The sequence below is a fragment of the Acomys minous genome (genome assembly GCF_964271855.1).
Source record: "Acomys minous genome assembly, chromosome: 4".
NCBI classification, from domain to species: domain Eukaryota; kingdom Metazoa; phylum Chordata; class Mammalia; order Rodentia; family Muridae; genus Acomys; species Acomys minous.
In genome coordinates, this window is record NC_140486.1 from 42,316,074 (window position 1) to 42,437,969 (window position 121,896).

At 40.2% G+C, this 121,896-nt stretch overlaps 2 protein-coding genes across 3 annotated transcripts; both read left to right on the top strand.

The window, feature by feature from the left end:
- The first annotated feature begins 24,946 nt into the window (after window positions 1–24,946).
- LOC311596140 (serine protease inhibitor Kazal-type 1-like) lies at window positions 24,947–32,171 on the top strand. Its single transcript, XM_084779353.1, has 4 exons — window positions 24,947–25,030; window positions 27,048–27,079; window positions 28,915–29,021; window positions 32,050–32,171. Exons 1-4 carry the CDS (start codon window positions 24,976–24,978, stop codon window positions 32,093–32,095), a joined length of 240 nt encoding a protein of 79 aa, XP_084635479.1. The 5' UTR covers window positions 24,947–24,975; the 3' UTR covers window positions 32,096–32,171.
- A 31,929-nt stretch (window positions 32,172–64,100) lies between these two features.
- On the top strand, window positions 64,101–115,152 carry LOC311595847 (serine protease inhibitor Kazal-type 1-like). 2 transcript variants are annotated; one of them, XM_084778813.1, is made up of 4 exons: window positions 64,101–64,211; window positions 66,065–66,096; window positions 67,714–67,820; window positions 73,289–73,412. In XM_084778813.1, exons 1-4 carry the CDS (start codon window positions 64,157–64,159, stop codon window positions 73,332–73,334), a joined length of 240 nt encoding a protein of 79 aa, XP_084634939.1. In that variant the 5' UTR covers window positions 64,101–64,156; the 3' UTR covers window positions 73,335–73,412. The 2 variants fall into 2 exon arrangements, with proteins under 2 accessions (XP_084634939.1, XP_084634938.1); XM_084778812.1 differs by lacking the exons at window positions 64,101–64,211; window positions 66,065–66,096; window positions 67,714–67,820; window positions 73,289–73,412 and adding exons at window positions 107,383–107,495; window positions 110,013–110,044; window positions 111,748–111,857; window positions 115,031–115,152.
- Window positions 115,153–121,896: the final 6,744 nt, after the last annotated feature.

Genomic DNA, 121,896 nt, shown 5'->3' on the forward strand with positions numbered 1-121,896 from the left:
CACTGGCCTTTAAATAGGCCAGTTGATCAATGGACTCTAACTCAAGACCCAGAAACCAATTCACATACCTATGGACAATTGATTTTTGACAAAGAAGCCAATGCCATTCAACAGAAAAAGACATCATCTTCAACAAATGGTGCTGGTCTAACTTGATGTCTACAGGCAGAAAATATCAATAGATCCATATTTATCACAGTGTGCAAAACTAAAGTCCAAATGGATTAAAGACCTCACCATAAAACCAAACACACTAAATCTGTTAGAAGTAAAAGTGGGAAAGATCCTAGAACTCACTGGTGCAGGAGACAACTTTCTGAACAGAATACCAATAGCCCAGGCTTTAAAATCAATGATTAATAAATGGGAACTCATGAAACAGAAAACTTTTATAAGGCAAAGGACACTGTCAACAGATCTTCACCAACCCTACATCGGACAAAGGGCTAATATCTAAAATATATAAAGAACTCAAGAAATTAAACAACACAAAAACAAATAATCCAATTTTTAAAATGGGGTACTGAGCTAAACAAAAAATCCTCAACAGAGAAATATTGAATGGCTGAGAAACACTTAAAGAAATGCTCAATATCCCTAGTAATGCAAGAAATGCAAATCAAAACAACTCTGAGATTCCATCTTATACATATCAGAATGGCTAAGATGAAAAACTCAAGTGAGAGTTCCAAGATGGCAGTGCCTAGCATGCACTGTATCTGACCTACTGCATGGAGACCAGGGACTTGACTGGAATCCACAGATTGCTGGAACTATAAAACACTAGGTGAGTGGGGTCCCACACAGTGCAGACCACAGGCAGGCCTAGCCCCATGTCAAGCAAAAGCCCATGGAGGTCCTGAGCCCACTCTCCAGACACTGGAATGGAATACACCTGCAGACTGCAGCCAGCTTATAAAGCCTGAACTCAGTGTGCGGGATGGTGGAATACCGGATCTCCTGGCCTGGAGAAGTCTCAGGCAAATGGGTAAATATATCTTTGTAACCCCCCACCCATACCACGTCAGTCTGCTGAGGGACCTGGGACCGTGTGGAACCTCAGGCGGCTGAGACCACATAGTCCAGTCAGAGCATGTGCAGCCCGCGGAACAAGTCCAGATTAGACCCCGATGCAACAGACTGAACCTGTAGACTAAGGCAGACAGAACCCAGCTTGGACAGTTCCCCTGGCCCAGCAGAATCTCCCAAACTCTCATGAAAGGTGGACAGCCTTGGAGGTGTCTATACTCTGGTCTGAAAGGCAGTCACAATGCAGTGGTCTGACATGGGCAGGAACTTCACTGCATAGCTTCAGGGAAGCACAGGCAGCTGGGAGCAACTTGCCCAGCCACAGCATGCTCTGCCAGCAGTCTGGGACCCTATACAGCTGGTCTGAATCACAACAGTAGCATGAAAGGCACCAGGCAGAAGCCTACCTTTGCTGACACAGTCTGACACCTAAGGTGTAGAGCAAAGTCCCCAGGAGCAGAAACCAGGTCACCTGACTGTTCCAGGGAAGAACTCTCTGATACCCACAGGCAAAGCTATGTGACCTATAAATCACTCACCAACTATCCACACTCAATGACCAGTAAAGGACACCAGAAGCTACCTCCCAACATCAGAGAAAGCAAAATGACTAAAGAACAGAGTAAAAATGCAAACAATAAAACCCAAAACAATTCAGCATCTCCAGATTCCAGATCTCAAAGAAAGCAGCCCTGAGAACCCAAACACAATAGAAATACAAGAAAACGATCTCAAATTCTTAGAAATGAGGATGATAATGGAAGAAATGAATAAAATCTGTAAACAAATGCAGGAAGATGAACCCAAATAGGTTGAAGATGTAAAAGACACCTATAGAGAGGCACTGGAAGAATTTCAAAAAAACACAAACAGATGAAGGAAATCAATAAAACAGTTCAAGATCTGAAGATGAAGATGGAAACAATGATAAAGGCACAGACAGAAGAAAACCAGGATCAAGAGGCCTTAGAGAAGAAAGCAAGCAACACAAAGGTGACCTTCTCTAACAGAATCCAAGAAATAGAGGAACAAATCTTGGAACTTGAGGATACAATCATAGAACTCAAAACAACCATCAAAGAAAATGCTAAATCTGAAAATTCCAGACATAAAAAATCCAAGAAATCAAGGACACCATGAAAAGACAAAACCTGAGAATAATAGGCATTAAGGAAAAAGAAGACCCCTAAATCCAGGGCCCAGAAAATATCTTCAACAAAATCATAGAAGAAAATTTCCCCAATTTGAAGAAGGAGACACATACAAACATACAAGAGGCCTACAGAACACCATAAAATAGACCAGAAAAGAAAATCTTCCTGCCACATACTAATAAAAACACAAAATATACAGAACAAAGAAAAATATTAAAAGTGACAAGAGAAAAAGGCAAAGTAACATACAATGGCAAACCTATCAGAATTATACCCAAATCATCAGCAGAGACCAAAAAAGCCAGAAGGACCTGGACAGAGGTCCTGCAAACCCTAGCAGACCACAGATTCCAGGCCAAACTACAATACCCAACAAAACTATCAATAAGTATTGATGGAGAAACCAAAATACTCCATGACAAAAACAAATTCAAACAGCACCTATCAACAAATCTGGCTCTATAGAAGTTACTAGAAGGAAAACTCCACCCCAAAGGGACAAGTTACAACCAAAATTACACTGGAAATAGAAAACTACACCATCGCAAAAACATAACCACACAAACTCTCTACTGGAACCACCATCAAAAATTAAGGGACTTAGCAGCCACTGGTCATTAATATCTCTCAACATCAATGGTCTCAATTCTTCAATAAAAAGACACAGACTAACTGAATGTATACACAAACAAGAGCCAACATTCTTCTGCATTCAAGAAACACATGTCACCCACAAGGAAAGACATTAGCTTAAAGTAAAAGGCTGGAAAAAATATTCCAAGCAAACAGGCACAAGAAGCAAACTGATGTAGCCATTTTAATATCTAACAAAATAGACTTTCAGACAAAATTGATCAAAAGCGGTGAAGAAGGACACTTCATACTCATCAAAGGTAAAATCAACCAAGAATACATCACAATTCTGAACATCTATGCTCCAAATACAAGGGCACCTATATTTGTAAAAGAGCTATTAATAGAGCTTAAAGCACACATTGATAACCACACATTAATAGTGGGAGACTTCAACACCCCACTTTCACTGAAGGATAGGTCATTGAAACAGAAACTAAGCTGAGAAATAACATCATTAACAACTGTTATGAATCAAATGGATCTAACAGATATTTACAGACCTTTTCATCCAAACACAAAGGATTATTCCTTCTTCTCAGTACCCCATGGAACCTTCTCCAAAATTGATCACATAGTATGTCACAATGTAAGCCTCAACAGATACAAGGAAAAAAAAGAAATAATATCTTGTATCCTATCACATACCATGGTCTAAGGCTGGACTTCAACAACAACAGAAATAACAAAAAGCCTACAGATACATAGAAACTAAACAACTCTCTACTTAATGATACCTGGGTCAGGGAAGAAATAAATAAAGAAATTAAAGACTTCCTGATATTCAATGAAAATGAAAAAACAACATACCCAAATTTGTAGGACACATTGAAAGTGGTGCTAAGAGGAAAATTCATAGCACTAAGTGCCTTTAAAATGAAATAACTTGCCACATAACCAAATTAATGACACATCTGGAAACCCTAGAAAAAAAGAAGCAGAAACACCCAAGAGGAGTAGGTGGTTGGAAATAATCAAACTCAGGGTAAAAAAAAAATCAATAAATTAGAAACTGACCACAATTCAAAGAATCAACAAAACCAGGAGCTGGTTCTTTGAAAAATCAACAAGATAGACAAACCATTAGCCAAACTAACTAAAAGGCAGACAGACACTATCCAAATCAACAAAATCAGAAATGAAAAGGGAGACATAACAACAGACAACAAAGAAATACAAAGAATCATAAGATCCTTTTCAAAGGCATATATGCCACAAAATTTGAAAATTTAAGGGAAATGGACAATTTTCTTGATCAATTCCACTTGCCAAAATTGAGTCAAGATCAGATAAACAAATTAAATAGTCCTATTTCTCCTATAGAAATAGAAGCAATCATTGATAGACTCCCAACCAAAAAAAAGCCTAGGGCCAGATGATTTCAGCACAGAATTCCACCAGACCTTCAAAGAAGAGCTAATACCAATACTCTTCAAGCTGCTCCAAAACATAGAAATGGACAGCACATTACCAAATTCATCCTATGAGGTCACAGTTATGTTGATACATAAACCCCACAAAGAGCCAACCAAAAAAAAGAGAAATTCAGCTCAACTTCTCTTATGAACATTGATGCAAAAATACTCAATAAAATGTTTGCAAAATGAATACAAGAACATATCAAAGATATCATTCACCATGACCAGGTAGGTTTCATTCCAGGCATGCAGGGATTTTTTAATATTTAGCAATTCACTTATGTAATCCACCATATAAACAAAATGAAAGTAAAAAAACTACATAATCATCTCTTATATGCAGAAAAGCATTTGACAAAATCCAAAACCCATTCATGTTTAAAGTTTTGGAGAGATCAGGGATACAAGGTGCATACCTAAACATAATAAAGGCTATATACAGCAAGTCAATAGCCAACATCAAATTAAATGGAGAAATATTCATGGAAATTCCTCTACAATTGGGGACCAGACAAGGCTAATCATTTTCTCCATATCTCTTCAATATAGTTCTTGAAGTTCTACCCATAGCAATAAGACAACAAAAGGAGATCAACGGGATCCAAATTGGAAAGAAGGAAGTCAAATTATCCCTATTGGCAGATGATGTGATAGTGTACATAAGTGACCCCCAAAATTCCACCAGAAAACTCCTAAACACATTCAGTACAAAATTAACTAAAAATATCAGTAGCCTTCCTATATACAAATGGCAATCATGCAAAGGAAGAAATTAGGAAAACTACACCCTTCACAAGCAATATAACATATGTAGGAGTAACTCTAACCAAGCAAGTGAATCACTTGTTTGAAGAAAACCTTCAAATCTCTGAAGAAAGAGATTGAAGATGACATCAGAGGACGGAAAGATCTCTCTTGTTCATGGATCAGATTAACATAGTGAAAATTGCCATCTTACCAAAAGAAATTTACAGATTTAATGCAATACCTATCAAAATACCCACACAATTTTTGAAGACATTTAAAGATCAATTTCTCAACTTCATATGGAAAAACAAAAAACCCAGAATAGTGAAAACAATCCTATACAATAAAAAATCCTCTGGAGGAATCGCCATACCCGATCTCAAGCTCTACTATAGAGCAACAGTAGCTAAAACTGCATAGTACTGGCACAGCAATAGGCTGGTGGATCAATGGAATCAAATCAAAGACCCAGAAATGAATCCACACACATATGGTCACTTAATTTTTGACAAAGAAGCCAAATCTATTCAATGGAAAAAGCATAGCATCTTCAATAAATGGTGCTTGTCTAAATGGATGTCTACATATACAAAAATACAATTAGACCCATATTTGTCACTATGCACGAAACTCAAGTCCAAGTGGATTAAATACCTCAACATAAAATCAGAGACACTAAATCTGTTAGAAGAAAAAGTGGGGAAGGGCCTGGAACACATTCGCATAGAAACCAACTTCCTGAACAGAACACCAACAGCTGAAGCCTTAAGGTCAACAATTAATAAATGGGACCTCATGAGGCTGAGAAGCTTCTGTAAGGCAGGAGACACTGTCGAGAGAACAAAGCAACAGCCTACAGACTGAGAAAAGATCTTCACCAACCCTACATAAGACAAAGGTCTAATATCCAAAATATATAAAGAATTCAAGAAATTAAATGCCACCAAACCAAATAACCCAATGGAGAAATGGGGCTTGGAACTACACAAAAAATTCTCAACAGAGGAATATCAAATGGCCGAGAAACACTTAAAGAAAAGATCAATGTATTTAATCATCAGAGAAATGGAAATCAAAACCACTCTGAGATTCCACCTTACACCCACCAGAATGGGTAAGATCAAATTTTCAAGTGACACCACATGCTGGTGAGGGTGTCGAGAAAGAGGAATACTCCTTTATTGCTGGTGGGAATGCAAACTTGTACAACCACTTTGGAAATCTATCTGGCAATTTCTCAGAAAACTAGGAATAGGGCTTCCTCAAGACCCAGATATTCCACCTTTGGAATATACCCAGAAGATGCTTCACCATACAACAAGGACATATGCTCAACCATGTTCATAGCAGCCGTATTCATAATAGCAGAACCTGGAAACAGCCTAAATGTCCCTCAGTTGAAGAACAGTTAAAGAAACTGTAGTCCATTTACACTATGGAATACTACTCAGCTATAAACATCAAGGAAATCCCAAAATTTGTGGACAAATGGATGGAACTAGAAATGATTACATTGAGTTAACACAGAAACAGAAAGACTCACATGGTATATACTCACTTATAATTGGGCCCTAGCCCAAAAGGCATGACCCCTGAAAGTCTCCACTTACCAGGAGATTGGGATAGATGTGAGGACATCCTACTGGGACTCTAGGTAAGAGAAATATAGGAGATGGGGAAATAGAAGGATCCAGAGGGTCTTAGAAACGTCCAAGAGGAACATCGCATTGGATAGATCACTGCCCAGGGGGCTCTGCTCAAACTATTGCACTAACCAAGGACAATACAAGTAGATCAGCCCTACTCTGATCTAGCCAATGGACAGGACATTCTCCACAGTTATATGGAGAGCAGGGATTAATTCTGGCATGAACTCTGGTGCCCCATATTTGATGATCTCCCTTTGGTGGGGAGACTTGATGGCACTGAAACAAAGAAAGAACAAGCAGGATACCAAGATGAGACTTGATAGCCTATGACCATAAAGTGGGGGAGGAGGTCCCCCTTGGTCATAGACCTAGGGGAGGGGAATAGGGTGAAAGCAGGAGGGAGGGAGGGAGGGAGGGAGAAATGGGAGGATACAAGTGATAGGATAACAAGTGAGTTGTTATCTGAATAAATTAATTAAATAATTTTAAAAAAACTCAAGTGACAGCACTTGCTGATAAGGACATAGAGAAAGAAGAACACTCCTACATTGCTGGTCGGAGTGCGAACTTGTACAACCACTTTGGAAATCAATCTTGTGCTTTCTTATAAAATAAGGAAATACAGCTACCTCAAGACCCAGCTATACCACTCTTAGGCATGCACCCAAAGGATGTTCCACCATATAAAAAGGACATTTGCTCAACTATGTTCATAGCAGCTTTATTTATAATAGCCAAAATCTGGAAACAACCTAGATGTCCCTCAACCAAAGAACTGATAAAGAAAACATGGTACTTTTACAAAATGGACTACTACTCAGCTACTAACAACAAGGAAATCTTGAAATTTGAAGGCAAATAGATGGAACTAGAAACAATCATCCTAACCCAGACCCAGGAAGACACACATAGTATGTACTCACTTACAAGTGGATATTACCCCAACATAGATCACCTGGAACTGGAGTTACAGACAGTTGTAAGCTGCTATGCAGGTGCTGGTAATTGAACTCGGGATCCTGGGAAGAGAACACAGTGCTTTTAAGCACCGAGGCAACTTCCAGTCCCTTGTTTTTGTTTTTCAAGACAGGGTTTCTCTATGTAGCCTTGTCACTCCTGGACTCTGTGTAGACCAGACTAGCCTTGAACTCACATAGCTCTGCCTGCCTCTGCCTCCCTGAGTGCTGAGATTAAAGGTATGCACTACCATGCCTGACTTCATTGCATTTTTAAACAAATAATGTGAAACTTGGAGTACTGAGCTAATTGTTAAGATCACTTAGTCAAAGACAGAATTCAGATAATTATCTCAATATATATAGACAAGCTTTTGACAAATTCCAGCAGTCGTTCTCAGAAAAAGCCCTGAAGAAAATAGGAATAGAAGAAAACTGTCCCAGCATAGTAAAAAGCTACAACCTATAAATCTACAGGCCACATTACACTGAGGGGGAGAACTCTTTGCATTCCCATTACAATCAAGAAGTAATTGCTCTACTCTTATTCAACATGGTCTTAGAAGTCTCAGAGATATAACACAAGATAACTAGAAGCTATAAAAAGGAGAAAGGAAGAAGGCTAGCTACCCTTATTTGCAAATGATGTAATCCTGTACCTATGAGACCTGTCAAAAGTCTACCAGAATGTTCTACTAATAAACAATTTCAGTGAAATAATAGAATATAAATTCAACATAGAAAAATCAGGAGCTTTTCTATGCACCAATAACAAACATGTCAGTAAAGATCACAAAATCAATTACAATCATAATGGTTCCAAACAATCTTAACTACCTAAGTAAGAATAAGGGTAAAGAAGGAAGTAATGACTTCTCCAATGAAAATGATATAATGAAGACAATGAAGACAAATGGAAGACACAAAAATATGGTTTCTTAGGCCTTCCAACATGGAATAGAGACCAGTGTCTCTTCAGGAACCCTCCAGGCCTTCAGCACCAGATTCCAGTATGGAAGCACCACCCATATGGTCTCCTATAGGTGCTCAGCATCACCAGCATGAAGACAGCCATGTTGCTTTAGTCTTATTTTGGAGAATAACGCCATGCTACCACAGGCTTACAGTCAGTGCTTTCCATGCTGATCTCCTTAGAATGTGGGCCTGGAAGGCAAAAGCAGAGGGAATAACATGAATGGAGAGACAGTCAAAGCAAAACTGAGGGAAGAGAAGACAGTGAAGTAACACGTGTCACACTTGACAGGATGTTTTCAGTCAAGGCTTCTTACTTTCAAGGGGTTCTTGAGTCTAAGGATTTGCATTTGAAGACAGAAGAGAAAACCAAGTTTTTGCAAGGGATCATTTTAGAAAGCAAATTGAAGTAATTCAGTAGACTGGGAACAAATATGATTGGATAGCATATCTTTTAGTTGTAGATTCTTCGTACTTTTTTCTCTCTTACAGCATGTGCCCATCTAAGAAACTGAACACATACTCACTTTAAATCAAACAAGCACTAAGTGTGTCATATATTCACTGGGAAGTGTAACACTAATATTCTAAACTATAACTCACTGAATGGGATTGACATTTGTTATGGAAAGACTTGGCCTGAGGTTTTGTGTGGGGAAAAAACACATTCAGAAACAAAAAGGCAGTTAGACCTGTTTGTGTCCATAAAGACTTCATGTACATGCATTGCCTGTCACAAAGCTGTAACCATTAGGCCACAGTTGGCTCCCAGAAAAGGAGCACTCCCAAATGTAGTCATCAACTTCTTTTGCAAGTCCTTTCTAGTGTACAGTATATTGTCATATTGTCATACACCTGAGGTGGTACCTTTGGCTTTTTTGTTTTGTTTTGTGTTTTGTGTTGTTGTTGTTGTTATTTTGGTTTTTTGCATTCTATTTCTTTCTTTCTTTCTTTCTTTTTAATACCCCTGACTGTAATGGAAGTCTCTTTGTAGGCCAGGTATATTCTAAATCATAATCTGGCAAAAGCTAACAGTGATTCCTTCTCCCTCGGCTCTATCTGGTACTATGCATGGGAACTGCATTCCCTACCAATAGGTGTCAAATTGAATGTGACCATACCCATTGACCTTTAGGAGTTCAGACTGCAGATTGCCAAAGCACAGGGCATGGAACAGTGTTTTTGGCTAGAAATCATTTCCTTCTTTGTAAATGTTTACACTCAGTGTGGTTTTGATGACCAAGACACTTGCTGGACAATTGCAGTAGCTCCTGGCAACCATGGTGTTCACATAATACTTGATGTTCTTAAAGCCTCTCAAATGTTGAGGGAGATCTTTTATTCCTTATACTCCCTGTTCTTTATTCTTGTTTATTAAGAACAGAAGTATCCAGTCCACAAAAAAAGAGTTTGTAGTATGTATTTGTACTCTTAGCATCCAGGAGACAGAGGCAAGAAGATCAAGGGTTTAAGATCATCTACAGCTACAGATTGAATTTTAGCTAGCCTGGCCTACATGAGACCTTATCTTTACTGTTTGGTTTTGTTTTAGAGCAGAAACAGAGGAAGAAGTAGAAATCCAAATCAAGAAAATTCATGAGGATTTGTAAAATGTGATATTAAATAAGAACCACTTTCAAATTGGTGATACACTTACGCTCTCTTGTGGCCAAGTTAGACACCACATTTTGTCTGTAAAGCAAAGCATATTAAGAAGTACTCCTGTTGTAGTTAATGAAAATAACTGGTTATAAAGTTTAAAACCAAAAAGGAACAGTTCTAGATGGAAGATGGTTGTGTTATTTGTGCTGTGCTTGTTTTGGGTTTTTAGCTTTGGTTCTTTTCTGAGATGGGGTCCCACACAAAGAGACCCTATCTGACATAAACTAGAAAGCTTAAATGCTTTCTTACTGAATTTAATGATATGTGGCAGTGAGGGATGTGGGTGCAATCGGCTGTTGTACCTGGAAAGCTAGATGTGTCTAGTCCTTGTGATTTTTACAACGTCAAGACTGTGAAGCAAAAATTACTAAGATTTCCATAGAAACAGAGAAAGCAATAATAAGATGGTTTAACTCTTACTCCCAGAACCTAAATGCAGCAAATATGACCATCTTTCCCTCAGAGCACTTGGACTGTCATCTGGAAAAGACTAGCCCTTTTAGAATATAGGGTTCAGGATGCCTTTCCCCACAACAGGAAAATGTGATAGTGATGTGCAGATAAGTCAGGGTTTGTCCTGGAAGGTGGTGGTTCAAGGCACAGATGTGCAGGCTCTTAGTGCAGTGAGCTATGAAAACAATCTCTTTGAGCAGAGGATATCAACAGTGACATGAGCTCTTGAAAAATGTTAGTGTGAGGCAGGCAAAGCTCTTTTAAAACTAAATTGAGAATATAAACATGAATTTCTGTCATGACATTCAAAGACAGATATGCAGAGGAAACCAGATAGAAATCACAAAAGTGAGTTTTAACTGGCCAGAAATAAACTCAAAATCCATTTCTATCTGACATTCTGTAACTTATTGACCTCTCTGAACAGTAGTTTTAACTTCTGTAATTAATTCTACTTTACTGACTTACTGACAAAAGTAAGTTAAATTGGATACAGGCACAAGGTGGTAGACATTCAGTGTTTGCTTCATTTATGACATACAATGTGCAGAAAGTGATACTGTAGCTGGAACAGAATAAAAGTGCAGCTGAGAAGATGGGTATAAACAAATGGGCAAAAGAGGAGGGAGATAGAAATAGTAGTAGGTTGGGGAAGAAAGTCACTTCATCAATGAGGACACATCCTAAGGTAGGCAAGCCATCTTTAAATTTCATAAGAACATATGAGGTGAGAATTTAAACAATACATAGAGTTAGAGAAGTTTGAGCCTAGTAAAGCCTTCACCTTATTTATGGCTTCATAGAAAATATGTGTTGGTAGGTATCCTAGTTTCATTTCTATTGCTGTGATAAAATATACTAACAATAAGAAACTTAAGAAGGAAAGGATTTTTTCAGCTTCACCATCAATTCCTCTCAAGTATGAATTTTTTGTTTTTCTGCAAACTTAAAGCTATTCTGAAGCAAAACATCAACTTTTAATGGGAAAACATAGGCCGATTGGTAGTGGCCTGAACTAGGGAATCGCCAGGAAGAACATAACTGGTCAAAATTTGGGAAATTGGCTCATTCTGGGTTGGTAACTTGGTCATTGCACAAAGGAGAGCTTGGAGAGAAAGAGATGGGACAATGATTAGCAGGAGCAGGACATACACTAAGGTCCTCCATCTCCCTGGGCCATTAGAACCACAGCTGTCACATACCACATACCCTAACTGCCTTGCAGGGATCATCGTGGAGTAGGGCAGAGAGATAGAAAGTGGAGAGGTAGGGTGTAGACAAAATATACATTTGGAAAGCAATGGCTGGGTGATAACATCCTTGCAAGGCTTGGGGAGCAAAGGTGTCACCAGCAGATAAGGATGATGCTTTCAAGAAAATAGTGAACCTTCAGGAAAAGGACAATTGACAATGAGACTAAAGAGATTAACTTTATATAGTACAGGTGAAGTGATTTCAGGACCTCCATTGCAAATGCTCATAGTAGAGCAAAGCCAGGAAGAGCCTGGAAACACACATTGTGCACTAAGGATGTGAGAAAGACCTGGGTGTGGAAAGGGCAGTGGGCTGTCGGTACAAGAATTCAGAATTGACAGGACCACAGGGGTCCCACAACTGTTTACAGTTACTTCTATTTACCTAGCAAGCTGTACTTGCTTACTGCCCCTCTCATGTTTCCTTACTTAAAATGTAGCAACTGAGTAGCTGATCTTTGCCCCTAGTTATACATTGTGATCTTTAGCTATGGAATTCTTTGGTGCCTAGATGCTTTTAAACTTCTTACTTTCCAATAGCATTGATATTTCACAATTCGTATGCTTTCCTCTTTAACCCTTGTTGCTTGGTCCCAGGATTTTTGTGGGAAGTCTGTAGCTAGTCTTTGATACTTTGTGGCTTCTTCTTTTTCCCACCTTTTACTCCCTGCACCCCCAGTTTTACCGATAACACTAGATAGGAAAGAAAAGAACAATAGAGGGGAGAGAGGAACTAGTAAGAATTCCCAAGTCTAATTTCTTTCCTTTGGTTTCTTATTTGACCCATTGCTACTAGCAAACCAAACAAACCTCCCTAAGGACTAACAATTCCCCCCAATGCCTCAATGAGGGCTGGAGCTCAGCATTTATGTACCCTCTGAAAAGTTCCCAGAATTCCAAACATCACACAATTGCAGAAACAATCTGCAGCTGGCAAAACCACCCTTCTGCTAGAGCACAAGGCAAATAATAACCAGCTGCTGCAGACAGTCTGAAGCAGCCCCACAGCCCTATACCTGGGATTAAAAAGAAAGAGCATTCTTAAAGTATTTCCATGTTTCTTAAAGAAACCAAAATTCCAGGACTCTCAGAAATGTTGCTATGAAAGTCTGTGAAAACTGAGCTCTAAATGTGAAGCTTAGCTCAGTCACACAGGGAACTTTGAGCTGTGGGATGTCCTCCCCCCAGATCTGGACTTGCAGTCGTTTTGTAATGTACTGGGAGTTCTAAGTCTCAACAGCTGGTTCCACAATTAATATAGGGGAACAAACAAAAGAATGCTCCTTATAAGATGATAGCCTGCAAAGCACCTGTTGGCCATTACATCATCAGGGTTGAGACACTGCAGGGTTCTTCTCTACACAACAAACAACTGGCTGTGTGGTTTCTGGGCAGAGTAGTCAAAAGCATGTGCTTGACTACTGTGGTGTGAACATGACCAATGAACATTTCTAGGTAGGAGCACATCAAAAAAAAACCTCTGGGTATTTTCTGGAATATTGTTGTCCAGAGTGTGATATTGTCCTCTTGATTATACCACAGCAATTGTGTAAATATTCTGTGCCAAGAAGTGAATAGATGTGAGATCCAAGATGGCGGCAGGTAGCACGCACCATGTTTACAAGCTCCAGTAAATTATCCAGGGAATTACATGGAATTCTGAAACAGGAACACCAAGATCCCTACCCCACTACTGCGGGAGTACATCACAGTTTGAAAGGACCAAAATACAAAAAACCTGCATACCACTACACACAGGAGGAGCACAGATGTTCTCAGAACAGAGTGGAAGCAGCTCAGCTGAGGATTGAAGCTGGGAACCCTCCAGCAAAGGCGATTGGCATGGTGACCGGTGGGAATTGCTGCAGGAGAGGAGACTGTGCAAGATTTGGGCCCTGTGACCCTAGCTGTATTCGGTGTGTGGTTCTGTCACTGAGACTCTAGCAGAGCTCAGTGCACAGTTCAGCTCCTGAGACTCTAGCTGAGCTCAGCACACGGTTTGAGCCCTGAGTCCCTAGCTGGACTAGGCAGGCAGTTTGGGCCCCAAGTCCCTGGCTGAATTTGGTGCTCTGTTTGGGCCCAGAGTCCCTGGTTAAGCTTGGCATGCAGTTCGGCCCCTGAGATTCTAGCTGAGCTTGGTGCGTGGTTTGGGCTAGAGTCCCTGGCTGAAGTTGGTGGGCAGTTTGGGCCCAGAGTCCCTAGCTGAGACTCTGGCTGAACTTAGCGTACGGTCTGGGCTCTGAAACACTAGCTGAACTCAGCAAACTCAGTGTGCGGTTTGGGCCTGAGACCCTGGTTGAACTCAGCACTAACTGCACTAAGTGCATGGATTAGGTCCTGAGACCCATTTGGTTACAGAGACGTGAGTGAACTGGACTCAGTGTGTGTGCAGTTTGGGCCCTGTGACACTAACCTGGACTCTGCAAGCAATCTGGGTCCCAAAACACTACCGGGAACCACAGACCAGCCGAGCATCAAAGCTCTGAGACTAATGAAATCTCAGGGAGACAAGGAGTAGAGTGTCCATCAGACCCCATTCACCCAACCTGCTTTAGTCCTGAGAGAGCTCTGGTGCTACAAGGAACCAGAAGGCCTGACCCAAAGCACATTCAGAGACGCAAAACAACTACAGGACCCACAGTATAGGGGAGCTGGAGATCACTGTCTGTGAGAGACCAAAACTGCAGGGCTAGCCTCCTGCCATCCAGACCAGTGAAGCATCAGAGCTTCTGGCCTAGGGAAACCATGAGAAAATAGGTGAATCTATCCTCAGACTCCCTCCACCCAACTCCAGAAGCTATCTGCCGAAAACAGTGATGGCAAGATGACTAAAGGATAGCATAAAATCACACGTAAAAAGACCCAAAACAATATGGCTTCTCCAGACCCCAGCTATCCCAAAGAAAACAACCCAAAGAACTCAAAAACAATGGAAATACAAGAAAATGACCTCAAATCCTTAGTAATGAGGATGGTAATGGAGGAAACAAATAAAATTCATGATCAAATGCAGGAAGATGCAGCCAAACAGGTAGAAGACATAAAAGAGGCTCTGGAAATTTTTCAGGAAAATACAAATAACTAGATGAAGGAAATCAATAAAACTGTTCAAGCTCTGAAGGCTTATAAAGAGACAATGGAAGAAACTCAGGAATATACAAACAATCAGATGAAAGAAATAAGTAAATCAGTTCAAGATCTGAAGATGAAAATGGATTCAATGATAAACACACAGACAGAAGAAAAAAGGGAACATGAGAGCTCAGAGAGGAAGATGAGCAACACAGAGGTGCGCCTGTCTAACAAAATCCAAGAGATTGAGGAATGAATCTCAGGTCTAGAAGACACCATCATAGATATTAAAGCAACTATTAAATAAAATGCTAAATCTGGAAAAATCTTGGCACAAAACATCCAAGAAATCAAAGATACCATAAAAAAAAATCTGAGGATAATAGGCATGGAAGAAAGAGAAGATGCCAGATTCCAAGGCCCAGAAAATATTCTCAACAAAATTATAGAAGAAAACTTCCCCAATCTAAAGAAAGAGATGCCTATAAACATATAAGAGGTCCACAGAACACCAAATAGAATAGACGAGGAAAAAAAAACCTCCCATCACATAATAATCAAAACACAAAATATACAAAACAAAGAAAAATATTAAAAGCTGCAAGGGAAGAGGGCCAAATAACATTTAATGGCAAACCTATCAGAATTACCCTCGACTTCTCAGCAGAAACCATAAAAGCCAGAAGGGCCTGGACAGAGATTCTGCAAACCCTACAAGACCATATATGCCAGGCCAGACTACTTTACCCAGCAAAACTATCAATAACCATTGACAGAGAAAACAAAATATTCCATGGCAAAAACAAATTTAAGTAGTACCTATTCACAAACCCAGCTTTACAGAAGGTACAAGAAGGAAAACTCCACCCCAAAGGGACAAGCTACAACCAAAACTACACAGGAAATAGATAACTATACCACCACAAAAACACAACCACACAAACACTCTACTGGAACCAGCATCAAAAATTAAGGGACTCACCAGTCATTATCCCACAGCATCAATGGTCTCAATTCTCCAATAAAAAGACACAGACTAACTGAATGGATACATAAACAAGATCCAACATTCTTCTTCATACAAGAAACACATCTCACCCATAAAAATAGACATTACCTCAGGGTAAAAGGCTGGAAAAAATATTCCAAGCAAATGGACACAAGAAGCAAGCAGGCGTAGCCATTTTAATATTGAACAAAATAGACTTTCAACCAAAATTAAACAAAAGGGATGCGGAAGGACACTTCATACTCATCAAAGGTAAAGTCAACCAAGATGACATCACAATTCTGAACATCTATGCTCCCAATACAAGGGCACCCACATTTGTGAAATATCTATTAATGAAGCCTAAACCACACATCAATCCCCACACGATAATAGTGGGGGACTTCAGCACCCCACTCTCATTGAAGGATAGTTCATTGAAACAGAAGCTAAGCTGAGAAACAACATCATTAACCAATGCCATGAATCGAATGGATCTAACAGTTATCTACAGAACCTTTCACCCCAACAAAAAGGAATATACCTTCTTCTCTGCACCCCATGGAACCTTCTCCAAAATTGATCATATAGTAGGTCACAAAGCAAGCCTGAACACATACAAGAGGATTGAAATAATACCTTGTACGCTATCAGATCACCATGGTCTTAGGCTGCAATTCAACAACAACAGAAATAACAAAAAGCCTACAAATACATGGAAACTAAACAACTCTCTACTTAATGACACTTGAGTCAGGGAAGCAAGAAAGAAAGAAAGAAAGAAAGAAAGAAAGAAAGAAAGAAAGAAAGAAAGAAGAAAGAAAGAGAAGACTTCCTGAAATTCAATGAAAATGAAGTACAACATACCCAAATTTGTGGGAAACATTGAAAGCAGTGCTAAGAGGAAAATTCATATCACTAGTGCCTTTGAAAAGAAATTGGGAACATTCCACATAAACAACTTAAAGACACAGCTGGAAGCCCTAGAAAAAAAAGAAGCAGAATCACTAAAGAGGAGTAGACATCTGGAAATAATCAAACTCAGGACTGAAATTAATAAATTAGGAACAGAGAAAAATAGTCAAAAGAATCAACAAAACCAGGATCTGGTTCTTTGAGAAAATCAGCAAGATAGACAAACCATTATCCAAACTAACTAAAAGGCAGAGAGACAGTATCCAAATCAACAAAATAGGAAATGAAATGGGAGACATAACAACAGACACCAAAGAAATACAAAGACACATCATAAGATCCTACTTCAAAGGTCTATATGCCAGAAAATTTGAAAATGTAAGGGAAATGGACGATTTTCTTGATCAATTTCACTTGCAAAAATTGAGGGAAGATCAGATAAACAAGCTAAATAGTCCCATTTCCCCTATAGAAATAGAAGCAACCATTGATAGTCTCCCAACCAAAAATTCAGTTTAGGAAAGCTGGGTGCAATGGCACAGGCCTGTAACCTCAGCACTTGGGAGAGAGAGGCAGGATGATCACTGTGAGTTCCAGGCCAGCCTGGTCTACAAAGTGAGTCCAAGACAGCCACAGCTACACGGAGAGAAACCGTGTCTCTATAAAAAAAACAAAAAACAAAAAACAAAAACAAACAAAAAAAATCAAAATTCACTATAGGTTACTGTCTCCACATGGTAAGGAAGTAGTGAGATGGATGTGCTTCCTTTATGTGGGGCATCAGCAAAAAAAAAAAAAAAACAAAAAAAACAAAAAAAAAAAAACAGAACTAAGAGCTAAGTGATCAGCCACTCATAAACAACATGAGAATAAAAAGACACATAGACACTGTCTGTGCATAAGGTAAGTAAAAAGATCAAGTTTCAGGAAAGTATTAATGCACTTAAGACCCCATCAGTCATCATGGTAACTGGGGTGATGTGTGAACACTGCATGCTCTGGAGAAGCGTTCCTCTTCAGAATCACAAAAGTAGTTGAAAAGCTTAAGACAGTGTCAGATGAGGAGTGCTGGCTAGACTAGGTCTTCTCGAGGATGGGAGAAGTCAGGGTGGGCTGTGGCATTATTAACAAATATATGAAGGGGTATCAAGGAGGCAAGCAGAATTCTTCTGAGGTCAGAGATTAGATAAATGGCAGTTTCAAAAGGACAAAGAGGAAGTGAAAAGACTACATCCCTAAGTAGAATGTAAATAAACAGACACTTTCAAGGATAAAGAACTCTTGTTCCTCCTACATCTTATTGAAGAGAAGAAAAATTGTCTTGTTCTCAGCGTGACATTTGGTGTGGAAACAGAGCTCGCCCTTTCAGGCCAACCAATACACACGTATTTAGCCTTAATACTATTTGTTTTAACATAAAGGTCACTAAGAATCCATGAGCAGCCTCCAACTCAGGACATGGCCAAGATGGAATAATAACTAACTACATTTACTATGTTCAGTTTGCAGTTTTGTTTGTTAAGTTGGTGTCAGGAAAAAATGAACAACAGCATCCATGCTGTCAGCCTGCAAGAGCCAGTCACTGTCTCATCTAACTTTGCAGTTAGTTACAGAGTTAGTGAACTGTGTCACTCATGGAGGTGTCAGCTCTGAGTTGCGATGCACTGTTACTCATCACCTGAAGAATTACATATTAGGTTGATGACCGTAGTAAAGCCACGATACTTAAACCTCAGTCTGAGAGTCAGAAATATGACTACTAACCTGTTTGATGCCATTGGAGGAACATATGCTAGAGACAGCTGCAGATACTCAAACACCATATTGAATTGGCCAGCTAACACATGTTTAATCTTAAAATAATGTGTCTGCATCCCCTCAATGTTGTAGTAATTTTTTATCACAGTGTGTTCTGAAGACGAAAGTTTACCAGCTCTTGTAATCAAGCTAACAAATGTTCTGAAATCATTTAAAACTATGTAACTCAATCCCCTCCCACTGTGTACTCAGCCTGTTTTAGTTTAACTTGCCTTTAAGAAAACAATGAGAGCAACCTGACTTTGGCATGCGTATCTGAGGTAACCAGCTTTACAACCCAAAAGCTAAATGCAGAGCGTTCATTTTTAACAGCATACTCTTCCATTCCTCTGGGCCAACACAATTTGTGTTTGTGTGTTTTGCAGTAATCATTTAATGAAATAAAGCAACAGGTTCAAAACATCCATAAAACAAATGTCTGATAAGCATCTGAAGCAATCTGTGCATATATCTCAGTACACTACCCCCTCCTTGATGCCTGTCCATGTTATGCTCATCTCACTGTTATCCACACTATCTTTAAGAAGTAAGCCCAAGGAAGACAATAAAAACTATTCTGACTGCAGTTAGATGCTTAGATAAGTTCACATTATCTAAGGGATAGGTTGGGGTATACTTCCCTTACCCTTTAGCAAACTTCACGGTGTCAAAAACTTCTGGCAATAGCAAAGAAATATATAGTAGGAGGATCACTGCCACCTGATGTGCACAATATTGACAAAGGTGAGGCAATTGTGAAGGACAACACAAGCACAGAAGGGCCAGCAGGTATTATATGAAAAGAGTGTCCTGGAAGCCTAAGGCCTCAGGTGGTAGTGTCACCAGGGCACATGGAATCCATTAGAAGATGCTTAGATTTATGGACTAAGAAAATTTAAAACAGCCTCGAAAGAAAACAAAATGAGAATTTTATTGAAAACTCAGTAAACTATAGTTCTTGGCAGCCAACAGAAGGAGAGGGAATGGTAAAAGGAGAGGTGTGGGTCTAGAAATCAGACTAAGTAATAGAAATCGTCAAGCACCTGTGGGGTCAAGATATCAGAGAGACAGAGAATACCTGGAGGGCAAGCTGACTTAGATTTTTTAGCAGTATTTGGAGGAAAGGAGGTAAAAGAAGAGAAAGAAAAAAAAGTTACAGCTTTACTAGGATATAAGTGAAAAGCCATTTGCCTGGACAATGTGGGAAGAAGAGAGACCTGTGTATTCAAAGTTCTTTTTGCTATTGTTTTGTTTTCATTCTTTCTTTGTTTTTTTTTAAATGGTGAAAAATTGCATTTCTTCCTAAATGATGTGGATCTTAGGTATAAAAATAGTATCCCATTTTTATGCACTTACCAAGGAGGATATATTAAGCATTTCTCCCTTCACCTCCTATAAGTCTGGATGAATAACTAACACCATTTTTTCATGTTAAGGTTCCATTTTGCTTTTTTAACGTTGTTCCAGTTTAAAGCCACTATCACTGCCTCACCTCTAACCTTACAATTTGTTACAGGGGCTCCTGGCTCCTTTTCACTTCCTAAAAGGCTGATGTTGATTTATTTCCCATCAAGCCACTCAAAACTGCTTTTTGACAAAAAACAAATGTGGACATTGGTAAGATGAACACAGCAGTGGACAGGCATCAAGGAGGGGCTGGTCTACTGCAGCATAGCCAGCAACCACCAGCTTAGAGAATTTTCCCTTTGAAAATATGTCTACCTTGCAAAACCTTTCACTCCCTGTGTAACAGGATGTTACTGATCATGACATTTGAGTCAGAGGAAGCTGGCACAGTGACAGCCATATTGTGCTAAGGATGCTCCAGAAGTAGACGTCAGCAGTGGCCATTAGTTTCCTTCCATCCTGGCTAACATCCCCTTCCAGTATCTCAGCAAAGGTAGAGAATGTTCACCCACACATGTATGGCCAAATGCCTTGCACCAAAGGTAACACTGTATTGCATTCAGAGAAAAGTTGTAGTTTTGAGCATTGAAAATGATCCCCATATCTGTGTTTTATAAAGCTCAATTGCAACTTCTACTGACATCATCCACCATAATCAATTGATTCCCTTCATGATGGGTAAATGGTTTAACAAAGAGAAATGAAAATACTGCTAAATGTGACTCTACATGGAAAACCATTTTCTTAATCCCAGCGCTGGAGAAGCAGAGGCAGGCAGATGACTGTGAGTTCCAGGACAGCCTGGTCTGCAAAGCAATTCCAGGACAGCCAAGGCTACACAGAGAAACCCTGTCTTGGAAAAAAAAAACTTTAAAAACAAAAATAAAAAGCAACAAAAAAGGAACAAACAAAAAACCCACCCATTTTCTTCAGAGAGCGTCATGGAGCCTGTGAAAGGAATGCATGTCTATAGAAGGTCCTAATAACACATGTATGTGGGAAACTCAAGCTGGCAGAATAATGTGAACCTTTGAAACCTTGAACAAGTTGTGGCTGGAGAGCTGCCTTGGTGAGGAAGAACACTTACTGCTCTTGCAGAGGACCCAGTTCAATTTCTAGCACCCCCATATGTCATCTCAGAATTGCCTGTAACTCCAGTCCCAGGAGATCTGACTCCCTCTTTTGTCCTTTAGGCAAATACATACACAGATGCAGTCAAAGCAGTCACGCATGTAAAAGTACAAACAAATATATAGTTTTTAAATCTGGCAGGTTGTCAGTGACGAGTCAAGATCAGGAAACTTGCTTCTTGATACCTAAACCAGTGTTTTGATCGTGTCATTAAGCTCAATTTTGTATAAGCTCTGTTTGATTTCTGCAGCCAGAAAGGAGAGAATTGAAATTCTTTTGCCACTATTCCCTTCAACCTAACCTGGGAATAAATGTGCCACAGGCATTAAGATATGGAAATGAAGTACCACAGGATTGTTGTTTCACCAGTAGTTGTTACATTTGTAAAGATGATGAGAATAATGTGGTCAACATGAACACTACAAAGCAATAACTACAAACTGCCAGGACAGACCAGAAAATGACAAAACCATTACTGATTCAATCAAGTACCACAGATATCTTTCCACACTTTGAAACACAGGTCTAAGAAAAAAATTGGGGGCTACTTCCACAGGAAGCAGCGCAACAAAACAGAGTGCCATTTAAGTAAACGGATGGGACCTGGGATATTGTCCAAAAAGCAAGAGAGCGCACCTCGCAAATATGAGACCTTAGGTCAGATCCTCACTCCCATATAGAAGAGGGATGTGTTTATACAGGCTTTTCAGTCCCAGCACAGGTATGGAGGCAGATACATGACAATTGTTGGAATTTAAGGCCAGTCAGCCTAGATGTAAAGGGCACCCGAGGTTGTCCTCTGACCTCTGCATGGGATGCATGGGCATTCATACATATACATATGAATATATATATATGAGAGAGAGAGAGAACAGTTATAAAGTTACTTGAATAATAACTAATAATGATGTTAAGGTACATCTGAGTTAATCAGGGCATGAAGTCATATATTGATAAGCTCTGAAATCAAGATGTGGAGGCAGGAGGATAAGTAGTTTGAGACCAGCCTTAGCTATATAATGTGGGGGCAAGTTTTATTACAGGAGACCCTGTCTTAACAAACATGCATCAGAAAGACTCAGCTGTGTCAAAGCTTCATCAAATACATTAGGATTCCTTTATCCTTACAAGGCTAACCTTAGTTCAGGATGGGAAATCAACAAGTGCCTTCCCAACATCCTAATTTCAGAACGTTTTACCAACATGCATTAAAACAGTTCTCCTAAGGGTTGTCATCCTTCTTTGTTTGTGTACATATTGGTTCTTGCATCAGTGGGGAGTAGCTCATATGTTTGGTTGAGTTACCAATGTATACAGAGAGGTAAAAAAAAGGGGGGAGGGGAAGAGGTTTCCTCGAGGCTAAGCAAGGCAAACATTCTAAACATGATCAAGCACTGGGCAGAGGAATATCAGGGTTGCTCCAGTCAAAGCGTGTTCCGTCATCCAAGGGATAATAAACAGTTACTCTGTCTAAGCCCTGAGCATATGAAGCTTCCCTTATAGAATAATGAGTACATTATACATAGCTCTAACCCATGGAAGGAAAATATTATTACCAGTCAGAAATTGTAATTTAAAAAATCTTAATGCAATATTTATGCACAAATTATAAGAATTTTCTTCTAGCAAACAATACATACTGGCATGTACTTTTGTCTCTGAGTAAATAGTGTCACCTTATAGATAAAATGGTAGATTTAGTCTTGAAGCCAGGCCTGTCTTCTGCACAGGTTTTCTTCACTGTCTCCCACATAGTGCACTAAAAGGCCATTGTCATCCAAATGCCACGGCCAATTTTTAACCAGAACTACGTCCCACATTGTATGATTCAGAGTCACAAGATTACTTGGAAATCACACTGCAGTGAGATGTTTCCCAAGTCACAGGTGAGGACTGCTGAAGTACGAGTCACAAGAGAAGCATAAGTGCAAAGTCATCACCACCATGAAATAGATTATTCTTTCTTCATAGTTTTCTTTATCTACTCATTATAATGTCATTTCCCCTCAGATTCAGAGCCAAAGGATGTGAAAATCACCACCCAGACTCTAGAATCAGCAAGCCTAAGTCAGATGCTGTTACCTGCTGTTAGTAGTATTTAAAGAATTCCTAGGACAACATCCCAGACAATTCCCTCTCCCACACTGCAAGATATCCTCTTACTTTATTTGAACAAAAGAAATAACTGTCTCAAGTAAGGATTCTACTTAACAGTTGCTGTTGAAATTTTCTTGCCAGAAATATGGCCACTACACAGCTGATGACATTAGAGAAAAAGAAAGAACTTTACTGCTTCAACCAACACTTCATGGTGGCAAGAAACATATCTGTATTCCAAACATGCAAAACATGTTTGCGGACAGTAGAAGCAATGATTCCTTTCTATTATATCAAAACTTGAATGAACAAGGATTGAATACCATATGAAAAAGACTAAAAAAGCATGAATGAACAGGACATAAGCATTTGTACTTGGGAAAAATTAGAATATTTAGATGTTACTGAATGTGTATTTTGAGCAAATATTTGTTATATATCCAATATTTTCAGGTACTTTGCTAGATGAAAAATAAAATGAAACAACCACCATATTTGGTCCATAAAAGTAAAAAATGGGCTGAAGACATGGCTCAGTGTTTAAGAGTACTGGATGTTCTTCTAAAGGTCCTGATGTTGACAGAAGCCAGGCCCCAAGGTCAAGCAGTGATTTAATTACTCTGTAACAATAGCTAAAATGTCAATATTTGTATCAAATTCCAGTTTCACAATGATGCTATAAAGGGGAACCATATGACTTCAACACAGAAAGTACTGTGTTCTGGTACAAAGGCTCTTCAAACTTTTTTTAAGTCCTACGTTGCTTTAAGAGGACAGTAGCCCTTCCTGAGTGTTGCTCCAAAATATGTTGTCTTTATTGTTCTAAACAGAAACCCAAAACCCCAAACAAACAAAAACAACTTACCCTATGTGAAAAAGTCAAGACTGAAACAAAGTGATGAATAGCTCTACTCAAAGACAGAAACATGAGAGAAAACAGACAATTGCCACCAGGGGTGGTAGACACTCGCTCGGTACATATGGGCTAGAGAAGGGTCCAGCCATTGACTTAGTTACTGCCATTATTTTAATGCTCAAATGTATCAGTTCAGGCAATAGGAAAGTGAACCCATATTCTAGAGGCATGCAGCTGCGCTGAAGGACACACAGCCCCAGGACATAGCACACAGGGAACTGACTCCTCCTTCTCTTGTACCCCAGCCTGCCACCAGCCTATCAGGGCTTGATGAATGCACAGCACATAAGGAGAGAGATGCAGAAAAACAAAAGTCAGAAAGGGAAGAATGGAGAGAAAGGAAATAGTGGAAAACGGGTTGGAGGTCTGCACATTTGTTCATCCATTCACAACTACAGAGGAGGCAAGACCTTTCATCTCACCTACAGATAAGAAAAGCAGGCTCAGGAAGGGAGGAGACTTTCCCAAACCTGGGAGGATGTCAGGGATCAAGATAACTAGCTTTTCCTGGCAGTATTTGGGTCTAACCTTTCCAGAGCCCTGTTTTCTACTCAGGTATCATTTTCTCAGCCTGGAGGCCACACAGGGTCAATCAATAACCAAAGACACCTATTATCCAGCACAGTGGGTGGAGCCTGTACTGCCATCTGCCTATATAACCACTCCTCGTGTCTGAAGAGAAGCACCTGCAGAGTCCTCCTGACCTTTGCACCCAGATCTTCAACCATGAAGGTGGCAGCTGTCTTTCTTCTCGCTGCCTTGGCGCTGCTCACTTTCCCAGGTAGGAGTGTTTGCATGTTCTTCAAAAATTACTAAAAGAATTTTGACCTGTCACTTTATACCTCCTGGAAACTTAGATAGTCTAGCTAGCTGCTGCCACAGAGTTGAAATGAAGTCCATGGGGGCGAAAAGCAAAAGTGTTTCTAGTGAAAATTACAGAAAGAAGTTACTTCTAACATCATGAAGCTCTGGTAAGACATGCCCTGTCTAAAGGTAAGGCTGCAACTACACTGATATGGTAGAGAAGAAATGGTTTCACTGCAAATACCCTTCTAAATCCTGAAATTGCTACTATACTCAGTAAATCCAAGGCTAGCTTACCAAATTTCAATGCTTGCAAATTACATAAAATAAATAACAATGATCATCATTTAGTTTTACAGAATGAGTGGTATTTTGAGTGATTAAAAACTTTACCTTTGGTGCTGGAGGGATGGATTGGAGGTTAAGAGCACTAACTGCTCTTCCAGATGTCCTGAGCTCAATTCCCATTGACCCCATTGTGGCTTACAATCATCTTTTTTTCTCTCTCCTTTATTAATTTATTCTTGTTACATCTCAATGGTTATCCCATCCCTTGTATCCTCCCATTCTTCCCTCCCTCCCATTTTCCCCTTATTCCCCTTCCCTATGACTGTTCCTGAGGGGGATTACCTCCGTGATTTGACGCTCTCTTGTGGACTGCAGGTGTACATGCAGGCAGATAACTAAATCTTTTTTTAAAAAGAAAAGTTTTATGTTTAATCTGTAGAACGAGTACAGAGAACACATCATGTTTGAGTAGATAGAAGAATTTCCAAAGTTACTGAGGGCATGTTAGGAGATAATTCTGCTCATGACTGAAATCGGCTTCGTTTTCTAACTGATTCAGACAAGATTTTGATGACAGCCAAATGTGTGCTTTACTGAGATTGGAAGAGCACTGTTTACTGTTTTAGATAAATATTTATGGAAGCAAAAGGGCCTTTGTCCCACCTCACACCTAGTAATAATTACAACTACAAACCTGTAATGAGCCCTGCTCTTCAACTGTCATACTCATTTGCATTCTGGACCCACAGGGGCCCCAGCAGCTGCATTTCCTCTGATGAGTCCCAGAGATTTGTCTCATTGCCTCAGAGCTCACTGACTGAAAATTCAGTTTGAAACATTTCCCTGTGGGGGCGATCAGATTAGGCTCCTTTTCCTGGTAAAGGTAGCCACATTCACACTTACCACCTGCCTTTTTAAAAGTAATTTTTTGACATTATAATATATTTACATCATCCCCTTTTTCTTATCTTACTTCCAAAACCTTCCATGTACCTCTTTGCTCTCTTTCAAATTCAATTTTATTTCATTGTTGTTATATCTTTAAGTGTTGTACATGTATCATATGCTTTCTGATACATATACATAGACTTGTTTTCTGAAGTAGGAAGGGGTCTTTGCAGAACTGTGTAAATACACAAAAGACAAGTTGGCCCTGTGGCCAGCCAGTATAATGCACTTGTGGGAAAAAGCTCTGTGAGAACTGGTAGTGAGTTGGCAGAAAAGCCCCAGTTTTGACATTATTTACAAAAGAAACTTAATTACATGAGAAGACTCGATGGCTATTTCCCATATTGCTATCCATACCTTGATATACTGATATTTATAATTCACTGACTGAAATGAAAATTCTACCAAGTGCAGAGACAACATTGAGGGTCATTACAAGGGTATCTGAATAGTTAGTGCCTAAACCTTTCAAACTTTGAGTACGTAATTTCCATTCTCAAGGATGTAAGCCAAATTTCCAAAAATATCAAATTGATGTACTCAGTAACAATCAAAGTTTTCCTTGATTCAATTCAAGATCTCAGCAGACAGAGAGTAAAAAACACCCCAATGGTGTCATTGGAAGTCATGAAAATTAGAGCAATGGGATGTACATGATGGAGCAGAGGGGTCATATGACACTGTATTCTTTGGTAACTGAGGATAGGTCTGGCTTCTTTATTTGGGATCCAGGTTGACATCTGATTTATGTTTTCTAGGTAGCACTACAGCTGACACAACGCAGCAAAAGGTAAAGAGAATTTGATAATTTCATATATATATACATACATATATATGTACATATATACATATATATACATACATACATTTTTTTGTTTTTTGTTAATTTGGTTATTTGTGGCAGGTTTTCTCTGTGTCCTCTGGTTGTCCTTCAACTCACTCTGTACACCTGGATAGACTCAAACTTACAAAGATCACCCTACCTCTGCTTCCTCATTGCTGGGATTAAAGGTGTGCATGACCACTGCCTGCCTTATTTTATAATTTTTAATTCTCCAATTACACATATATGCTGAAATTGTTCAATTCAGTAAAAGTACATCCAAGTTATGAACATGCATGGTGGTGTATATTTATAATCCAAAGCACTCAGAAGCCTGCGTTACCAGGCTTGAGGTCAGCTTGGTCTACCCAGTGAGACCTTGACAGAAAAAGAAAATAAAGAAGTACACTCTAGCAAGTTACCTTCTTACTTTAGTCTTAAGTCTGGATTAGGGGCTCAAATGGTAAGGAATCTCAATTGCTGAAGGCAGGATGCAAGAGCACCTCCCCATCCTGCATGGTGCTGTGTTCAAAGACAAGCCCACTAATCACCCATCATCTGTCTACTGCATGCTGTGAAGGACATTTTTATACATATGCTAGGGCTGACTGTGGGTCGAGTAGTTCGAGTGAAGCTCTTATGTTGATTCCAAGTAGCCCTTGCTCCTGACTTGACCATGTTGGCTTTCATTGCTTCTAATTCCTAAGTAGACTAGAGGAGGAAGTGCCCTTCATCTCATTACATGTAACCCAGGAAGAAACTGTTGGTGAATCTGAAGTTATAGGGAATAAATCATTGCATCATTGATAAGTATTATGGAAAAAAATCTAGCACCATTAGAAGCAAACCTAGTTAGAGGAATGAAAAAAAGTTTTCCGGCATATTGGTCCATGAAGAGTAAATAAATGTTAGCAAAACAGAGAAGGTGGGATGATGTCCTGTAATGAAGAGCTGATGAGGAACTTGAATTCAGGGACCAAGAATCACTAGATATGTGACTTTGACTGAATTCATCACTTTCTGGCTCTTCCCTTAAGGAAGCGTGTAAATGACAACTTTACAAGGTATTTATAGTAAAGAGCAATGAATGGATAACTGACAGTTTTGATTAAGCAGTGAGAGTTTTCCAGTGCAATTATGAATAAAAAATAGGACAGAGAGGCTGGAGAGATGGCTCAGTGGTTAAAAGCACTCACTGTTCTTCCAGAAGTCCTCAGTTCCATTCCCAGCATGCACATGGTGGCTCACAACCATTTATAATGTGATCTGATGCCCTCTTCTGGCAGAGCATTGTGTACATAATAATAGAATCTTAAAAAAAAAAAGGACAGAGATCTATAAGAGGGATTTAACAATAGTCAGCTTTTCCTAAAAACACAGTTCAAGAATCCAAGCTCTGGCAACATCTCGAGCCCATGTACAAGAAAACAAGTGCCCATGAGCAAGGAAGACTATACTGTTAGCCACTGGTGTTATCTTCCTATTTTCATCAAACTTCACCAGAACATCATGACATAAGTGGAGAAACAATTATTTTCCCATTTTTTTGATGAAATGACTGAGATCAAAGGAGAAACTAGTAGACACATGATGTCATATAACTAGGTAAGGATATAACTTGACTTTAACTCAGATTTTCTGATGTCAGGGTAGATTTCTTTCCTTCTTTCTGTTATTGTTTTCTTATACAATACCCAGTGTCATTATCCAAACTGAGAGAAAATCTTAAACAACACTAGTATTTTATTAAAAACCAAAACAATTAGAACTGGTATGAAATGACTATTTAATTCTGTGTTTAGACTAATTATAAGGATGCACCTGTAGCCTGTCCCATGATATATAACCCTGTATGTGGAACTGATGGAAAAAAGTACTCCAATGAATGCTTGCTGCGCAGTCAAAACAAGTAAGATGATGTTCTTTTTTAAATACTTAAGTTACTTATCATTAGAATTTCGTATATGTTATCCTGTTAAAGCCTAGCTCAATAAATAAATCTTTTGTTTTCATAAATTTGGTATAATTAAAATTGCTTGGATAATAAATACTCCATTTTTCATTTCTTTCTCTTTTTTCTTTTCTTTTTCTCTTTTGGTTTCTGAGACAGAGTTTTTCTTTGTAGCCCTCGTTGTCCTGGAACTTACTCTGTAGATTAGGCTGTCTTCAAACTCAGAGGTTCACCTGTCTCTGCCTCCTGAGTGATGGGATTAAAAGCCTGTGCCAATGGTAGCAAGATAACATCAGTTTTCTTAGCTATACAATTGATTGTCTAGATTTTCAAAAAGCCTATATGTACAAAATAGCTTTCATCTAAAAAATTAATTATTTACAATAGCAGATATTGCATTTTCTAGTGCTCCCCCAAATTAGCAAATGTGAATTACATAGTTTTAATTGAACCGAAATACATTTTGTAGCATTTGTATTCATGGGTATGAGAGCCAACCTCAGCAAAGTTTAATATTCTGAAGAATTTGATGTTGGGGAACAGGAATCAGGCTGAGGACACTGAGACAAACTGATGTCATGATTTTTCTCTCACACTATGACCAAGCAGATGTGCAGGTCATTATGCTAGGCCCTCCATGTTTTTCCATATGTTTGTGACAAAAAACCAAAAAGCTAAATGAAAGCAAGCAAACAAATGCTCATGAGTGCATACAAGTGCTTCTTATAAGTTGTGGCAATCGCCAGAAACAAGAATGTAAAATGTTACATGACCAAAGCAAAAATGCTGATATCCTCTAACTGGGAGGTCAAAGAAAGGATTAACAGAAAGAATGCATTTAAAGAGGCTCTGAACTTCAACCGAACCACAGAGATCCCACAGGTGACAGAAAACCCTTAGATTTTCTAGAATAGACTCGATATTAAAGACTTTGGCTCAGGTTCAAGTGACTATAAATTGTCATTATTCATCTGCATGAATCTCTTCTCTATGATGAAAACTCTCCTCAGGGATGGCTCCAAATGAGTTCGGAAAAGTCTCATCGTTTATTCAGGATTGTAGACATTTTAGACCCCAAAGACTAGGCATTTAGCTTAATGGTAAGTGTACACCCAGTGTGTAAATGGTGTCATGCCTGATAGTGCATGCCTGCTACTCCCACACAGCAGACTTAGGCATAACAGACCTTAGTTTCAAGTCAGTCTGTTTTCACCTGTCCACCTGAGCTACAGATTGAGGCCCATGCTCAGGAGGTCCAAAGAAACAAGTGAACCTTGTGGAAAGAATAGATGTGAAACCACTTGCTATTTTTCTCATGACCTATGTTACTGACATTGAGGTCAGGTACTAGTATTTCCTTCCATGGGGAGGAGCAGAGTCCACCAGACCCCAAGGATTTTGAACTCTCCAAGCATAAGGCCTAAAGTTCAAAGGCCTCTGTTTAGAGTGAAGCATTAAAAAAATATGTGAAAATGCAGAACTTCCACTCCTTTGACCTTTAAACATACTGGTTGCAATTTGGCCATTGAATTCTGTCTAATGCATGTAAATGTAAGTGGCACATTCAGCTGTCTGAACATGCAGCATTTCACCCTGTGTTCTGAAATAACACTTATTGTCTAGGGATAAACTTGGCTTTCTCAAAGGTAATGGATGTTCTAAGGTTTATATAGTGCATTTGTTTCTACTGAAATTAAATGTCCTACAGGGAACCTACCCCTGACACTGCCTGGAGGGCAGGACCCAGAGCTACATAGCCCAGAGACCTAGGACAGAACCAAACACAGCTGGAAAAAACACCCAATAAGATGATTCTTAATGATATTCTGCTACACTCATAGATTGGTGCCTAGTTCAGTTATCATCAGGAGGCTTCATCCAGCAACTGATGGAAACAGATGCAGAGACCCACAGTCGAACATTAGGTGGAGCTCAGGGAATCCTGAAAAGAAGGAGGGATTGTAGGAGCCACAGAGGTCAAGGACACCACAAGAAAAGACATAGAATCAACTCACCTAGATTCATAGGGGCTCACAGAGACTGAACAACTATCCAGGGAACCTGGCAGAATCTCCGATGCCAGAATGCTTTCTGACCCTATGTCATTGCTTCTCAAACACAGATAGTACAGCAATAAACTAAAATTTTAATGTTGTTAAATTCTTATGTTTAAATAAGCAAATGCGGTTAATGAGCAGAGTGAACCAAAGTGAACAGCACAGCTGTGGGTAATGGGCTCATGTGCGTGACTTTGAAACTATCATAAGTTAATGTTAAAATAAAGAAAAATGTCAAAAAATGCGCATGTGAAAATAGAGGTATCATATCTTTTCCAACAATAGAAAAAATAGAAAATTTGTTGCATGCCACTATGGTTAGGGAAACAATTACTAAAGAGAGAACTATAGAAACAGTCTTGTAACTAAGGAACAATTCCAGAATTGAAGGACATTTTACTTTTGTGGAAGAAACTGGCTTGGTCAAGGAAACATAGGAAGGGCAGAGAAAATTTTACTTAAAGAAGACCTTAATATTTGTTACTGTCATGGGAATCTGACGGCCTGACACATTCAAGCCCCCATCTTCTGAGATGAAATGGTAAAGAAATAGGAAGCCCTGCCATAGCCCACCAACAGCTCAGATGGCCACCTGGTCAGTGAGTTCACAGCATCAGTAGTAAAAGGAGCAGTGGTGGATCTGAGATTCATTTCAAGGGTTCCCCAATAGGTCTGTGAACGGTACTGAGAGGCACTTTTCTACTCTGTTGCAGCCCTTCTGAATATAATAGAAAGTAACAAGTATTCAATGAATATAAGAATCAATAAATGAGTTCTGGAAAGAGAAAACTGAGAATAAATTATCGGCTTGTCTTTTAAAGAAAAGTAGAATTATTTCTAAATTTCATTGCCATTCTCCCATAGTCACTTACTTGTACCAATAAACTTCAAGCTGACCATTATTTATTTTTCTTACATCTCTTTTACAGGGATCGCAAGGTTCCTGTCCAAGTTAAACATTATGGGCCTTGCTGAAAGTCAAGACTTTGAACTCTGTTAAGACTGCCATGATGTGTGGCTAACCTGTTTGTTGAATAAATGCATCTGAAAATACGTTGTTCTTCTCTAAGCTTTCTGCTCAGAAGCGTGGATGAATATATCAAGGACAGGGAACTTGGGCAAGACCCAGATTAGACAAGTTATGAATGCAAGATGGCTTTATCATCTTATCTGGGATATAGAGGACATTTGAAGGCCACCAATCTCTAAGGAAGTCTGAGGGTAATATTAATTTAATCACTGAATGTTGAAAGTTGCCCAGTCTAATTGGACCCATCTGAAATTTGGCACTACACACACACACACACACACACACACACACACACACACACACACACACACAAACGTTTTCTTTGTTTGTATAATTATAAGCAGATATAAGACATAATTTTAAATATATCCTTCGTGGTTCATCTCCCTGAGCCCATCAGAAGGCAGGCATGTATATTCTGTCTCTATGTGTGGTACTTATATTTCAAAGGAATGAGTAATAAATGAGAACATGTTTAAAAGAGAGACTAGCAACACTGATGAGAGTAGAAAACTTAAACCTATGAAGTGTGACTCAAAGAAGGAAAATTAGTGGAAAGTAAAAACCCTCATAATGGGGTGGGGGGGATCTTTTCAGTAAATTAAAGGACTAATGTTATCGCTCATCACTGACAGACAACCCCCAGGTCAGAAGTCAGAAACGTCGAGCACCCTATGCTCCTCCAAATACTGTCTAGGAATTAGTAAAGACATAAATTAGAAACAAAAATATTTTGCATCAGGGTAAAAACACACCCAATAAGCAATCTTACTTTTTTTTTAGCAGAAATTTTTATTTGAACATAATTTTATTTGGAAGCCAGGCTTTTTAGCTGAGAGCCAGGTGTATTTGATTCTTTCAGCCCACAATGAACCAAGCTAGCACAGCTGAGAGTCCACAGTCAGAGGCCTGGAGCCAGTCACTGTGTGGAGGAAGTTGACTTCACCCCTGGCCTTCCGTGGTGGGACCTAGACACTGTGCATGCACATCTCTAGTGAATAGCTGGCAAACCTGCAGTGGGAAAGGGGGAGGGGTCAGGGTAGCAATAGAAGCAGGCAGCAGTCATGTGGTTACCCTTACAGATGACAGCTAGCCATGTGGCTGCCCCTAAGAAAGATTGTGGGTAGTCACCCAGTTGTCTGAAAGAGGGATACTAGCCATGTGGTTGCCCCTCACAACGATGGCAGCCAAACATGTGGTTGCCCTCAAAATGGCACGGAAGGAAAATGTTCCACTTCCTCCATTCTGAACCAACATGGCAACTGCTACTTGTTCTGAGGAACCAGTGGCAGGTTGATTTAAAACCCTATAAGGCTGTAGTGACTCACGCTGTGCAGTGCAGCCAGAGAAGTGTGACAACTGTGGTAGTCTACTTGTTTGTTTGTTTGTTTGTTTGTCTTTCTGACACTCTCCTTTAAGGCTTTGTGTAGCCAACACAGCACTAATAACACAGAGATGCACCCAGTTGGTGGGTGGAATGAGGATAGCTATGGAGAGGGTACCTACATGTCGGCTGGCAGGACACAGCCAGTGTAAAGTCACTCTACTCAGACGGACCTAAAATTAGTCACACTCTGCAGTCAGCATTATTTTCCAAAAATAAAAGTTTTGACAGTCTGCTAGTCCACACTGAGGTTTGCTGCAAATAGAGCTGTTGGCCAGCTGAGGGGCCCAGACATGCAGCAGAGCAAAGAATCTGTGATCTGCATTGGTTCTAAGGGGATATAGGAGCAGCAGAAAGTTACCTCAGCTTAGAATCATGGTTTCAGTGGCAGTCTTGAAAAGCTGGCTGGGAAGGCTTCCTCATGGGTTGCTCCAGGCAAGCATGGAAAGTGGAAGAGCAGGAATTAGAGGAAGGAATTTAGACAACAGAATGGTACTCTGCATTTCATTTCACAGTCACAGGCATCAATTTTATGATTAAAATAAGATATAAGGCAGTAAGATATTATGTTTTGGGGGAGTTTATTAAATGAGCATGGGGGCAGAAGGAAAGAGGGAGTGATACCAGAGAGAGAGACAGAAACAGATACAAAGAGTAAGACTATAAGAGAAAGGTAGAGAGAAAGAAAGAATAAGAGGGAGGGGTGAGATAGGGCTATATTTTGTAGATATCTGGGCAGGGCCACCCCACCATAGAAGGTAGGCAATCATATCACAGGTAGGCAGACAGAAGCAGAATACTAACACTTATATTTCAAAGGAATGTCTAATAAACCAGAACATGTTTAAAAGAAAGACTAGCAACACTGATAAGAGTATAAAACTTAAACCTATCAAGAGTGACTCAATGAAGGAAAATTAGCTGAAAGCAAAAACCACTCATCACAGCTGGACAATCCCTCGTTCAGAAGTCACAAACCTTGAGCACCCTGCACTCTGCCAAATACTGGAGTGAGTGCAGGCCCCCTGGGGAACAGAGGATTGGCAAAACTGATGAATGAACTGGCTGATAATAAAAAACAAAGACTTGTGGTCTTCTCAGACTGAACAGTTGGAGAGCAGAAGCAGTCCCCCATTTTATCTGCACATCCCCTGGTTCCAGAAGTTACAAGCCTTGAGCACTCTGCACTCCTGTGAATACTGGAGCAGTGCACGCCTGCTGAGGAACAGATGATAGGCACAGGAAAACAGATACAACATTCTGGCCTCCAAAACACTGTTTTCCTCTGTTGATGATCCCCATGAGGAGACCAAGTATTCAGAGGACGTGGTAGAAATCAGACAAATCTAGCTCCAGGAGGACAATGCTGCCAAACCAGGAAACAAAAAAGCCACCTTCCTAAGGGACTTGCCAGTTCAACTGCTAGATTAGAAAACCAGAGTCCCCTCAGCAGATGACTAAAGGGAAGGGAAAGAACACAACAACAACAACAACAACAAAAAAAAACACAAAGAAAAACCCAGGACAGCATGGCTCTACCAGAAAACCTAGACAACAACAGACACTCAAACTCAGCTGATTCTCAGGAAACTGACCTTAAAGCTATGTTTATACCGTTATTTGCAAATTAAAAAAAGGAAATGAATAGATCCTTCCAAGAATTACAGGAAAATACAAACAAATGAAGAGAGGTCATCCAGGAGAAACAGAAAATGACAATTAAACAGGCTTTAAAAAGTGAGTAAAGCTGATCAAGACATGAAAACAGAATTTGAATCAATTAAGAAAACACAAATTAAGAAAAACATAGGATGGAAAGCTTAGAGAAGAGATCAGGAATTGAACATGTAAGTGTCATCAACAGAATTCAACACATGGAGGAGAGAATCTCAGGGGCTGAAGATACAATAAATGAAATCAATAGATCTCTCAAAGAAAATATTAAAGCAGAAAAATTCATGATACAAAGCATGCAAGAAATCAAGGACACCATGAAAAAGAGTAACCCAAGGATTATAGGAATAGATGAAAAAGAAGATGCCAGGTTCCAAGGACCAGAAAATATTTTCAAGAAAATGACAGAAGATAATTTCACCAACCTAAAGAAAGAAATGCCCTTGAATATACAAGAGGCCAACAGAACACCAAATAGAATAAAGCAGGGGAAAAAATTTCCTCCAACTACATAATAATCAAAACACTAAATCTGCTAAACAAAGAAGAGATATTAAAAACAGCAAAGGATATCAAGTCTCTTCTTGGTAACCTGCTGTCCTTCCTCTGAGTGCCACCAGGTCTCCCCCTCCAGGGGACATGGTCAAAGGTGAGGCACCAGAGTATGTGAGAAAGTAATATCCCACTCTCCACTCTACTGTGGAGAGTGTTCTGTCCATTGGCTAGATCTAGGTAGGGGTTTAAGGTTTACTGCCTTTATTGTCCTTGGCTGGTGCCTTAGTTTGAGTGGGACCCCTGTGCCCAAATCTGCCTATCATAATGTTCTTGATACCCTATGAACATATACAGGGGAGGTAATCCCCCTCAGAAACAGTTATAGGGGAGGGGAATAAGGAGAAAATGGGAGGGAGGGAAGAATGGGAGGATACAAGGGATGGGATAACCACTGAGATGTAACAAGAATAAATTAATAAAGGAGAGAAAAAATAAAATAAAAACAGCAAAGGATAGTAGTCAAGCAACATATAAAGGGAGACCCATCAGAATTACACCTGATTTCTCAACAGAGACCATGAAAGCCTGAAAGGTCTGGGATACTGTGCAGCAGATACTAAGAGACCACAGAAGCCAACCCTGACTACTATATCAAGCAAAACTTTTAATTATCATAGAGAAAACAAGATATTCTGTGACAAAAACAATTTTAAACAATATCTATGCACCAACCCATACCTATAGAAGATATTAGAAGGAAAACCCCCAACACAAGGAGGTCTACTACACCCAAGAAAACACAGTATATAGATAATCCCACAGCAGCAAAAGCCAAACAGGCACAGCCACACACAAACACCACCAACTCAACAATAAATGGATCCAAGAATCATTGGTCATTAATATCTCTCAATATCAACCTCCTCCATTCCCCCAATAAAAAGATACAGACTAACAGAATGGCTGTAGAAAGAAGATCCAATATTCTGCTGCATTCATGAAACACACCTCAGCAACAAAGACAGACATTACCTGAGAGTAAAGGGCTTGAAAAAGATTTTTCAAGCAAGTTGATACAAGAAGCAAGCTGTAGTAGCCATTCTAATTTCTAATAAAATAGACTTCCAAATAAAATTAATCAAGAAAGATGGGAACGGACACTTCATTCTCATCAAAGGAAAAAATCCACCAAAAGGGCATCACAATCCTGAATATCTATGTCCCAAATACAAGGGCACACACATTTATAATAAAATAAAATAAAATAAAAATAAACCTTTAAAGCAGGCAAACGGACAAGACTTTCTACTCTCTCCTTATCTCTTCAATATAGTACTTGAAGTCTTAGTAACAGCAGTAAGACAACTAAAGGAGATCAAGGAGATACAAATTGGAAAAAAAGAAGTCAAAGTATCTCTAGTCACAGATGATATAATAGTGTACATAAATGACCCCAAAAATTATACCAAGGAACTCCTACACCTGATAAACACCTTCAACAAAGTGGCTGGATAGAAAATTAACTTAAAATTAACTAAAAATAGTCAGTAGTACTTCTATATACAAATGACAAGCAGACTGAGAAATAAATTAGGGAAACCACACCCTTTATTATAGCCACAAATAATATAAAGCGTCTTGGTGTAACTCTAAACAAAGAAGTGAAAGACTTATATTTTAAAAATCTTAACCAAAAGCAATCTACAGATTCAATGCAATCCCTATCAAATAACCTACACAATTTTTTTTACAGATCTTGAAATACCAATTCTCAACTTATGTAAAATAACAAAAAATCCAGAATAGCTGCAACACTCCTGTACTATAAGAGATCTTCCACAGGAATCTCCATCTCTTATCTCTAGTTGTACTATAGAGCAACATGAGTAAAATCAGCATGGCACTGGCCTTTAAATAGGCCAGTTGATCAATGGACTCTAACTCAAGACCCAGAAACCAATTCACATACCTATGGACAATTGATTTTTGACAAAGAAGCCAATGCCATTCAACAGAAAAAGACATCATCTTCAACAAATGGTGCTGGTCTAACTTGATGTCTACAGGCAGAAAATATCAATAGATCCATATTTATCACAGTGTGCAAAACTAAAGTCCAAATGGATTAAAGACCTCACCATAAAACCAAACACACTAAATCTGTTAGAAGTAAAAGTGGGAAAGATCCTAGAACTCACTGGTGCAGGAGACAACTTTCTGAACAGAATACCAATAGCCCAGGCTTTAAAATCAATGATTAATAAATGGGAACTCATGAAACAGAAAACTTTTATAAGGCAAAGGACACTGTCAACAGATCTTCACCAACCCTACATCGGACAAAGGGCTAATATCTAAAATATATAAAGAACTCAAGAAATTAAACAACACAAAAACAAATAATCCAATTTTTAAAATGGGGTACTGAGCTAAACAAAAAATCCTCAACAGAGAAATATTGAATGGCTGAGAAACACTTAAAGAAATGCTCAATATCCCTAGTAATGCAAGAAATGCAAATCAAAACAACTCTGAGATTCCATCTTATACATATCAGAATGGCTAAGATGAAAAACTCAAGTGAGAGTTCCAAGATGGCAGTGCCTAGCATGCACTGTATCTGACCTACTGCATGGAGACCAGGGACTTGACTGGAATCCACAGATTGCTAGAACTATAAAACACTAGGTGAGTGGGGTCCCACACAGTGCAGACCACAGGCAGGCCTAGCCCCATGTCAAGCAAAAGCCCATGGAGGTCCTGAGCCCACTCTCCAGACACTGGAATGGAATACACCTGCAGACTGCAGCCAGCTTATAAAGCCTGAACTCAGTGTGCGGGATGGTGGAATACCGGATCTCCTGGCCTGGAGAAGTCTCAGGCAAATGGGTAAATATATCTTTGTAACCCCCCACCCATACCACGTCAGTCTGCTGAGGGACCTGGGACCGTGTGGAACCTCAGGCGGCTGAGACCACATAGTCCAGTCAGAGCATGTGCAGCCCGCGGAACAAGTCCAGATTAGACCCCGATGCAACAGACTGAACCTGTAGACTAAGGCAGACAGAACCCAGCTTGGACAGTTCCCCTGGCCCAGCAGAATCTCCCAAACTCTCATGAAAGGTGGACAGCCTTGGAGGTGTCTATACTCTGGTCTGAAAGGCAGTCACAATGCAGTGGTCTGACATGGGCAGGAACTTCACTGCATAGCTTCAGGGAAGCACAGGCAGCTGGGAGCAACTTGCCCAGCCACAGCATGCTCTGCCAGCAGTCTGGGACCCTATACAGCTGGTCTGAATCACAACAGTAGCATGAAAGGCACCAGGCAGAAGCCTACCTTTGCTGACACAGTCTGACACCTAAGGTGTAGAGCAAAGTCCCCAGGAGCAGAAACCAGGTCACCTGACTGTTCCAGGGAAGAACTCTCTGATACCCACAGGCAAAGCTATGTGACCTATAAATCACTCACCAACTATCCACACTCAATGACCAGTAAAGGACACCAGAAGCTACCTCCCAACATCAGAGAAAGCAAAATGACTAAAGAACAGAGTAAAAATGCAAACAATAAAACCCAAAACAATTCAGCATCTCCAGATCCCAGATCTCAAAGAAAGCAGCCCTGAGAACCCAAACACAATAGAAATACAAGAAAACGATCTCAAATTCTTAGAAATGAGGATGATAATGGAAGAAATGAATAAAATCTGTAAACAAATGCAGGAAGATGAACCCAAATAGGTTGAAGATGTAAAAGACACCTATAGAGAGGCACTGGAAGAATTTCAAAAAAACACAAACAGATGAAGGAAATCAATAAAACAGTTCAAGATCTGAAGATGAAGATGGAAACAATGATAAAGGCACAGACAGAAGAAAACCAGGATCAAGAGGCCTTAGAGAAGAAAGCAAGCAACACAAAGGTGACCTTCTCTAACAGAATCCAAGAAATAGAGGAACAAATCTTGGAACTTGAGGATACAATCATAGAACTCAAAACAACCATCAAAGAAAATGCTAAATCTGAAAATTCCAGACATAAAAAATCCAAGAAATCAAGGACACCATGAAAAGACAAAACCTGAGAATAATAGGCATTAAGGAAAGAGAAGACCCCTAAATCCAGGGCCCAGAAAATATCTTCAACAAAATCATAGAAGAAAATTTCCCCAATTTGAAGAAGGAGACACATACAAACATACAAGAGGCCTACAGAACACCATAAAATAGACCAGAAAAGAAAATCTTCCTGCCACATACTAATAAAAACACAAAATATACAGAACAAAGAAAAATATTAAAAGTGACAAGAGAAAAAGGCAAAGTAACATACAATGGCAAACCTATCAGAATTATACCCAAATCATCAGCAGAGACCAAAAAAGCCAGAAGGACCTGGACAGAGGTCCTGCAAACCCTAGCAGACCACAGATTCCAGGCCAAACTACAATACCCAGCAAAACTATCAATAAGTATTGATGGAGAAACCAAAATACTCCATGACAAAAACAAATTCAAACAGCACCTATCAACAAATCTGGCTCTATAGAAGTTACTAGAAGGAAAACTCCACCCCAAAGGGACAAGTTACAACCAAAATTACACTGGAAATAGAAAACTACACCATCGCAAAAACATAACCACACAAACTCTCTACTGGAACCACCATCAAAAATTAAGGGACTTAGCAGCCACTGGTCATTAATATCTCTCAACATCAATGGTCTCAATTCTTCAATAAAAAGACACAGACTAACTGAATGTATACACAAACAAGAGCCAACATTCTTCTGCATTCAAGAAACACATGTCACCCACAAGGAAAGACATTAGCTTAAAGTAAAAGGCTGGAAAAAATATTCCAAGCAAACAGGCACAAGAAGCAAACTGATGTAGCCATTTTAATATCTAACAAAATAGACTTTCAGACAAAATTGATCAAAAGCGGTGAAGAAGGACACTTCATACTCATCAAAGGTAAAATCAACCAAGAATACATCACAATTCTGAACATCTATGCTCCAAATACAAGGGCACCTATATTTGTAAAAGAGCTATTAATAGAGCTTAAAGCACACATTGATAACCACACATTAATAGTGGGAGACTTCAACACCCCACTTTCACTGAAGGATAGGTCATTGAAACAGAAACTAAGCTGAGAAATAACATCATTAACAACTGTTATGAATCAAATGGATCTAACAGATATTTACAGACCTTTTCATCCAAACACAAAGGATTATTCCTTCTTCTCAGTACCCCATGGAACCTTCTCCAAAATTGATCACATAGTATGTCACAATGTAAGCCTCAACAGATACAAGGAAAAAAAAGAAATAATATCTTGTATCCTATCACATACCATGGTCTAAGGCTGGACTTCAACAACAACAGAAATAACAAAAAGCCTACAGATACATAGAAACTAAACAACTCTCTACTTAATGATACCTGGGTCAGGGAAGAAATAAATAAAGAAATTAAAGACTTCCTGATATTCAATGAAAATGAAAAAACAACATACCCAAATTTGTAGGACACATTGAAAGTGGTGCTAAGAGGAAAATTCATAGCACTAAGTGCCTTTAAAATGAAATAACTTGCCACATAACCAAATTAATGACACATCTGGAAACCCTAGAAAAAAAGAAGCAGAAACACCCAAGAGGAGTAGGTGGTTGGAAATAATCAAACTCAGGGTAAAAAAAAATCAATAAATTAGAAACTGACCACAATTCAAAGAATCAACAAAACCAGGAGCTGGTTCTTTGAAAAATCAACAAGATAGACAAACCATTAGCCAAACTAACTAAAAGGCAGACAGACACTATCCAAATCAACAAAATCAGAAATGAAAAGGGAGACATAACAACAGACAACAAAGAAATACAAAGAATCATAAGATCCTTTTCAAAGGCATATATGCCACAAAATTTGAAAATTTAAGGGAAATGGACAATTTTCTTGATCAATTCCACTTGCCAAAATTGAGTCAAGATCAGATAAACAAATTAAATAGTCCTATTTCTCCTATAGAAATAGAAGCAATCATTGATAGACTCCCAACCAAAAAAAAGCCTAGGGCCAGATGATTTCAGCACAGAATTCCACCAGACCTTCAAAGAAGAGCTAATACCAATACTCTTCAAGCTGCTCCAAAACATAGAAATGGACAGCACATTACCAAATTCATCCTATGAGGTCACAGTTATGTTGATACATAAACCCCACAAAGAGCCAACCAAAAAAAAGAGAAATTCAGCTCAACTTCTCTTATGAACATTGATGCAAAAATACTCAATAAAATGTTTGCAAAATGAATACAAGAACATATCAAAGATATCATTCACCATGACCAGGTAGGTTTCATTCCAGGCATGCAGGGATTTTTTAATATTTAGCAATTCACTTATGTAATCCACCATATAAACAAAATGAAAGTAAAAAAACTACATAATCATCTCTTATATGCAGAAAAGCATTTGACAAAATCCAAAACCCATTCATGTTTAAAGTTTTGGAGAGATCAGGGATACAAGGTGCATACCTAAACATAATAAAGGCTATATACAGCAAGTCAATAGCCAACATCAAATTAAATGGAGAAATATTCATGGAAATTCCTCTACAATTGGGGACCAGACAAGGCTAATCATTTTCTCCATATCTCTTCAATATAGTTCTTGAAGTTCTACCCATAGCAATAAGACAACAAAAGGAGATCAAGGGGATCCAAATTGGAAAGAAGGAAGTCAAATTATCCCTATTGGCAGATGATGTGATAGTGTACATAAGTGACCCCCAAAATTCCACCAGAAAACTCCTAAACACATTCAGTACAAAATTAACTAAAAATATCAGTAGCCTTCCTATATACAAATGGCAATCATGCAAAGGAAGAAATTAGGAAAACTACACCCTTCACAATAGTCACAAGCAATATAACATATGTAGGAGTAACTCTAACCAAGCAAGTGAATCACTTGTTTGAAGAAAACCTTCAAATCTCTGAAGAAAGAGATTGAAGATGACATCAGAGGACGGAAAGATCTCTCTTGTTCATGGATCAGATTAACATAGTGAAAATTGCCATCTTACCAAAAGAAATTTACAGATTTAATGCAATACCTATCAAAATACCCACACAATTTTTGAAGACATTGAAAGATCAATTTCTCAACTTCATATGGAAAAACAAAAAACCCAGAATAGTGAAAACAATCCTATACAATAAAAAATCCTCTGGAGAAATCGCCATACCCTATCTCAAGCTCTACTATAGAGCAACAGTAGCTAAAACTGCATAGTACTGGCACAGCAATAGGCTGGTGGATCAATGGAATCAAATCAAAGACCCAGAAATGAATCCACACACATATGGTCACTTAATTTTTGACAAAGAAGCCAAATCTATTCAATGGAAAAAGCATAGCATCTTCAATAAATGGTGCTTGTCTAAATGCATGTCTACATATACAAAAATACAATTAGACCCATATTTGTCACTATGCACGAAACTCAAGTCCAAGTGGATTAAATACCTCAACATAAAATCAGAGACACTAAATCTGTTAGAAGAAAAAGTGGGGCAGGGCCTGGAACACATTCGCATAGAAACCAACTTCCTGAACAGAACACCAACAGCTGAAGCCTTAAGGTCAACAATTAATAAATGGGACCTCATGAGGCTGAGAAGCTTCTGTAAGGCAGGAGACACTGTCGAGAGAACAAAGCAACAGCCTACAGACTGAGAAAAGATCTTCACCAACCCTACATAAGACAAAGGTCTAATATCCAAAATATATAAAGAATTCAAGAAATTAAATGCCACCAAACCAAATAACCCAATGGAGAAATGGGGCTTGGAACTACACAAAAAATTCTCAACAGAGGAATATCAAATGGCCGAGAAACACTTAAAGAAAAGATCAATGTATTTAATCATCAGAGAAATGGAAATCAAAACCACTCTGAGATTCCACCTTACACCCACCAGAATGGGTAAGATCAAATTTTCAAGTGACACCACATGCTGGTGAGGGTGTCGAGAAAGAGGAATACTCCTTTATTGCTGGTGGGAATGCAAACTTGTACAACCACTTTGGAAATCTATCTGGCAATTTCTCAGAAAACTAGGAATAGGGCTTCCTCAAGACCCAGATATTCCACCTTTGGAATATACCCAGAAGATGCTTCACCATACAACAAGGACATATGCTCAACCATGTTCATAGCAGCCGTATTCATAATAGCAGAACCTGGAAACAGCCTAAATGTCCCTCAGTTGAAGAACAGTTAAAGAAACTGTAGTCCATTTACACTATGGAATACTACTCAGCTATAAACATCAAGGAAATCCCAAAATTTGTGGACAAATGGATGGAACTAGAAATGATTACATTGAGTTAACACAGAAACAGAAAGACTCACATGGTATATACTCACTTATAATTGGGCCCTAGCCCAAAAGGCATGACCCCTGAAAGTCTCCACTTACCAGGAGATTGGGATAGATGTGAGGACATCCTACTGGGACTCTAGGTAAGAGAAATATAGGAGATGGGGAAATAGAAGGATCCAGAGGGTCTTAGAAACCTCCAAGAGGAACATCGCATTGGATAGATCACTGCCCAGGGGGCTCTGCTCAAACTATTGCACTAACCAAGGACAATACAAGTAGATCAGCCCTACTCTGATCTAGCCAATGGACAGGACATTCTCCACAGTTATATGGAGAGCAGGGATTAATTCTGGCATGAACTCTGGTGCCCCATATTTGATGATCTCCCTTTGGTGGGGAGACTTGATGGCACTGAAACAAAGAAAGAACAAGCAGGATACCAAGATGAGACTTGATAGCCTATGACCATAAAGTGGGGGAGGAGGTCCCCCTTGGTCATAGACCTAGGGGAGGGGAATAGGGTGAAAGCAGGAGGGAGGGAGGGAGGGAGGGAGAAATGGGAGGATACAAGTGATAGGATAACAAGTGAGTTGTTATCTGAATAAATTAATTAAATAATTTTAAAAAAACTCAAGTGACAGCACTTGCTGATAAGGACATAGAGAAAGAAGAACACTCCTACATTGCTGGTCGGAGTGCGAACTTGTACAACCACTTTGGAAATCAATCTTGTGCTTTCTTATAAAATAAGGAAATACAGCTACCTCAAGACCCAGCTATACCACTCTTAGGCATGCACCCAAAGGATGTTCCACCATATAAAAAGGACATTTGCTCAACTATGTTCATAGCAGCTTTATTTATAATAGCCAAAATCTGGAAACAACCTAGATGTCCCTCAACCAAAGAACTGATAAAGAAAACATGGTACTTTTACAAAATGGACTACTACTCAGCTACTAACAACAAGGAAATCTTGAAATTTGAAGGCAAATAGATGGAACTAGAAACAATCATCCTAACCCAGACCCAGGAAGACACACATAGTATGTACTCACTTACAAGTGGATATTACCCCAACATAGATCACCTGGAACTGGAGTTACAGACAGTTGTAAGCTGCTATGCAGGTGCTGGTAATTGAACTCGGGATCCTGGGAAGAGAACACAGTGCTTTTAAGCACCGAGGCAACTTCCAGTCCCTTGTTTTTGTTTTTCAAGACAGGGTTTCTCTATGTAGCCTTGTCACTCCTGGACTCTGTGTAGACCAGACTAGCCTTGAACTCACATAGCTCTGCCTGCCTCTGCCTCCCTGAGTGCTGAGATTAAAGGTATGCACTACCATGCCTGACTTCATTGCATTTTTAAACAAATAATGTGAAACTTGGAGTACTGAGCTAATTGTTAAGATCACTTAGTCAAAGACAGAATTCAGATAATTATCTCAATATATATAGACAAGCTTTTGACAAATTCCAGCAGTCGTTCTCAGAAAAAGCCCTGAAGAAAATAGGAATAGAAGAAAACTGTCCCAGCATAGTAAAAAGCTACAACCTATAAATCTACAGGCCACATTACACTGAGGGGGAGAACTCTTTGCATTCCCATTACAATCAAGAAGTAATTGCTCTACTCTTATTCAACATGGTCTTAGAAGTCTCAGAGATATAACACAAGATAACTAGAAGCTATAAAAAGGAGAAAGGAAGAAGGCTAGCTACCCTTATTTGCAAATGATGTAATCCTGTACCTATGAGACCTGTCAAAAGTCTACCAGAATGTTCTACTAATAAACAATTTCAGTGAAATAATAGAATATAAATTCAACATAGAAAAATCAGGAGCTTTTCTATGCACCAATAACAAACATGTCAGTAAAGATCACAAAATCAATTACATTCATAATGGTTCCAAACAATCTTAACTACCTAAGTAAGAATAAGGGTAAAGAAGGAAGTAATGACTTCTCCAATGAAAATGATATAATGAAGACAATGAAGACAAATGGAAGACACAAAAATATGGTTTCTTAGGCCTTCCAACATGGAATAGAGACCAGTGTCTCTTCAGGAACCCTCCAGGCCTTCAGCACCAAATTCCAGTATGGAAGCACCACCCATATGGTCTCCTATAGGTGCTCAGCATCACCAGCATGAAGACAGCCATGTTGCTTTAGTCTTATTTTGGAGAATAACGCCATGCTACCACAGGCTTACAGTCAGTGCTTTCCATGCTGATCTCCTTAGAATGTGGGCCTGGAAGGCAAAAGCAGAGGGAATAACATGAATGGAGAGACAGTCAAAGCAAAACTGAGGGAAGAGAAGACAGTGAAGTAACACGTGTCACACTTGACAGGATGTTTTCAGTCAAGGCTTCTTACTTTCAAGGGGTTCTTGAGTCTAAGGATTTGCATTTGAAGACAGAAGAGAAAACCAAGTTTTTGCAAGGGATCATTTTAGAAAGCAAATTGAAGTAATTCAGTAGACTGGGAACAAATATGATTGGATAGCATATCTTTTAGTTGTAGATTCTTCGTACTTTTTTCTCTCTTACAGCATGTGCCCATCTAAGAAACTGAACACATACTCACTTTAAATCAAACAAGCACTAAGTGTGTCATATATTCACTGGGAAGTGTAACACTAATATTCTAAACTATAACTCACTGAATGGGATTGACATTTGTTATGGAAAGACTTGGCCTGAGGTTTTGTGTGGGGAAAAAACACATTCAGAAACAAAAAGGCAGTTAGACCTGTTTGTGTCCATAAAGACTTCATGTACATGCATTGCCTGTCACAAAGCTGTAACCATTAGGCCACAGTTGGCTCCCAGAAAAGGAGCACTCCCAAATGTAGTCATCAACTTCTTTTGCAAGTCCTTTCTAGTGTACAGTATATTGTCATATTGTCATACACCTGAGGTGGTACCTTTGGCTTTTTTGTTTTGTTTTGTGTTTTGTGTTGTTGTTGTTGTTATTTTGGTTTTTTGCATTCTATTTCTTTCTTTCTTTCTTTCTTTCTTTTTAATACCCCTGACTGTAATGGAAGTCTCTTTGTAGGCCAGGTATATTCTAAATCATAATCTGGCAAAAGCTAACAGTGATTCCTTCTCCCTCGGCTCTATCTGGTACTATGCATGGGAACTGCATTCCCTACCAATAGGTGTCAAATTGAATGTGACCATACCCATTGACCTTTAGGAGTTCAGACTGCAGATTGCCAAAGCACAGGGCATGGAACAGTGTTTTTGGCTAGAAATCATTTCCTTCTTTGTAAATGTTTACACTCAGTGTGGTTTTGATGACCAAGACACTTGCTGGACAATTGCAGTAGCTCCTGGCAACCATGGTGTTCACATAATACTTGATGTTCTTAAAGCCTCTCAAATGTTGAGGGAGATCTTTTATTCCTTATACTCCCTGTTCTTTATTCTTGTTTATTAAGAACAGAAGTATCCAGTCCACAAAAAAAGAGTTTGTAGTATGTATTTGTACTCTTAGCATCCAGGAGACAGAGGCAAGAAGATCAAGGGTTTAAGATCATCTACAGCTACAGATTGAATTTTAGCTAGCCTGGCCTACATGAGACCTTATCTTTACTGTTTGGTTTTGTTTTAGAGTAGAAACAGAGGAAGAAGTAGAAATCCAAATCAAGAAAATTCATGAGGATTTGTAAAATGTGATATTAAATAAGAACCACTTTCAAATTGGTGATACACTTACGCTCTCTTGTGGCCAAGTTAGACACCACATTTTGTCTGTAAAGCAAAGCATATTAAGAAGTACTCCTGTTGTAGTTAATGAAAATAACTGGTTATAAAGTTTAAAACCAAAAAGGAACAGTTCTAGATGGAAGATGGTTGTGTTATTTGTGCTGTGCTTGTTTTGGGTTTTTAGCTTTGGTTCTTTTCTGAGATGGGGTCCCACACAAAGAGACCCTATCTGACATAAACTAGAAAGCTTAAATGCTTTCTTACTGAATTTAATGATATGTGGCAGTGAGGGATGTGGGTGCAATCGGCTGTTGTACCTGGAAAGCTAGATGTGTCTAGTCCTTGTGATTTTTACAACGTCAAGACTGTGAAGCAAAAATTACTAAGATTTCCATAGAAACAGAGAAAGCAATAATAAGATGGTTTAACTCTTACTCCCAGAACCTAAATGCAGCAAATATGACCATCTTTCCCTCAGAGCACTTGGACTGTCATCTGGAAAAGACTAGCCCTTTTAGAATATAGGGTTCAGGATGCCTTTCCCCACAACAGGAAAATGTGATAGTGATGTGCAGATAAGTCAGGGTTTGTCCTGGAAGGTGGTGGTTCAAGGCACAGATGTGCAGGCTCTTAGTGCAGTGAGCTATGAAAACAATCTCTTTGAGCAGAGGATATCAACAGTGACATGAGCTCTTGAAAAATGTTAGTGTGAGGCAGGCAAAGCTCTTTTAAAACTAAATTGAGAATATAAACATGAATTTCTGTCATGACATTCAAAGACAGATATGCAGAGGAAACCAGATAGAAATCACAAAAGTGAGTTTTAACTGGCCAGAAATAAACTCAAAATCCATTTCTATCTGACATTCTGTAACTTATTGACCTCTCTGAACAGTAGTTTTAACTTCTGTAATTAATTCTACTTTACTGACTTACTGACAAAAGTAAGTTAAATTGGATACAGGCACAAGGTGGTAGACATTCAGTGTTTGCTTCATTTATGACATACAATGTGCAGAAAGTGATACTGTAGCTGGAACAGAATAAAAGTGCAGCTGAGAAGATGGGTATAAACAAATGGGCAAAAGAGGAGGGAGATAGGAATAGTAGTAGGTTGGGGAAGAAAGTCACTTCATCAATGAGGACACATCCTAAGGTAGGCAAGCCATCTTTAAATTTCATAAGAACATATGAGGTGAGAATTTAAACAATACATAGAGTTAGAGAAGTTTGAGCCTAGTAAAGCCTTCACCTTATTTATGGCTTCATAGAAAATATGTGTTGGTAGGTATCCTAGTTTCATTTCTATTGCTGTGATAAAATATACTAACAATAAGAAACTTAAGAAGGAAAGGATTTTTTCAGCTTCACCATCAATTCCTCTCAAGTATGAATTTTTTGTTTTTCTGCAAACTTAAAGCTATTCTGAAGCAAAACATCAACTTTTAATGGGAAAACATAGGCCGATTGGTAGTGGCCTGAACTATGGAATTACCAGGAAGAACATAACTGGTCAAAATTTGGGAAATTGGTTCATTCTGGGTTGGTTACTTGGTCATGGCACAAAGGAGAGCTTGGAGAGAAAGAGATGGGACAATGATTAGCAGGAGCAGGACATACACTAAGGTCCTCTGTCTCCCTGGGCCATTAGAACCCCAGCTGTCACATACCACATACCCTAACTGCCCTGCAGGGATCATCGTGGAGTAGGGCAGAGAGAGAAAAAAGGAAGAGGTAGGGTGTAGACAAAATGTACATGTGGAAAGCAATGGTTGGGTGCATAATGTCCTTGCAAGGCCTGGGGAGCAAAGGTGACGCCAGCAGGTAAGGATGATGCTTTCAAGGAAAGAGGGAACCTTCAAGAAAAGGACAATTGACAATGAGACTAAAGAGATTAACTTTATATAGTACAGATGAAGTGATTTCAGGACTTCCATTGCAAATGCTCATAGTAGAGCAAAGCCAGGAAGAGCCTGGAAACACACATTGTGCACTAAGGATGTGAGAAAGACCTGGGTGTGGAAAGGGCAGTGGGGTGTCAGTACAAGAATTCAGAATTGACAGGACCACAGGGGTCCCACAACTGTTTGCAGTTACTTCTATTTACCTAGCAAGCTGTACTTGCTTACTGCCCCTCTCATGTTTCCTTACTTAAAATGTAGCAACTGAGAGGCTGATCTTTGCCCCTAGTTATACATTGTGATCTTTAGCTATGGAATTCTTTGGTGCCTAGATGCTTTTAAACTTCTTACTTTCCAATAGCATTGATATTTCACAATTCGTATGCTTTCCTCTTTAACCCTTGTTGCTTGGCCCCAGGATTTTTGTGGGAAGTCTGTAGCTAGTCTTTGATACTTTGTGGCTTCTTCTTTTTCCCACCTTTTACTCCCTGCACCCCCAGTTTTACCGATAACACTAGATAGGAAAGAAAAAAACAGTAGAGGGGAGAGAGGAACTAGTAAGAATTCCTAAGTCTAATTTCTTTCCTTTGGTTTCTTATTTGACCCATTGCTACTAGCAAACCAAACAAACCTCCCTAAGGACTAACAATTCCCCCCAATGCCTCAATGAGGGCTGGAGCTCAGCATTTATGTACCCTCTGAAAAGTTCCCAGAATTCCAAACATCACACAATTGCAGAAACAATCTGCAGCTGGCAAAACCACCCTTCTGCTAGAGCACAAGGCAAATAATAACCAGCTGCTGCAGACAGTCTGAAGCAGCCCCACAGCCCTATACCTGGGATTAAAAAGAAAGAGCATTCTTAAAGTATTTCCGTGTTTCTTAAAGAAACCAAAATTCCAGGACTCTCAGAAATGTTCCTATGAAAGCCTGTGAAAACTGAGCTCTAAATGTGAAGCTTAGCTCAGTCACACAGAGAACTTTGAGCTGTGGGATGTCCTCCCCCCAGATCTGGGCTTGCAGTTGTTTTGTAATGTACTGGGAGTTCTAAGTCTCAACAGCTGGTTCCACAATTAATATAGGGGAACAAACAAAAGAATGCTCCTTATAAGATGATAGCCTGCAAAGCACCTGTTGGCCATTACATCATCAGGGCTGAGACACTGCAGGGTTCTTCTCTACACAACAAACAACTGGCTGTGTGGTTTCTGGGCAGAGTAGTCAAAAGCATGTGCTTGACTACTGTGGTGTGGATATGACCAATGAACATTTCTAGGTAGGAGCACATAAAAAAAAACCCTCTGGATATTTTCTGGAATATTGCTGTCCAGAGTGTGATATTGTCCTCTTGATTATACTACAGCAATTGTGTAAATATTCTGTGCCAAGAAGTGAATAGATTCGAGATCCAAGATGGCGGCAGGTAGCACGCACCATGTTTACAAGCTCCAGTAAATGATCCAGGGAATTACAAGGAATTCTGAACCAGGAACACCAAGGTCCCTACCCCACTACAGCGGGAGTACTTTACAGTTTGAAAGGACCAAAATACAAAAAACCTGCATACCACTACACACAGGAGGAGCACAGATGTTCTCAGAACAGAGCGGAAGCAGCGCAGCTGAGGTTTGAAGCTGGGAACCCTCCAGCAAAGGCGATTGGCATGGTGACTGGTGGGAATTGCTGCGGGAGAGGAGACTGTGCAAGATTTGGGCCCAGTGACCCTAGCTGTACTCGGCACGTGATTCTGTCACTGAGACTCTAGCAGAGCTCAGCACACAGTTCAGCTCCTGAGACTCTAGCTGAGCTCAGCACACGGTTCAAGCCCTGAGTCCCTAGCTGGACTAGGCAGGCAGTTTGGGCCCAGAGTCTCTGGCTGAATTTGGTGCTCTGTTTGGGCCCAGAGTCCCTGGTTAAGCTTGGCATGCAGTTCGGCCCCTGAGATTCTAGCTGAGCTTGGTGCATGGTTTGGGCCAGAGTCCCTGGCTGAAGTTGGTGGGCAGTTTGGGCCCAGCGTCTCTAGCTGAGACTCTGGCTGAACTCAGTGTACGGTCTGGGCCCTGAAACATTAGCTGAACTTGGCGAACTCAGTGTGCAGTTTGGGCCTAAGACCCTGGTTGGACTCAGCACTAACTGCACTAAGTGCATGGATTAGGTCCTCAGACCCATTTGGTTCCAGAGACATGAACTAGACTCAGTGTGTGTGCGGTTTGGGCCCTGTGACACTAACCTGGACTCTGCAAGCAATCTGGGTCCCAAAACACTACCGAGAACCACAGACCAGCCGCGCATCAAAGCTCCAGAACTAATGAAATCTCGGGGAGACAGGGAGTAAAGTGGCCATCAAACCCCCTCCACTCAACCTACTTTAGTCCCAGGAAAGCTCTCATGCTACAAGGACCCAGAAGGCCTGACCCAAAGCACATTCAGAGACCCAAGACAACTACAGGACCCACAGTACAGGGGAGCTGGGGATCACTGTCTGTGAGAGACCAAAACTGCAGGGCTAGCCTCCTGCCATCCAGACCAGTGAAGCATCAGAGCTTCTGGCCTAGGGAAACCATGAGAAAATAGGTGAATCTATCCTCAGACTCCCTCCACCCAGCTCCAGAAGCTATCTGCCCAAAACAGAGATGGCAAGATGACTAAAGGACAGTGTAAAATCATACGTAAAAAGACTCAAAACAATATGGCTTCTCCAGACCCCAGCTATCCCAAAGGAAACAACCAAGAGAACTCAAAAACAATGGAAATACAAGAAAATGACCTCAAATCCTTAGTAATGAGGATGATAATGGAGGAAACAAATAAAATTCATGATCAAACGCAGGAAGATGCAGCTAAACAGGTGGAAGACATAAAAGAGGCCTACAGAGAGGCTCTGGAAAAAAATCAGAAAATACAAATAACTAGATGAAGGAAGTCAATAAAACAGTTCAAGCTCTGAAGGCCTATAAAGAGACAATGGAAGAAACTCAGAAATATACAAACAATCAGATGAAAGAAATCAGTAAATCAGTTCAAGATCTGAAGATGAAAATGGATTCAATGATAAACACACAGACAGAAGAAAAAAGGGAACATGAGAGCTCAGAGAGGAAGGTGAGCAACACAGAGGTGCGCCTGTCTAACAGAATCCAAGAGATGGAGGAATGAATCTCAGGTCTAGAAGACACCATCATAGATATTGAAGCAACTATTAAAGAAAATGCTAAATCTGGAAAAATCCTGACACAAAACATCCAAGAAATCAAAGATACCATAAAAAGAAGAAATCTGAGGATAATAGGCATGGAAGAAAGAGAAGATGCCAGATTCCAAGGCCCAGAAAATATTCTCAACAAAATTATAGAAGAAAACTTCCCCAATCTAAAGAAAGAGATGCCTATAAACATATAAGAGGTCCACAGAACACCAAATAGAATAGACGAGAAAAAAAAACTTCCCATCACATAATAATCAAAACACAAAATATACAAAACAAAGAAAAATATTAAAATCTGCAAGGGAAAAGGGCCAAATAACATTTAATGGCAAACCTGTCAGAATTACACTCGACTTCTCAGCAGAGACCATAAAAGCCAGAAGGGCCTGGACAGAGATCCTGCAAACCCTAAGAGACCATATATGCCAGGCCAGACTACTTTACCCAGAAAAACTATCAATAACCATTGACAGAGAAAACAAAATATTCCTTGGCAAAAACAAATTTAAGTAGTACCTATCCACAAACCCAGCTTTACAGAGAGTACAAGAAGGAAAACTCCACCCCAAAGGGACAAGCTACAACCAAAACTACACAGGAAATAGATAACTATACCATCACAAAAGCACAACCACACAAACACTCTACTGGAACCAGCATCAAAAATTAAGGGACTCAACAGTCATTGGTCATTAATATACCACAGCATCAATGGTCTCAATTCTCCAATAAAAAGACACAGAATACCTGAATGGATGCATAAACAAGATCCAACATTCTTCTGCATTCAAGAAACACATCTCACTCATAAAAATAGACATTACCTCCAGGTAAAACGCTGGAAAAAATATTCCAAGCAAATGGTCACAAGAAGCAAGCAGGCGTAGCCATTTTAATATCTAACAAAATAGACTTTAAACCAAAATTAATCAAAAGGGATGAGGAAGGACACTTCATACTCATCAAAGGTAAAGTCAACCAAGATGACATCACAATTCGCAACATCTATGCTCCCAATACAAGGACACCCACATTTGTGAAATATCTATTAATGAAGCTTAAACCACACATCAATCCCCACACAATAATAGTGGGAGACTTAAACACCCCACTCTCATTGACTGATAGTTCATTGAAACAGAAGCTAAGCTGAGAAATAACATCATTAACCAATGCCATGAATCAAATGGATCTAACAGATATCTACAGAACCTTTCACCTCAACAAAAAGGAATATACCTTCTTCTCTGCACCCCATGGAACCTTCTCCAAAACTGATCATATAGTAGGTCACAAAGAAAGCCTCAACACATACAAGAGGATTGAAATAATACCTTGCATCCTATCAGATCACTATGGTCTTAGGCTGCAATTCAACAACAACAGAAATAACAAAAAGCCTACAGATACATAGAAACTAAACAACTCTCTACTTAATGACACCTGGGTCAGGGAAGAAAGAAAGAAAGAAATAGAAGCCTTCCTGAAATTCAATGAAAATGAAGTACAACATATCCAAATGGGTGGGATACATTGAAAGCAGTGTTAAGAGGAAAATTCATAGCACTAAGTGCCTTTGAAAAGAAATTGGAAACATCCCACATAAACAACTAAAAGACACAGCTGGAAGCCCTAGAAAAAAAAGAAGCAGAATCACTCAAGAGGAATAGACATCTGGAAATAATCAAACTCAGGACTGAAATTAATAAATTAGAAACAGAGAAAAATAGTCAAAAGAATCAACAAAACCAGGATGTGGTTCTTTGAGAAAATCAGCAAGATAGACAAACCATTAGCCAAACTAACTAAAAGGCAGAGAGACAGTATCCAAATCAACAAAATAGGAAATGAAATGGGAGACATAACAACAGACACCGAAGAAATACAAAGAATCATAAGATCCTACTTCAAAGGTCTATATGCCACACAATTTGAAAATGTAAGGGAAATGGCCGATTTTCCTGATCAATTTCACTTGCCAAAATTGAGGGAAGATCAGATAAAAAAAAAGTTAAATAGTCCCATTTCCCCTATAGAAATAGAAGCAATCATTGATAGTCTCCCAACCAAAAATTCAGTTTAGGAAAGCTGGGTGCAGTGGCACAGGCCTGTAACCTCAGCACTTGGGAGAGAGAGGCAGGATGATCACTGTGAGTTCCAGGCCAGCCTGGTCTACAAAGTGGGTCCAAGACAGCCACAGCTACACAGAGAGAAACCATGTCTCTATAAAAAAACAAAAAACAAAAAACAAAAACAAAACAAAATTCACTATAGGTTACTGTCTCCACATGGTAAGGAAGTAGTGAGATGGATATGCTTCCTTTATGTGGGGCATCAGCAAAAAAACAGAACTAAGAGCAAAGTGATCAGCCACTCATAAACAACATGAGAATAAAAAGACACATAGGCACTGTCTGTGCATAAGGTAAGAAAAGATCAAGTTTCAGGAAAGTATTAATGCACTTTAGACCCCATCAATCATCATGATAACTGGGGTGATGTGTGAACACTGCATGCTCTGGAGAAGCGTTCCTCTTCAGAATCACAAAAGTAGAAGAGAACACACTGCAGTTGAAAAGCTTAAGACAGTGTCAGATGAGGAGTGCTGGCTAGACTAGGTCTTCTCGAGGAAGGGAGAAGTCAGGGTGGGCTGTGGCATTATTAACAAATATCTGAAGGGGTATCAAGGAGGCAAGGAGAATTCCTCTGAGGTCAGAGATTAGATAAATGGCAGTTTCAAAAGGACAAAGAGGAAGTGAAAAGACTACATCCCTAAGTAGAATGTAAATAAACAGACACCTTCAAGGATAAAGAACTCTTGTTCCTCCTACATCTTATTGAAGAGAGGAAAAATTGTCTTGTTCTCAGGATGACATTTGGTGTGGAAACAGAGCTCGCCTTTTCATGCCAACCAATACACACGTATTTAGCCTTAATACTATTTGTTTTAACATAAAGGTCACTAAGAATCCATGAGCAGCCTCCAACTCAGGACATGGCCAAGATGGAATAATAACTAACTACATTTACTATGTTCAGTTTGCAGTTTTGTTTGTTAAGTTGGTGTCAGGAAAAAAATGAACAACAGCATCCATGCTGTCAGCCTGCAAGAGCCAGTCACTGGCTCATCTAACTTTGCAGTTAGTTACAGAGTTAGTGAACTGTGTCACTCATGGAGGTGTCAGCTCTGAGTTGAGATGCACTGTTACTCATCACCTGAAGAATTACATATTGGGTTGATGACCGTAGTAAAGCCACGATACTTAAACCTCAGTGTGAGAGTCAGAAATATGACTACTAACCTGTTTGATGCCATTGGAGGAACATATGCTAGAGACAGCTGCAGATACTCAAACACCATATTGAATTGGCCAGCTAACACATGTTTAATCTTAAAATATTGTGTCTGCATCCTCTCAATGTAGTAATTTTTTATCACAGTGTGTTCTGAAGACGAAAGTTTACCAGCTCTTGTAATCAAGCTCACAAATGTTCTGAAATCATTTAAAACTATGTAACTCAATCCCCTGCCCCACTGTTTACTCAGCCTGTTTTAGTTTAACTTGCCTTTAAGAAAACAATGAGAGCAACCTGACTTTGGCATGCGTATCCGAGGTAACCAGCTTTACAACCCAAAAGCTAAATGCAGAGCGTTCATTTTTAACAGCATACTCTTCCATTCCTCTGGGCCAACACAATTTGTGTTTGTGTGTTTTGCAGTAATCATTTAATGAAAGCAAGCAACAGGTTCAAAACATCCATAAAACAAATGTCTGATAAGCATCTGAAGCAATCTGTGCATATATCTCAGTACACTAGCCCCTCCTTGATGCCTGTCCATGTTATGCTCATCTCACTGTTATCCACACTATCTTTAAGAAGTAAGCCCAAGGAAGACAATAAAAACTATTCTGACTGCAGTTAGATGCTTAGATAAGTTCACATTATCTAAGGGATAGGTTGGGGTATACTTCCCTTACCCTTTAGCAAACTTCACGGTGTCAAAAACTTCTGGCAATAGCAAAGAAATATATAGTAGGAGGATCACTGCCACCTGATGTGCACAATATTGACAAAGGTGAGGCAATTGTGAAGGACAACACGAGCACAGAAGGGCCAGCAGGTATTATATGAAAAGAGTGTCCTGGAAGCATAAGGCCTCAGGTGGTGGTGTCACCAGGGCACATGGAATCCATTAGAAGATGCTTAGATTTGTGGACCAAGAAAATTTAAAACAGCCTCGAAAGGAAACAAAATGAGAATTTTATTGAAAACTCAGTAAACTATAGTTCTTGGCAGCTAGCAGAAGGAGAGGGAATGGTAAAAGGAGAGGTGTGGTTCTAGAAATCAGACTAAGTAATAGAAATCATCAAGCACCTGTGGGGTCAAGATATCAGAGAGACAGAGAATACCTGGAGGACAAGCTGACTTAGATTTTTTAGCAGTATTTGGAGGAAAGGAGGTAAAAGAAGAGAAAGAAAAAAAAAGTTACAGCTTTACTAGGATATAAGTGAAAAGCCATTTGCCTGGACAATGTGGGAAGAAGAGAGACCTGTGTATTCAAAGTTCTTTTTGCTATTGTTTTGTTTTCATTCTTTCTTTGTTTTTCTTAAATGGTGAAAAATTGCATTTCTTCCTAAATGATGTGGATCTTAGGTATAAAAATAGTATCCCATTTTTATGCACTTACCAAGGAGGATATATTAAGCATTTCTCCCTTCACCTCCTATAAGTCTGGATGAATAACTAACACCATTTTTTCATGTTAAGGTTCCATTTTGCTTTTTTAACGTTGTTCCAGTTTAAAGCCACTATCACTGCCTCACCTCTAACCTTACAATTTGTTACAGGGGCTCATGGCTCCTTTTCACTTCCTAAAAGGCTGATGTTGATTTATTTCCCATCAAGCCACTCAAAACTGCTTTTTGACAAAAAACAAATGTGGACATTGGTAAGATGAACACAGCAGTGGACAGGCATCAAGGAGGGGCTGGTCTATTGCAGCATAGCCAGCAACCACCAGCTTAGAGAATTTTCCCTTTGAAAATATGTCTACCTTGCAAAACCTTTCACTCCCTGTGTAACAGGATGTTACTGATCATGACATTTGAGTCAGAGGAAGCTGGCACAGTGACAGCCATATTGTGCAAAGGATGCTCCAGAAGTAGACGTCAGCAATGGCCATTAGTTTCCTTCCATCCTGGCTAACATCCCCTTCCAGTATCTCAGCAAAGGTAGAGAATGTTCACCCACACATGTATGGCCAAATGCCTTGCACCAAAGGTAACACTGTATTGCATTCAGAGAAAAGTTGTAGTTTTGATCATTGAAAATGATCTCCATGTCCATGTTTTATAAAGCTCAATTGCAACTTCTACTGACATCATCCACCATAATCAATTGATTCCCTTCATGATGGGTAAATGGTTTAACAAAGAGAAATGAAAATACTGCTAAATGTGACTCTACATAGAAAACCATTTTCTTAATCCCAGTGCTGGAGAAGCAGAGGCAGGCAGATGACTGTGAGTTCCAGGCCAGCCTGGTCTGCAAAGCAAGTCCAGGACAGCCAAGGCTACACAGAGAAACCCTGTCTTGAAAAAAAACTTTAAAAACAAAAATAAAAAGCAACAAAAAAGGAACAAACAAAAAACCCACCTGTTACTGAAGACCCAGAGATGAATCCACACACATTTGCTCACCTGATTTTCGACAAAGAAGCCAAATCCATTCAATGGAAAAACGACAGCATCTTCAACAAATGGTGCTGGTCTAACTGGATGTCTACATGTAGAAAAATAAATTAGACCCATATTTGTCACCATGCACAAAACTCAAGTCCAAGTGGATTAAAGACCTCAACCTAAAACCACAGACATTAACCCAGTTAGAGGAAAAAGTGGGGAAGAGTCTGGAACTCATAGGCACAGGAGACAACTTCCTGAACAGAACACCAACAGCCCAGGCCTTAACATCAACAATTAATAAATGGGCCCTCATGAGGCTGAGAAGCTTCTGTAAGGCAGGTGACACTGTCAAGAGAACAAAGCGACAGCCTACAGACTGGGAAAAGATCTTCACCGACTCTTCATCTGACAAAGGTCTAATATCCAAAATATATAAAGAACTTAAGAAATTAAACACCACCAAACCAAATAACCCAATAGAGAAATGGGGCGCAGAGCTAAACAGAGAATTCTCAACAGAGGAATATCAAATGGCTGAGAAACACTTAAAGAAATGCTCGACCTCCTTAGTCATCAGAGAAATGCAAATCAAAACGACACTGAGATTCCATCTTACACCCATCAGAATGGCTAAGATCAATAACTCAACTGACACCTCATGCTGGTGAGGGTGTGGAGAAAGAGGAACACTCCTGCATTGCTGGTGGGAATGCAAACTAGTACAACCACTTTGGAAAGCTATCTGGTGCTTTCTCAGAAAAATGGGAATAGGGCTTCCTCAAGACCCAGCTATTCCACTCCTTGGAATATACCCAGAGGATGTACTACTACACAACAGGGACATATGCTCAACCATGTTCATAGCTGCCTTATTCATAATAGCCAGAACTTGGAAACAACCTACGTGTCCCTCTATAGAAGAATGGATAAAGAAACTGTGGTACATTTACACTATGGAATACTACTCAGCTATTAAAAACAAGGAATTTCCAAAATTTGTGGACAAATGGATTGAACTAGAAATTGTCATAATGAGTGAGTTCACACAGAAGCAAAAAGAGCTAAATGGTATATACTCACTTATATCGAGACACTAGTCCAAGGTGTACGTCCCCATGAAAAACTGTACCTACCAGAATAGTGGGTAAGAGGGGAGGACATCCTATTGAAACTTTAGGTGTGAGAAGCCTGGGAGAAAGAGGAAATAGAAGGATCCAGCGGGTCCTGGAAAACTACAGGCGAGTCTGGGCCCTGGGGTCCTCCGCAAACTGTGGCAACAGCCAAGGAAAAAATAGGCAGTAAAAACCTTGAACCCCTACCCGGACTAGCCGATGGACATTCTCCACTGTTGAGTGGAGAAGGAGATCGAACTTTCACACAAACTCTGGTGCCCCATATTTGAACATGTCCCTTGGACAGAGATGCCTGGTGGCACTCAGAGGAAAGATAATAGGTCACCAAGGAGAGACTTGATACCGTATGAGCATATTCAGGGGGAGGAGGTCCCCCTCAGACACAGACTTAGGGGAGGGGAGGGGAGTAGGGGGGAAGTGGGAGGAAAGGAGGAATGGGAGGATACATGGGATGGGCTAACAACTGAGATGTAATATGTATAAATTAATAAAAATGTATTTTAAAAAAACCCACCTGTTTTCTTCAGAGAGCGTCATGGAGCCTGTGAAAGGAATGCATGTCTATAGAAGGTCCTAATAACACATGTACGTGGGAAACTCAAGCTGGCAGAATAATGTGAACCTTTGAAGCCTTGAACAAGTTGTGGCTGGAGAGATGCCTTGGTGAGGAAGAACACTTACTGCTCTTGCAGAGGACCCAGTTCAATTTCTAGCACCCCCATATGTCATCTCAGAATTGTCTGTAACTCCAGTCCCAGGAGATTTGACTCCCTCTTTTGTCCTTTAGGCAAATACATACACAGATGCAGTCAAAGCAGTCATGCATGTAAAAGTACAAGCAAATATATAGTTTTTAAATCTGGCAGGTTGTCAGTGATGAGTCAAGATCAGGAAACTTGCTTCTTGATACCTAAACCAGTGTTTTGATCATGTCATTAAGCTCAATTTTGTATAAGCTCTGTTTGATTTCTGCAGCCAGAAAGGAGAAAATTGAAATTCTTTTGCCACTGTTCCCTTCAACCTAACCTGGGAATAAATGTGCCACAGGCATTAAGATATGGAAATGAAGTACCACAGGATTGTTGTTTCACCAGTAGTAGTTACATTTGTAAAGATGATGAGAATAATGTGGTCAACATGAACACTACAAAGTAATAACTACAAACTGCCAGGACAGACCAGGAAATGACAAAACCATTACTGATTCCATCAAGTACCACAGATATCCTTCCACACTTTGAAACACAGGTCTAAGAAAAAAATTGGGGGGGCTACTTCCACAGGAAGCAGCGCAACAAAACAGAGTGCCATTTAAGTAAACGGATGGGACCTGGGATATTGTCCTAAGAGCAAGAGAGCGCACCTCGCAAATATGAGACCTTAGGTCGGATCCTCACTACCCATATAGAAGAGGGATGTGTTTATACAGGCTTTTCAGTCCCAGCACAGGAATGGAGGCAGATACATGACAATTGTTGGAATTTAAGGCCAGTCAGCCTAGATGTAAAGGGCACCCGAGGTTGTCCTCTGACCTCTGCATGGGATGCATGGGCATTCATACATATACATATGAATATATATGAGGGAGAGAGAGAGAGAGAGAGAGAGAGAGAGAGAGAGAGAGAGAGAGAGAGAGAGAGAGAGTAAGTACAGTTATAAAGTTACTTGAATAATAACTAATAATGATGTTAAGGTACATCTGAGTTAATCAGGGCATGAAGTCACATATCAATAAGCCCTGAAATCAAGAGGTGGAGACAGGACGATAAGTAGTTTGAGGCCAGCCTTAGCTATATAATGTGGGGGCAAGTTTTATTACAGGAGACCCTCTCTCAAAAACCATGCATCAAAAAGACTCAGCTATGTCAAAGCTTCAAATGTCCAACCAAACACCTTAGGTTTCCTTTATCCCTACAAGGCTAACCTTAGTTCAGGATGTGAAATCAACAGGTGCCTTCCCCACATCCTCATTCCAGCATGTTTCACCAACACGCACACAGAGAGCTAAAAAGGGGGAAGAGGTTTCCTCAAGGCTAGGCAAGGCAAACATTCTAAACATGACCAAGAATTGGGCAGAGGAATATCAGGGTTGCTCCAGTCAAAGCGTGTTCCACCCTCCAAGGGATAATAAACAATTACTCTGTCTAAGCCCTGAGCATATGAAGCCTCCCTTATAGAATAATGAATACATTATACATAGCTCTAACCCATGGAAGGAAAATATTATTACCAGTCATAAATTGTAAATTAAAAACGTAATGCAATATTTATGCACAAATTATAAGAGTTTTCTTCTCCCTAACAATACATATTGGTATGTACTTTTGTCTCTGAGTGAATAGTGTCACCTCATAGATAAAATGGTTGATTTAGTCTTGAAGCCAGGCCTGTCTTCTGCACAGGTTTTCTTCACTGTCTCCCACATGGTGCATTAAAAGGCCATTTTCCTCCAAATGCCATGACCAATTTCTAACCAGAACTACGTCCCACATTGTATGATTCAGAGTCACAAGATTACTTGGAATTCACACTGCAGTGAGATGTTTCCCAAGTCACAGGTGAGGACTGCTGAAGTACGAGTCAGAAGAGAATCATAAGTGCAAAGTCGTCACTACCATGAAATAGGTTATTCTTTCTTCATAGTTTTCTCTATCTACTCATTATAATGTCATTTCCCCTCAGATTCAGAGCCAAAGGATGTCAAAATCACGACCCAGACTCTAGAATCAGCAAGCCTAAGACAGATGCTGTTACTGGTGCTAGTAGTATTTAAAGCATTCCTGGGACAACATCCCAGACAATTCCCCATGCCACACTGCAAGACATCCCCTTACTTTATTTGAACAAAAGAAATAACTGTCTCAAGTAAGGATTCTACTTTAACAGTTGCTGTTGAAAATTTCTTGCTAGAAATATGGCCTCTACACAGGAAAAGCAAGAATTTTACTGGTTCAACCAATACTTCATGGTGGCAAGAAACATATCTGTATTCCAAACATGCAAAGGGGAGTTTGCAGACAGTAGAAGCAATGATTCCTTTCTATTATATCAAAACTTGAATGAATAAGGATTGAATACCATATGAAAAAGACTAAAAACTCACAAATGAACAGGACATAAGCATTTGTATTTGGGAAAAATTAGAATATTTAGATGTTACTGAATGTGTATTTTGAGCAGATATTTGTTACATATCCAACATTTTCAGGTACTTTGCTAGATGAAAAATAAAATGAAACAACCACCATATTTGGTCCATAAAAATTAAAAAAAGATTGGTCTTAAGATGTGGCTAAGGGTTTAAGAGTACTGGCTGTTCTTCCAAAGGTCCTGATGTTGACAGAAGCCAGGCCCCAAGGTCAGGCAGTGATTTAATTACTCTGTAACAATAGCTGAAGTGTCAATATTTGTATCAAACTCCAGTTTCACAAAGATGTTCTAAAGGGGAACCATATGACTTCAACACACAAAGTACTGTGTGCTGTGAGAAAGGGATTTCAAACGTTTTTTAATTCCTAAGTTGCTTTAAGAGGACAATAACCCTTCCTGAGTGTTGCTCCAAAATATGTTGTCTTTATGGTTCTAAACAGAAACCCAAAACCCCAAACAAACAAAAACAACTTACCCTATGTGAAAAAGTCAGGACTGAAATAAAGTGATGAATGTCTTTACTCACAAGACAGACATGAGAGAAACATGAGAGAAAAGAGACAATTGCCACCAGGCATGGCAGACACTTGCTAGGTACATATGAGCTAATGAAGGGTCCAGCCTTTGACTTACTTACTGCCATTATTTTAATGCTCCTATGTATCAGTTCAGGCAATAGGAAAGTGAACTCATATTCTAGAGGCATGCAGCTGCGCTGAAGGACACACAGCCCCAGGACACAGCAGAAGGGGAACTGACTCCTCCTTCTCTTGTACCCCAGCCTGCCACCAGCCTATCATGGCTTGATGAATGCACAGCACATAAGAAGAGAAATGCAGAAAAACAAAAGACAGAAAGAGAAGAATGGAAGGAAATAGTGGAAAATGTGTTGGAGGTCTGCACATTTGCTCATCCATTCACAACTACAGAGGAGACAAGACCTTTGATTTTACCTGCAGATAAGAAAAGTGGACTCAGGAAGGGAGGAGACTTTCCCAAAACCTGGGAGGATGTCAGGGATCAAGATAACTAGCTTTTCCTGGCAGTATTTGGGTCTAACCTTTCCAGAGCCCTGTTTTCTACTCAGGTATCATTTTTCTCAGCCTGGAGGCAACACAGGGTCAATCAATAACCAAAGATACCTATTATCCAGCACAGTGGGTGGAGCCTGTACTGCCATCTGCCTATATAACCACTCCTCGTGTCTGAAGAGAAGCACTTGCAGATTCCTCCTGACCTTTGCACCCAAATCTTCAACCATGAAGGTGGCAGTTGTCTTTCTTCTCGCTGCCTTGGCGCTGCTCACTTTCCCAGGTAGGAGTGTTGGCATGTTCTTCAAAAATTACTAAAAGAATTTTGACCTGTCACTTTATACCTCCTGGAAACTTAGATAGTCTAGCTAACTGCTGCCACAGAATTGAAATGAAGTCCGTGGGGGTGAATAAGAAAAGTGTTTCTACTGAGAATTGCAAAAAGAAGAAGAGGAAAGCAGCTCTGGTAAGATTTGCCCTTCTCTAAAGGCAAGGCTGCTGCTTCCTTGATGTGGTAGAGAAGAAATGGTTTCACTGTAAAATACCCTTCTAAATCTAGAAATCCCTACTATACTCAGTAAATCCAAGGCTAGCTTACCAAATTTAAATGCTTATGAACTTGCATAAAATAGATAAGAATGACTACCATTTTAGTTTAGTTGAGTGGTATTTTGAGTGATCAAAGTTTTATGTTCGGGCTTGGAGAGATGTCTCAGAAGAGCACTGACTCCTCTTCCAGAAGTTGTGAGTTTGATTTTCAGTAACCACATGACGGCTCACAACCATGTATAATGTGATATAATGCTCTCTTCTGGCCTGCAAGTGTACATTCAGGCAGAGCATTATATATGTGATAACTAAATCTTTTTTTAAAAGAAAAGTTTTAAATTTTATCCCTAGAACATTTACAGAGGAAACATCATGTTTGAGTAGACAGAAGAATTCCCAAAGTTACTGAGAACATGTTGGGAGATAATTCTGCTCATGACTGAAATCGGCTTCATTTTCTAACTGATTCGGACGAGATTAGGCTGAGATCCAAATGTGTGCTACACTAAGATGTGGAAGAGCAGTGTTTACTGTTTTAGATAAATATTTATCAAGGTAAACAGGCCTTTGTCCCACCTCATATCTAGTAATAATTACAACCACACACCTGTAATGAGCCCCGCTCTTCAACTATCACACTCATTTGCCTTCTGGACCCACAGGGGCCCCAGAGCTGCATTTCCTCTGATGAGTCCCAGAGATCTGTCTCATTCCCTCAGAGCTCACTGACTGAAAACTCAGTTTGAAACATTTCCCTGTGGGGGCGATCAGATTAGAGTCCTTCTCCTGGTAAACGTAGCCACATTCACACTTACCATCTGCCCTTTAAAAAGTAATTTTTGGGATTATAATATAATTACATCATCTCACCCTTTCCTTTCTTCCTGACAAACCCTCCCATGGACCTCCTTGCTCTCTTTCAAATTCAGTTTTCTTTCATTGTTGTTACATCTTTAAGTGTTGTACATGTGCAACATCATATGTTTTATGACACACATACATGGACTTGTTTTCTAAAGTAGGAAGGGGGTCTTTGTAGAACTGTGTAAATACACAAAAGACAAGTTGGCCCTGTGGCCAGCCAGTATAATGCACCTGTGGGAAAAAGCTCTGTGAGAACTGGTGGTGAGTTGGCAGAAAAGCCTCAGTTTTAACAAAGGAAACTTAATTACATCAGAAGACCCGATGCCTATTTCCCATACTGCCACCCATATGTTAAGGTATTGATATTTATAATTCACTGACTGAAATGAAAATTCTACCCAGTGCAGAGACAACATTGATGGGCATTTCAAGAGTATCTGAATAGTTAGTGCCTAAACCTTTCAAACTCTGAGTTTGGTATTTCCTGAAATACCAAATTGATGTACTCAGTAACAGTCGAAGTTTTCCTTAATCAATTCAAGATCTCAGCAGGCAGAGAGTAAAAAACACCCCGATGGTGTCAATGAAAGTCATGAAAATTAGAGCGGTGGAACGTACATGATGGAGCAGAGGGGTCATATGACACTGTTTTCTTTGGTAACTGAGGATAGATCTGGCTTCTTTATTGGGGATCCTGGTTGACATTTGATTTATGTTTTCTAGGTAGCACTACAGCTGACGTAGTGGAGAAAGAGGTAAAGAGAATTTGATGTCATATACATACATACATACATACATACATACATACATACATACATACATACATATTGGGGTTTTTCTAGGCCGATATTCTCTGTGTAGCTCTGGCTGTCCTGCAAATCACTCTGTACACCTGGCTGGAGTCAAACTCTTAGAGATCAGCCAGCCTTGCTTCCTGATTGCTGAGATTAAAGGTGTGCATCTCCACTGCCTGCCTTATTTTATAATTTTTAATCCTCCAGTTTCATATAAATGCTAAATTGTTTGATTCAGTAAAAGTACAGCCAGAATATGAACATGCACGGTGGTGTATATTTATAATCCAAAGCACTCAGAACCTGGGCTACCTGGCTCGAGGTCAGCTTGGGCTATTCAGTGAGACCTTGACAGAAAAAGAAAAAAAAAGTACACTCTACCAAGTTACCTTCTTAGTTTAGCCTTAGGTCAGGATTAGAGGCTCAAATGATAAGGAACCTCCACTACAAAGCACAGGATAAGTAGCACCTCCCCATCCTGCATGGTGCTGTGTTCAAAGACAAGCCCACTAATCACCCATCATCTGTCTACTGCATGCTGTGAAGGACATTTTTATTTGTATGCTAGGGCTGGCTGTAGGTCAAGAAGTTCAAGTGATGCTCTCATGTGCATTCCAAGAAGTCCTTGCTCCTGACTTGACCATGTTGGTTTTTATTGCTTCTAATTCCTAAGTAGACTAGAGGAGGAAGTGCCCTTCATCTCGTTACATATAACCCAGGAGGAAACTGTTGGTGAATCTGAAGTTATAGGGAATAAATTATTACATCCTTGATAAGTATTAGAGGAAAAAAATCTGGCACCATTAGAAGCAAACCTAGTTAGAGGGATGAAAAAAGTTTTCCGACGTATCGGTCCATGAAGAATAAATAAATGTTAGCAAAACAGAGAACGTGGAATGATGTCCTGTAATGAAGAGCTGATGAGGGACTTGAATTCAGAGACCAAGAATCACTAGATATGTGACTTTGGCTGAATTCATCACTTTCTGGCTCTTCTCTTGAGAAAGAGTGTAAATGACAACTTTACAAGGTATTTATAGTAAAGAGCAATGAATGGATAATTAGCAGTTTTGATTTTTTCCAATTCAACAATGAATAAAAAATAGCACAGAGACCTATAAGACACATTTAATGATAGTCAGCTTTTACTAAAAACACAGTCCAAGAATCCAAGCACTGATGCCATCTAATGCCCATGTAGAAGGACAAAGTGCCCGTGTGCAAGGAGGGCTATCCTGTTAGCAGCTGGTGTTGCCTTCCTCCTTTCATCAAACCTCAGCACAACATCATGACCTAAGTGGGGAAGTAATTATTTCCCCAATTTTCTGATGAAGTTACTGATCAAGGGAAAAACTAGTAGACCTTTGATGTCACATGCTAAGAAAGGGACATAACTTGATTTTAACTCAGATTTTCTGATGCCATGGTAAAGTACTTTCTTTATATCTGTTGCTGTTTTCTTATACAACACCCAGTGTCATTATCCTAATTGGGAAAAAATTTAAGTGGTCTTAATATTTTATTATAAGTTCAAACATTGAGAACTGGTAGAAAATGACTATTTAATTCTCTGTTTAGGCTAATTGTAATGATGCAGCTGTGATATGTCCCAGGCTTTATAAACCTTTATGTGGCACTAATGGAAAAATGTACCCCAATGAATGTGAACTGTGCCGTGAAAACAGGTAAGGATAAAGTTTATTTTTTAAATACTTAAGTTACTTATCATTAGAGTTTTATATATGTTACTTTCTTAAAGACTAGGTCAATAAATAAATATTTTCATAACTTTGGTATGATTTAAAATTGCTTGGATAAGAAAAGTGCCAACTTTTCTTCTTTCTTTTCTTTTCTTTTTCTGTTTTGGGTTTTTGGGACACAGTTTCTCTGTGTAGCCCTTGATGTCCTGGAATTCACTCTCTAGACTAGGCTGTCCTGAAACTCATCTGTCTCCTGCCCCTGTCACCTGATTAAAGGCCTGTGCCACCAGTAGCCAGATAAGCCTCAATTTTCTTAGCTATACAGTTGACTGTCTAGATTTTTTTTAAAGGCTGTACATACAAAATATCATTAACCTAAGAAAAATAATTCCTGACAATAGCAGACATTGATTTTTCTAGTGCTCTTTTAAATTAGCAAATGTAAATTATATAGTTTTCAGTGAATAGAAATATATTTTGTAGCATTTGTATTCACTGGTATGAGAGCTAACTTCAGTGAAGTTTTCTGAAGAATTTGATGTTGGGGAACAGGAATCAGACTGAGGACACAGAGACAAACTGATGTCATGATTTTTTCTCTCACACTATGACCAAGCAGATGTACCAGTCATTATGCTAGGCCCTCCATGGTTTTCCATATGCTTGTGAGAAAAAACCAAAAAGCTAAATGAAAGCAAGCAGACAAACTCTCATGAGTGCGTGTAAGCGCTTCTTGTAAGTTGTGACAATCGCCAAAAACAAAGCAAAGGTGGTGCTATCCTCTAACGGGGAGGTCGAAGAAAGGCTTCATGGAAAGAATGCCATTTAAAGAGGCTCTGAACTTCAGTCAAACAACATAGATCCCACAAGTGACAGAAAACCCTTAGATCTTCTAGAATTGACTTGATGTTAAAGGCTTTGGCTCAGCTGGGCATGGTGGTGCATGCCTTTCATCCCTGCACTTGGGAGGCAGAGGCAGGTGGACCGCTGTGAGTCTGAGGCCAGCCTGGTCTACAAAATGAGGCCAGGACAGCCAAGGCTACACAGAGAAACTGTGTCTTGAAACCCTCACCCCCCACCCCCCAAAAATAAGGCTTCGTCTCAGGCTCAAGTGACTATAAATTGTCATGATTCATCTGTGTGAATCTCTTTGGTGCAAACTCTCTTCAGGGATCACTCTAAATGAGTTCAGAAAAGTCTCAGAGTTTATCCAGGATTGTAGACATTTTAGACCCCAAACAGTAGGCATTCAGCTTCATGGCGAGTGTGTGTCCAGGGTGTAAATGGTGTCAGGCCTGATAGTGCATGCCTGCTACCCCTACACTGCAGACTTAGGCAGAAGAAACCTGAGTTTCAAATCAATGTTTTTCACCTGTCCACCTGGGCTACAGATTGAGTCCCTGGCTCAGGAGGTCAGAGGAACAGATGAATCTTATGGAATGAATACATTTGAAACCACTTGTTAATTTTCTCATGACCTATATTATTGACATTGAGGGCAAGCATCAGTATTTACACCTATGTGGAGGACCAGAGACCACAAAACCCTCAGGCTTGTGAACTCTCTAAGCATAAGGTCTAAAGTACAAAGGCTTCTACTAGGAGAGAAGCTTTCAGAAAAATATGAGCAAAATGCTGAACTTGCACTCCTTTGAACTTTAAACCTACTGGTTGCAATTTGCTCTTTGTATTTTGTCTAATGCATGTAAATGTAAGAGATACATTCAGCTGTCTGAACATGCAGCACTTCACCCTGTGTTCTAGAGATAAATTTGTCTGTCTCAAATGTAAAGGATGTTCTAAGATTTCTATAGTGCCTTTGTTTCTATTGGTAATTAAATGCCCTACAGAGAGCCTACCCCTTGACACTGCCTGAAGGGCCAGGACCAAGAACTAGATAACCCAGAGACATAGGATAGAACCAAACATGACTGGGAAAAACAGCCAACGAGATGATCCCTAATGATATTCTGTTATGTTCATAGATTGGTACTTAGTCAAGTTGTCATCAAAGAGACTTCATCCAACAACTGAAGAAAGCAGATGCAGATATTCACAGCAGAGCATTAGGTGTAGTTCAGGGAATCCTGCAGAAGAAGGGGAAGGATTGTAGGAGCCATAGGGGTCAAGGATACCACAGGAAAATCCATAGAGTCAACTAACCTGGATTCATAGTAACTCACAGAGACTGAACCACCATTCAGAGAGCACGCATAGGACTGGCCTAGGCCTTCTGCATATAAGTTACAGGAGTATAGTTTGGTCTTCTTGTGGGACTCCAAACAGTAAGAGCAAGTGCTGTCTTTGACTCATTAACTGTCTTTTGGGACCCTTTCTCTCATACTGGCCTGCTTCATTCAGCCTTAATACAAGGGGAGGTACCTAGTCTTACTGCAGTGTGATATACCATGTTGATATCACTGGGAGGCCTGCCCTTTCATGAATAGAAATTGAGGATTTGGAATGGATGAAAAGGGGCACAGAGGTGGGGGGGAAGGACTTGAAGGAGAGGAGGGAGAGGAAACTGCAGTTAGTCCCAATGTAGAAAATAATAGTAATAATTTTTAAAGTAACACAAACAGCAGAAAGGGACTCAACATGTTCTATTTCTATATTGGTGCTCACACATCACACACACACACATAGCAATAATAATATAAAAAAGAAACTATCAATTTGAAAGTGAAAGGTGGAATGGGGAGTTTAGGTACAAGCAACGGGGAGTGAAGAAAGGAAAAGGAGAAGTGATTTAATTATATTTTACTTTAAAAGTTGCATAAAAATGACCTGTGTGGTACCTATTGCTAGAGCCAGCATCTGACTCTACTTGTTGGGGTTTGAGATATTCAGCAACCCCAGACAGGGCTTTCTTCTGATGGGTGCAATAACTATCAGGAGCATGGTAGCTTTGTTAAATAAGGACATTATATGTTTTCTATGCTTTCTTGGAGAAACTGTTAATAATTCATTTCTCTAGAAAAGCAACTACTGGCAGAACTTTCTGTGGTGCTAGAAATGTTTTCTGTCCATATGTCACTGGATTTCAAAAGCATATAGTACGCTGAGAAACTGAAGGGGTTTTTTTTCTTGCTCTTGTTGTTTGTCTTTGATCTTTGTTGTTGTTGTTCTGTTTTGTTTTTCTTTGTTTCATTTTATTCTGTTTTGGTTTGGTGTTTGGTTTTTCAAGATAGGGTTTCTCTATGTAGCTTTGGCTGTCCTAGACTCACTTTGTAGACCAGGCTGGCCTCCAACTCACAGAAATCAGCCTGCCTCTGCCTCCCGAGTGCTGGGATTAAAGGTGTGCGCCACCGTGCCCGACTGAGAAACTTAAGTGGTTTTTTTTAATGATATTTCTTTTTATTGAAAAATAAAATCATTCATATTACATATCAATTGCTATCCCATCCCATGCATCCTCCCATTCCTCCCTCCCTCCCGCTTTCACCTCATTCCCCTTCCCTATGACTGTGACTGATGGGGACCTCCTCCCCCTGAATATGATGCTAGAGTATCAAGTAGAGACTCTTGGTAGCCTGCTATCCTTTCTCTGAGTGCCATCGGGCCTTCCTATCAAGGGGACATGGCAAACATGGGGCACCAGAGTTCATGTGAAAGTCAGTCCCCACTCTCCACTTAACTATGGAGAATGTCTTTTCCCTTGGCTAGATCTGGGTAGAGGTTTGATGCTGACTGCATGTATTGTCTTTGGCTGGTGCCATAGTTTGAACAGAACCCCTGGGCCCAGATCTGTCCATCATAGTGTTCTTGTTGTAGGTTTCTAAACCCTCTGGATCCTTCTATTTCCCCATCTCCTATATTTCTCTCACCTAGAGTCCTAATAGGCTGTCCTCACCTCTATCTCATTTTTCCTGGTAAGTGAAGACTTTCATGAAACATGCCCCTTGGGCTAGTGTCCAATTATAAGTGAGTATATACCATTTGAGTCTCTCTGCTTCTGGGTTAGCTCACTCATTATGATCATTTCTAGTTCAATCCATTTGTCCAAAATTTCCAAAATTCCTAGTTTTTAATAGCTGAGTAGTATTCCATAGTGTATATGTATCACAGGTTCTTTATCCATTCTTCTACTGAGGGACACTTAGGCTGTTTCCATGTTCTGGATATAATGAATAAGGCTGCTATGAACATGGTTGAGCAAATTTTCTTGTTGTGTACTGGAGCATCTTCTGGATATATTCCAAGGAAGAGAATAGCTGGGTCTTGAGGAAGCCCTATTCCCAGTTTTCTGAGATAGCACCAGACAGATTTCCAAAGTGGCTGCACTAGTCTGCATTCCCACCAGCAATGAAGGCACGTTTCTCTTTCTCCACATCCTCGCCAGCATGTGGTGTTGCTTGAATTTTTGATCTTAGCCATTCTGATGGGTATAAGATGGAATCTCAGAGTTGTTTTGATTTGCAGAGAAAGTGAAGTTTTAATGTTGTTAAACTTTCTATTTTAAATAAGTAAATGTGGTTAATGAGCAGAGTGAACCAAAGCGTGCATAACAGGCTCATGTAGTGACTGTGAAATCAGCACTATCATAAGGTTTTGTTTTGTTTTGTTTTGTTTTGTTTTGTTTTTCAAGACAGGCTTTCTCTATGTAATCCTCGCTATCCTGGACTTGTTTTGTAGACCAGCCTGGCCTTGAAGTCACAGCAATCTGCCTAACTCTGCCTCCCAAGTGCTGGGATTAAAGGCATACACCACCATGCACAGTGACACTATCATAAGTTAAAGTTAATGTTAAAAATAAAGAAAGAATGGGTCCAAAAATGCACATGTGAAAATAGACATATCATATCTTCTCAAATAATAGAAAAAAATAGAAAATTTGTTGCATGCCACCATGTTCAGGGAAATAATTACTAGAGAAAAAACTGTAGAAACAGTCTTATAACTTAAAAACAATCACAGAATTGAAGGACATTTATATTTTTGTGGAAGTAACTGGCTTTGTCAAGGAAACGTAGGAAGGCAGAGGAAATTTTACGTAAAGAAGACCTTAGTATATGTTATTGTCATGGGAATCTGATGGTCTGACACAGTCAAGCCCTCATCTTCTGAGATGAAATGGTAAAGAGATAGAAAGCCCTGCCAACAGCTCAGATGGCCACCTGGTCAGTGAGTGCACTGCATCAGTAGTAAAAGGAGCAGTGGTGGATCTGAGATTCATTTCAAGGGTTCCCCAATAGGTCTGTAAATGGTACTGAGAGGCACTTTTGAACTCTGCTGTAGCCTTTGTGAATACAATAGAAAGTAACAAATGTTCAATGAATATAAGAATCAAAAATGAGTTCTGGAAAGAGAAAATGGAGAATAAATTATCAGCTTCTCATGTAAAGAAAAGCACAATTATTTCTAAATTTCATTGCTAATCTCCCATAGTCACTTACTTGTATCAATAAACTTCAAGCTGACCATTATTTATTTTTCTTACATCTCTTTTACAGGAAACGCCAGGTTCCTGTCAAAATTAAACATTATGGGCCTTGCTGAAAGTCAAGACTTTGAACTCTGTTCAGACTGCCATGATGTGTGGCTAACCTGTTTGTTGAATAAATGCATCTGAAAATACGTTGTTCTTCTCTAAGCTTTCTTCTCAGAAGCGTGGATGAATATATTGAGGACAGGGAATTTGGGAAAGACCCAGACTAGACTAATAATCACCAGTTAATTCTTCATGCCTGCAGTATCACACATTACAGCTAATGACAATTCAGACTTGAGCATGAACATGTGCAATGAATAGATTTGGGTAAAGATGAAGAAGGCATCCTGAGTCATGTCCAGTAAGAAATCAGTCAAAGAGCATAGGAGCTTTTACCCAAGGTGTGTGAGTAATTTGTGAAGATTACATTGATTATCTGTGAGCCACCTAAATTCCACAGGGCTCCTTGTCCTGTGATTGTCACTTGGCTAACAGCACAGCAAGCAAGTCTCAGGGATGCTCTTTTCTATCCAGCTGACCTTCCTTAAACCACAATGAGTGCTCCTCCCTTCCTTTAACCGCAATCACCTCTTATGCCTTGAATGTCTTCAAAAGGAGTCTATGCAATAGCCCCATCCTGTCAGATCTTCAAAGTCCATATTCAGTAATAGAATATAGACAAATAAAATAGAAGCAAGACAGTGTTCCCAAGGGAGAAAGTATCTATAACTACTTAAAACAAAATAAAAGAGAAAACAAGTGAGACTTTGAGTTTCTAACAAATTTAGTCTAAGATGAGATGGTAGTGGAAAGCTAGCACCAGTTAGGCTGTGTCTAGGTCTGTAGTACAGCAGAGAATGGGCCAGCCATTGGCCAAGAAATAACCAAGGCAAAGCTTTTGTATAGTAGGAAAATGGAGTTGCCTAGTTACCAGTTTCTGGTGCTAGTCCAGTATTCCTGCCTTAAACTGAACTCTAACCACTAGAGGGTGGTGTAGTCTAGCAACTGACTCAGTCCAACCATCCTGACAGCTTACCAAATACCTTGCTAACTCAAGTTATGCATGCAAGATGGCTTCCAGCATCTTATCTGGGCTACAGAGGACACTTGGAGGGCACCAATCACTAAGGAAGTCTGAGAGTAATATTAATTTAATCATAGAATGTTGTATGTGGCCCAGTTTGTTTTTATAAGCAAATATAAGCCCTAATATCAGATATTTCTTTAATGGCTCTGCTCCCTGGGCCCATCAGAAGGCAGGCATGTATATTCTGTCTCTATGTTTGGCACATATATTTCAAAGGAATGTCTAATAAATTGGGACATGTTTAAAAGAGAAACTATCAATACTGATGAGAGTAGAAAACTTAAACCTGGGAATCCAAGATGGCAGCAAGCAGTGTGGACCATGGTTGGAAGCTCCAGTGAACAATTCAAGGAATTGCACAGATTTCTGAGTCAGGAACACCAAGGTCCCCACACCACGGCAGAAGGAGTGCTCCACGGTTCAGAGGGACCAGGACGCGGAGGACCTGCGTACCCCTGCACACGGGAGGAGCGCGGATTTTCTCGGATCCGAGCAGCAGCAGCAGAGGCAGCAGAAGCGGCAGCAGCAGCGGCACCAGCGACACCAGTGGCAGTGGCTGAGATTCGCAGCTCAGAGCCTTCTGGTGGAGGCGATTGGTGTGGTGGCCGTTGGGAGTTGCTGCGGGAGAGGGGACTCTGGACAGGATTTGGGTAGCGCAGTGCCTTAAGACCCAAATTGGACTCGGTGGACAGTTCAGCCCCAGAGTCCCGGGTTCAGCTTAGTGCGTAGATGCTGGCTCAGCGCAGCAAGCAATTCTGCCCCAGGCACTAGCTCAACCCAGTCACAGATCCCCTGCTGTGACATAGACTGGGCAGAGCACTCAGTTCAACCCTAGGCACCATCTCAGCTCAGCGGCAGTTCTCCTGCTGTGACGCAGGCTGGGTAGAGCACTCAGTCTCACAGGAGGTGCCACCTCAGCACAGTGGCAGTTCTCCTGCTGTGACACAGGCTGGGAGGAGTGTTCAGTTTCACCCTAGGCACCAGCTCAGCACAGCTGCAGTTCTCCTGCTGTGAAGCAGGCTGGGCGGAGCTCTCAGTTTCACTGGAGGTGATATCTCAGTGCAACCACAGTTCTGGGGCTGGGACACAGGTTGGGTGGAGCGCTCAGTTCCACTGGAGACGCTAGCTCTCCTCAACTCGCAGTTCTGCCCAAGACACTAGCTCAGCTCAGTGGGCAGTTCTGGGGCACTGACGCAGGCTCAGGTCAGCATGCCCAGAGGCCCTAGCTGGACTTGCTGGGCAGATTGGGCCCAGAGACTCTAGTTGAGCTGTGTGCACAGGCTTGGTGGCTCCAAGACTCTGGCTGGACTATCCACGCAGTATAGGCCCAGAGTCCCAGGCTGAATTCAGCATACAGTATGAGTCCAGAGTCCCTGGCTGAGCTCAGTGCACAATTCCGCCTTGGAGACTTGGGTGGAGCTCGACATGCAGTTTGGGGCCAGAGTCCCTAACTGTGCTTGGGAGTCAGATTGGGTCCAAAGACTCTAGGGGAGCCTTTGGCACAGTCCTGGCTCTAAGACTCTGGTTGGACAAAGTGTGCAGTTTGAATCCAGAATTCCTGGCTGAGCAGGGCAGACGATTCAAACTCTGAGTCAATAGCTGACCATAGCATGCACTTTGGGCCAAAAGCCCCTAGCGGAGCCCCGTGCACAGGCCCAGCCCAAAAATTCTGGCTGGATACTGTGTGCATTTTGGGCCCAGAATCCCTAGCTGAACTCGGCAGATGGTTCACGCCCTGAGAATCTAGCTGAGCTCCGTGCGTGGTTCCTGCCCAGTGTCCCTGGCTGGACTTGACAGGGAACCCAGAAGGATGTGGATACCTTGACCTGACCCAATGCTCATTCAGAGACCCAGAATGATTGCAGGACCCACACTACAGGGGAGCTGAGGATCACTGGCTGTGAAAGTTCAAAATGACAGGGCTAGCCTCCTGCCATCCACACCAGTGAAGTATCAGAGCTTCCAGCCTACGGAAATCATGAGAAAACAAGTGAATCTACCATCAGACTCTGTCCATCCAACTCTGGAAGCTACCCAACAAAAACAAAGATGGCAAGATGTTTAAAGGACAGCGTAAAAGCATACGCAAAAAAAAAAAAAAAAAACCACAAAACAACATGGCATCTCCAGTCTCCAGCTATCCCAAAGAAAACAACCCAGAGAACTCAAATACAACAGAAATACAAGAAAATGACATCAAATCCTTAGTGATGAGGATATTAATGGAGGAAACAAAAAAAATTCGTAATCAAATACAGGAGGACGCAGCCAAACAGGTGAGAGACATAAAAGAAGCACATAGAGTGGAACTGGAAAAATTTCAGGAAAATGCAAACAACCAAATGAAAGAAAGAAATAAAATGGTTCAAGCTCTGAAGACCTATAAAGAGGCAATGGAAGAAACTCAGGAATATATAAACAATCAGATGAAAGAAATAAAAAAATCAGTTCAAGATCTGAAGACGAAAATGGATTCAATGATAAACACACAGACAGAAGAAAAACAAGAATGTGAGACCTGAGAGAAGAAGGCGAGCAAAACAGAGGTGAGCTTTTGTAACAGAATCCAAGAGATGGAAGAACTAATCTCAAGTCTAGAAGATACAATCACAGATCTTGAAGCAATCATTAAAGAAAATGCTAAATCTGGAAAACTCCTGACACAAAACATCCAAGAAATTAAGGACACCATGAAAAGAAGAAATCTGAGGATAATAGGCATTGAAGAAAGAGAAGATATCAGTCTCCAAGGCCCAGAAACTATTCTCAACATAATCATAGAAGAAAATTTCCCCAATCTAAAGAAAGAGATGCCTATAAACATACAAGAGGCCTGCAGAACACCAATAGAATTGACCAGAAAAGAAAAACTGCCTGTCAAATAATAATCAAAACACAAAACATACAGAACAAAGAAAAATATTAAAAGCTGCAAGGGAAAAGGGCCAAATAACATTTAATGGCAAACCTATCAGAATTACACCCAACTTCTCAACAGAGACCATAAAAGCCAGAAGAGCCTGGATAGAGATCCTGCAAACCCTAAGAGACCACAGAAGCCAGGCCAGACTACTTTACCCAGCAAAACTATCAATAACCATAGATGGAGAAAACAAAATATTCTATGACAAAAACAAATTCAAACAGTACCTATCCAGAAATCCAGCTTTACAGAAGGTACTTAAGGAAAACTCCATCCCAAAGGGTCAAGCTACAACCACAACTACTCAGGAAATAGATAACTATACCATGGCAAAAACACAACTACACAAATGCTCGACTGGAAACAACATCAAAATTAAGACTCTTAATAGTCACTGGTCATTAATATCTCTCAACATGAATGGTCTCAATTCTCCAATAAAAAGACACAGACTAACTGAATGGGTGCATAAACAAGATCCAACATTCTTCTGCATTCAAGAAACACATCTCACCCATAACGATAGACATTACCTCAGGGTAAAAGATTGGAAAAAATATTCCAAGCAAATGGTCACAAGAAGCAAGCAGGTGTAGCCATTTTAATATCGAACAAAATAGACTTTCAACCAAAATTATTCAAAAGGGATGCAGAAGGACACTTCATACTCATCAAAGGTAAAGTCAACCAAGATGACATCACAATTCTGAACATCTATGCTCCCAATACAAGGGCACCCACATTTGTAAAAGATCTGCTAAAAAGGCTTAAACCACACATCGATCCCCACACAATAATAGTGGGAGACCTCAATACCCAACCCTCACTGAAGGATAAGTCATTGAAACAGAAACTAATCCGAGAAATAACATCATTAACCAATGCCATGAATCAAATGGATCTAACAGATATCTATAGAACCTTTCACCCAAACAAGAAAGAATATACCTTCTTCTCTGCACCCCATGGAACCTTCTCCAAAATTGATCACATCGTAGGTCACAAAGCAGGCCTTACCAGATACAAGAGGATTGAAATAATAACTTGTATCTTATCAGATCACCATGGACTTAGGCTGCAATTCAACAACAACAGAAATAACAAAAAGCCTACACGTATGTGGAAACTAAACAACTCTCTGCTAAATGATACCTGGGTCAGGGAAGAAATAAAGAAAGAAATCAAGGAGTTTCTGAAAATCAATGAAAATGAAGGAACAACATATCCAAATTTGTGAGAAACATTGAAAGCAGTGCTAAGAGGAAAATTCATAGCACTAAGTGCCTTTAAAAAGAAATTGGAAGCATTGCACATAGCATCTTAACGACACAACTGGAAGCCTTAGGAAGAAAAGAAGCAGAAACACCAAAAAGGAGTAGACATCTGGAAATAATCAAACTCAGGGCTGAAATTAACAAATTAGAAACTAAGAAAACAGTCCAAAGAATCAACAAAACCAAGAGCTGGTTCTTTGAGAAAATCAACAAGATAGACAGACCGTTAGCCAAACTAACTAAAAGTCAGAGAGAGAGAGAATTGAAATCAACAAAATCAGAAATGAAAAGGGAGACATAACAACAGACACTGAAGAAATACAAAGAATCATAAGATCCTACTTTGAAAGCATATATGCCACAAAATTTGAAAATCTAAGGGAAATGGATGATTTTCTTGATCAATTTCACTTGCCAAAGTTGAGTGAAGAACAGATAAACAAGCTAAATAGTCCCATTTCCCCTACAGAAATTGAAGCAATCATTGATAGTCTCCCAACCAAAAGAAAGCCCAGGGCCAGATGGTTTCAGTGCAGAATTCTACCAGACCTTCAAGGGCGAGCTATTAACGATACTCTTCAAGCTACTCCAAAAGATAGAAATTCATTCTATGAGGCCATAGTCTCATTGATACCTAAACCTCACAAAGACTCAACAAAGAAAGAGAATTTCAGACCAATTTCTCTTATGAACATCGATGCAAAAATACTAAATAAAATACTTGCAAAACAAATACAAGAAAACATTAAAGATATCCTTCATCATGACCAAGTAGGCTTCATTCCAGGCATGCAGGGATGGTTTAATATACAGAAATCCATCAATGTAATCCACCATATAAACAAACTGGAAATAAAAAACCACATGATCATCTCTTTAGGTGCAGAGAAAGCATTTGATAAAATCCAACACCCATTCATGTTTAAGGTTTTAGAGAGATCAGGGATACAAGGCACTTTCCTCAACATAATAAAGGCTATATATAGGAAGCCAATAGCCAAAATCAAAGTAAATGGTGAGATACTCAAAGAAATTCCTCTAAAATCAGGAACAAGGCAAGGCTGCCCACTCTCTCCATATCTCTTCAATATAGTACTCGAAATTCTAGCCAGAGCAATAAGACAACAAAAGGAGATCAAGGGTATTCAAATGGGAAAGGAGGAAGTCAAATTATCCCTTTTTGCAGATGATATGATAGTCTACATAAGTGACCCTCAAAATTCCACCAGAGAACTCCTACAGCTCATAAACACCTTCAGCAAATTGGCTGGATACAAAATTAACTCAAAAAAGTCAGTAGCCTTCCTATACACAAATGACAAGCTTGCAGAGGAAGAAATTAGGAAAACCACACCCTTCACATTAGCCACAAGCAATATAAAATATGTAGGAGTTACTCTAATGAAGCAAGTGAAGGACTTCTTTGAAAAAATTTTCAAAACTCTGAAGAAAGAGATTGAAGATGACATGAGAATATGGGATGATCTTCTTTGCTCATGGATTGGGAGAACTAATATAGTAAAAATGGCCATCCTACCAAAAGCAATCTACAGATTCAATACAATCCCTATCAAAATACCTACACAAATTTTTAAAAGACATTGAAAGTTCAATTCTGAACTTCATATGGAAAAACAAAAAACCCAGCATAGAGAAAACCATCTTGTACAATAAAAGGTGCTCTGGAGGAATCTCCATACCTGATGTCAAATTGTACTATAAAGCAATAGTAATTAAAACAGCATGGTACTTGCACAGCAACAGGCTGGTTGATCAATGGAATTGAATTGAAGACCCAGATATGAACCCACACACATATGGTCATTTGATTTTTGACAAAGAAGCCAAATCCATTCAATGGAAAAATGATAGCATCTTCAACAAATGGTGCTGGTCTAACTGGATGTCTATGTGTAAAAAAATGCAACTGGACCCATATTTGTCACCTTGCACAAAACTCAAAGCCAAGTGGATTAAAGACCTCAACATAAAACCAGAGACACTAAGTCACTTAGAAGAAAAAGGGGGGAAGAGCCTGGAACATATTGGCACAGGAGACAACTTCCTGAACAAAACACCAACGGCCCAGGCCTTAATGTCAACAATTAATAAATTGGACCTCATGAGGCCAAGAAGCTTCTGTAAGGCAGGAGACATAGTCAAGAGAACAAAGCGACAGCCTACAGACTGGGAAAAGATCTTCATCAACCCTACATCTGACAAAGGTCTAATATCCAAAATACATAAAGAACTCAAGAAATTAAACACCACCAAACTAAATAACCCAATTGAGAAATGGGGCTTGGAACTAAACAGAGAATTCTCAACGGAGGAATATCAAATGGCTGAGAAACACTTAAAGAAATGCTCAACCTCCTTAGTCATCAGGGAAATGCAAATCAAAACAGCTCTGAGATTCTATCTTACACCCATCAGAATGGCTAAGATCAAAAATTCAAGTGACACCACATGCTGGCGAGGATGTGGGGAGAGAGGAACACTCCTTCATTGCTAGTGGGAATGCAAACTAGTACAGCCACTTTGGAAATCTATCTGGTGCTATCTCAGAAAACTGGGAATAGGGCTTCCTCAAGACCCAGCTATTCCACTCCTTGGAATATAACCAGAAGATGCTCCAGCACACAGCAAGAAAATTAGCTCAACCATGTTCATAGCAGTCTTATTCATAATAGCCACAACATGGAAACAGCCTAAGTGTCCCTCAGTAGAAAAATGGATAAAGAAACTGTGGTACATATACACTATGGAATACTACTCAGCTATTAAAAACAAGGAATTCCCAAAATTTGTGGACAAATGGATTGAGCTAGAAATGATCATAATGAGTGAGTTAACCCAGAAGCAGAAAGACTCATATGGTATATACTCACTTATATCTGCATACTAGCCCAAGGGGCATATCCTACGAAAGCCTTCAATTACCAGGAAACTGGGACAGAGGGGAGGACATCCCATTGAGACTCTGGATGAGAGAAGCATGGGAGAATAGCAAAGTAGGAGGATCCAGAGGGTCCTAGAAACCTACAAGTAGAACATTATGGTAGGCAGATTTGGGCCCAGGGGTCCTGCTGAAACTAAGGCACCAGCCAAGGACAATACAGGCGGTAAACTTTAAACCCCTACCCAGATCTAGCCAATGGTCAGCACAGTCTCCACAGTTGAGTGGAGTGTGGGATATGACTTTCTCACGTACTCTGGTGCCTCACCTTTGACCATGTCCCCTGGAGGGGGAGACCTGGTGGCACTCAGAGGAAGGACAGCAGGTTACCGAGAAGAGACTTGATACCCTATGAGCATATACAGGGGGAGGTAATCCCCCTCAGGAACAGTCATAGGGGAGGGGAATAAGGGGAAAAGGGAGGGAGGGAAGAATAGGAGGATACAAGGGATGGGATAACCATTGAGATGTAACAAGAATAAATTAATAAAAAAATTTTTAAAAAGAAAACTTAAACCTATGCAGAATGACTCAAAGAAGAAAAATTAGCTGAAAGAAGAACCCCTGAGAACAGGGAGGATCTTTTCAATAAATTCAAGGATTAAGAATATCACTCATCCTGTCCATTGGCTAGATCTGGTTAGGGGTTTGAAGTTTATGGCCTGTATTGTCCTTGTCTGGTGCCATAGTTTGAGCAGGACGCCTGGGCCCAAATCTGCCTGTCATAATGTTCTTCTTGTAGGTTTATAGGAACCTCTGGATCCTTCTACTTTGCTATTCTCCCATGCTTCTCTCATCTAGAATCCCAGTAGTATGTCCTCAGAGGAAGGATAGCAGGCTACCAAGAAGAGACTTGATACCCTATGAGCATATAAAAGGGGAGGAAGTCACCCTCAGGCACAGTCATAGGGGAGGGGAGTAAGGGGGAAATGGGAGGGAGGGAAGAATGGGAGGATAAAAGGGATGGGATAACCATTGAGATGTAACAAGAATAAATTAATAATTTAAAAAAAAAATAATATCACTCATCACTCAACAATGCCTGGTTCAGAAGCCAGAAACTTTGGGCACTCTGCACTCCTCCAAATAATGACTAGGAATTAGTAAAGACATAAATTAGAAACAAAAACATTTTACGTCAGGGTAAAAACACACCCAATAAGCAATCTTACATTTTTTGGTAGCAGAAAAAGAAATCAGAGACAATTTTTATTTTTTAAGAGTTGGAAAATGTAGTCTTAGAGAAAGGAAGCCAGGCTTTTTAGCTGAGAGCCGGGTGTATTTGATTCTCTCAGCCCACAGTGAATCAAGTTAGCACAGCTGAGAATTCACTGTCAGAGGCCTGGAGCCAATCACTGCTTGCAGGAGGTTGACTCCTCCCCCAGCTTTCCCTGGTGGGACCTAGAGACTGCATGCACATCTCTAGTGAAAAGCTGGGAAACCCGTGGTGGGAAAGGGAGATGGACCAGGGCAGCAGTGGGAAGCAGGCAGCAGTCATGTGGTTGCCCTTAAAGATGGCAGCTAGCCATATGGCTACCCCTAAGAAAGATGGTGGCTAGTCACCCAGTTGCCCTAATTGAGCGAGGCTAGCCATGTGGTTGCCCCTAACAAAGATGGCATTGAGCCATGTGCCTGCCCTCAAAGATGGCAAAAGCTCTACCTCCTCCATTCTGGACCAACACAGTGATTGCCACATGTTCTGAGGAACCAGTGGCAGGCAGATTTAAAATGCTATGAGGCTGTAGTGACTCATTTTTTTTGTTTGTTTTTGTTTTGTTTTGTTTTTTGTTTTTGTTTTTCTGACACCGTCCCTTAAGGCTTTGTGTAGCCCTCATCGAAGTAATAACCCAAACAGATGTGCCCGGGTGGTGAGGGGAGTGAGGATGGCAGCGGACAGGGTACCTACGTGCTAGCTGGCAGAAGGCAGCTACTTTAAAGTCACTCTTCTCAGAGGGACTTAAAATTAGTCACACTCTGCAGTCAGCAATATTTTCCAAAAAATAAGTTTTGGCATCCTCTAGTCCACACTGAGATTTGCTGCAAACACAGCTGTTGCAGGGGAGGTGCCTAGCCATGCAGCAGAGCAAATAACCTGTGATCTGCAATGAGTCTCAGGAGAAATAGGATTAGTGGAAATTTACCTTTGTAAGGAGCAAACTAATGCCATGTTCTGTATGTCCTGTATCGAATTCCCTGGTCTCTACTTTGTGTGAGAACTGTGGCCCTACTTCTCCCTGCATTCTGGGAGCGACCACATACTGCTGTAAATTTCACATGCCAGTAGTCTCCAGAAACTCCACCAGAGCTATTAGATACAGTCAGTATCCAATGTTCCAACTTCCCTGGAAACTCAGCCTCCACCCAACTCACCTAAAGGTCAACACTCCTGTGATCCACAACTTCCCCTTGTGATCCAGCCTCCATCCAGCCCACCTAAAGGTGGACATTCCTGTGACCCACAACCCACTAGTGGGTTTTCCCCTTTATAAGCCCATTACATTACCCTTGAAGCTCCACCCCACTCTCCTATCCTGCTGCATCAGGAAGGATTGTGACCCAAGCTCAACCCTGTGTTTGTTGCATAGATATTGAGTCCTTGTGGTCTTTATTAGGGTCTCGTGGTATGGGTAATCTGATTATTACATTTGGAGGCTCATCCGGGATCCACCAGGACCCCGCACTGAGGGTCCTACACCCACCGGTAAGTGTGTGTCTGTGTAAGTGTACTGTCTGTCTATGTGACTGTGCTGTGGCTCTGTGTTTTCAGGCATCACGGGACTTCTATATCTATGGCAGCCAGGAGCAATTTAGTGAACGCACTGTATAGTTACTGCTATGGGAGTCTGGAAGACCTTCAAGATCCCATTAAGGGGGGCCTTCAGTCCCCATCAGGAGTGAGTCTCTGACCCCTGTCAGGGAAGTCTTAGAGCCTCATCAGGGGAGGCTTCGGTCCGGATCAGGAAGGGGTCTCTGACCCCCATCAGAAGGACTTAGAGCCTCACATCTGTTTATTACCAAGATCTGGCTACTGAACACGCTACTGGGTGGCTGAGCCAGTACTTTCATTTCCTCTCAAATCATCAAGCTGAACATGTTTGTGTGTCTGACTGTCTTGTGTGTATGTGTAGTATTGATTGAGACTTTGTGTATGTAGTGTTGGTTGAGAGTTTGACAGACAGAAGGATGGAACAGATAACTTCAAGTTCGGGAGACAAAGCGGGTCACTTCCGTGGTATGGTAAGATGCCAATGTCTCACTACATGTGTGCACCAGGAAGTCTGATTTTGCTGGTTTGTGCTTTGTTCCCTTTTTGTCTTTGTGTGACTCTTGTGACTAAGAATCTTTTGTAAGATTTCCAGACCAGATCTGGTTTTCTGATTCAGGCAGAGCCCAGTTACAGGATAGGCTGCCTTGAGTTTGGTTTCTGGCAGAACATGATGGATGGAGCCTGCTGGCTTTCAAGACAGTTGCAGTTCTGAATTTTGGTTCTTTCCTCTCACCATACGAGTGCATTTCTGTTTGTGTAGTCGTTTTGTGCTTTAGTTTGCTTGTAACTGTCTCAGGTCTAGAAATGGGCCAGGTCTCAATCATGGCAACTTGAGCCTAGTGCCTCCCACTTCCTACTTGAGTCCTTGGTAGAGAGGCCTGTCCCAAGCACAAAAGGCCCTCTGGGGACTCCGTCCATGAACATGGGGCTATCAGATTCTTGCTGGTTTGAAACACCTGAGCCATTAGCCAGCAGCGGCACACCCTGCTTCCCACCTGCTTACACTCTGTATGGCTTGACCACCCCTTACTCTCTTTAAAAATGTCTCACCATATGTGCTGAACAAGCTCCTCGATGACACAGAAACTGCAGAGCTTTGGGGAGGCTGGTGTTTGGCCTTGGTGAAAGCTTTTTCCAGCTTGTAGTCAGGTCGCAAGCCTGGGCACCCCAAGTATGATATACTGGTCCCTTGATCCGGGACACCGCTGGAAAGCCCCAGCTCTTGCCTGTACTGATTGGGTTCAATGGGTGACAAGGTACTTTTCCTTTGAAATTACATCTAGAGAAAATTTTGTCTGTCTGTCTTAAAATAGATTAATGTATGTGGCCACTATATATTTGTTTTAACTTGTTTTATTTAACTGTCTAAGTGTATTGTGTTGTGTACACCTTGCTTATAAATTACTGGTTATTGAACATGGTTAACAAAAAAAAATATTTAACATCTGTAACAAAAAGGTTAACTTGAACTTGAATGTTAGAGTTGGAGCTATAGTAAGGAGCAAGTGGAAGAAGCCAACGGGTCTCTAAAAGTACTTTTAAATTAAGGTTTTTATGTAATTATTTTCCTGTGTTTAAAAACAAGATTTATAAGTGATAGGATTTCAAACAATGTTTCTTTAATAAGGTATTAAAGCTGCACATCCAGACTCTATAACTTAGGATTATACTGTGAACTCTTACCTAAAGATTTATAATTTGCTTATTGAGTATGATGTTTAAAATTGAAGTTCAAATGCTTGTTTAGAACATATGTGTATGTGTGTGTGTTTATAACACAGATGTTTTTAAATAGCAACCATGTGGATCACATGATCTGCAGCCTGCCGTGTGACTCCACCATCTTGAGATAGCCACATGGTATACAGCAACAATTTTGAAGTCTATTGATCCTAATGAACTCTCTGCTTATTATAAAGGTTAATTAAGATTAACAGACTGCAGTATTGCAGACTTTGTACATAGGTAATTCTAAAAGATACTTTTAAGTTAAAAAATATTAATTTTACAGAGTTTCAATTGTTTACACTGTTAAAGTTTGGGTTTTCATCTTCTAAGTTTATGCTTATTATGTTCTGCCTTCATTCTCAAAGAGGTAGAAATCACTGCATTAAGAATATGTTTGGCTACATTTTCTGAATATGGCTATGTTTTTAAATTTCCCACCATGGCCTCTAACATTTGGCTAGCTGCCATTTTGATACAGTGAAAAAGGGTGGCACCATAGCCTCTCTGCCATCTTGACTAAGGGCAGTCACATAGCCTTTCTGCCATCTTGGCTATGGGCAGTCAAATGGCTGAAAGGCATTTTGGTTGCGGGAGACTCAAGCCTCTCTATTGAAGGCTGCCAACCGTACTCAGTTGCCTAGCTTAGCACCAAAGGCAAACTCGGTCGTTTAAGCTAGATTTTGCTGTTCAGTCTTAATGATGAAATGTGGCAGAATCAGCAAGGTTGCTAGTTCATCAATAAACTGTATTTATGGTTAAAAGTTTTGCTTTGATATTAGTTCAGAAATGTATTTAAAGTTGTACTAATAACTGATGCAGTTTATGGTCAGCTATATCAGTGAATCAGTTGCCTGATAGTTAATGAAAAAATTCCAAGTGAATGATGCCTCATTCCCTAGGTGGGGTAGATGGTTTTTGGTTGTTCAAATCTTTGTATATTTATACAAAATTAAGGTTATATTTTGTATACAGAATTCTATGTATCAACCCTTTTAAGATATTGTGCCTATGTAATTCTTTAAAAAGTTATGTGAAGTTCTATCCCCTTTAAGAAGCTACTATCACAAACTGTTTAGGATAATTAAAGCTTATGGTTTTGTTAGGTACCAGTTCAGTTAATCACAGGTATTTTCTAAAATAATCAGCCAATATATAGCTAAAAACAATCAATTCAGATATAGTAAAAATAGACAGATGTGGTCCTCTAGCACTTATCTGCAGATTATAGGTTATAACATTCTGTTTTATGTTTGTAAGATGTAGTTTAGAGCAGCTAGCTAAAGTCAGACAAGGATTGAGCACAGATAGACAGAGATCTGATGAATAAGGCATTAAATATATTTAAAATAATTATGACGGAGAATCCTACATCCTAGCAGTAACACCCAAGGTCTCTGAGAAGATTTGGCATGTCAGATGACTCAGTTCTGGATTGTGGTTTATGGCCATTGAGCAAAACTGCTCCATATAGATTAGCCTAACTGTCGACAAAGTGGACACCCAGAGAGTCACTGTCTCACATTGGTGAATACGAGGTGAGGTCAATCTCTTCTGTGTTCTCTTTCCAGAGAGATAGCCACTTATCTTCTGTGCCTCTGTGCCTGATGGTCACACTGTCTCTTCCCACGGTGCCATGTTACCACAGGAGACAACTGGGACAACTGTCTATGTACCAGAATATGGCTAGTCATCTCTGTCATTCTGATTGGTACATAAAATCGTCTTCGTTACCATTTATCCCAGTCAGGTTCCTGATTACATTGATGGCTACGCTCACGGTAGATTGACAGCTATAGGACAATTACATCCACAATTAGTACCTTACTAAATACTCTATCAGTCATGAAACTTCACTGGAATTCCTCCTGTATATTCTGTTGTTGCCCTATGTCATGAAGATCCTGTAGTTTTGAATCTGTAGGACCCACCATTTCATGCACTCCAGAAACTCTTCAATAGGTTAGATGTTGAAGTGGGCCAAGTCAAAACCCTGGATCTGGGCTTGAGATGTGTCTAGAGTTGGTTAGCCAACTGGCTATCCCACTTTAATGCCCTTGGAGCCTGCTAAACAACAAACCCTGATAACAGGGCCAACTCTACCCTGCTGTCCAGGTGAGGTGCTGGGCCAACTCTCTCTCTCTCTCTCTCTCTCTCTCTCTCTCTCTCTCTCTCTCTCTCTCTCTCTCTCTCTCTCTCTCTTCTCTAAGCCTAGAATGTTTTCAGCCTCTGGGACACTGCAAGCTCACCCTTTCTAGTTCTTTCTGAACTCTGATTGGCTGGTTCAACTGAGATGTTCTGGCTCAAACTCATCTCCAAGCTGTCTGATTCAATCTGACCTCTCTTAATGGCCATAAAACTAACTCTAGCAATATGTTCTGATTTTTTTGGCTCCTTCTCATTCTTTGGTTCATTCTGCCTTCACTTTTGTTTTGTTTGAGCCTTCCTGCCCCCCCCCCTTACTGTTTCCCTAAGTCCTCTTTTTTCTTGTCTCTTCTGCTGTGAATTGGGCATATCCATATTCTGATTCATTCTGTCAGATCTTTATCTGATTCATCTTTTTGTCAGACTCTCAATTAGATGCCATTTTCAAACATGGTCATGGGTTCTCTCACTCTCATTACCCTGGAGACAGCTCTCCTGCTTGCCATAGATGGTGAGAGACAAGGAAGGGAAGAAGGGCATCTCTCCTATGCCTGTGCCTGCCACCACTCAGCAGGCAAGAGTCAGGGCCAGCTCTCCCACACTGTCTTGAGCAGATCATCTTTGCCCCTGCCATCAATGTCAGCTCTACTGTACTGCCAAGGCAAGGTGAAAGGTCCACTCTCCTGCAGCTGAAGAAGGGCAAGGATATGTCTCCTGCTCTCATGAATCCAGGACCATGTGTCCTGACTGCTGCAGGTGGTGAGAGGTGAGGTGGTATCTCTCCCATACCACTGCATAGGAGATCAGTTCCTGCTCAGGTCAGATTTTCCACTTGTGTCCTCAGAGGCTGGTACACTAGCAACTCTCTCTATGTGCTGTAGAACTCTCCCAAGTACTACACCTGGCTAGTGGTAGGCTCAGGTCCCCTGTTCTCAACACCCCAGGGCAAGCTTTCCCATGAAGCCCAGGTAAGGGGTGGGGCCAGGTCTGCACAGCCCCCAGACGTCAACATGTCTACAACCAGTAGCCAAGACTGGGAACATCCATCTGGCCTTTGGTGTTAACAGACTCCTGCTGCTGCAGTGCCATGGACCCAAGTGTGGCTATGGTAGCAGCACAGGCCAGGACCTCACTTGGTCCCAGGTGGTATCACAAGCTATTCACATCAGGCTTTTGCTCATTATCCTCGTCTCCAGTTTTGCTTTTCTTCATTGTGCCCACTTCTTCTGCTTCTCTTTCTCTTCTGTTTCACCACCACTTATTTCTTCATCTTAGTAGCACCTGAGGTCTCTAAAGGTGTGTCAGAAGAGGTCTATTGAGTATATCTTTGTGCAGTTATCCACTACTAAAATTTAAAAATCCATGACAAAATTAGAACTAGAAAAACCAATTGTTTTAGATCCTTTTATATAAATTTTGTCTTTTACCTCATATACTTCCTCATTACCTAATATTTAGTACTTTTGTTCTGTTTTTACAGGTTATACCATACCCATGTATATATTTGTTTGCATATGTCCATATATTATCCTCTATGATCTATATGCAAGGGGGAACATGCGCTTATTTTTAGATTTCTGAGATTGTTTGACCTCACTTAATATTGTACATCCTAAGCCAAGCCATTTCCCTACCAATTCCTACTCATTTTACTTTAGAGCTTAATAATACTTATATATCATTCCTATATATCATAGTTTTATTATCTACTCATCTGTTGGTGAGCAAGTAGGCTGAATTCATTGATTTACTATTGTAATAATGCAATGATAAGTACAAGGGGCAGATATCTCTATAGCATGTTATGGAGTTCTCTGTGTGTATGTCTAGGAAGGAAATAGCTGGGTCATATAATAGTATCATAGAGTTTCTATGGCTGTGAATGAAAACCATGACAAAAAAAGCAACTTGAAACTGAAAAAGTTTACCTGTCTTACACTTCCACAGTATTGTTCATCTTCACAGGAAGTCAGGGCAGAAACTCAAGCAGAGCAGGAACCTGGGGGCAGGAGCTAATGCAGAGGCCATGGCAGGGTGCTGCTTACTGTGACTTGCTCCTCATGGCTTGATTAGTCTGTTTTCTTATAGAACCACCAGCCCAAGGATGACAACACCCATGATGGGCTGAGCCTTCTCCCATTGATTATTAATTAAGGAAATGTTCCCAGGCATGCCTACCACTAGATTTTATGGAGGCATTTTTTTTTTTCAAGATAGATTTCTCTGTGTCGCCTTAGCTATCATGGACTCACTTTGTAGACCATGCTGGCTTCGAACTCACAGAGATCTGCATTCCTCTGCCTCTGAGTCCTGGGATTAAAGTCATGTGCCACCATGCCCAGGCACAATGATTTTTTTAGTAGTGCTTTCTAGGATATATATGTGTATACATATCAACTCACCTGGAAGTGTAAATTTTCATGTACAAAACAAACAAGCCAGACTCAAAACACATTCATTGGGGGAGAGCTCTGTTAGTCAAGACACTCAAAGTCTCTTTTTCCCCTGTCTTCAATCACTGCATCCAAGTACCACCTGACTGAGGTCAGCTGACAGCAAATAGGCCCAGAGTGCATTGAAAGTGTTCAAATTAAGCCAGGAATGGTAGCACATGCCTTTAATCCCAGAACTACAGAGGCAGAGGCAGGCAGATCACTGTCCAGCACAGTCAAGGCTACACAGAGAAACTTTGTTTTGAAAGAACCAAAATTAAAAAAGAAAGAAAGAAAAAAACTTCAAATTAATCAGTGATTAATTCATTTCCTGCATCTTGCAATTAGAGCTCTTGGCTACATTTTTACCTACTCATCTCTCTCTCTCCAGGCACTCACAACTCTTGTGAGTTTCTAGGTCATAAGTCATGCCATGCTCCTGTACCAGATACCAAATTCTGTTTACACAGTCATTTCTTTACCTGTTGGTAAATAATCATAAAATAGAAACTCCTTTTTAAAGACTTTGTTTTTTGAGACCTTCTGATTCCTTTCCTGTGGATTTGTTCTGACACCATGCATGCTCATATGGAAGTCTTCTTTGTAAGGTTTTGTTGAGAGGATCTTGAGGTAAATAACCCCCTAGTACAGAGCCCACTGAAGTTTATTTATATGAGGAGTCTTAGTGCAATGTCCTATAGTTTTATTGTTATAATAAGCCATCTTTCTTCCTTGCTTTTGGTTGGTAGGGTTTTTTAAAAATAATTTATTAAATTTTATATGCATTGGTGTTAGGGTGTCAGATCACCGAGAACTGGAGTTATAGACAGTTGTACAATGCTATGTGGGTGCTGGGAATTGAACCCAGGTCCTTTGGAAAAGCAGACAGTGCTCTTAACCACTGAGGCATCTCTCCAGCCCCATGTTTTTGGTTTTCAAGACAGGGTTTCTCTAAGTAGCCTTGGTAGTCCTGGATTCTGTGTAGAATAGGCTGGCCTTGAACTCAGAGATCCATCTGCCTTAGCCTCCCCGAGTGTTGAGATTAAGGTATACACTACCACACCTGACTTCATTGCATTTTTAAACAAATAATGTGAAACTTGGAGTACTGAGCTAATTGTTAAGATCACTTAATCAAAGACAGAATTCAGATTATTATCTCAATATATACAAAAAAGCTTTTGACAAATTCCAGCATTCTTTCTTGGTAAAAGCCCTGAAGAAAATAGGAATAGAAGAAAACTGTCCCAGCACAATAAAAAGCTACAGCCTATAAATCTACAGGCAACATTACACTGAGGGGGAGAACTCACTGCATTTCCATTACAGTCAAGAAGGGGACAAGGGTTCCCACTTGCTCTGCTCTTATTCAACATGGTCTTAGAAGTCTTAGAGAAACAACACAAGATAACTAGAAGCAATAGAAAGGAGAAAGGAAGAAGGCTAGCTACCCTTATTTGCAAATGATATAATCCTGTACCTATGAGAAGTATCAAGAGTCTACCAGAATATTCTAAGTATAAATAATTTCAGTGAAATAATAGAATATAAATTCAACATAGAAAGATCAGGAGCTTTTCTGTGCACCAATAACAAACATGACGGTAAAGATCACAAGAACAATTACATTCACAATGGTTCCAAACAATCTTAACTACCTAAGAATAAGGCTAACCAAGGAAGAAATGACTTCTCTGATGAAAATGATATAACAATGAAGACAAATGGGAGACACAAGAATATGCTTGCTTTCTTGGGCCTTCCATCAGGGAATAGAGACCAGTGGCTCTTCAGCCCTCCAGGCCTTCAGCACCAGGTTAGAGTATGGAGGCACCACCCATATGGTCTCCTATAGGTGCTCAGCATCACCAGCATGAAGGCAGCCATGTTGCTTTAGTCTTATTTTGGAGAATAACGCCATGTTACCTCAGGCTTACAGTCAGTGCTTTCCATGGTGATCTCCATAGAATGTGGGCCTGGAAGGCAGAAGCAGAGGGAATAACATGAATGGAGAGACAGTCAAAGCAAAACTGAGGGAAGAGCAGACAGTGAAGTAAACGTGTCACACTTGACAGGATGTTTTCAGTCAAGGCTTCTTACTTTCAAGGGTTTCTTGAGTCTAAGGATTTGCATGTGAAGACAGAAGAGAAAACCTAGATTTTGCAAAGGCTTCAATTTAGAAAGCAAATTGAAGTAATTCAATAGAACTGAGAACAAATATAATTTGATAGCGCATCTTTTAATTATCGATTCTTTGTACTGTTTTTCTCTCTTACACCATGTGCCCAGTGAAGATATTGAACACATACTCACCTTATAATCAAACAAGCACTGAGTGTGTCTGATTCATTAGCTGGGAAGTATGACAATAATACTATAAACAATGACTCACTGAATGGGATTGACATTTGTTCTGGGAAGACTTGGCCTGAGGTCTTGAGTGGGGGGAAAAACACAGTCAGAAATGAAAAAGCAGTTAGATCTGCTTGTGTCCATAAAAACTTCACACTCACAAGGCTGTAAGCATCAATCTACAGTTGGCTCCCAGCAAAGGAGCCAACTAGTCAGTAGTCATCAACTTCTTTTCTAAGTCCTTTCTCGTGTGTGGTATAATGTCATACACCAGAAGTGGTGCCTTTGGCTTATTTTTGAATTATATTTCTTTTTTCTTTGCTTCTTTTTATTTTTCTTTACTCTTTCTTTTTTCTTTTTCTTTTTAGATTGGTCAGGACATGGTTTCTCTGTGTAATATCTCTGACTTTCCTGGAACTCTTTATGTAGACCAGGTACATCCTAAATCATAACCTGGCAAAAGCTAACACTGATTCCTTCTCCCTTTTCTCTGTCTGGTTCTATACATGGGAACTGCGTTCCCTGACAGTAGGTGTTAAATTGAATGTGGCCATACTCATTGACCTTTAAGAGTTCAGGCTGCACATTGCCAAAGTACAGGGCATGGAACAGCGTTTTGGTTAGAAATCATCTCCTTCTTCGTAGATGTTTACACTCAGTGCGGTTTTGATGACCAAGACATGCACTGGACATTTGCAGGGGCTCTTGGAAAGCATGGTGTTCACATAATACTTCTCCATGTTCTTAGTGCCTCTCAAGTGTTGAGGGAGATCTTTTATTTCTTTTTTTTTCTTGAAATATTTTATTTTATTAATTTATTCATATTACATCTCAATGGTTATCCCCTCCCTTGTACCCTCCCATTCCTCCCTCCCTCCTATTTTCCCCTTCCTCCCCTCCCCTATGACTGTAACTGAGGGGGACTTCCTCCCCCTGTATATGCTCATAGGGTATCAGGTCTCTTCTTGGTATCCTGCTATCCTTCCTCTGAGTGCCACCAGGTCTCCCCATTCAGGGGATGTGGTCAAATATGGGGCAGCAGAGTATGTGTGAGGATCTTTCATTTCTTATATGCCATATTCTTGGTTTTAATTATTAATAACAGAGGTCTCTAGTCCACAGAAAGAGGGTTGGTAGTGTGTGTCTGTATTCTTAGCACACAGGAGATAGAGGCATGATCAAGTGTTTAAGGTCATCCACAGCTACAGATTGAGTTTTAGGCTAGCCTGGGCTACATGAGACCTTATTTTTATGGTTTTATTTTGTTTTAGAGTAGAAGTGAAGGAAGCAGAAGTCCAAATCAAGAAAATTCATGAGGATTTGTGAAATGTGATACTAAATAAGAACCACTTTCAAATTGGTGATACACTTATGCTCTCTTGTGGCCAAGTTAGAAATTACACCACATTTTGTCTACAGTGTAAAGCATATTAAGAAGTACTCCTCTTGTAGTTAGGAGAAAATAACTGATTATAAAACTTAAAGCCAAAAGGAAACAGTTCTAGATGGAAGATGGTTGCATCCTCTGTGCTGCGAGTGGTTTGGGTTTTTAGCTTTGGCTAAATTTCTGAGATGATAGGGCCACAGAAAGAGACCCTACCTGACATAAACTAGAAAGCTTGGATGTTTTCTTACTGAATTTAGTGATATGTGGGAGTGAGGGCTGTGGGTGCAATTGGCTGCTGTACCTGGAAAGCTAGATATGTCTAGCCCTTGTGATTTTTACAGTGTCTTCAAGAAGTTAGGAATATGGGGTCCATCGGGTCATTCTGTCATGCCAGGACCCTGATAAGTAAACAGACATTCTGGCAAACACAGGCAGGAACAGTACTCAGTCTCTCTTTGGATTCTCTAATCTCTAAATTGCAGTTCCAAGACTTCAAGATACTGCAATTAATATTTGTGGGGAACAGTTTGAAAAAATGGAGCTATATATAAGTCTTGGACAGGAATTTAGAAAGTAGCAATAGTGAGAGAAAGGCACAGGTCACAGTCATTAACCTGTAAACATATGTGGCCACCACCTGTCACCTGGCAGTGAGTGTTCCAAAGTAAGGACTTTGGACAAAGAAATGCCACGGCACAGCATGGCACTTCCTTCAAGTGGTCTTAATTGTGTATAGCATCTGAATGAACTCATATTCTTTATGAGAACTATTAACTAAAAAAATAACAAAAAGACTATTTCACACAGTGTAGTCCAACTGTTTGGTATATAAGAGGAATTTAAACATTAATAAAAATGATAAAGACCAGTGTGCAGAATCTTTGCTTTATTGGATATATTTCTAAACATTTCCCATAATTACCCACTTAAATCTTCACACCAGCTCTATAAGGCATGTACTTGTGTTATGTGTCCCTGTAGACATGACAGTTAAAGGATAGACCTACTTCTTAGAGGGTGTGTTAAAATAGGTGATGAGTGTGACACCTGACACAGACACCAAGACAACGATTCCTAAAACCAGGACACTGCTGCTAGAGTCAAGTATAAGTCGTGAGCAACCAGTGAGAGCATGTGTGCACTAATATCCTCCACAGCAAAGCATGGAAGGGGAGGCATTTCAGGCATCTTTGAGCTTTCCTGAAACAATGGAGGCATTGATAGCTTTGATGACTGTCCCATTGTTTAAAGATTTCAAACTCAAAATGAGACTGAAACACCAACAAAGGACAATGCATGGACTGGATCTAGGTTCCCTACACATATGTAGTAGACAGGCTGCTCAGGCTTCATGAGGGTCCTCTAGCAAGAGAAGCAGAGAGGCTGTCTCTGACATGGACTCAGCCAACTGCTATTTTACACTTCCCCCTGGCGGGGCTGCCACAGGGGAAGAGGATAAGTTCAGTCCTCATGCAAATTAATAAGATGGGGTGGGTTGGTAGGGAGGAGGGGTAGGGGAGGGCTCAGGAGAAGACTGAGGGTGAGACTGGGAGGAGAGGAGAGAGGGGGCTAAGACTGGGATGTAAAGTGAGTAAATAAGTAAATAATAAAATGGTAAACATAAGAATAGGAGAGCAGAACAGAGCCAGATGGCAATGCCAACATTGTGAAATAAAAATTACAAAGATTTTCAGAGAAACAAAGACCATTAATACTCTGCTCTGGTCTAACTCTTACTCCCAGAACCTAAATGCAGCCAATATGACCATCTTTCTCTAAGAGCGCTTGGAGTGTCATCTGGGAAAGCCTAGCCCTTTTAGAATACAGGCTTCAGGATGCCTTTCCTCATAACAGGAAAACATGATAGTGATGTGCACAAAAGTCCGGGTTTGTCCTGGAAGGCAATGGTTCAAGGCACAGATGTGCAGACTCTTAGTGCAGTGAGCTATGAAAACACCCGCTCTGAGCAGAGGATCTCAGCAACAACAGGAGATCTTGAGAAATGTTAGTGTGAGGCAGACAAAGCTCTTTTAAGTCAATTGGGGATATGAATATGAATTTCTGTCATGACATTCAGAGAAGGATATGCAGAAAGAACCAAATAGCACAAAAGTGAAAATTCACAAAATAGTGAAAAAATTACAAAAGTGAATTTTAAAAGGGCAGAACTAAACTCAAAATCCATTTCTGTCTGATATTCTGTAACTTATTGACCTCTTTGAACATTAGGTTTATCGACTGCAATTAATTCTACGTAACTGACTTGTTGACAAAGTAAGTTAAACTGGATACAAGCACAAGGTGTTAGACATGCAGTGTTTGCCTAATTTATGACATACAGTGTGTGGAAAGTAAGTAATATTGTAGCTGGCATAAAACAACAGTGCAGTTAAGAAGATGAGTATAAACAAATGGGCAAAAAGGAGAGGAGATAATAATAGTAGTTGAGGGCCAGGTATGGTGACGCATGCCTTTAATCCCAGCCCTTGGGAGGCAGAGGCAGGCAGATCTATGTGAGTTCAAAACCAGCCTGGTCTGCAAAGGGATAGCCAGGGCTACAAAAAGAAATCCTGTCCGGAAAAAAACAAAAACAAAAACAAAAAAAAAGAAAAGTAAAGAAATGGTAGTTGACTGGGGAAGGGAGGCACTTCATCAATGAGAAGGGCACATCCTTAGGTAGGGGCAGGCAAGCCATCTTTAAATTTCATAAGAACATATGAGGTAAGAATGTAAACAGTACATAGAGTTAGAGAAGCTGGAGCCTAGTAAAACCTTGGCCTTATTTACGGCACCGTAGAGAATATGTGTGTCGGTAGGTATCCTAGTTTCATTTCTATTGCTGTGAAAAAATATCCTGACAAGAAACTTATGAAGGAAAGGTTTTTGTTCAGCTGAAAATCCCAGGTTGCTGTCCATCAGAGAACTCACAGAGGTGCACACCATATCCACCATCAATTCCTCCCGAGTATGTATTTCTTTTTAATTTTTCTGTAAACTTAAAGCTATTTTGAAGCAAAACATGCACTTTTAATGGGAAAATATAGGTCAATTGGTAGTAGCCTGAACTATGGAATTGCCAGGAAGAACATAACTGGTCAAAATTTAGGAAATTGGTTCATTCAGGGTTGGTAACTTGGTTATGGCACAAAGGAGAGCTTGGAGAGAAAGAGATAGGACAATGATTAGCAGGAGCAGGACATACACTAAGGTCCTCCATCTCCCTGGGCCATTAGAACCCCAGCTGTCACATACCACATACACTAAATGCCCTGCAGGGATCATCGTGGAGTAGGGCAGAGGGATAGAAAAGGGAGAGGTAGGGTGTAGACAAAATGTACATGTGGAAAGCAATGGCTGGGTGCATAATGTCCTTGCAAGGCCTGGGGGGCAAAGGTGACGCCAGCAGGTAAGGATTATGCTTTCAAGGAAAGAGGGAACCTTCAGGAAAAGGACAATTGACAATGAGACTAAAGAGATTAACTTTATATAGTTCAGGTGAAGTGAAGTCAAGACCTCGGTTGGAAATGCTCATGGTAGAGCAAAGCCAGGAAGAGCCTGGGAACACACACTGTGCACCAAGGATGTGAGAAAGACTTGGGGTGTGGTGGGGGAGGGGAACAGGAGGGGCAAGAGATCAGGAGTGACAGGACCACAAGGATTTCCCACAATTGTTTGCAGTTCCTTCTCCTATTTAGCCAACAAGCTGAACTTGCTCACTGCCCCTCTCATGGTTCCTTATTTAAAATGTAGCAACTTGGTAGATGATCTCTGCCCCTAGATATACATTGTAATCTTTAGCTATTGATATCTTTGGGGCCTAGATGTCATATAAATTCCTTCCTTTCCATAAGCATTTGTATTTCACAATTAGAATGCTTCCCTCTCTTCTTGCTTAGAATTTAGTTAATCATTGCTGGAGAAGATTCATGACTGGCTGGGAAACAGGGCACCCAGAAGGAGAGACAGGAGCTCTACAGTGAAAAGACTGGGTGAGAGGTATTCACAATTGTTTTGTATCTTACAGCCAATTTCCATCACCAATATCTTGTACCTTAAGGAAAAATTAGGGTAAGAGAAGTTTCAGGAGATTCCTGTAAATTAAAATTGCAATAGAAAAAGACTATACCCAAAAGAATAAATAAAGGCAGGATACTGACCCCAAATTTAACACAACTGTCCCAGTAGCAGCAGCAGTAGCCATTTATAAAGCTCAAGATGGTGTTTGTCATAATAAAATTTACATGCAGTATCCGGTTTATTTCCCATGAGAGTTCAGGAAATAGGTACCAGTTCACAGTTCTATTTCAATATTCCCAACCATACAGACATCTTAGCAAACAAAAGTTTTCATTTTATTTTGCAATTCAGTTAATAGGAAAATTTGTTAAGAAATTTAGGCTTAAAGACTGGGCGTGATGGCACACGTCTTTAAGCCCAGCATTTGGGAGACATGGCAGGAGGAGCTCCTTGAGTTTGAGGCCAGCCTGGATTACAGAGGGAGTTCCAGGACAGCCAGAGCTGTTACACAGAGAAACCCTGTTTTGAAAAACAAAAAGGAAAAGAAAAAGAAAAGAAACTTAGACTTAAAAATAAAAAAAGAAAGAAATTTAGGCTAACAATTTCTTTATAGACAACACTCCAATGTAAAATGGTTTAATTTGCTTATTTAACAATGTTATGATAGAGCCAAGCATGGTGGCACACACCTTTAATCCCAGCACTTGGGAAGCAGAGGCAGGAGGATCACTGTGAGTTTGAGGCTAGCCTAGTCTACAAAGCAAGTCTAGGACAGCCAAGGCTACACAGGGAAACCTTGTCTCAAAAAACAAAAAATAAATAAATAAATATAAACAATGCTATGATAGTACCAAAGCATTCCCATCTAGCCATTCTTTTTTTTTTTTTAAACTTTTAATTACATCACTCAGTAAGTTATATAGAGAAAGTGTTAGAATTCTACTTCAGTCTGGCTACCTGTAATGTCATTTCCTACCTGCCATGGGGACATGGCCCTGCCCAATATATAAAAGGACAGACCTATCTCGCCCTTCTCTCTGACCCTCTCTCTGTATATATGATTCTTCCCCTCTCTTCCTGTTTCTCTGTCTCTGTCTCTGTGTCTCTGTCTCGCTCTCTCTGTCTCTCTCTCTGTCTCTGCCTCTCTCTCTCTCTCTCTCTCTCTCTCTCTCTCTCTCTCTCTCTCCCTCTCTCTCGGTACACCTCCCCCCTTCATTCTTTCCCCATGCTAAGTTAATAAACCTCGGGTATTCTAATAGTTGATATGTGTTGTTTTCTCATTTTCTTATATTAAACATAAAAGAAAGAGTATATATAGATATAGATATGAGTATATATTATATATTTTATGAGTATTTCTGAAAGTATATTCTTATATACTCCTAATAATATTGTATATAATATATAAATATTGTATATAAGGGTATATATAAAACTCAATAATAAAACAGGCTTAGTGCAAGTTAATAACATGAAACTTAGACTAATATATATACTGTAGGAATGTTCAGAGTAGGCTAGGCTCAAATAGAAGAGTGTGAGGGTTAAATATATTAAATGCATTTTCTATTCCCTGGGTTTATCAAGATGCAAATAAATTGTGAGTTTAGGAGGTTCTGCATTGTATTGGTTTTGCTGAGGTCTCGCTGGCCTGTTCAGTAAGAAGAAACTGGTGTTTTGATTAACTGCCACAGGCAGATAACCTTGAGCTTTCTGTAATGCACCAAGAAGTTATCTTACTAAAGCACATACAGACAGAATATAGACATACAGACAGATGATAGATGATACAGACTATATGTGTATATGTATGTCTGCACATGTATGTTTCTGTATGTGTGATATGGGGTGTGTGTGTGTGTGTGTGTGTGTGTGTGTGTGTGTGTGTGTGTGAATTCTAACACTTGCCTTGTCCCAGGATTTTTGTGAAAAGCCTTTAGCTGGTCTTTGCTACTTGGTTCTTCTCTTTCCCAGCCTTTACCCCTCCTCCACCCCAAGTTTCACTCCCTAGCATTAGATAGGAGAGAAAGAAGGATAGATGGGAGAGAGGAATTAGAAAATCGTGAATCTGATTTGTTTCTTTTTTGACCCATTGCTACTATCAAACCAAACCAACCTCCCTAAAGGACCAAAAACACTCCCCCTAGTCTCAATTGGGGGCGGGGGTACCCTGTGAAAAGTTCCCAGAATTCCAAACGTCACACAATTGCAGAAATTATCTGCAGCAGTCAAAACCACGCTTCTGCTAGAGCACAAGGCAAATCATAGTCACCTGCTGCAGACGCTCTGAAGCAGCCCCACAGCCCTATACCTGGGATTAAAAGGAAAGAGCATTCTTATGATATTTCTGTGTTTCTTAAAGAAACCAAAATTCCAGCATTCTCAAAAATGTTGCTACAAAAGTCTGTGAATGCTGAGTTCTAAGTGTGAAGGTCAGCGCAGTCACAAGGGGGGCTTTGAGCTGTGGGTCGTCCTACACCCAGAACTGGGCTTGCAGTCATTTTACAATGTACTGGGAGTTCTAAGTCTCTCAACAGCCGGTTTCATGATTTATATGGGTGGGAAAACAGATAAAGAACTATCTTTATAGGATGACAGTCTGAAAAGCACATGTTGGCCATTACATCATCAGGGCTGAGACACTGCGGGGTTCTTCTCTACACAACAAACAACTGGCTGTATGGTTTCTGGGCAAAGTAGTCAAAAGCATGTGTTTGACTACTGTGGTGCGGACATGACCAATGAACATTTCTAGGTAGGAGCACATCAAAAAACCTCTGGGTATTGTCTTGAATATTGTTGTCCAGTGTGTGATATTGTCCTCTTGATTATACTATAGGAAATGTGTAAATATTCTGTGCCAGGAAGTGAAAAGAGTGAATGGATCCTGAACACACACACATACACACACACACACACACACACACACACACACACACACACACACACTGTCATTCCACAGCACTGAGTAATATACTTGATTATGGATATTAAACTCTTCAGATGAAGTCTAGTAGATGTTTAGTCTAGTTGTTTAGTCTAGTAGAGAAGATAAATAAATAATTAGAACTCTCAATTTAATGCTTCATCATGGAGATGTGCACAAGGACGGAATGTGAATGGGAGAAGAAGGAACTGAGACTCGTGAATGTCATCAAGAACTACACTTGTTGCATCCAAACCCTATTAAACCATGTCTCCTTTCAGCAATGGCCCGGCTCCCGTTCCCTGTAGAGCTCTACTCCAAATGAGCGTTATTCTTTATCGCCGTCTCTCTGGTTTCAGGAAAATGAAGTTGATATATTCATTCCAACAACACCTGACCTATATAAGATTGTTGCATAAATATAAAAATACATATAAAATTTGTTGGATGAAAATTCAGTTTAGGATAGCTGGGTGCAGTGGCTCACGCTTGTAATCCCAGCACTTGGGAGGCAGAGGCAGGCACATAGCTGGGAGTTTGAGGCCAGCCTGGTCTACAAAGCAAGTCCAGGACAGCCAAAGCTACACAGAGAAAATCATGTCTTGAAAAACAAACAAACAAAAAATTAACTTTAGGTTATTGTCTGCACATGCTAAGAAAGTAAACAGATTAAAGTGGTTCCCTTATGTGGGGCATCAGTAAAAGAATAGAACTAAAAGGAATATTATCAGCCACTCGTAAATGACATGAAAATTAAAAGACACCTAGGTACTGTCTGTGCATAAGGTAAGTAAAAAGGTCAAGTTTCAGGGAAGTATTAATGCACTTTAGACCCCATCAATCATCATGGTCACTGCAGTGATGTGTGAACACTGCATGCTCTGGAGAAGCGTTCCTCTTCAGAATCATAAAAGTGGAACAGAACACACTGCAGATGAAACACTTATGACAATGTCAGATGAGGAGTGCTGGCTAGACTAGGTCTTCTCAAGGAAGGGAGAAGTCAGGGTGGGCTATGGCATTATTAACAAATATCTGAAGGTGTGTCAAGGAGGCAAGGAGAATTCCTCTGAGGTTAGAGATTAGATAAATGGCAATTTCAAAAGGACAAAGAGCAAGTGAAAAGACTACATCCTATATCCTAAGTAGAATGTAAATAAACAAACACCTTCCAAGATAAGCAACCTTTGTTCCTTCTACGTTTTATTGAAGAGAGGCAAACTTTCCTTGATCTCAGGGTGCAACTGGCCTTTGGTGTGGAAGCAGAGCTCACCCTTTCAGGCCAACAAATGCACACGTATTTAGCCTTAATACTATTTGTTTTACCCTGAAGGTCACTAAGAATCCCTGAGCAGCCTCCATCTCAGGACATGGCCAAGATGGAATAATAACTAACTACATTTACTATGTTCAGTTTGCAGTTTTGTTTGTTAACTTGGGGTTAGGGAAAAAAATGAGCAACATCATCCATGCTGTCAGCCTGCAAGACCCAGTCTTTGCAGTTAGTTACAGAGTTAGTGAACCGTGTCACTAGTGGAGTTGTCAGCTCTGAGGTGAGATCCACTGTTCCTCATCACCTGAAGTATTATATGTTTGGTTGATGACCAGTACTAAAACCACAACACTGAAACCTCAGTCTGAGAGTCAGAAATATGATTACTAACCTGCCCGATGCCATTGGAGGAACATATGTATATATGCTGGAGAGAGCTGCAGACACTCAAAACCCATATTGAAATGTCCAGCTTACATGTGTTTAACCTTAAAATAACAATTTGTTTGCATCCCCTAAAACTGGTAGTAGATTTTTTTATAACAGCTTGTTCTGAAAATACCATTTGCTTTCAAAAAAACTAAATGTTGTAAGGCCTTGTAACTAGTTAACAAATGCTCTGAGATCATTTAAAACTATGTAACTCAATCCCCTGCCCCATTGTGTACTCAGCCTGTTTAAGTTTAACTTGCCTTTAAGAAAACAATGAGAGCAACCTGACTTTGGCATCTGCATCTGAGGTAACCAGCTTTACAACCCAAGCTAAGCGCAGAGCTTTCATTTTATTTTATTTTTTTTTTGTTTTTTTTGTTTGTTTGTTTTTTTTTTGAGACAGGGTCTCTCTGTAGCCTTGCCTAGAGCTTTCATTTTAAAGCATACTCTTCCACTCCCTTGGGTCAAAACAATGTATGTACATGTGTTTTGCGGTAATCATTTTTTTAATTATGCGGGAATCATTTCATGAAAGGAAGCAACTCATTTTAAGCATCAAAGGTAATCTGTAGATATATCTCAGTAGACCAGGCCCTCCTTGATGCCTGCCCACTGATGTGCTCATCGCACTATCACCCACACTGTCCTCTATCAAGAAGCAAGGCCAAGGAAGAAAATTAAAACTATTTTGACTCTAGTTAGACACTTAGATAAGTTCAAACTATCTAAAGGTTAGGTTGGGGTATACTTTCCATACATTTTAGCAAATTTACAGTGTCAAAAACATACTGGGGGCAGATGCAGGTGGATCACTATGAGTTTGAAGCCAGGCTGGTCAACTAAGCTAGTCTAGGACAGCCAATGCTACACAGAGAAACCCTGTCTTGAAAAACTAAATCAAAACAAAACAAAGATACTGGCAATGGCAAAGAAAGGCATAGTAGAAGAATCACTGCCACCTGACATGTACCATATTGACAATGGTAATGCAAATGTGAAGGACAACATGAGCACAGAAGAGCCAGCAGGTATTTTTTTTTAATATTTTTGTCTAGATTTTTATTTTTTTCATTTTTTATTAATCTATTCATATTACATCTCAGTTGTTAGCCTGTCCCTTGTATCCTCTTATTCTTCCCTCCCTCCCACTTCCCCCCTTCTCCCCTCCCCTATGTCTGTGATTGAGGGAGAACTTCTCCCCCTATATATGCTCTTAGAGTATCGAGTCTCTTCTTGGTAACTTGCTATCCTTCCTCTGAGTGCCGCCAGGCCTTTCCATCCAGGGGACATGGTCAGAAAAGGGGCACCAGAGTTCGTGTAAGAGTCAGATCTCACTCTCCACTCAACGGTGGAGAATATCCTGTTCATCTGCTAGTTTTAGGTAGGGGTTCCAAGTTTACTGCCTATATTCTCCTTGGCTGGTGCCTTAGTTTGAGGAGGACCCCAGGACCCAGATCCCCCTTTCATAAAGTTCTTCTTGTAGGTTTCCAGGACCCTGTGGATCCTACTCTTTCCCCATTTTTCCATGCTACTCTCACCTAAAGTCTCAACAGGATGTCCTCTCCTCTGACCCACTTTCCTGGTATGTAAAGTTTCTCATGGGACATATCCCTTGGGCTAGTGTTTTGATATAAGTGAGTATATACCATTTGTCTCTTTTTTGCTTCTGAGTGAACTCACTCATTATGATAATTCCTAGTTCAATCCATTTGTCCACAAATTTCAGGAATTCCTTGTTTTTAATAGCTGAGTAGTATTCCATAGTATAAATGTACCACAGTTTCTTAGTCTATTCTTCTACTGAGGGGCACTTAGGCTGTCTCCATGTTCGGGCTATTATGAATAAAGCAGCTATGAACATGGTTGAGCATATGTCCCTGTTGTGTGGTAGGGCATTTTCTGGGTATATTCCAAGGAGTGGGATAGCTGGGTCTTGAGGAAGCCTTATTCCCATTTTTCTGAGAAAGTGCCAGATAGCTTTCCAAAGTGGTTGTACTAGTTTGCATTCCCACCAGCAATGAAGGAGTGTTCCTCTCTCTCCATATCCTCGCCAACATGTGGTGCCAGCAGGTATTATATGAAAAGAAAGTCCCATGCTCATAAGGTCCTGTGTGGTGGTGTCACCAGATCACATGGGATCCATTAGCAAGTTCTTAGATTTGTAGACAAAGAAAATTTAAAACAACCTTGAAAGGAAACACAGTGAGTGGTACATATACACTATAGAATACTATTCAGCTATTAAAAACAAGGAATTCCCGAAATTTGTGGATAAATGGATTGAGCTAGAAATGATCATAATGAGTGAGTTAACCCAGAAGCAGAAAGACTCAAATGGTATATACGCAATTATATCTGCATATTAGCCCAAGGGGCATGGCCCATGAAGGCTTTCACTTACCAGGAAACTGAGACAGAGGGGAGGACATTCTAGTGGGACTCTAGATGAGAGAAGCATGGGAGAATGGCAAAGTAGAAGGATCCAGAGGGTCCTAGAAACCTACAAGTAGAACATTATGATAGGCAGATTTGGGCCCAGGGGTCCCACTCAAACTAAGGCACCAGCCAAGGACAATACAGGCCGTAAACTTTAAACCCCTACCCAGATCTAGCCAATGGACAGAACATTCTCCACAGTAGAGTGGAGAGTGGGATATTACTTTCTCACATACTCTGGTGCCTCACCTTTGACCATGTCCCCTGGAGGGGGAGACCTGGTGGCACTCAGAGGAAGGACAGCAGGTTACCAAGAAGAGACTTGATACCCTATGAGCATATACAGGGGGAGGTAATCCCTCTCAGGAACAGTCATAGGGGAGGGGAATAAGAGGAAAAGAGGAGGGAGGGAAGAATGGGAGGATACAAGGGATGGGATAACCATTGAGATGTAACAAGAATAAATTAATAATGGGAAAAAAAAAAACCACAGTGAGAACTTTATAGAAAACTGGGTGAACTGTAGTTCTTGGCAGCCACCAGGAGGAGGGGGCATGGTGAAAGGAGAGATGTGGGTCTAGAAATCAGGCTAAACACAGAAATCCTCAAGCAGCTGTGGGGTCAAGTTATCAGACAGACAGAGAATACCTGGAGTGATAGGCAAGCTGTCTTAGATTTTTTGGCAGTATTTGGGGAAAGCAGGTAAAAGAAGAGAAAGAAAAAAGAAGATTACAGCTTTACTAGGATATAAGTTAAAAGCCATTTGCATGGACAAGGTGGAAACAAGGGAGACCTAGGTACGCAGAGTTCTTTTTGCTGTTGTTTTGTTCTGTTTTCATATTTTGTTTGTTTGATTTTTGAAGTTTTATTGGTTTGGTTGGTTGGATTTTTTTATTTGTTTGTTTGGGGATTTTGTTGTTGTTGTTTTTGTTAGTTGGGTTTTTTTTATTTTGTTGTTTCTTGTGAGAGGGTTTCTGTGTGTTATATTGGCTGTCCTGGCCTTGAACTGACAGCAATCTGCCTGCCTCTGCCTCACAAGTACGGGGATTAAAGGTGAGTGCCAGAACACCTGGCATCAAACTTTTTTAAGTCCCAAATTGTTTTAAGAGGACAATAACCCTTCTTGAGTGTTTCTCCAAAATATGTTGTCTTCATTGTTCAAGAAAAAAACAAAACAACAACAAAAAGAAGAAACAACGTATCCTTTGTGACAAAGGAAGGTATTACTTCATTGGTCAAGACTGTTATACAAACACTCTGGAAAAGACAGACTGAAAGAAAGTGATGAGTATCTCTACTCACAAGACAGGCAGAAACATGAGAGAAAACCGACAATTGCTACTAGGCATGGTAGACTCTCTGCTCTGTACATATCACTTTATAAAAGGTCAAGCTTTTGACTTAGTTACTGCCATTATTTTAATGCACAAATGTATCAGTTCAGGCAATAGGAAAGTGAACCCATATTCTAGAGGCATGCAGCTGCTCTGAAGGACACACAGCCCAGGACACAGCACACAGGGAACTGACTCCACCTTCTCTTGTACCCCAGCCTGCCACCAGCCTATCAGGGCTTGATGAATGCACATCACATAAGGAGAGAAAATGTAGAAAAACAAAAGACAGAAAGGGAAAAATGGAGGGAAAGGAAATAATGGAAAATGTGTTGGAGCTCTGCACATTTGCTCATCCATTCACAGCTACAAAGGAGAGAAGACCCTTCATCTCACCTGCAGATAAGAAAAGTGGGCTCAGGAAGGGAGGAGACTTTCCCAAACCTGGGAGAATGTCAGGGATCAAGATAACTAACTAGCTTTTCCTGCAAGAATTTGGGTCCAACCTTTCCAGAGCCCTGTTTTCTACTCAGGTACCACTTTTCCCAGCCTGGAGGCCACACAGGGTCAATCAATAACCAAAGATATCTATTATCCAGCACAGTGGGTGGAGCCTGTACTGCCATCTGCCTATATACCCACTCCTCATGTCTGAAGAGAAGCACCTGCAGAGTCCTCCTGACCTTTGCACCCAGATCCTCAACCATGAAGGTGGCAGTTGTCTTTCTTCTCGCTGCCTTGGCGCTGCTCACTTTACCAGGTAGGAGTGTTTGCATGCTCTTCAAAAATTACTAAAAGAATTTTGATCTGTCACTTTATACCTCCTGGGAATTAAGATAGCCTAGCTAACTGCTGCCACAGAGTTGAAATGAAGTCAGTGGGAGTGAATAAGAAAAGTGTTTCTAATGATAATTACAGAAAGAAGTTATTTTTAATATCATCAAGTAAGCAGCCCTGGTAAGACTTATCCTTGTCTAAAGCCAAGGCTGCTAAGTGAAAGGACCAGACAAACTCCATTTTGAAAAGGAAACTCCATTTTCTGTTAAACCTAGCCAGTGGTTGAACCCAGATTGCAGAAAACCACAAACTAATCTAACCAGGAAAATATTCCCTAGCAACACAATCAGCTCACCTTGGGAAAGTCCATATACTCTCTGGTGGTTAAGCTGACCAGAAAGTTGTCTGGCACATAGCAACTACCAATTAGGAGAAGCCAAGCCAAAGTTCCTACCACTCCCATGACTGCTTCAACCAATCTTTCCTCTAGGCCAACTTGCCCCTACATCTATTACCCAAACACAAAACACCAAGTCTTATAATGCTCTGCTTTCAGTTTTTCTGCCCTAATGTGATCGAATCTATACTCTAAAACCCATTTCTTTCTCTAAATCCTATAAAAACCCCTCTCAATTGAGACTTGAGGCTGTTTCCCTGTATCTGCTGTGTCAGTGCAATGGAGGGTAGCCCAGGTTCGAACCTGCATTGAAGACTTCCTTGCCATTGCATTTGGAGTAGGCTTTTGGGTGGTCTGTTTGGAGAGTATCTTGAAATTTTGGGCATAACAACTACGACATTGATGTGGTAGCAAAGAAAGGGTTCCACGTAAAACACCCTTCTAACTCTAGAAATGCCTACTAGACTCATTAAATCCAAGGCTGGCTTACCAAATTGAAATGCTTATGAACTTGCATAAAATAAATAACAATTACCACTATTTAGTTTGCACAGAATGAGTGGTATTTTGAATGACTAATAGTTTTACCTTTGAGCCTGGAGAGATGGCTTAGAGATTAACACCACTGACCACTCTTCCAGAGGTCATGAGTTCAATTCCCAGCAACCAAGTGGTGGCTTATAGCCATCTATAATGTAATCTGATGCCCTCTTCAGGCCTGCAGGTATACATGCAGGCAGAGCACTGTATATATAATAATAAATAACTAAATCTTTTTTTTTTTTAAGTTTTACATTTGATCTGTAGAATCTGTAGAATGTTTTAGAGAGAAAACATCATGTTTGAGCAGAAAGAATAATCCCCAAAGTTACCTGGAGAATGTTGGGATATAATTCTGAATATGACTGAAATCGGCTTCGTTTTGTAACTAGAATCAACACTTTACCTCTGATGCTGATCGGGCCAAGATTTTGCTGAAAGCTAAATGTGTGCTTTACTAAGATGTGGAAGAGCAATGTTTACTGTTTTAGATAAATATTTATCAAGGCAAACAGGACTTTGTCCCACCTCACACCTAGTAATAATTACAACTGCACGCCTGTAATGAGCCCCGCTCTTCAACTATCACACTCATTTGCATTCTGGACCCACAGGGGCCCCAGCAGCTGCATTTCCTCTGATGAGTCCCAGAGATCTGTCTCATTCCCTCAGAGCTCACTGACTGAAAACTCAGTTTGAAACATTTCCCCTGTGGGGGCGATCAGATTAGAGTCCTTCTCCTGGTAAACGTAGCCACATTCACACTTACCATCTGGCTTTTAAAAAGTAATTTTTGAAACTATAATATAATTACATCATCTCCCACTTTCTTTTCTTCCTTCGAAACCCTGTCTTGTACCTCCTTGCTCTCTTTCAAATTCAGTTTTCTTTTTCATTGCTGTTACATATTTAAATGTTGTACATGTATCATATGCTTTATGATACATATACATAGATTTGTTTTCTGAAGTAGGAAGGGGATGTTTCCTGAACTGTGTAAATACATGAAAGACAAATTGGTCAGCCAGTACAATTCACCTGTGGGAAAAAGCTCTGTGAGAACTGGTGGTGAGTTGGCAGAAAAGCCCCAGTTTTAACATTATTTACAAAAGAAACTTAATTACATCAAAACACTCAACAGCTATATTCCATACTGCCATCCATACCCTGAGATACTGATATTTATAATTCAATGACTGAAATGAAAATTCTATCGGGTACAGAGACAGCATTGATGGGCATTCCAAGGGTATCTGATTAGTTGGTGCCTAAACATTTCAAACTCTGAGTAAATAATTTCCATTAGCAAGGAAGTAGGCCAAATTACCTGAAATACCAAATTGATGTACTTAGTAACACTCGAAGTTTTCCTTAATTCAATTCAAGATCTTAGCAAGCAAAGAGTAAAAAACACCTGATGGTGTCATTGAAATTCATGAAAATTAGACTGGACGTAAGTAATGGAAGCAGAGGGGTCATATGACACTGTAATCTTTGGTAACTAAGAATAGATCTGGCTTCTTTATTTGGGATCCATGTTGATATTTGATTTATGTTTTCTAGGTAGCACTACAGCTGACATGATGGAGGGAAAGGTAAAGAGAATTTGATAATTTCTTAATATATATTACACACACACACACACACACACACACACACACACACACACACACACTATGTGAGGCAAGGCTTCCCTTGCTCTCCAAGAACTCAACTATAGACCAGGCTAGCTTCAAACTCACAGAGATTATCCTGCCTCTGCCTCCTGATTACTGGGATTAACGGTGTGAACCACCACTGCCTGGCTTAGTTTATAATTTTTAATTCTCCAATAACCTATAAATGCTGAAATTGTTCTATTCAATAAAAGTACATCCAAGATATGAACATGCATGGTAGTGTATTTTATAATCCAACGCACTCAGATGCCATGATTACCAAGCTTGAGGTCAGTTTGGTTCACCCAGTGAGACCTTGACAGAAAAAGGAAATAAAGAAATACACTCTAGCAAGTTACCTTCTTAGTTTAGCCTTAAGTCAGGATTAGGGGCTCACAAGATTGGGAACCTCAACTGCTAAACACAGATGCAATAGCACATCCCCCATCCTGCAAGGTGCTGTGTTGAAAGAAACGCCCACTAATCACCCAGCATCTGTCTACTGCATGCGGTGAAGGACATTTTTCTACAGATGCTAGAGCTGGCTATAAGTCGAGTAGTTTGAGTGAAGCTCTCATGTCATTCCAAGTAGCCCTGGCTCCTGACTTGACCATGTTGGCTTTCATTGCTTCTAATTCCTACGTAGATTAGTGGAGGAAGTGTCCTTCACCTCATTATGTATAGCCCAGAAGGAAACTGGTGATGAATCTGAAGTTATAGGGAATAAATCATTACATCTTTGATAAGTATTATGGGAAAAAAATCTGGTACCATTAGAAGCAAACCTAGTTAGAGGGATGAAGAAGGTTCCTAACATACTGTTCCATGAAGAATAAATAAATGTTAGTAAAACAGAGCTGGTGGGATGATGTCCTGGAATGAAGAGCTGATGAGGGACTTGAATTCAGGGACCAAGAATCACTAGAGATGTGACTTTGGCTGAATTCATCGCTTTGTGACTCTCCTCTTGAGGAAGAGTGTAAATGACAACTTTACAAGGTATTTATTGAGAAGAGCAATGATTAGTTAATTGACAGTTCTGATTAAGCAGTGAGAGTTTTCCAATAGAATAACACACACACATACACACACACCAAAAAAAAAAAAAAGCAAAAAAAACCCAAAAAAACAAACAAAAAAAACAAAAAAAAACAAAAAAAAACAGGACAGAGACCTATAAGAGGTGCTTATCAACAGTCAGCTTTTACTAAAAACACATCCCCAAACTCCAAGCACTGACACCATCTCATGCCCATGTGCAAAGGAGAAACACCCGTGTGCAAGGAAGACCATCCTGTAAGCAGCTGGTGTTACCTTCCGTCTTTCCTCACATCTCACCAGAACTTCATGACACAAGTGGGGAAATGATTATTTTCCCAATTTTCTGATGAAGTGACTTAAATCAATGCAGAAGCTAGTAGATCCATGATGTCATATAACTAGGAAAAGGACATAACTTGACCTTAACTCAGATTTTCTGATTCCAAGGTAGATTTTTCCTTTCTATTGTTGTTGTTTTCTTATACAATACCCAGTGCCATTATCCTAATTGTGGAAAAAAATGAAAAAAATCTTAATATTTTATTATAAAACGAAACATTGAGAACTGGTAGAAAATGACTGTTTAATTCTGTGTTTAGGCACAGAATTGCAGTGATGAAATTATGGAATGTCCCATGACTTATGACCCTGTGTGTGGGAGTGATGGAGTTACATACGTCAGTGAATGTACCCTGTGCGTTGCAAACAGGTGAGGAAGAAGTTAATTTTTAAATACTTAAGTACTTATCATTATAATTTCATATATGTTATCATCTTAAAGCCTAGGTCAATAAATAAATCTCCTTTCTTTTTGTAAATATTGAATGATTTAAAATTGCTTGGATAACAAATGCCCCAATTTTGTTTCTTTCTTTCTTTCTTTCTTTCTTTCTTTCTTTCTTTCTTTCTTTTTTTTCCTTTTCTTTTTTTCTTTTGGTTTTTGGGACACAGTTTCTCTGTGTAGCCCTTGATATCCTGGAATTCACTCTCTAGACTAGGTTGTCCTGAAACTCATCTGTCTCCTGTCCCTGTCACCTGATTAAAGGCCTGTGCCACCAGTAGCCAGATAAGCCTCAATTTTCTTAGCTATACAGTTAATTGTCTAAATTTTCAAAGAGTCTGTACATACAAAATATCTTTAACCTAAAAAAAAATAATTATTGACAAAAGCAGACATTGCATTTTCTAGTACTCCCCTAAATTAGCAAATGTGAATTCTCAAGTGAACAGACATATATTTTGTAGCATTTGTATTCACGGGTATGAGAGCTAACCTGAGCAAAATCTCATTTTCTGAAGAGTTTAATGTTGAGGAATAGGAATCAGGCTAAGACAAACTGATGTCACGATTTTTCTCTCCCATTGTGACCAAGCAGATGTACCAGTCATTATGCTAGGCCCTCCATGTTTTTCCATATGCTTGTGGGAAAAAATCAGAAAACTAAATGAAAGCAAGCAAACAAACGCTCATGGGTGCACGTAAGTGCTTCTTGTAAGTTGTGACAATCCCCAGAAACAAGAATGTAAAGGGTTACATGACCAAAGCAAAGATGGTGCTATCCTCTTAACTGGGAGGTTGAAGAAAGGCTTAATAGAAAGAATGCCATTTCAAGAGGTTCTGAACTTCAATCAAACCACAGAGATCGCACAGGTGACAGAAAAGACTTAGATCTTCTTGAATTGACTCGATGTTAAAGACTTTGGCTCAGGCTCAATTAACTATAAATTGTCATTATTTAATCTGCATGGATTTCTTATCTTTGGTGCAAGATCTCTTCAGGGATGACTCCAAATGAGTTCAGAACAGTCTCAGAGTTTATCCAGAATTATAGACATTTTAGACTCCAAACAGTAGGCATTCAGCTTTATGGTGAGTGTGTGTCCCGTCTGTAAATGCTACCCGCACACTGCAGACTTTGGAAGAAGAAACCTGAATTTCAATTCAGCCTGTTATTCACCAATCTACCCGGGCTACTGATTGAAGCCCTAGCTCAGGAGGTCAGAGGAACAGTTGACCTTTGTACAAAGAATACATTTGAAACCACTTGGTAATTTCATCATGACGTATGTTGTTGAAATTTAGGTCAAGCATCAGTATTTCCACCAATGGGAAGGAGTAGAGCCTACAACACCCTCAAAGATATGTGAACTTCCAAAGCATAAGGCCTAAAGTCCAAAGATTTCTATTTAGAGAGAAGCATTCAGAGAAACATGAGCAAAGTGCTGAACACACTCTCCTTTGACCTTTTGTTTTGTTTTTTGAGACAGGGTTTCTCTATGTTATCTTGGCCATCTTGGACTCACTTTGTAGACCAGGCTGGCCTCGAACTTACAGCGATCCACCTGTCTCTGCTCCCAAGTGCTCTCCTTTGACCTTTAAACCTACTGGTTGCAATTTGGCCACTGTATTCTGTCAAATGCATGTAAATGTAAGAGGCACATTCAGCTGTCTGAACATGCAGCATTTCACCCTGTGTTCTGAAATAACACTTACTGTCTAGAGATAAACTTGGCTTCCTCAAAGGTAAGGGATGTTCTATAGTGCATTTTTTTCTACTGGCAATTAAAAGTTGCACAGGGGGCTGAGCCCCTGACACTGCCTGGAGGGCAGGATGGAGAGCTAGATAGCCCAGAGACCTAGGACAGAACCAAATATGACTGATTAAAAAAAGTCAATGAGATGATTCCTAATGATATTCTGCTATGCTCATAGATTAGTGTCTAGTCCAGTTGTCATCAGGAGGCTCCATCTAGCATGGATGGAAACAGATGCAGAGACCCACAGCCTAACATTAGGTGGAGCTCAGAGAACCCTGCAGAAGAGGAGGAAGGATTTTAGGAGCCATAGGGGTCAAGGACACTACAGGAAAACCCATAGAATCTACTAACATGGGTTCATAGGGGCTCACAGAGAAAGAATCACTATCTAAGGAACCATGAAGAATATCAGATGCCAGAAATGTTTTCGGTCGGTATGTCACTGGCTCTCAAACACAGATAGTACAGTGAGAAACTGAAGTTTTAATGTTGTTAAACTCTAAAGTTTAAATAAGCAAATGTGCTTAAAGAGCAGAGCAAACCAAAGCAAACAGCACAGCTGTGGATAACAGGCTCATGTAAGTAACTTTGAAATTGGCACTGTCATAAGTTAATGTTAATATTACACTAATGTTGAAATAAAGAATGGGTCCAAAAATGCACATGTGAAAATAGATGAATCATATCTTCTCCAATAATCAAAAAATAGAAAAGTTGTTGCATGCCAATAGGTTCAGGGAAACAATTACTAGAGAGAGAGAACTGTAGAAACATTCTTCTAACTAAGGAACAACAGAATCAAAGGACATTTATATTTTTGTGGAAGAAACTGGCTTGGTCAAGGAAACATAGGAAAGGCAATGAAAATTTTACCTAAAGAAGACCTTAGTACTTATTACTGTCATGGGAATCTGATGGCCTGACACATTCAAGGCCTCATCTTCTGAAATGAAATGGTAAAAAGATAGAAAGCCCTGCCATACCCTGACAAGAGCTCAGATGGCCACCTGATCACCAAGTTCAGAGCATCAGTAGTAAAAGGAGTAATGGTGGATCTGAGATTCATTTCAAGGGTTCCCCAATAGGTCTGTGAACGGTACTGAGAGGCACTTTTCTACTCTGTTGTATCCCTTGTGAATATAATAGAAAGTAACAAATGTTCAATGAATACATGGATAAATAAATGAGTCTGGAAAAGAGAAAACTGGGAATAAACTATCAGCTTCTCATTTAAAGAAAAGCACAATTATTTCTAAATTTCATTGCTATTCTCCCATAGTCACTTACTTGTATCAATAAACTTCAAGCTGACCATTATTTATTTTTCTTACATCTCTTTTACAGGGAATACCAAGTTCCTGTCAAAATTAAACATTATGGGCCTTGCTGATAGTCCAGACTTTGAACTCTGTTCAGACTGCCATGATGTGTGGCTAACCTGTTTGTTGAATAAATGCATCTGAAAATATGTTGTTCTTCTCTAAGCTTTCTTCTCAGAAGCGTGGATGAATATACTGAGGACAGGGAATTTGGGAAAGACCCAGACTAGACTAATCATCACCAGTTAATTCTTCATGCCTGCAATATCACACATTACAGCTAATGACAATTCAGACTTGAGTGTGAACATGTGCAATGAATAGATTTGGGTAAGGATGAAGAAGGCATCCTGTGTCATGCCCAGTAAGAAATCAGTCAAAGAGCATAGGAGCTTTTTACCCAAGGTGTGTGAGTAATTTGTGAAGATTACATTGATTATCTGTGAGCCACCTAAATTCCACAGGGCTCCTTGTCCTGTGGTTGTCACTTGGCTAACAGCACAGCAAGCAAGTCTCAGGGATGTTCTTTTCTATGCAGCTGACCTTCCTTAAACCACAAGGAGTGCTCCTTCCTTCCTTTAACCACAATCACCTCTTATGCCTTGAATTTCTTCAATAGGAATCTAGGCGATAGCCCCATCCTGTCAGATCTTCAAAGTCTGTATTATGTAATAGATATAGACAAATAAAATAGAAGCAAGGCAGTGTTCTCAAGGGGGAAAGTATCTACAACTACTTAAAACAAAAAGAAAAGGGAAAACAAGTAAGATTCTGAGTTTTTAATAAATTTAGTATAAGATGGGACCGTAGTGGAAAGCTAGCACCTGGTAGGCTGTGTCAGATCTGCAGTACAGCGGGGAATGAATCGGTCAGCCATTGACCAAGAAATAACCAAGGCAAAGCTTTTATATAGTGGGAAAATGGAGTTGCCTAGTTACCAGTTTCTGGTGCTAGTCCAGTATTCCTGCCTTGAAACTGAACTCTAATCACTAGAGGATGCTGTAGTCTAGCAACTGACGCAAGCCAAGCATCCGGACAGCTTACCAAATAGCTTGCTAACTCAAGTTATACATGCAAGATGGCTTCCAGCATCTTATCTGGGCTATAGACGACACTTGGAGGGCACCAATCACTAAGGATGTCTCAGATGGTAACATTAATTTACTCACTTAATGTTGCAAGTTGCCCTGTCTAGTTGAACCACTCTGCAAGTTCACACACACAGAGAGAGAGAGAGAGAGAGAGAGAGAGAGAGAGAGAGAGAGGGAGAGAGAAATGTTTGTTTTGTTTTTATAAGCAGATATAAGCCCTAATCTTAAATATATCCTTAATGGCTCTGCTCCCTGTGCCCATCAGAAGGCAGGCATGTATATTCTGTCTGTATGTTTGGCACATATATTTCAAAGGCATGTCTAATAAATGGGAACATGTTTCAAAAAGAGACTATCAACACTGATGAGAGTAGAAGACTTAAACCTATGAAAAATGACTCAAATAAAAAAGAAATAACTTAGAACCGGTATGGTCTTTTCAATAAACGATTAAGAATATTGCCAGTCACAGGTGGGCAACCGCATTTCAGAAGTCAGAAACTTCAAATACCCTACACACTTTTGTAAGTACTGTCTAGGAATTAGTAAAGACATAAATTAGGAACAAAAACATTTTGGATCAAGGTAAAAACACACTCAATTAGCACTCTTAATTTTTTTTTTTTAAGAGCAGAAAAAGAAATCAGAAACAATTTTTATTTTTAAGAGTTAGAAAAGATAGTTTTAGAGAAAGGAAGCCAGGAAGCTGAAACAGGTGCATTTGATTCTCTCAGCCCACAATTAACCTAGGTAACACACTGAGAGTCTGCGGTTGGAGGCCTGGAGCCAGTCACTGTGGGCAGGAGGTTGACTCCACCCCTGGCCATCCCTGGGGTGGACCTAGGGATTAGAGACTGTGTATGCACATCTCTAGTGAATAGCTGACAAAGTTCTGGTGGGAAAGGAGGAGGGGCCAGGGCATCAGTGAGAAGCAGGCAGCAGTCATTTTGTTGTCCTGGAAGATGGCAGCTAGCCACATGGCTGCCGCTAAGAAAGATGGCAGCTAGTTGCGCAGTTGTCCTTAAAGACAGAGATTAGCCATGTGGTTGCCCCTAACAAAAATGGCAGCCAGTCACATGACTGCCCTTGAAGATGACACAGAGGGCAAACACTCCAACATGGTTACTGCCATGTGTTCAGAGGAACCAGTGGTGGACAAATTTAAAATGCGATGAAGCTGTAGTGACCTCAGGCTGTGCAGTGCAGGCAGGGAAGTGTGGCAGAGATGGCAGAAGCAGCAGCAGCTGTGGGGTTTTTTGCTTGGTTAGTTGGCTGGGTTTTTGTTTGTTTGTTTGTTTTTGTTTTGTTTTGTTTTGTTGCTGACCCTTCCATTAAGGCTTTGTGCCCTCAGGGCAGGAATAACCCAAATGGAGACATGGTTGGGCTTTGGGGGAAGTGGGGATAGCAGGGAAGGGAACCTATATGCCAGCAGGTGGAGTGCAGCCAGTTGAAAGTCACTCTAGGGAGGCAGAGGCAGGCAGATCTCTGAATTCGAGGCCAGCCTGGTTTACAAAGTGTGTCCAGGACAGTCAAGGATACACACAGAGAAACCTTGTCTCGTAAAGCCAAAATAAAAATAAAAAATAGAAAAAATAAAAATCACTCTAATCAGAGGAATCTAAAATTAGTCACACTATGCATTCGACATTATTTACCAAAAATAGTCCATACTGAGGCTTGCTGCAAACAGAGCTGCTGAGGGGTGGGGGGAAGTGCCCAACCACACAGCAGAGCAATTAACCTGTGCTCTGTACTAGGTACCTGGAGATATCGGAGCTTAGTATCATTGTTTCAGTGGCAGTCTTGAAAAGCTAGCCACGAAGGCTTCCTCACAGGTGGCTCCAGGAAAGCATAAGAAGTGGAAAAGCAGGAATTAGAGAAAATAATTTAGACAAGAGAATGGTACTCTGGGTTTCATTTCAGAGTCACGGGCATCAATTTTATAATCAAAATAAGATATAAGGCAGTAAGATTATGTTTTGGAGGAGTTTATTAAATGAGTATGGGGAGAGAAGAAAAGGGATGTGTACCACAGAGGGAGACAGAGGGAGACAGAGAGGGAGAGAATAAGAGAGAGGTAGAGAGAAAGGAAGAATAAGAGGGAGGAGTGAGGTAGGCTTGTCTTTTTATATAACCCTGGGCAGGGCCACACCCCGTGGCAGGTGGGCAGTGATATAATGATGATATGATAGGTAGGCAGACTGAAGCAGAATCCTAACACTTTTGTTTCAAAGAAGAGTCTAATAAACCAGAACATGTTTAAAAGAGAGACTGTCAACACTGATAAGAGTAGAAAACTTAAACCTATCAAGAGTGACTCAAGGAAATTTAGTTAAAAAGCAAAAACCCTCAGAAGAGGGAGGGTCTTTTCAGTAAATACAAAGGTTAAGAATATTGCTCATTGCAACCGGACAGCCCCCAGTTCAGAAGTCACAAACCTTGAGCACCCTGCACTCTTCCATATACTGGAGCAAGTGCAGGCCCCCTGGGGAACAGGATCAGCAAAACTGGTGAGTGAGCTGGCTGATGATTAAAAACACTGACTTGTGGTCTTCTCAGGCTAAACAGTTGGGGAGGAGCAGAAGTGGTCCCCCATTTTGGCTGGACATACCCTGGACTTGGGAGTCACAATTCTCGAGCACGCTGAACTTCTCTGAATACTGGAGCAAGTGCAGGCCCCTTGGGGAACAGAGGATAGGCACAGGGACACTGATACAGTATTCTGGCCTCCAAAACACTGTTCTACTCTGCTGCGGATCCAGCTGAGAAGACCAAGTGGTCAGAGGGACCCTGCTGAATCCTAGATCACAGGTAGTAGAGCTCATACGAATCTAGCTCCAGGAGGACAGTATCTGCCAAGCCAGTAGACAAAGCAGCTGCCTTCCTAAGGGACTTGCCCTCTCAAATGCCAGCATAGAAAAACAGAATCATCTCAGCAGATGACTAAAGGGAAGGGTAAGAAAACAACCAAATACCCCAGGATGGCATGGCTCCACCAGAAAGGCTAGACAACAGCAGACACTCAAACACAGCTGATTCTCAGGGAAATGACCTTAAAGATATGCTGATATCATTATTTGAGAATTATAAAGAGGAAATGAATAGATCCTTCTAAGAATTACTGGAAACTACAAACAAGTGAATAGAGGCCATCCAGGAGAAACAGGAAACAACAATTAAAGAGGCTAAAGAAATGGGTAAAGCTGTTCAAGACATGAAAACGGAATTAGATTCAATTAAGAAAACACAAATTTAGAAAACCCTGGAAATGGAAAACTTAAAGAAGAGATCAGGAATCAAACATGTGTCATCAACAGAATTCAAGAAATGGAGGAGAGAATCTCAGGGGCTGAAGATACAATAGACGAAAGCAATAGATATCTCAAAAAAAAAAAATTAAAACAGAAAAATTCATGACACAAAACATCCAAGAAACCAATGACACCACGAAAAAGTATAACCCTGGGATTATAGGAATAGATGGAAAAGAAGATGCCAGGGTCCAAGATCCAGAAAATATTTTCAAGAAAACGACAGAAGAAAATGTCACCAACCTAAAGAAATAGATGCCCTTCAACATACAAGAGGCCTACAGAACACCAAATAGAATAAACCAGAAAATAAATTCCTCCGACCACATAATAATCAAAGCACTAAATCTATAGAACAAAGAGAGAATATTAAAAGCAGCAAAGAAAAAGTCCAAGTAACATATAAAGGCAGACTCATCAGAATTACACCTGACTTCTCAAAAGACACCATGAAAGCCTGAAGGTCTGACATGCTGTCCTGTTGATACTAAGAGACCATAGATGCCAACCCAGACTATCATATCCAACAAAACTTTTAATCACCATAGATGATTAAACAAGATATTCTCTGAGAAAACCAAATTTAAACAATATCTATGTACCAACCCAAATCTATAAAAGATATTAGAAAGAAAAACCCCAACACAAATTAATCAGTCATTAATTCATTGCCCGCATCTTGCAATTAGAGATCTTGGCTACATTTTACCTACTCATCTCTCTCTATATATGCATTCACCACTCTTGTGAGGTCCTAGGTCATAAGTCATGCCATGCTCCTGTACTGGATACCAAATTCTATTTACACAGTCATTTCCTTACCTGTTGTCAATAATCATAAAATAGAAACTCTGTTTTAATTTTATAGGCATTGGCATGAGGGTGTCAGATCACCTGGAACTGGAGTTACAGATAGTTGTAAGCTGCTATGTGGATGCTGGGAATTTAATCCAGGTCCCTCGGAAGAGCAGACAGTGATCTTAACCACTGAGCCATCTCCTCAATCTTTTTCAAGACAGGGTTTCTCTATGTAGCCTTGTCAGTCCTGGACTCTGTGTAGACCAGGCTGGCTTTGAACTCACAAAGATCTGCCTGCCTCTGCCTCCTGAAATGCTGAGATTAAAGGTATGCGCTACCATGCCTGGCTTCATTGCATTTTTAAACAAATAATGTGAAACTGGGAGTACTGAGATAATCGTTAAGTTCACTTAATCAAAGACAGAATTCACATTATTATCTCAATATATACAGACAAGCTTTTGACAAATTCCAGCAGTCTTCTTAGTAAAAAGCCCTGAAAAAAATAAGAATAGAAGAAAACTGACCCAGGACAATAAAAATCTACAACCTATAAATCTACAGCCACATTACACTGAGGGGGAGAACTCACTGCATTTCCATTACAGTCAAGAAGGGGACAAGGGTTCCCACTTGCTCTGCTCTTATTCAACATGGTTTTAGAAGTCTCAGAGAAATAAGACAAGAGAACTAGAAGCCATACAGAGGGGAAAGGAAGAAGGCTAGTTACCCTTATTTGCAAATGATGTAATCCTGTACCTATGAGACCTATAAAGTTTCTAATTATAAACATTTTTGTTTTGTTTTTGTTTGTTTGTTTTTGGGTTTTTTTGTTTTGTTTTGGTTTGGTTTGGTTTGGTTTTTGGTTTTTCAAGACAGGGTTTTTCTGTCCTCGACTGGCTGTCCTCGACTTGATTTGTAGTTCTGGCTGGCCTCGAACTCACAGTGATACACCTGCCTCTGCATCCCATAAACACTTTCACTTTCAGTAAAATAATAGAATACAAATTCAACATAGAAATATCAGTATCTTTTCTATGCACCAATAGCAAACATGTCAGTAAAGATCACAAAAACAATTACCTTCACAATGGTTCCAAACAATCTTAACTACCTAAGAATAAGGCTAACCAAGGAAGTAATGACTTCTCTGATGAAAATGATATAACAATGAAGACAAATGAAAGACACTAGAATATGCTTGCTTTCTTAGGCCTTCCAACATGGAATAGAGACCAGTGGCTCTTAAAAAACCCTCCAAGCCTTCAGCACCAGAGAAGAACAGGGAGACACCACCCATATGGTCTACTATAGGTGCTCAGCATTGCCAGCATGAAGGCAGCCATGTTGCTTTAGTCTTATTTAGAAGATTAACACCATGTTACCTCAGCCTTACAGTCAGTGCTTTCCATGGTGATCTCCATAGAATGTGGGCCTGGAAGGCAAAAGCAGAGGGAATAACATGAATGGAGAGACAGTCAAAGCAAAACTGAGGGAAGAGAAGACAGTGAGGTAACACATGTCACACCTGACAAGATGTTTTCAGTCAAGGCTTCTTACTTTCAAGGGGTTCTTGAGTCTAAGGATTTGCATGTGAAGACAGAAGAGAAAAATCTAGATTTTGCAAGGAATTATTTTAGACAGCAAATTGAGAACAAACATGAGTGGTTAGGGCATCTTTTAATTGTCGA

What these genes read in the sequence shown, in the direction of transcription:
- LOC311596140 (XM_084779353.1), top strand. Translation starts at nt 24,976, where the DNA reads ATGAAGGTGGCAGCTGTCTTTCTTCTCGCTGCCTTGGCGCTGCTCACT. An exon ending in GGCGCTGCTCACTTTCCCAG is followed by an intron (nt 25,031 to 27,047) that starts GTAGGAGTGTTT and finishes TATGTTTTCTAG; the next exon opens with GTAGCACTACAGCTGACACA. An exon ending in TTGCTGCGCAGTCAAAACAA is followed by an intron (nt 29,022 to 32,049) that starts GTAAGATGATGT and finishes TCTCTTTTACAG; the next exon opens with GGATCGCAAGGTTCCTGTCC.
- LOC311595847 (XM_084778812.1), top strand. Translation starts at nt 107,441, where the DNA reads ATGAAGGTGGCAGTTGTCTTTCTTCTCGCTGCCTTGGCGCTGCTCACT. An exon ending in CTGACATGATGGAGGGAAAG is followed by an intron (nt 110,045 to 111,747) that starts GTAAAGAGAATT and finishes TTCTGTGTTTAG; the next exon opens with GCACAGAATTGCAGTGATGA. An exon ending in ACCCTGTGCGTTGCAAACAG is followed by an intron (nt 111,858 to 115,030) that starts GTGAGGAAGAAG and finishes TCTCTTTTACAG; the next exon opens with GGAATACCAAGTTCCTGTCA.